At 34.8% G+C, this 144,179-nt stretch overlaps 6 protein-coding genes and 2 pseudogenes across 6 annotated transcripts; 5 read left to right on the top strand and 3 right to left on the bottom strand.

The window, feature by feature from the left end:
* Positions 1–25,098: 25,098 nt before the first annotated feature.
* Positions 25,099–56,152, bottom strand: LOC128174601 (uncharacterized; annotated as a pseudogene).
* Positions 25,276–26,382, top strand: LOC128174602 (uncharacterized). The gene is made up of 4 exons (XM_052840116.1): positions 25,276–25,393; positions 25,485–25,680; positions 25,766–26,027; positions 26,110–26,382. The coding sequence occupies exons 1-4, from the start codon at positions 25,363–25,365 to the stop codon at positions 26,380–26,382; spliced, it is 762 nt and encodes a 253-aa protein (XP_052696076.1). The 5' UTR covers positions 25,276–25,362.
* Positions 56,153–76,157: 20,005 nt separating the features above from the next.
* On the bottom strand, positions 76,158–77,739 carry LOC128174600 (fucolectin-like). The gene is given in 4 exon segments (XM_052840115.1): positions 76,158–76,372; positions 76,717–76,821; positions 76,824–76,863; positions 77,719–77,739. Coding segments are annotated over 4 exon segments (381 nt in total).
* Positions 77,740–82,671: 4,932 nt separating this feature from the next.
* Positions 82,672–83,713, bottom strand: LOC128173311 (zinc finger CCHC domain-containing protein 7-like; annotated as a pseudogene).
* Positions 83,714–96,843: 13,130 nt separating this feature from the next.
* On the top strand, positions 96,844–98,226 carry LOC128174599 (uncharacterized protein F54H12.2-like). Its single transcript, XM_052840114.1, has one exon. The coding sequence runs from the start codon at positions 96,844–96,846 to the stop codon at positions 98,224–98,226; it is 1,383 nt and encodes a 460-aa protein (XP_052696074.1).
* A 688-nt stretch (positions 98,227–98,914) lies between these two features.
* Positions 98,915–99,760, top strand: LOC128173312 (golgin subfamily A member 6-like protein 22). The gene is made up of 2 exons (XM_052839017.1): positions 98,915–99,517; positions 99,623–99,760. The coding sequence occupies exons 1-2, from the start codon at positions 98,915–98,917 to the stop codon at positions 99,758–99,760; spliced, it is 741 nt and encodes a 246-aa protein (XP_052694977.1).
* A 3,361-nt stretch (positions 99,761–103,121) lies between these two features.
* Positions 103,122–107,724, top strand: LOC128174598 (glutamate-rich protein 6B-like). The gene is made up of 5 exons (XM_052840112.1): positions 103,122–103,457; positions 103,501–104,182; positions 104,348–104,752; positions 106,355–106,478; positions 107,610–107,724. The coding sequence occupies exons 1-5, from the start codon at positions 103,122–103,124 to the stop codon at positions 107,722–107,724; spliced, it is 1,662 nt and encodes a 553-aa protein (XP_052696072.1).
* A 3,468-nt stretch (positions 107,725–111,192) lies between these two features.
* LOC128173292 (neurogenic locus notch homolog protein 1-like) lies at positions 111,193–136,115 on the top strand. The gene is made up of 7 exons (XM_052839008.1): positions 111,193–111,306; positions 112,277–112,523; positions 123,809–123,908; positions 124,140–124,313; positions 125,167–125,280; positions 134,149–134,376; positions 134,731–136,115. The coding sequence occupies exons 1-7, from the start codon at positions 111,218–111,220 to the stop codon at positions 134,943–134,945; spliced, it is 1,167 nt and encodes a 388-aa protein (XP_052694968.1). The 5' UTR covers positions 111,193–111,217; the 3' UTR covers positions 134,946–136,115.
* The last annotated feature ends 8,064 nt before the right edge of the window (positions 136,116–144,179 follow it).

Genomic DNA, 144,179 nt, shown 5'->3' with positions numbered 1-144,179 from the left:
TTTAGAGTACTGGTGTTTAAGAAAGATTTTGAAAACAAGAGTTTTCCTACACACATCTGTGTATTAAAATAGTGTGACATATGTAGTAATGTACATGTTAAATTGATAGAGTCACATTTGTTCACAAGTTTCAGTCAGAATGATAAATTTAGTAGTTGTTATATTTGGATCAATTTTTTTGGTAGTCCCTACACCAAAAAAGCAAATGAAACTTGACAATCTTGGAAGAGTTCGGCACATTTCATATGCTAAAAGTGATGCAAGAAAACCAAAATCAACAAAGCAACAGCCTCATGTACTGGAAAGTTCTGAAACCGTCTCTTTACCAGCTACAGACTCTCACTCAAGTGTTCAATCCAACACAGACTCTGAAAAACATGATGACTGTGGTTCCAATCTACAATCAGCCATAAGAAAAGAGTTTTATGAAATTGTTACTGAATTAATGGAGAACTGTAGTTACAGAAATCTGTGAAGGGGATGATTTTTCATTTGAAAACTTGATTCCAGTTAATGAAATTTACGTTATTGAGTACAGTAATGAAGATCCTTGAATTGGACAAGATGAGGAAAATCAGGCCAATGTATCATTTTATGAGTGTACATCACAGTATGTTTTTAATTCTTCTTTACGCTATTTGCCATACTATCAGTGGAGCTCAATTGGCAGATACACTAACTTTTGTTAGTCTATACTGCTTACATTCACTTCCAGGTTAAAAGAGCATCTATACTTTAAAAAGTATTTTGCAATATGCATTTTCCAAAAGTATTTTGCAATATGAATTCTACACGAGTGAAGCAGTGCATGACAAGTGTGAAAGAAAATGACACCAGTTGCCTTTCTTTAAAATGTGGAATACAATTAGGAGTTAAAAAACAAAGACTATTTCATCGAATTACCTTTGGAACAACAGTTAAAGAAAATAATAAAGAGGCCTGGAATTTTGAATTTAATTCAATCAAGAAAATAACAGAAAAAAGGCAGTTCAATGGAATTGAAGACATATATGTGGTGCTGTATACGAAAGGTTTTCTGAATTTGGAGGTCCCTTATCTTCAAAAACCCTACAAATATATCATTTACATGGAACACTGATATACTTCCTGTTTTCAAAAGTTCAAAGTTTTCCCTTTGGCCCCTCTATCTAGTCATTAATGATCATTCATTTAAACAGATTTTTGAAAGAAAATATGATCCTTTGCGGACTCTGGTTTGGTGAGTCAAAAGCCATTTATGAGTATTTTTACAAAACTGCTTATGAAATCTCTCAAAATTTTAGTACGTGTAAGTGTTGGAATTCAGTATGAAGTGGAGAACGAGAAGATTTGCACTAAAGGCTTTCTAATCTGTGAAACAGCTGATCTACCAGCCAAAAGTGAAATTTTAAATTGTAACCAATTTAACGGCCAGTTTAGTTGCATGTCGTGCTTACATCCAGGGGAACATAATGAACACAAAAAGGAGGAAGCGTTCACATCTGTCCATATACTGCATCTATGCCTAAACACGAAGAGAGAATAACTGAAAATTGCCTGAGAGATGAAGTGGGAGTCGGTTCTCTTCATGTGATCCCGGCTGTGACAGGGATGGGCGTGGCTGCGCCCCCTAGAAGATCGGTGATCCCAGCTGTATGTGGCACTGGCTCCCAGTTTATGGAATAGTTAAACGCACGACCTGACTCGTAGCAGAAACCGCTGCACGAATTCAGAACGTCCCATGTTAAGTGGCATTTGAACATTCCACTAAAAACCTTCAGAATTTATATACCTTCACCTCTTTACACAAAGTCGAAAGACACAACATATAATCTGAACAAAACATAATCCTCAAATCTACAAGCCGATATTACTCTAGTGGCGATAGATGTTGCATCGCTTTACACCAACTTTCATCAGGAAAAATATAAAACATCCTGTAAAGAACATTAGGATACAGATTCCTTCAGTCGAATACCTCATCAATCTCCTAGAGCAAGTCCTTAAACTCAACAAATTTTTGTTTACTGGAAAACATCTTCAAAACAGTGGCACTGCACAATAATTCTATCAATCAATAGCTGAGAGAATGAACGAAAGCAGTAATCGATACTTAATGAAACGATATCGCTAGGTTAAATAACAAAAGAAAGATGCAAACAGCTGCAGTGAAATGTTAACAATCTTAAAGGCGCAAAACTTAACTTAGCAGTTGATAAACCCTCTAAAACAGCTCATAAGGGTTTACAATTAGCTCTGCGTTACATAATAAAAACTGCATGCCACATGATAAAAGCCAGCTATTGATTGAATCACCAAGATGATCAGGCAGAGGAAATGGATACATTTTTCAGCGTTGCAATTGTTTTCTTTCTTTATAAATGTCGAGGATTCAATAATATGAAAAATACAGTCTGAATTTCGAGCTCCAATAAAACTCACAGAAAAGACAAGCATACAAAAGCTGAGAAATCAAACGAAAGAAACAATCGCTTCCTTAACATAGCAAAGACCATATACTATATTTGATTTCAAAGAATTTGGTACATTAAGATATGCACTTGTGTACAATTTAACTCTTTACAACGCACGTACAGATGGCGGGGCAAGCAGTATGACGTTAGTTGGAAGAATGACAAGATGTTTGTGATCAGCATCAGAGAGTATGTTTATTGTGTTCAACTCGTGAATAAGCTGGAGATGTTTTTACTCAATTATTTTTTAAGGATCTTTTAAAATGAAATGGGCTGTTATTTATCATATACAATGTCTCATAGGCTTCCTCCATCAGAACTTAGCCATTGCATTTATTTAAAAACAGAATACGAAGTGTTACAAGAAAAACCAGTCTAAGAAAAGAAGGTCCTTTAGGTCAGGAACAGCTCTGCAACAGGGGACTACGAAGAACACCGGTTAGCTTTGTACTATCTATGACGAGTTCTGAAACGGAGTACACATAACAGTGGATGATAATTCTCTCCGGCTCCATGTTACTCAAAAGAGCTTGTCTAATACATCACAAAACATTTTTTTAATAATGATATCTTTTTTGGAACATAAATTAAGCATTTTCTCTCCTTTTCTTGATTTTTCTGCTTTGATGATGACAAAGCTCAGGATGCCTGTTGATGGATCAGGTGAGTACTAAAACTTGAGTTACGTTGATTCTCTCTTCTCTTCTCGTCAAATTTTCATTACACTTGATATTCTGACTACAAAAAAAGTCTAGAAATTTCTCCATGAAATTTAACTGTAATTCAAAGTGCGGATGCCTTAACAAAGTCGTACAAAAACGAAAGATATATTAAATAAACTTTAGAAAATGTTCTTATGAAATATATATGCTCTAATATATATTATGTCTAACCAGTATTTTCATTTACATTTTTCGGTAACCGGAAAATTTGGGACATGACTTTCTCGAGTATTATTCACGCTGAACAATTCAATTCTCGAGATTTATAGATTTAACCTTGAGTTCTTGAACTTCAGTAGAGAGTTCGTTAGGAATACAGTTTTTGATCGCTGGTTTGTCGAGGATAATATAGCAATTAGACCGTTCGTAATATTGGAACTTCAGTAAACATTTCACTTCTGACTTATAGGAAAATCTTAAATACGATTAGTTGGAACATTTCATGCATACTTCTAAAAATTTGGTTGTTCATTTCACGTGAATCTTCTGATTGGGGACTACGCGCGGCAAAGCAGACACTTTATCGCTTCAAAACACACAAACTTTTTAAGATGCACATATATCGAAAATTAACTTCATTCTCTTTCAAACAATGCTAGTTATATCAAAGTAAATTAAGTTTAAATGGCAAACGATCTTTTGAAGACACTATAGTAAGGTGATGCTACATTTTTACCGATTATTTATAAATTTAGCGATCGACGCGGGTTCCTAGAAGTTTTGGGCAAGAACAAACCAATTCAAGAAACATTTTAAATCTCATAGCCGCGTGACCCCCCCCCCCCTCCCCCCCCCCAAAAAAATACAGCATTAACCGAACTGTTGACCATCATTAGAAGAAAAAACTGAAATGCAGTGGTTCATTTTAAATCAAATGAAGCTTCTATTTTCATTGGCAGTTTGAATCAACTCCACAAAATGGACATCTAATTTTTAACAAAATATTGTTAGGAATCTCCACATTTCAGCGGACGCACCTTTTTTTTCATACGAGTTCTTGACTTACGAGTAATCCAAATAACTGGCAATTTTGGGTTGCAGTGTCTGTTCTTAATGCCAAGTGTCAGTATGAGAAATAATTTATTGTCGGGGCACTATGGGGAAATGTTTTAAAATTCTTACGCATACATTGTATATATATAATTTCAACCAGCATGCTATTGATGTATTGCATGTATTGTACGAAAATATTTTCTGTTCACACGGTCATGACAAACAAATCAACTTAAAGGTTTAAATAAATTAAAGTACCTAATTTCCCTTTTTCGCGAATAAGTTTAAGGATGGCCTACCTTCTATAAATTCACTAATGGTTTGATAGTTCGTGCTTCAGTTACAGTAGAACAGCTTGTGCCCAAGTTTTTCGTCACATACTCTAAAGCTTCACTCACTTTTTAATACATATTAATGACTGAATACACTTGTTGATTAATAATACAACTCATTCACGATGTCTTAACTCGCTTAAATATGTAACGAGACTGGGGGAAGGGTCAATACGGTTTACGATTATGTCAAACTTTAACCAAAATACTTGGGTTAAATCTGGTCTCTTCCAAAGACATGATCCTTAGCATTTTTAAATTATAAAAGTTTAGTTCAGTTATGAAATAGTTCTTCAGAATATTTAACCAACGCAGATACTGCGATCATATGAAATTGTGTGCAAAAATACTCCTAGTTGACAATTTGTCCATTTTCAAGGCTCAAGGTTGCTTCAAAGGCCAATTAGGTGGTAAGAATATCATCATCTAGCGTTACACTACAAATATTTTTCCATTACACTACATTTGACTTTGTATGCTTGGTAAAGCTCCTCAAAGTTGTTTACAACAAACATCTTAAATGCGTCGTATATGTTAAAAGCAATGATTTCTGCTGTCACTCACTGTTGTAGATCTTGGTGCCCTTACTTAGTAATAAAATTTAAAAAAAGGTAAATGCAAATGGTTTCCATTGGAAGAGACCAATATATATTTATATAAATGGTTACACTAACTAGATTTTTCACAACTTAAGACTGAGGTGGGACAGCAATTGCAACTGATGAAAAGGCATAAGACCTGTCAAATAAATAACACTGATGACTCGATATCAATCAATATTTGGCAATGCATGTGCCATAACAGAATTTTCATACCTTCTTTATTTCTCTGGAGAATACGGAAAGAGTGATGACTGGCATAAAGCATTTCTATGGTAAGATGACTCAAAATTGTGAACCCCCGGGGCACCAAAGCGGTTTCATCTATACTACTATATTAAAATAATAAACTCGAATTTTTGGGCTTTAATACCGAGAAATCAGAAGAGTACTATCTTTTGTTTTATATATTTTAAACATCATTGGTACTTGATTACCAATAAGGATACCAATGATTACCAATGAGGAATCAAAATTGTGACTTTCATGGCATTAACACCCCCGGGGCGCCAAAGCGGGGTAATATCGTCAAAAAAGCATAAATATAAAATTTCTCCTTTTCTACTTTAACACATGTAAGGGAAAAAACCTAAATGCATAGGTATGATGTCCAGGAATTTTGAAATTCATGGTTCTTGGGCCAATATAGCCTGATAGTAAAATGTATTAATCTTTAAAAAAAATTCTCTCTTCTCCCATAATTCTGTTTTAATTCACAACTGCGCCGGGAAAGTAGTGGAATTTCCATTGTGTACTGTTAGAGCAAATATAAAACGTTCAGTACTATCAGTACTCGTCAGTACGTCTCTAATTTTATCAGTACCGTCAGTATTAACGTCAGTATTTGTCTAAGTTTATCAGTGATGTCAGAGCATTATCAGTAAAAAATCTAAACCTACACAAAAAAATACCTTGTTGTACTCGTGCGTAGACTGAATTGTTTTCCATTCATCCGTTGATCATTTTTTGATAAGACAAAATTATGCACAGTTATGCATAATTAACCATCATTTCAATCAATTAACTGGTTTTAACGCATTAAAGTCGAACACCGCTCGTAAATAGGCACTGTCCGCCATATTTCTCTTTCAGCACAGCTCTCCCTATACCCTTATATAAGACACAGACCTCCTTACTGTTCAAAGAATATCTTTGCAGAGGTCTCACCTGTGTGGACGTATACATCTTGCCTCGCCGTGTTACTGAGTCAATTATCAAGTTGTAAGCACTTTTCAAGTTTTATGCATTTTTTTCAAACCAGTAGAGTACTAACATCAAATAAACTGGTCAATGCATTATTTACGAACATAATTATCACGTATAAAAGAATTAAATGCTAAAAAATCTGAAGAAAACGAAAGAAACTCTACACGTCGGCCACGAGTTTCAGATGTGCAATCGAGTGTAACGAAATCGTACGGTTTATATACAGGTACCTGTGTGACGGTGCCTTTTTACGAGCAGTGTTCAGCTTTAATATAGCTTGGTACTATCTGCACGTCCGCGTTTAAGAATGGGTTCTTGCGTTGCCGGCTCCATTAACGACGAGAGTTTTCCTACATCAAATCAAGCAACCTTGCGAATCATATCTTGTTTTAATTGGACACGGGCAATAATATAGTTGATGTTCGTCAGAATTGGTTTCACTGGTGAAACGTTTTGAAAGAAGAAACAAATGTTGGCCTTTTCTTTAGGTGTAATTTTCTTTGTTCCACACATTCTTGGTGGCAAGGCGCAAAACTCAAAATATAAATACCGAAGTCATCCTAAGTATCACGAAACTTTAGTTCCATTTTATACATCCATATATAGGTCATGTGCTACCCACGATATACAACGAAAAACATTTTGAACGTTTCAGAAATAGTACATGTGTTACAAGCACACCTGCATTATCCTGGTCAACCAAAATATGAGTGTCAGTGTTCGTGTTATAGGCGAAATAGGGAGCTCACAATTACTGTCATTTAAACAAAGCTGCTTTTACGTTTTGAGTGATGAAATAGAAATTTCAATTTTAGACCTCAAAGGTGATTACCACAAGGAATTATTTTTTTATACTTAAGACGAAATAAAACAGAAAAATATCAGCTTGAAAAATAATTAAACCAACGAAAAAACAACCGGGGCACGATCCTCCCAGCGGGCATGTCCTCTTTCCACCCTCCGTCCATGGTCTCCTTTCCTTAGGTTGTCTCTTATTTCAACCAACAGCGGTATAACTCTTATGATATCCTTAATGTTTTAAAACAATTATTTGATGAAGTTTGATTCAAACCACTAGGTTAACAAACGTGTTGGTATCATCGTTTATCATCAGCAGAAACAAATCAATAACTTTACTACTAAAATCCACTTTCAGTTGGCATTGGATAGTCAGAAACAGTTGCTGTGCTGTGACTTTTCCCATCAACTGTATCATCAAACTCCAGAGAAGTGCTGTCATCCTCCTTCTTCAGACTCTAACTCTTCTTGCTATTCTTTCTGGATATGTTTAAACTGGATGTATAAAAACGATTTATATCAAGGATATTTATAGAATAATTAGAAATGCACAAAAAATAATATTGGTATGTTTTATTATTTACAGCTTATTTAAATATAGATTGGCTGTAAAAATTGTTTTTTTTATTGTTAAAATTTAAATGTTCACTCCATCTCTTTTGAGACACGTGAATGAACAATATAATAAAATTTCTTGAGTGAGGATCTGTTTAGACATTTTATAATGACATTGTTCCTAAGTACTTGATGTACAAATATATTAAAAAATTAAGGAAGAAAAATTGTGATGGATCAATCCAGCAGTGGAACTTCATGTATTATAAACAAAAATCAATATGATATCATGCAATGAGGTTCGCTCTGTAAACAATTCACTAATATACGTGTATTTTGTACATGTGTAAATCTAGTAATATAACCCCCCCCCCCCCCCCCTTCAAAGAAAAATGAAAAAGCAATTGTAAATTTTACTTAAATTAATTTGTAAGCAAGAAAATATTGAAATTCTATATTAATATTTAAATGCGCACTCCAGCTCCTTTGAGACACGTGAGTGAACAAATAAATTCTAGAGATCAAATATGAACAACGTTCAAATGTATATTTTCAAATGTTAAGATATGTTCTGCCTATTCCATATATAAAAAAAGATAGCTTTGTTTTAGATTTATTGTCTTAGAAAACGTTTTTGAGTTTTTTTTTAATAAAAGAAAGAGAAAATGCACTGTGGTAAGCTTATGTCACGTGTGTATTGAACTGAATTTAGCTTATTTTATTTCTTTTCCGATTTTCTTTGATGGGGTTTGAAAAATATCTTCGCCGCCGTTTGCCTCACAAGCATCAGATTTATCTGCACTGTGATAGATAGATCTTTTGCAAAGTTTTCATCCTCCAAACAATTTGAAAAGAAAGATGTCATACTAGGCTGGGACTTGTTAAAGTCATTTTTTTCCCCTCTTTCAGTGTTAGTAATTCTTCACTTGTCGATTTTCCTCCCTGAATTTTTTATTCTCATCTTTCAAAACCTTCATCTATTTTTATACAGATTCTTATTTAATTTGCATTGATTTGCAGTTTGCCTTGCATTTTCTATCAACTTTTTTTTATATCATGTTCCCCTTCATTTTTATTGCCTTGTTCTTGTTTGTGAAGCCCCCCAAGTATCTGAAGCTTAATTGTCTCTAAGTAATTAATGTGACTTCTTGATATCTTCCATTATATTGAGTGTGGTGTATAAAACATGGGATAAATAGAATCTCATATGATTTGTACTATAATATGATTTTTATCCAACTTGTGTGTTTTATCCCCTCACTAAGGCTCAAGAAAAAAACACTTTAATTGTTGGATGAAAATCATATCCAACTACAAATCACGAGATCATATATATCCCAGTTCTTTACATCTTCTGCCGGGCATTTATTTCTCATCATTGTTAATATAAAGAGGATGGAATTCAAAGTTTTTTTCACTTCTCTATATTAATTGTCATAGCGGGGCCCTTCCTGACTGGTCAGTTTTCTATTTATCTTATGTTTTAAGGCTTAGGTTTTCAACTATGAACAATGGTTTTTAACAAGAGGTATAAATTTCTTGAAAATCTTACACAATGTGCATTGGTTAATATGGTCTGGATCACACATCTCCTGAAGTCTGGTGCTGGCTTGGTAACAGCAGTTTCCCCAGGTGCTGCACAACTCTCCAACGTCACCAGGTAGTAGGGTTTCAGCACTTCCTGGATGTAGTCCAGTAAAAAAAAAATGAATGAAACATATACATTTTTACATAATACAACAGTGACTCAAAAAATAAGAAACATATGAATATTGTCTGGTGGTATGTAGCTGTCAAAACATCAAGTACAGTTATCATCTGTTGTTTTTATCAATGAGTATGAATTTGAACAAAATTTGCCAATGATATTTATAGTATGTTCAACTTGTCAAGAGGCAAGACAGGTCAAACTACCTTCTTTGCACAGACTAATGGCAGTGCTATCCCCTCCAATATATGTATATCCGTATCAAACTCTAAAGCTGTGACGGCCTCTTGGATATCTTGGATGGTTATTAGTCCCCTACCGGTTTCACCGGAGGGGACTATAGTTTTCCTCTGCGTCCGTCAGTCTGTCCGTCAGTCCGTCTGTCTGTCCCACTTCAGTTTTCCACACTTTTTTTCTTTATGCATTTGAGGAGTAATATGAAACTTGCTGAACAGCTTCAAAATGTCAAACTACAGATCAAGTTTACACTTTTGTAGCGTCTGATTGACATATTTTCGAGAAAATTATTTTTTTATATTCCAATTTTTTAATGTTCGGGTTCGTTATCGGGTTCGGTGTGTAACTGAATAAACGAGGTCAGTATGTAGTCAGTATACTGTGCGTTACTTGTACCATTCCTTTTCCTGTACCATTCCTTTTATCCTTTCAAACAAACAAATTAATTCTATAAAATAGTGTCAAGCATTGTGTTGTAAATTTAATCGGCAGGGTTTTTTTGTATTATTATTACAATCGGGTTCGTTGTCGGGTTGGGCTGTTTAACTGTTTGGTTTGATTCGGGGTACAGAAGACGGTAAGAAATGATATTGTGCATAACAGTGCATTGTTTTCACAAATTTTTACCAGCGAATACAGAATAGACTTGGCGAATTTACAGGAGATGAAATAAAGAGTATTATTTTACCTATTTCCTATTTAATTTCTATATCAACTATATAGTTTTAATTTCCTCTGTTCTTTTATCTCTGATTAAAGCATGACATCACGTTTACAATAGCTCTGAAATAGTTGTGTGCTTGAAAGCTTTTATAGAATAATACAAACTGGTAGGGGACGTGTATTGCTTATGCAATACTCTCAGAATGCTTGTTAGTCCCCTACCGGTTTCACCGGAGGGGACTATAGCTTTCCTCTGCGTCCGTCAGTCCATCCGTCTGTCTGTCCGTCCGTCAGTCCGTCTGTCTGTCCCACTTTAGTTTTCCACACGTTTTTTCTTTATGCATTTGAGGAATAATATGAAACTTGCTGAACAGCTTCAAAATGTCAAACTACAGATCAAGTTTACACTTTTGTAGCGTCTGATTGACATATTTTCGAGAAAATTAATTTTTTATATTCCAATTTTTTAATGTTCGGGTTCGTTATCGGGTTCGGTGTGTAACTGAATAAACGAGGTCAGTATGTAGTCAGTATACTGTGCGTTACTTGTACCATTCCTTTTCCTGTACCATTCCTTTTATCATTTCTAACAAACAAATGAATTCTATAAAATAGTGTCAAGCATTGTGTTGTAAATTTAATCGGCAGGTTTTTTTTGTATTATTATTACAATCGGGTTCGTTGTCGGGTTGGGCTGTTTAACTGTTTGGTTTGATTCGGGGTACAGAAGACGGTAAGAAATGATATTGTGCATAACAGTGCATTGTTTTCACAAATTTTTACCAGCGAAAACAGAATAGACTTGGCGAAATTACAGGAGATGAAATAGAGAGTATTATTTTACCTATTTCCTATTTAATTTCTATATCAACTATATAGTTTTAATTTCCTCTGTTCTTTTATCTCTGATTAAAGCATGACATCTCGTTTACAATAGCTCTGAAATAGTTGTGTGCTTGGAAGCTTTCATAGAATAATACAAACCGGTAGGGGACGTGTATTGCTTATGCAATACTCTCAGAATGCTTGTTTTATTATAGATGCAGTCCACAATGAATTCTGGAATAAACTCTGTGTTTTGAGAAAGTTTCCACACATTTGAACACTCTAATGACCATTTCCAGATAACTCGCATCGCTTTCACTGGCACTAGAATTTGCTTTTAGGATTGTCTTAATCTTTTCTACGAATCCAGGGAAATGTTGTGGAATATGATTTAATAGTTTGCTAAGCGGACAGGAAACTATGAACAAATGTTGCACTGACAACCAGCAGATAGTCTTCTTCACACATGTCAGATGTAAGGATGTTAGCATTTTTCACGGATGTCCTGAATTTTTCAAGAATTTCACTAGCATTCTTGACTGTCTGTTCCTTCTGCTCTTGCTCTTCAACCTTTGTTTGCAGAAGCGTCAACATTTTTGCTGAAGTTATGGCTGTACTATGGACTTTTGTTCCCTGAGTGAGTTTCAGTCTTTTCCTTGCTGAAGAATCACTGACATTCGCATTGTACTTCTGCGGGGAGACGGTGCATCTCTGGTGTCTAAATTAAACAATAAAAGCTTATTCATTTCATTAACTAAGTACATGTACTTTTAGATTGTAAATCGATGCTTAGAATCTGGGTTGTATGAATATGGTTACGTAAGTAAGTGAATAAACGTATTTATTAAAACTGACATTGAATATCGATTTTGGTATGCTTTTTCACTTTGCAATGACAAACGATTGGGGAAATAGTAATTGTGACTTCAACATGCTAACCAATTTTGCTTATTCATGAAGCGCCACTACTTCTACTCATTCCAGTGCAATGCTTAGTTACTGAAAATGTTAATTACAATCTAACAAAAAAAGCATATAAAAATTCAAGCTCTTTTGCTTAAGTAGATGATCATATATATAAGAAGGTAAAAAACAGGTAACAAAAAAATTTTGAATTAAGAACTTCGAGTTCTGAGTGGGAGTAAAACTGTTTGAGAGGTAGCAATGTTGTTATAGGGTGGGGCATTGTTGACAATACGTGTTTAGTTCCTGTTGTGCTTGCCCCAATGGTCACTCTGTAAAACATTTATGAATGTTTTTGGTAAAATTTCCTTATTGAAAATGTCTATTGCTACAGAAAAGGAATAACCCCTTAAAACACCCATTGCAAAGTGTCTGAAATTTAGAGTTGACTTATTTGTATTGTGGAGAGCACTTTATAGTTCACAACAAGTTGGGACCCAACAATATGTAATTCGAATTTATTGGACTTTATAATAGAAAATCAATTTGTAGTGTTATGATAGACATATACACTGAAAAAATGTTAATATTGACATTAGGTATTAATTTTTGTCCCCACTTTTTGATAAGCGCTCTCATGCCTACAAATTTGGACGGATTTTCATTAAATTTATACCAAATGTTCATACCACTAATACCTTGGTCAAGTTCGAAAATCAGCATTGGTCGGTACTTTTTGTTGGAGTTATGGGACTTTGACCGCAATAATGACTCCGTTTTATCCAAAAATTAGCGCTCTCATGCCTACAAATTTTGACGGATTTTCATTAAATTTATACCAAATGTTCATACCACTAATACCTTGGTCAAGTTCGAAAATCGGCATTGGTCGATACTAGTATACTGCTTGACCGGCGGGGGAATTTTATTCTTGTCAATAGTGAAAAAGCATACCAAATCGATATTCAATGTCAGTTTTAATAAATAAGTTTATTTATGCTACTAGAGAGCACTGCCACCTTGGGAAAATATTAGAAAACTTCTTATTGGGAATGGCCCCATATCAGCCCCCCCCCCCCCCCCCCCCAATCCACACACACACACACAAAATACTGTTTACTTTCCAAGTATTACTTTTGAAAAATGTTCGAAGCCAACGGCTCACATAAAATTATTTTCGCGCTTTTGAAAGTTTAGAAGTTTAATACCATGCCTCCCTCCCAACAAATATGTGTGGTTTATATGCGAATGGTTTTTGCGAGTATAATTATTTATAAAAATTCAGTGAGCTGCACACACACACACACACACACACACACACACACACACACACACACACACACACATATATATATATATATATATATATATATATATATATATATATATATATATATACATACCAGAGTATGTGTGTGTTATTTGTTGCTTTAACTTGCATTGGTTTTCAATTTATTATAATATGTGATTGCATAAAAGTCTGCACTGAATTTGCTTTGCTGTGATTGTTATAAATAATAAATCATGTGTTCATGCACCCAAACCATGGTCTCCTAAGATTAATTCTATATTCTTTATGGTAGTTTTGATTTTGAATCAAACTTAGTTGTAACTATTTTTCAAATGTTCACAATAATAATTTTGAACTTCTATGCATTTTTGGCCGTCTAAAGATACACTGCTCAAACTTGTTTATTTGTTTAGTTTTTATTATAATATGCATGTATAGTATTACATTGAAAAGGAATGTACCAAATAAGGAAAGGTGTAAGATATACTGATGATCATCCAATTATTTTACAGAGCTGACCCTTTGCTCACACTGACAATATTGTCATCCAAAATTCGGAAAACTGCAGTCACTCAATTTAATGTGATTAGGCATAATGTGTGGCAGAGTACCATTCGAAAACTGAAAAAAGATTTTGTGCCATTCGACGATCTCCTAATTAGATTTTCCGATTGTTTTGGAAATGGAAGAGGGCATTGATCAAGGTGGCCGAAAAGGAGAATTATTAGATCTCTTGATGGATCAAACCCCAACTCCTCACTTTTTGAAGCATCTTTAAAATCTAAATTCTTGTCATGGAACAAAAAAGGTTACTGATATCAATCATACTATATTAACTCAGTAAAGCATACAAATTTAAAACATTTCCAATTCAGGAGATCATAAATTTTGGTTACACCTGGTGATATTAATGTGAATAAAAGTACATAATAAGACCACGTAGAATTAATATTTAGATTCTCGTTATACATGAACCAAATATACCGGTACTACTGAGTACATAAATCAAGCAATTATTCATACTGATATTTAAAATAAATAGTATAGCTACAAAATATCGTATTTTAATAGCATTTGACAATGATGACTATTACTACGCTGGAATAGTAATTGGATTATCTCTGTTCATGGAGGACCAGCACCTGGATGCTTTGACCCATCATTTGTCAAGGCACTCCTTCAAGGGCCGGCATCTGTAAAGGTGACCATTGAGGATATGCCAAATGAGCAACTAAGATCAAAATTAGAAAAGGTTAGAATTTGATTTAAACTGTTAAGTAACAACTCAAAAATTGCCTGATCAAAGAAATTCATCTATGAAAAATTAGGTATGCACATGTTGTCCTACACTTACTGTAGTGCCATGTAGAGCTATATTGTTTAAATCATTGAAACTTAAACTCTTTACTCCAAAACCTTTAAAATTAGCCAGATTTAATCAAAAGCATATATTTCTTTTATTGAAATTAAAGAGACAGTATTGTGCATCTTATTAAAAATCCGATTTGAAATTTTTTCTGATCGGTATTTTAGTACGACTACTCATAAATGAATAAACGTTCAGAAAATCACAAGTGTCTTCATTAAATCAATTTAATTATTTCATAATAATTATACCCCCGCTCCGAAGGAGAAGGGTATACTTCCTTCCTCTTTACTTGAAATCAAACATCACAAACAGTGTAGAATACGTGTACTTCATTGTTAGACATGTTTTGTTTTCTCTTTGCTAGAAACCAAACATCACAAACAGTGTTTACTTCATGCTTCTCTTCTCTTTACTTAAAACCAAACATCATAAACTGAGTAGAATACTTAATTGTTAGGCATACTTCTTTTCTCTTTACTTGAAATCAAACATCACAGTGTAGACTACTTTATTGTTAGGCATACTTCTTTTCTTCTTACTGGAAATGAAAACTGTACGTAAAATTACGCCTCTATCTGTCTGTCTGTCTGTCTCTCTCTCTCTCTCACATAACGATCATAATAAGAGAATGTCTGGATCGACGACACTCATTAATCAAGAAACCCCTTCTGTAAGATAGAAGAGGGGGGGGGGGGTGTTGTACAGTTAGACAAAGTAGTTTGCAATTTAGTGGTTATCTTTTGTCTTGAACAGGTGTAGAAACCTCTAGGATATGCCGTTTTCTACCCAAGGTTTGCAAATCACTATACACAGGAAATAATATCGACTTTAACTAAATATACACAAGAAAAGAAATGTGTACATAAATAGTTTGCATTGTATTTTTCAAGGACTCTTTGTGTACACATTTAAGATAAAACAGTATTGGGGACATTTTGTGTACACATTTTAGATAATACAGCATTTGGGACATTTTGTGTTCACATTTCACATGGCACAATAGGGGACATGCATTACATGAAGATGAGAGATAGCACCCCGAGTTGACGTTGATCATCAAAGTTATCACACTCCTACGGAAATAATCAAATCCATTTCATATACACAATCTATTCCTACTGTATAAACCTGCCACAGCATACTTACCAATATTATCACCTTCTTATGTGCATTCTTCCCTGTCATCATCTTTTTCGCCCCACTCTGTGCTACATATGTCCATATTCGTTATATTGTGTGCTACAAGTCAAAAAATAAATTACATGTAGTTGAGTAATCAACTTCATCACTATGTTCTACAATACACTGCAAACCAATCCTAATCTAATTTCTATACACACCTAAATCAACAGGTGTCTGTTTGTCATCCCTCCTGCCTTCACCAGTGGCCATCTCCTTTGAGGAAAAGGAGGAGGAGGAGGAGAGAGAGGAAGACGAGGAGTCATTCTTGCCAGATCTTCCTTGTCCTCGTCGTTGTTTCACTGAAATTCAATCATCAAGTTTAAAATCATTACACCTTATAAGCATATTGTGTATCAATTATGATATCAAATGACAAAACCTGTATTTATTTGTATCAATCAACAACGGGCCTTTTTTTGTACATATTTTGCATGGTACAATTGGCAACATTTTGTGTACACATTTTACAAGGTACAATTGGGGACATTTTGTGTACACATTTAACAAGGTACAATTGGGGACATGCATTACATGAAGATGACAGATAGCACCCTGAGTTGTCGTTGAACATCAATTTTATCGCACTCCTACGGAAGTAATCAAATCCATTTTATATGTACACTGTATTCCTACTGTCTAAACCTGCCACAGCATACTTAAGAAGCAATCATTCAACAAGGAGCATTTTGTGTGTACACCTTTTACATGGTACATTTTGGACTCGCTGTGTACACATTTAAGATAAAACAGTATTGGGGACATTTTGTGTACACATTTTAGATAAAACAGCATTTGGGACATTTTTTTGTGTTCACATTTTACAGGGTACAATTGGGGACATTTTGTGTACACATTTCACATGGCACAATAGGGGACATGCATTACATGAAGATGAGAGATAGCACCCTGAGTTGACGTTGATCATCAAAGTTATCACACTCCTACGGAAATAATCAAATCCATTTCATATACACAATGTATTCCTATATCTTATGTCAGAAACTGTCCCTTGCTACCTTAGCGCGCATCAATGTTATGCACCGCGTTCTTGATATAATAATTATTCTTAAATGGTTTAACTTGCAAAACGTATTAAATTGACATTGAAAATACTTTGTGAAGCCAATTTTCGCTTCGCAAAATAGCTCTGAAATTTATACTCGAATCTGATTGGATGCAGGATAGGATAGGATAGAACTTCACTTTTATATTTCTATCATGTATCGTGCAACCTATCCTATCCTATCCTTGTCAACTTTCAGGATAGCAGCATTGTATTTACTGCAAAAAAAGTTCAAAACTGAGTTAATATATCATTATATAATAATACTGGCAATTTTCTTGTTAGGTATTTTACATCTATCAATTGCCGTTCATACATATTGTAAATAATCTATTATTTCCAATATTGGTCAAGAATAATGACGTATATCTCCGCTATTTTAAGACCCATCAACTTGAAATTCGGCATGAGTGTATCTCAGACATTACTTTTCCGAAAAATACATATTGCGAGTGTTTTAAAAATTAATTGATTTATTAGGCTTTTGAAGCGAGCTGGTAGTTTTTTATTTGGGTCAGAGTTCAACCCCTTTCTTTATTTATGGTTACATTGAAATTAATGTTAAAACGGGCTTGGTCCCTGTGATTTCTACATTCTCCTTTGACAATTTCCCTACAAATGAACACAATTTAAAGTCTACAAGGGTTTATATACAACACAGGTCTAGTCGGTAAAGACGCCAGTCCGGATGCGATAGTCCTCTTCACTATGGGGAGATACATCTAACACAAGGTAACCATAAGTTTTTCTCGTGCAGTCATTGTATGCTTCAATCAAAGTTTGAGATTTCCCGGTAAAATCCCCGTTTGCATAAACACTGAATTTGCGAAACATCTCTTGGATTTTTTTAACAAAACCAAGTAATGGGTATTTAAATTGATGGTCCTTGAATGTTTCCCTTGAAAATACATGTTTTGATTTAAGTATAATACACTCAACTTTTTATGATGCGCCCCCTGTGCAAACAGTTTTTCCATATCATTGTTGTTCATTCATTCGTTCATTAAATCGTCAATAACAATCAAATTATGATCACCGCTAAGTTCCTTTATGTCAGAGTCGGATGGTAAGCCTTTTTGAAAAGTCACAAACGGAAATCGACTTTCCATGACCTGAAAATCGTTCTGATAGACACCTTAACAGTATAATACTCTTCTAGGAGTTACGGGCTCAAACATTTCGGCCATATTTTGGATGCGTTTCCTCACAAAGGTTGTTTTACCCGAACCCGTTGTGCCCGAAATTGAAATTGTTGTACAACCATTAAACGGAAACATGTTGAAGATTTGATAATGACTGATAAGAGCTTCGTGTGACTGTATTTAAACACATAAAACATGAACAAACTTATTATGACAATACATTTATTAGTCCCCTACCGGTTTTCACCGGAGGGGACTATAGCTTTCCTCTGCGTCCGTCTGTCTGTCCCACTTCAGTTTTCCACACTTTATTTCCTTATGCGTTTGAGGAATAATATGAAATTTGCTGAACAGCTTTAAAATGTCAAACTACAGATCAAGTTTACACTTTTGTAGCATCTGGTTGACATATTTTCGAGAAAATTAATTTTTTATATTCCAATTTTTTAATGTTCGGCTTCGATATTCAGCATATCAGTGCATTGTTTTCACAATTTCCACAAACCGGTAGGGGACGTGTATTGCTTATGCAATACTCTTGGAATGCTTGTTAACTTACAACAACTAAATGTATCCAACTTCAATAAATTTAACAATTCATATATTGTCAATGTCTAGGCTTGGCTTGCACTCCGGGCACTCGAGCAAACCCATCTGATTGCTGTGGTCTGGTCGCGCATAACATGGTACAACACTGTCAAACTCCACTGGTAGCTGGAAATTGATTTCCCGAAGGTTGTTCTTCAGTCGATTCCACTCCGGTATCCTGAGGGAAAGTGGTGGGTTACATTTTTTTCTTGGCAGAGTTCTGCGCAAACTCGAATTTTTTAATGTTCACACACTTGTATGGTGATGTGATTGACACATGTACATTTGCGCCGAGGTGCAGTTGGTAGTCTACCCGTTCGTCCCTTTTTACTTCTTCCAGTTTTTGGTCGATTTGTTCGTCGTTATCACATAAGATACGCCACCTGGATTAGGTCATGGCCTGTCCTTTCTCAGTTGGTTGATCGTCGGCGAACAGTCTAACATCGATGATGGTTTCATCTTCGCTGTTTTTGGATTCTAACATTCTCAACGTGCGTTCGCATCCTAATTCGAATTTAAAAGTTTATGAAAAGTCTTGGGTCATCATGTTTATTAACAGTTTACGATATGCTATTCGTACCTCGTCAAGTGAAGAGATGGTTTGCTTTCTTGTGAAAGCAGACCTTATATATCGTTTCTTGTTTACATGGAAAACTAGAAAACTGACCAGTCAAGATGTAAAGAACTGCAATATAAAAAAGGTGGTAAAAAAAAAATGAAAATTATAAGTAACAACTGTATTTTTAAAATTTCAAGATAATTCCTGAATGTCCAAAAACTCTAAATAGTAACCTTGTATCTGCATAAGACAGGGATAGCCTCATGTCTTAGAAAAAACTAAATTAAATGTGTATTTAAAAAAGATTTAAACAGGTGTTATATAAAATGCAAGCCTTTAGTGAATGCAAATACATTGTATCACCCAGGGTTGACCCTCAACTTCAGACAAAGGTGTTCATTAATCTTCATATGACAGATAGAGATAAGCCTCTAAATTTTCTGCAGCAGGCAAGATAATTAATCCCAGGGGATTATTGTTCTGCTTTCTACTCCTTTTCTTCTAAATTTACAATAAGATTTTTTTTTTAGAAATGACAGAATGGGGTTATTATCTAATTACCTGTTAAAATTAACAGCATAAAGGCAGAAAAAAATAAAATAAATAATTAAAAAAATAAAATAATTGAAAAAGGATATCTTAATATATATCTTGATTTTAGAATTCAATAAAATTATCATAAATCATTGTGTACGGTATTTTAACCAAAATAAAGTATGAATATTATATTTTAAATCCAAATTTCAAAGAATGTACACAATACTAAACATCATTCAAAACTGACCTTAACTTCAAAACAAAGCTTATTTGCAGACACAGGCAGTGCAGTAATTATTCTCAATGTGACAGATAAAGCTTAGGATTTTCTTCCTGTGGAAGGTTAATTAATCCAATAGGACAAATATTGCACAGCCTTCCAAGTATACAATGGTAACATTCTCAGCAGTTATATGTCTTTGCCCATTCATTCTTATGCATAGTTAAGGTATCTACCCACCCCCAGCTCCAAACCAGAAGACATAGAGAACCAAACTTAGCATCAAAATATGTATTTCTGTCTACTTCTATTTCTACCATACCAAATTTGAACTTGATTGGGCAACCCTAAAAAAAGTTATTAGAAAAAAACTGAAAATTTGTGTACGGAAGAGTGACAGACGGACAGACATACAGACGAGATGTAATTATAGTACATAACATGCAGTACATTTCATCATTAAGGTCTTCCGTTTCCAACGGAAGACCTTGTACTGATTCTGATGGTTCTTTTTCATTATAATTTTTCTTCTTCTAGACGTTTTTAAATCAATAACTTTTTTGTTTGTCATCTGATTTCATTCAAATTTTCACGGTATATTGTAAATTGAATTAGGTTTCTAGAGCACAAAAAAATTGAAATCGCAACTTCCGGTTTTGAGTTATTCCCCTATTTCTAAAATTTTAGGGGCGTTAGTTTCCAGACAAAGGCTCCGAAATGGTCTGTAGCAAATAATTTATAGTTAAAAATCTTTATTATTGACACTTTGAATATTGTCCTCTGATTTTTGGATTTTAGTTTCTTCCAATTATTCGACTCGAATTAATCAATCGAAATCTATGTTTTAAAAATAGCGAAATTTTTCTCATGTTTTAGCTTTGTAACTTTTTAGTTTGAAATATTTCCTAAATACATATAGAACAAAAGTTGTGCATAATGTTAAGGGCTTTCATTTGACACCAATAAAAAAGGGCTGGCGCCTTAAATTAAGGGCCAGTAGCCCTCAAAAGATTTTGCTTAATAACTCAAAAACGGTTAGGTTTTCGATATTGCCGTCGCTGTAAAAGTTGTTTGTTGGGATCTCATAAAGGTCGTTACAATGTTATTTTGTAAGTGATTTGTGTAGTATGAGTGTAAAAAGCTTTACATGTTAACATGTACCTGCTTTCATTTGGCAAGTTAACGAAAGTCTTTGCGCGTAAAACTGGCAAAAAGTTACCACAGAAAGTATGATGGTTTATACAGGAGGCTTTAATTCATGAGAAAAAAATTAGAACACATGCTTTTTTTTTATAGAAGTTAAAGTCATTGTTGTTTAGTTCTTTTAGTGCACAATCCTTAAAGACGAGAATCGAAAAACAAACCATTCTTTTTCTTTTCTAGTAAAACACAAAATACTTATTGAATAAAATTCTGTGCATTAAATTTTAGTTATCATACTGCATGCATTTAAAATCCACCTTGAATCAGAGATGCGTATTATTACGTAAGCTATCCCTCGCCCACGGCCGAGAAAATCGGTCACCATGTGCACTGTTTTTATTTAATGTTATAAAAGTTTGTTCATTTTGTATTTAGTTAAATTAAACATTGGAGAGTAAATTAAAAAGTCGTTCTGAAAATTAATAAAAGCGATATTACTCCAAATCGGAAATACTCGTGAGACATATTTGAATGGTTGGTTTGTAAGTCTTAAATGTTTTAAAAACTGTACAAATAATGTTTTCAATCAACAACAAAAAAACAACAACACAAATATCAAAACCTTTAAATAATGATCATCCCTCGCACATGGCCGAGGAGATCCCGCGCAAGTGACCTCTACATGTACCTTATCACGCGTGCATGTTTGGTATTTTGTACGAACGCAACTATTTTTATTATGTTTTAAACTATTATATTGGTTTCAGATGAACCGATAAATTTATTTTACTCGTACAGTTGATTAAGCATTGATTTATACGACAGCGTACAAGGTAATTTAAAAAATCAAATCAAATTATGATCAAAGCGCCATGTTTGCGGTAGGTGCTGACACGATAATAGAATGCCCTGCATTAAGGCATTAGGTGATTATTTTAAGGAATATTCACATGAGTTTTGAAACAAGTTTTGTTTAGATTCTATCGGTCACATATTAATAACTTCTGTAGTGTTTCTACATGGTCGTTAGTTTCATTGTGAAAACGAACTTATTTCTGTGTTGCCCTCCCACCGTCCCGCTGCCAAGTGCTCTCTTTTTTTTAAATTTCAGATCTGTCGGAAATCATTTGATAGCGACTTCTTATGTGTAACATTTTCTCCTGAGCGTGTTTCTCTTTCCCACCCGTTTTTTTATTCGGTCAGTCTTTGTAAATTTCAACTTACTTTATTGCGTAAATTCAATCGCCACGTGCTACCGAAAATCTTGTGTCACTTTGAACAGCGCAAACAGCTCAGAACATATATAGCCCCAGCTTATTTATGGCTGCAGATCATCAATTGTTATGTAATTATTCAACAGTTCGAAGGGTGCTTTCTTCAAAGTGGTCAATTTTCAAACAACAAGACTTTGATTTTCACATTAAAGGATCTGAGAACGTGGCTATAATAAATTAACATGTCGAACACGCTAAACTTCTATTATATATAGTTATGAACAGAATAATATATATATTATAATTAAAAGTTTTAAGTCAAATGTAATGTTTTCTTGGGATAAGATGTTATGAAATACGACTACATAATGCTATGCAGGTGGTCGCCATAGAAATCATCAAAGTATTGCAAGTTAGGACAGATAAGTTTACTTGACTTACAGACCCCAATATAGCGACATATCTGCCTCAAAAAAAAAATATGCGCTTCTCAAAGTTACACTTCAGTGAGATGGACATGTGTTCTTGGGGGTTTTCTTTATTGCTAATTATATGAAAATTGATTTTAAAAAAAAAGTTTTATTGAAGTTGTGTGGTATGAGGATGTCATGCAACTTAATTTACTTACAAGGTTAGCTACAGCCAGTGGAATACTAATTTTAGGTCAACAATCACTGGCGGATTTAAAATTTTCAAAATATGCATGACTGTAGATGATTTGATAAATTTTACATAGAAAAGTTAGCATTTTGCGTTTCACTTTATTTATAATTATGCCTGACTCAATATTACACCTCATTGATAAATTAGCTGTGCTATGCTGACTGTAATTTTGCTGCTCTATAAACATCTATAAACATCTAATCCTAATGCATGTTGACAGGTTCTGTTAACAAACCAATTAAACTGTGTTTAAAACAAGCAGTGTTGGTCATTTCATTATGGTGGCTGCAACAAATTCCCCAGGGCCCTGAACTTGGGGCTTCGACTAAGAATCGACTGGAAATCTCAGCAGTTTTGTTTCAAGTGTAGACTGCGCTGTCATTTCCATATTGCGACGCAAGCAGAAATTTCTGAATAACTGTATATTTTTGGAATTTTTTTCTAGGTAAATATACTATTTTAATATAAGAATATTGAAGATTTGATGCATCAGATATTTCTAACAGCTAATAGAGGGTCGGATACCGGAACGTCATTACAATGTTGTAACTTTGATAACCTAGTTAATTTTGGGAGTTCATAAATGCCCAAACTTTTTTGTTTTTAATCCAATACATGTATTACGCAGTACAGTTAAGGCGGTCAATAGACTGTTTCACGATAAATTCCACGCATGCGCATAACTACTTCCGCAGGGCAACTGCTATGTAGGTCACTATTTCTACTACGAAAGAACAAAAATTCACACGCATGAAATAAAGTATTTTTAAGTGAAAGTGTGTTTGTTTTTTATTTTAAAGTAATCATTGTATCCAGATCTCACTTTTTATGAGAAAAAATACAAGGTATTACGCTATTTAAACTTAAAATTAAGAGTCGAACTTCGTGCACTACGGGCACTTCCGTGTTTATATACTTCGTCGAAGATGGCTACCCGGGAGAATTCAAATGACCAAAAGAGGAAAAGAAAGGGTGCACTGACTGATTTGCCTATTAAGTTCCAGGCTACAACACTTGATGGTATTATTCCAGATATACCTGGTCATGAAAACCTCCCCCCATTGCAGTTAGCGTCTTATTCTGCCATCCCTCCCAATTCCCTGCCCAAGATCTCCTTTCAATAAATCTATCATCACATGATTTTACGACGTACAGTTGATGGGAAAGAAGTTTTTTTTTCATAAGAGCATTTGCAAGCTTGCTCCACAAATTTTTATCATATTTTAATATGACATATGTCAGTTTAGACAAGTTAAACATATTGTTTATCTTTTACAAATATCTGATCCTTAAAGAGGATACAATAACAATTTGTAGAATAGATGCGTGTATTATATATATAATATATTGCCTATTTGATAATCATTTTATCAAATCATTTATTCTAGATTGATGATTCTGTTGAATACATCAGAGGATTTTGTCTTGCTTCAATGAAAAAGGCAAAATACAAAGTGTATATTTGCATCGAGGACAAACAGAATTTGTGTTTTGCCTACTGTGAATGCCCAATTGGGTAGGAGCTTTTTACCATTCAGCTGTTCTCTCAGAAAATATTTAAATTCCATAAAAATATTTCATTTAATGCTTTCAAACCCTTTCAAATCAAGCACCCTGTAAAATACAGGCAATGCTGGAGTCTTGAGCAAATTTACTGGTGGATCATTTGAACAATGTGTATTTAATTTGATGAATAATTATTGGTTCCAGTATAACATTAATATTAATATTAATGAGATGGAAAAATATATAATTATATATTAATCAATAATTTATATTATCATTACAGATTAGCCCAATCTTGCAGCCATATTGGTGGCCTCCTCTTCCATTTGCACCATCTCCATTTACATGAGGTTTTGAAATCAGACAGTGCTACGTCGAAACAATGTATGTGGAATGTGCCGAGACCAATCAAGATGGACCCTAAGCCCCTCAAGGAGTGGAATTTTGCCAAACCAAAACTGCAAGAGAGTGGCGAGATTGAGCACAGGACCACGGATGGAAGAAAGTTGGATTTTGATCCGCGTCATCCAACACAGAGAGAGTTCAATATCTGCCACTCTCTTGAGCAGCTTAAATTGCTCAAGAGCATATTTCCCAATACTAGTCAGTTAACATACTCCAACATGATCTTGGTTTAAAATTTAATTTTGACTACATAATTAAGAAAAATACATTTATAACAACAACAGATAATTTCAATTCCCTGACATCTTATATGATGGACAATTTAAAAAAAACTTAAACTAAAACTCCTCTGAAAACATAACATAATTTAATAAATATTAAATTCTTTTGAAAGGCATGGGTCACTTGTGAAATATTCCGGATGAAAGCCCAGAGTTTGAATCTGAAGTGGAGGTAGAGTCAACAGAGGATCCGAGGAAAAAGGCGATGAAAGCTCTGATCCTGTCTGATGAGAACTGTAAGAAATGTTTTGTATACATGTAAACATAGAGTCAAAAAATGTAAAAGTAAAACTGAGAAGGATTATTCAATTACTTTTTTGTACATAGTGCCCATGACAATATCAATCAATGAAAGCCTCAGCTCGTACATTGAGGAGAAAACAAGAGGACAGAGGGCATGCAGCCTGTGGAGAGACCTGCACAAGGGGAGAATAACTAGTTCCTTATTTGGCGCAGTTCTAAGCTCTGGAACAAATCCTGTCTCCTTAGTGAACCAGATTGTGAATGGTTCTAATCTTGACAGGTACATTTTCATAAAACTTACAGGTATAAAAATCTTTAAGAAATACTTTAAGTTTATAATTCTGCTAAATAAAATCTCATACTAGGTACCAGACACTACCTCCACCAGTCCAGTGGGGAGTAGACAAGGAAGAGGAGGCTCTCAAGGACTACCTGACACTGCAAAATGCTGTGACTGATTTAACAACGGAGGCATCTGGACTCACCATCTACCCAACCAATGCCTTTTTAGGAGCATCTAGTGATGGTTGGGTGCATAATAAATCCATGCCCGAGGGGAACCAAACAGGGGTTCTTGAGATCAAATGTCCATACTCGATCTCTGGAAATGTTATTACTGATAAAGAGGTAAAACAAACTGTGCAAGAGTCAACAACTTTTTTATCATCTTCAAAGCACATTCATTGAACAACTTTGTGAACTCTTTCAGGTACATGAGCTAGCAGGACAAGCTGGGTTCTGCTTGGAAATTACCAATGAAGGGCCTAGACTAAATAGAAGTCATAAATATTATGCCCAAATCCAAGGGGAAATGGCAATAATGGGATGTTCGTGGGGAGATTTTGTTGTATGGACCGCTGCCAGCCAAAGCAACTGCTTTGTTGAAAGAATTAACTTTGATGTTGAATTTTGTTCTGCCATGTTGCCAAAATTAGTTGAATTTTTTGTTAGTCACATTTCACCCTTTTACACTAAACATTAAATTTCTATTATGCTTTTTATCAAATTCATAAATGACTTAGTTTTTATTATAATGTTTATCAACATAAGCATAGAAAGTGTTTGACTATACATACCTAACTTTCAATCAAAGGTACATCAAGGTTTGTTATCCAACAGCAAACAGAAAACATCTGGGATGATAATGGCACTAAAGAAAGAGAAAGAACACCATCAAATATATGAAAATTTTTGACGCGACCAATAGCTCTTTCCACATGAATTCTTAAGTTAGCAATTTCTTGAGTATTTAAAACTTCTTGAGTTGTAAACTGATTAGAAGAAGAACGAAAAGGTGGAATATTAAGAGTGCATCCCTTTTTCTCTAACATGTCTTTGATGGTAAAACCCTTGTCTGCCATCACTCCATCGCCCTCTTCTATGAGGTCTAATAGACAGGTGCGCTCAATCATCTGTCGGTCTGAAACTCTTCCACCAAAGCCCTCTGAAACAAATGAAATCACACCAGAAGGAGTGATTCCAACAAGAAATTTTAAAGTAGTGTGATGCTTGTAATTTGAAAATGACTGATTCTGATTAACCAGACTGCTGGATCTTTGAATAAAGATTTCAGTACAATCAAGTATAACTCTTAAATTAGGGAAAGATTTAAAACATGACGGCATATTTCTCTGAATAACATCCCTTGATGGAAAGGGGTTCAGCTCCTTAAGTTCCTTGTAGAGTAGGCAAACCCAGGTGGTGAAGTACTGAGAGAATGCACCCACGGACACACCAAACCGCTCTGCCATGTCCTGGACATACAATCCGACCTAAAGTTATATTTTTTAAAGTTCTATGACATACAAGTCAGAGTCTATGGTTTCTGTAAATGAATATGATAGTACATGATAAATACAGATTCATTGCCAGTAATTATGTGTTACCTTCAGTCTCATCATGGTTGCTAAGAATTGGTCGATTGGATCAAGAGCCATGCACCGCCTAGATCTAGTCCTCTCATCAGGGGTTGATGGACTTCCACGCCAGTATTCCATCTTCTCGCATTTAGGTGCCAGGTAGCTAAAATTGTTCATTAGGAACATACAATATTTATATGTACTTGTACATAAAAAGGCCATAAATCATGAAATTCCAAATTGAGAATTTCAACTCTTTTTCTTATTCTTTCCAATGACCAAAAAAATAAGAATTAAAGAAAACATACTTAAACAGCCACAAATACACAGCAAAGCTTGGAAGTCCTGTATAGAACTTAGTCATGGCATCATCATCTTTGATCTTTGAAACAGACCATTTGTTGTCCTGCATCCGTCTGAGTTCCAACTTTAATCTCATGTTCTCCTGTAAAAGAGGATCTGGGTCACACTGTACACCTGTAATTATAGAATAAAATCCACTAATTAATATACAACAGTACTTCAAACTTTGAACAAACTTTTTCCTATGGTAGAAGTGAATGAGTTGTTCTCCAATATCAATACCTATGTCTCTAGTCAATCTGACTCCTGTCTCTACATCATCTTCAATCTCTGTCATGGGTGCTGCAAGATCAGAAATCATCTCTTCCTCCTTATCTGTAAATGTAAATTTCATACAAAGGATGTCTGTATTATAATTAACATCATATAATGTGTAGAAATTAACTAGCTCATCCACTCAATGTTTTGCATATCTGATTTTCAAAGTTATTATTAAAAAGCACACAACCATGATAGTCAATATAAATGGCTCTCACCTTTGCTGTAAGAATGGGCAAACACAGAAAAGCTCAAACTCCTATTCTCCTGCTCTCTAGCTCTATCTTAAGACTCTTCAAATTCCTATTGAATATAAGTGTTTGCAGTCAATAAATGAAGAAATTGTTAATTCTAGATTTGTAATTCTGTAAAAATCTATATTATTTAATTAATATGAATATAATTAATTTTGAATCAATCGTTTAAAGTGCAATTTTACATACATGTAACAACAACAAAAAAGATTATTAATACATGTATTATTTTTGTTGTTAATTAATATTTTTTGTTTTTTGGTTTATTTAATAGTACCTATTTTTTTTTTCAAACTTACCTTCTGCAGATTTCTTCTTGATACTCTCTCTTCTCTCTCATGATCAACTGTTTTTTCCTTGTAAGAGAAGATGGTCGGGGCATAATTGGCATCATCCGGGTCATCACTATGCCATCCAAACTCAAAATGCTCTGAACAAATGCAGGAAAACTCATTAGGTGCAAAGTTTTTTCTGTTGATTGCCCTAATCCAGGCACGACGCTTTCGAACATCTTTGGGAAATCTGTAAAGTTTAACAAAATAAAAACATTTTTACAAATTGCATACACCAGTAGTTAGGGCTATAATTTGTGCAAACAATGACTAGAAGAATCTGTTTTCTACATTTTCAAAACATGACAAACAATAAAATAACAAATAAAGCAATCTTTTTTCTCCTTTTCTCAATGCATACAATGAGAAACACCGTTTGTCAAACTATGAAATTAATTTTTCACGAAGTAAATTAAAGTGTTAGCATGTTGCCGTGATTTCATGGTTTATCTTCAATGAACAGTCTAAAGAGTATGATAGAATCTTTGGGAGTTATATGAAAACATAATTTCTCTGAAAATAGCTTAATAAAAAAAAACCATAGCCAAAGACATATAGCCTAGTAAGCCCCTGTTAAGACTGGAATTGCGTATACATCATGTACATAGTAGGTTCGCTTCGTCGGTCATTTTTAAAAATATCAATGAAAAGATATCTTTCGAGTCATCCCGATTTGTGCACTGAACAACACAACAAGCACGCACCATAGCTTTGTGTTTGTTATGATTAAAACGAAAGAAGAGCGGTTTCAGTAAAAAGAAAGTTGCCCTGCGGAAGTGTTTGTGCGCATGCGCGAAAAGCAGTCCCGCAGTTATCGTGAAGGGGCTTATAAAATGTTTGTGATGAAAACACGTATACTTTAGTTAAACTGGCATGTTCTATTTAAAATCAATAACAGTCACTCAAATCAATATATTTCTAAAATATATATATAACAGTACAATATTTTATGTTCATTTTTTGTTCATAGTGGTCACGTGATATGGCAGTCGCATGATACAATGATGACGCATCATTTTGAGCAACTTTCCTTCTATACTGCTTTTCAAAATATTTTTTCTTTCTAAGATATGGGTGATCAAAATTTTGGACTTTTGGCCCCTAAAAACCCCTAATTACATATGACATGATAAAATCATAACATTGCTTGGATAAATAACTGTAAGATAAACATATTTGCTTCTATAACCTTTCACAAAATAACTCTCAGTAAAGTGCTACAGATAAAATACTTTAGAGCCGTCTGGTCCCCTAATTTAAGGGGCCAGCCCCTTTTTCTTGATATCAATCTCAAGGTCCTTTAATTCTAAACACATTTTGTTCAACAAGTGTTTAGAAATTCGTTACCGTTCTTGAGTTATATGGAAAAAATATTTTAGGGGCCAACCCCTTATCTCCTTATAGGGGCCGTTTAACGAAATTTTAAAGGTTGCATTTTGTTAAGTACATCATTTTGAGCAACTTTCCTTCTATACTGCATTTCAAAATATTTTTCCTTTCTGAGGTATGGGTGATCAAAATTTTGGACTTTTGACCCCTAAAAACCCCTAATTACGTAATGCATGATAAAATCATTACATTGCTTGGATACATAACTGTAAGATAAACATATCTGCTTCTATAACCTTTTACAAAATATCTCTCAGTAAAGGGCTACAGATAAAAGACTTTAGAGCCCTTTGGTCCCCTAGTTTGAGGGGCCAGCCCCTTTTTCTTGATATCGAATGAAAGCTCTTGTAAATATAAACTTTTTTTACATTACATGTCTTAACAAAATATTTTTCAGAAAAGAGATTAACAAAGTTAACCAGAAAAATTTATGACGTTTTTTTAGTCTCAATTTTCGGGACCAGGCGAGCTTTAACGCTTTTTGAGCATGACAATTATGAATGCCAAATGACACATCTACAATCTCTTGTCTACAATCCCTGAAAGTTTGAACTCAATATCTTTTACCGTTTAGGAGTAGATCCTTGGACAAGCCAACCCTCTGAAAATCGCTAAAACGTCATTATCTCAAGAACGGAAATGACGTCATCAAAATAAAAAAATGTATATTAAGTTAAGATCAATATCTAGCAGATCTGAAATTTTCATGAAAATCGGCCGAGCCGTTTTTGAGAAATCGCGGGCACAAAATTTGTAAGAAAAAAAAAGAAAAATAACTAGATTCGATCTCGTTGCGAGCAACGAGTGGGTCTTCCGTCCAATTTTTGAATAGATAAGATTAAACTTATCAATTCAAAGATAAAATCGTAGATCTAAGCGAAAAAAAATGAAAAAAAATTTGCGGCACTCGAGGCTTGAACCCGGGTCGCCTAGGCCATGTCCACGACTATAACGACTGAGCTACTCGGACTCCGCTTCAGAACTTTGACGCTTAATTTCTCGAGAATGCCTTGATCGATTTTAAAACTAATTACATATTTTCAATCAGTAAAAGGGTCACTATAAGGTGTAACAATTTCAAAGAAAAATATTAAAAAATAAAAAAGTCGAAAAATTCAATTTTTGAAATTTCCTTCCGGTGACGACCGGAAGTGACGGCGGACATTCTCTTGACCGAGGTTCACCAGAAAAACGCTAGATCTATCATCTCTGAAAATTTCAGCCTTTTATCTTTACTCGTTTTTGAGAAACCCGACAGACAAAATTGACTTTTTAAAATCGTAAACGGACGATAACTTCCGGCCGGAAGTGTTTTTCCAAAAAAAAAAAATTATATATCAGGTTTAGATAAAAACACGTTTATATTGAAAATTTGAGCGAAATCGACCAAGCCATCTCCGAGAAATCGTCTGCACAAAATCGGTAAGAAAAAAAAAGAATAATAATAAGAACTAGATTCGATCTCGTTGCGAGCAACGAGTGGGTCTTCCGTTCGATTTTTGAATAGATTAGATCAAACTTATCAATTCAAAGATTAAAACGTAGATCTAAGCGAAAAATCGTAAAAAAAAAATTTGCGGCACTCGAGGCTTGAACCCGGGTCGCCTGGGCCATGTCCACGACTCTATCGACTGAGCTACTCGGACTCTCGCTTCAGAACTTTGACGCTTAATTTCTCGAGAATGCCTTGATCGATTTTAAAACAAATTACATATTCTGAATCAGTAAAAGGGTCACTATCATCTTATCTGAAAAAATATATAAAAATAAAAAGTTGAAAATTTCCATTTTTTAAATTTGCTTCCGGTGACGACCGGAAGTGACGACCAACATTCTCTATACCGAGGTACACGAGGATATTGCTAGATCTATCATCTCTGAAAATTTCAGTTCTCTATCTTTACTCGTTTTTGAGAAACATCGCCGACAAAATTGACTTTTAAAAATCGTAAAACGACGATTACTTCCGACCGGAAGTGAATTTTTAAAAATTGTTCCGGCGGTATAAAATTCATATGACTAGGCATCAGCCCTGCAAATTTGAAGGAAATCGAACGAGTCATCTCCGAGAAATCGCCTGCACAAAATTTGTAAGACAAAAAAAGAATAATAACTAGATTCGATCTCGTTGCGAGCAACGAGTGGGTCTTCCGTCCAATTTTTGAATAGATAAGATTAAACTTATCAATTCAAAGATAAAATCGTAGATCTAAGGAAAAAAAAGAGAAAAAAAATTTTGCGGCACTCGAGGCTTGAACCCGGGTCGCCTGGGCCATGTCCACGACTCTATCGACTGAGCTACTCGGACTCTCGCTTCAGGACTTTGACGCTTAATTTCTCGAGAACGCCTTGATCGATTTTAAAACAAATTACATATTCTGAATCAGTAAAAGGGTCACTATCATCTTATTGGAAAAAATATATAAAAATAAAAAGTTGAAAATTTTCATTTTTTAAATTTGCTTCCGGTGACGACCGGAAGTGACGGCGGACATTCTCTTGACCGAGGTACACGAGGATATTGCTAGATCTATCATCTCTGAAAATTTCAGTTCTCTATCTTTACTCGTTTTTGAGAAACATCGCCGACAAAATTGACTTTTAAAAATCGTAAAACGACGATAACTTCCGACCGGAAGTGAATTTTTAAAAATTGTTCCTGCGGTATAAAATTCATATGACTAGGCATCACCCCTGAAAATTTGAAGGAAATCGAACGAGTCATCTCCGAGAAATCGCCTGCACAAAATTTGTAAGACAAAAAAAGAATAATAACTAGACTCGATCTCGTTGCGAGCAACGAGGAGGTCTTCCGTCCGATTTTTAGAACAGGAAATGACCTTGCCTTTTATCTTCATCAACGAAACATATCAGGAAATGCAGATGTGATCTAAAAGAGCGATGGATGAAGGATTATACACCTGTAGGATCCTTAATTTTAAGGACCAGTCCCATTTTATTTCATATTAAATAAGAGGTCTATTGACTTAATAACAGGTCTAATAACCTGTAATAAAAAGAAACCGAAGAAAAAAAGAGGGCCTTCCTTTGTAAACGGAAGACCCTAATAACAATAAGAATAGAAGGGTCTTCCGCTGAAGACGGAAGACCCTAATAATAAAAGACTGTATTTGTCTAAATCTTAATTGAAGAGTGTTTTTCAACTTGTACTACAGTCCAACAACCCTTTTATGTTGATTATTTTAGTTAGAAAATTAAATAAAAAGCAGAGAAAGAAATAGAGAGAAAGAACAAATCTTGGCTCCGGCGAGATTAGAACACACAGCCTTTGCAGTTGTCTCAAAACATGGGTGACGCGAAATAATTCCCGAATTTGTGTTTGAATTTGGGGCGTTTTCGCCCGGGAGAAGAGCTGAGTTTTTGTATGAGATGAAAAACAAAGTGTAAGATGTCTGACTATTTAGGTTTGGTAACAGTGCGAGGTCATTTGAAATATTGACGCGTGTTTTTGTCTGGAGGGGGGTGAAAAGACCCGAGCTTGATTTTCGTCGTAAATAAATCGAAAATAGAATTTTGAGGTGTGGATCTCGGGTTCGTGTAACAACTATTAGGGGAAGTCCTAAAACAATGACTGATGCAGTTTACCCATGTATTTCAGTGTTGAGAATTTTCGTTCGTGTCGTTTACTATTATGTTTGACTGTTTTATTTCAGCAGGATTGATAGAATCTTTATAAATGTAGAAATAACGAAATCAGTAACACGTAAATTTATTCGGTAAAAATTTGATGCAGTAATTTCCACAGTTCTAACATTCATAAGTAGTTCACACGCTATCGTAGATTCAGACTAAACGGAAAAAAAGAAATATACATGCAACAGAAATATTACGTGGCTGCACAGGGGCCAAGCCCATTTCAACATTAATTTCAATGAAACCATACATAAAGAAAGAGGTCGAACTCTGACCCAGATAGAAAACTATCAGCTCGCTTCAAAAACCTAAAAAATCAATTAATCTTTAAAACACTCGCAACGTGCATGTATTTTTCATAAAAGTAATGTCTGAGATACACTCCTGCCGAATTTTAAGTTGATGGGTCTTACAATATACGCATTATTCTCTCGAAGTCGCCAGTTTATTTTTACTCGGACATTTACCGGTCCAGAGCTCACGATGGGATTTTGCCTATGACAACAGCAGTATTGCAACAAGTCGAGAAACATTTGCAATAATCTTTTAAAATCTTACATCAAACGCAATTTATGGATTTACTTTTTACTTTTAAAGTTTTCAGAAATAAAATATATAAAATGCCATAACATTTACATGCTAAACACTACATATGTATGATGAGAGAGAGAGAGAGAGAGAGAGAGAGAGAGAGAGAGAGAGAGAGAGAGAGATTAATCAGAAATCGATTTGATCAGAGACATAAATAACATTTACGTCTCTGATTTGATAAAGAAATTTATAATTGTTTTATCTGCTTTTTCATATGTATTATATTTCTTTTTGTCTCAAGTTTTTCTTTGCCGACAATAACTGCATAATAAAAAATTCTGGTAAGTCAGCAAATAAAATAACCTACATCATTAGAAATACAGTATGATTATTTATTCCCCATTTTCCCGAATCCAAACGATACCCAAGTGTTATGTCTAAATGACCAATGTTAAGCATTCAGTTGATAATAAAAATCGGTTTTTTTAATCCCAGACAGTCAATAGATTTGTTATTAAATCATTGAACAGTGAATTTCAAAAAATAACATCCGTAGACAATATCCCGTAACTAGAAAAAAATACGTATTTACTTTTTTTGACGTCAAATGTACATTAGCCTCTAGCCTCATTACTCCATGTTACCTGTAGTAGATCTTTTAGAGAGAGAGAGAGAGAGAGAGAGAGAGAGAGAGAGAGAGAGAGAGAGAGATATTTTAGTGTTCAGGAATTCAATATAAACGCAACATTTGTCAATAAACGCATGTATACATGCATACATGTACATATCTAAATGTTTGAATAAATACAAAACAACCTTTCTTTTTAAGCTATGTAGAATACTAAAAACGTTGGTGCATTGCTAAATGTTGTGTGTATACAATCATTGAAATGGCGGCATTTCTTTGATGCCGGCAAAGCGATCCAGTGAACTCTAATGCGGTCGAACTGCAGGGGTGCTTCGGCGGCATGTCTTTGATGCCGGCAATGCGACAATCGTCCGAATTTAGCGAGCAGTTGACAGAAAAGAGCTCTATATTTGTACTGAAGAAAAGCCGCTATTATTTTTATTTATGACAAAAAGAAAACGGAAAACATTCAAATCCATCATTATAAAGATAAAATCGTTAAACAAAACACAGTTAAGCAAGAACAAATAATCGGCACTCGGGGACTGAACCCGGGTCGCCTGGACACAAGTCCACCACTCGAACGACTGAGCTACGCGGACTCTCGCTTCAGAACTTTGGAGCCCAAAATCTCGAGAATGCATGGATCGATTTTAAAACAGATTTCATATTCAGAGGTTTTTAGAGTGTCTCTATCGAATAGTAACATAAAAAAAATTCAAGTTCAAAAAATTGAAAAATTAAGGTTTTTCATTTCCTTCCGCTGACGACCGGAAGTGACGGCAGACGTTCGGATATGCGTAGTACACTGCGGCCGTTCACTCTCTACGATCTCTGAAAATTTAAAAGTTCTATCTTAAATACTTTTGGAGAAAACTCGTGAACAAGCAAAAACATAAAATCTTTAATATCTCGGGACCGGAAGTGACGACCAAAAAAATCCCATGTACTTTTCTTACAAATGTTGTCATAAACAAGATCTAAAATTTTAATCAAAATCGACTGAAGCGTTTTCGAGAAAACGTGGGAGAAAAAAAAAAGAATAATAATAATAGAGGAAAAGAAACAAAGCAAAAACAATAAGGTCTTCCGTTTCCAACGGAAGACCTTAATAAGAAAAGTGAAAAAGAAACATTACAATAATAGAAGGGTCTTCCGCTGAAGACGGAAGACCCTAATAAGAAAAGTGAAAAAGAAACATTACAATAATAGAAGGGTCTTCCGCTGAAGACGGAAGACCCTAACTAGATTCGATCTCGTTGCGAGCAACGAGTTGGTCTTCCGTCCATTTTTTGAAAAGATAAGATTAAACTTATCAATTCAAAATAAAATCGTAGATCTAAGCGAAAAAAAGAGAAAAAAATTTTGCGGCACTCGAGGCTTGAACCCGGGTCGCCTGGGCCATGTCCACGACTATAACGACTGAGCTACTCGGACTCCGCTTCAGAACTTTGACGCTTAATTTCTCGAGAATGCCTTGATCGATTTTAAAACTAATTACATATTCTTAATCAGTAAAAGGGTCACTATAAGGTGTAAAAATTTCAAAGAAAAATATTGAAAAATAAAAAAGTCGAAAAATTCAATTTTTCAAATTTCCTTCCGGTGACGACCGGAAGTAACGGCGGATATTCTCTATACCGAGGTACATTAGAAAAACGGTAGATCTATCATTTCTGAAAATTTCAGCCTTTTATCTTTATTCGTTTTTGAGAAACCCGACAGACAAAATCGACTTTTTAAAATCGTAAACGGACGATAACTTCTGACCGGAAGTGTTTTTTCAAAAAATAAAAATTATATATCAGGTTTAGATAAAAACACGTTTATATTGAAAATTTGAGCGAAATCGACCCAGCCATCTCCGAGAAATCGTCTGCACAAAATCGGTAAGAAAAAAAAAAGAATAATAATAATAACTAGATACGATCTCGTTACGAGTAACGAGTAGGTCTTCCGTTCAATTTTTAAACGATACGATTAAAATATCAATAAAATTTCTGAATTCCACCTCAAACACTCCCTTTCAGATAATGTATACGATTGTCAATATCCTTTAAAATGCATTATAAAGTGTTTTGCTTTTTCACATTTTGCATATTAAAGATTTAAGAGTTAAGTCTCCTAAAATCAATAATTACGTCATCAATGGGTGTGGCAATGCGTTTTACAAACTGATATAGTTATGATCAACAACTTTGTTTCTGTAATGCATAATAAAATCTTAATGGTTTTAAGGTATATGAAAAAGACTTTACGAGTGGCTTGGCCCCTAATTTAAGGGTCCAGTCCCTTTTTCTTGAATTCGGTCGAAAGGTCTCACAAATTCTAACATTTTTTGTTATTACACGTATCTAAAATTGTTGATCATATTTGAGATACAAATGATTGAATATTTAAGGGGCCAGCCCTCTAGATCCTTAGTGGGGACAAATATTTGTGTTTTGATTGATGGAATCGATTAGAATTATCAACGCAAGCATTTTCTCTTTTACAAAGCTTACAAAATATGTCTCCTTCTCTAGATATATTGTCTCAAAGTTTAAGTACTTTGGCCCCTAAAAATCCCTAATTACGTAATAAATGGGCGTGGCAATGATTTTTCCTGATAGATATTGTTACGATCAACAACTTTGCTTCTATAATGCATTACGAAATCTTTATCATTTTTAAGTTATCTGTAATAGAGTTAACGAGTGTCTTGGCCCCTAATTTAAGGGGCCAGCCCCTTTTTCTTGAATTCAATCGAAAGGTCTTACAAATTCTAACATTTTTTGTTCTTACATTTATTAAAAATTGTTTATCATTTTTGAGATACAAATGTTTGAATATTTAAGGGGCCAGCCCTCTAGATCCCTAATGGGGACGGAAATTCGTGTTGTGATAAGTGGAATCGATTTAAAGCATAAATTCAAACATTTTCTCTTCTACGATGTCTAACAAAATATTTTTACTTTTCTAGTTATATTGCGTCAAAGTTTAAGTACTTTGGCCCCTAAAAATCCCTAATTACGTAATAAATGGGCGTGGCAATGATTTTCCCTGATAGATATTGTTACGATCAACAACTTTGCTTCTATAATGCATTACGAAATCTTTATCATTTTTAAGTTATCTGTAATAGAGTTAACGAGTGTCTTGGCCCCTAATTTAAGGAGCCAGCCCCTTATTCTTGAATTCAATCGAAAGGTCTTACAAATTCTAACAGTTTTTGTTCTTACATTTATTAAAAATTGTTTATCATTTTTGAGATACAAATGTTTGAATATTTAAGGGGCCAGCCCTCTAGATCCCTAATGGGGACGGACATTCGTGTTGTGATAAGTGGAATCGATTTAAATCATAAATTCAAACATTTTCTCTTCTACGATGTCTAACAAAATATGTTTACTTTTCTAGTTATATTGCGTCAAAGTTTAAATACTCTGGCCCCTAAAAATCCCTAATTACGTAATAAATGGGCGTGCCAATGATTTTTTCTAATAGATATTGGTACGATCAACAACTTTGCTTCTATAATGCATTACAAAATCTTTATCGTTTTTAAGTTATTTGTATTAGAGTTTATAAGTGTTTTGGCCCCTAAATAAAAGGGCCAGCCCCTTTTTCTTAAATTTTTTGGAACGAACTTTTGATTATCTACAACTTTTGTTATATATGTCTTAACAAAATATTAACTGATAAAAAGATACAGATCAAAATGTATGAAGTTTTTGATGCAAAATTCGTATCCAATTTTCGAGCCTAGGCGAGCTCAAAGGAATGGCGCCACTGGCGCAAAAAAAATACGTTCTGCACATCTTCAAACTATGGTCTACCTATCCTGAAAATTTCATATTTATATCTCTTATAGTCTCTGAGTTTATGTCTGCACAAAATGGGTCGTAAAAACTTACAAAATCGGCCGTAAATCGGAACCGGAAGTGCCGATTTCAAAATTTCAAAAAACTTCTAGAATTATGACCACTGGCAATCATCTGTGAAAAAATGGTCGAAATCGGCCGAATAGTTTTCGAGATATCGCGTGCACAAATTTTGTGGAAAAAAATAATAATAATAATAATAAGAAACAGTACGAAAACAATAAGGTCTTCCGTTGGAAACGGAAGACCTTAATAATAAGAACTAGACACGATCTCGTTGCGAGCAACGAGGAGGTCTTCCGTCTGATTTTAGAAATGGAGATTTATGTTCGATCTTGATTTTGCTATTTAACAGCTATACATGATTTAAAACAGGAAAAGAGGATCTTCATTTTAAGTGCCTGATACTATTTTGTTTCAGATGTTTAGAAATTCGTCACCGTTCTTGAGATATTTCAGAAAGAATATTTTAGGGGCCGGACCTTATCTCCTTATTGGGGCCGCTGAACAAAAATTGTAAGGTTGCATGTTATTAGGTACATTATTTTGAGCATCTTTTCTTTTAATACTGCATTTCAAAATATTTTTTCTTTTTGAGATATAGGTTATCAAATTTTTGGACTTTTGCCCCTAAAAACCCCTAATTACGTAACACATGAGAAAAATCATTACAATGTTAGGCTACATAACTGTTAGATAAACATATTTGCTTCTATAATCTATTACGAAATACCCCTCGGTAAAGAACTATAGGAAAAAGACTTTAGAGCCCTCTAGGTCCCTAATATTAGGGGCTTTTTCATGGCATCAAATGAAAGGTCATTTGATTATAAAGACATATTGTTCAACAAGTGTTCAGAAATCCGTTACCATTCTTGAGATATCTGAGAAAGAATGTTTTAGGGGCAGGTCCCTTATCTCCTTATTGGGGCCGCTGAACCAAATTTTTTAGGCTGCATGTTGTTAAGGACATCATTTTGAGCATCTTTTCTTTTATACTGCATTTCAAAATATTTTTTCTTTTTGAGATATGGGTGAGCAAAGTTTTGGACTTTTGACCCCTAAAAATCCTTAATTACGTAACACATGAGAAAATCGTTATACTGCTTGGCTTCATAACTGTAAGATAAACATATTTGCTTCTATAATTTATTACAAAATATCCCTCAGTAAAGAACTATAGTAAAAAGACTTTAGAGCCCTCTAGGTCCCTAATATTAGGGGCCAGCCCCTTTTTCTTGGTATCAAATGAAAGGTCATTTGATTATAAAGACATTTTGTTCAACAAGTGTTCAGAAATTCGTTACCATTCTTGAGATATCTGAGAAAGAATGTTTTAGGGGCCGGTCCCTTATCTCCTTATTGGGGCCGCTGAACCTAATTTTTTAGGTTGCATGGTGTTAAGTACATCATTTTGAGCATCTTTTATTTTATACTGCATTTCAAAATATTTTTCCGTTTTGAGATATAGGTGGTCAAAGTTTTGGACTTCTGACCCCTAAAAACCCCTAATTACGTAACATATGAGAAAATCGTTACACTGCTTGGCTTCATATTTGTAAGATAAACATATTTGCTTCTATAATTTATTACAAAATATCCCTCGGTAAAGAGTTATGGGTAAAAGACTTTAGAGCCCTTTAGGTCCCTTATTTGAGGGGCTAGCCCCTTTTTCCTGATCTCAGCAGAAAGGTCTTGTAAATATAAACTTTTTTTACATTACATGTTTTAACAAAATATTTTCCAGAAAAGAGATAAAGAGAGAAAAGCACAAAAAATGACGACGCTTTTTTAATGTCAATTTTCGAGCCATAGCGAGCTTTGGCGCCAGTAGTGCTAAACATACAAAACAACAATCATGCAAAACTTCAATCTTTCGTTTACCAACCGTAGAAATTTGAGCTCAAAATCTCTTATAGTTTAGGAGAACGGCCGCAGACAAAATACCCATATAAAAAATAGAAAAATCTCAATATCTCAAAAACGGATGTAACGTCATCAATGCAAAAAATTTCCTATCAACTTCAGACCACTATCTATCACATCTGAAAATTTAATGGAGATCGGTTGAGCCGTTTCTGAGAAATCGCGTGCACAAAAATGGGAAGAAAAAAAAAGAATAAAAATAATAGGGAAAAAGAAACCGAAGAATAACAATAAGGTCTTCCGTTGGAAACGGAAGACCTTAATAAGAAAAGTGAAAAAGAAACAATAGAATAATAGAAGGGTCTTCCGCTGAAGACGGAAGACCCTAACTAGATTCGATCTCGTTGCGAGCAACGAGTGGGTCTTCCGTCCAATTTTTGAAAAGATAAGTTTAAACTTATCAATTCAAAGATAAAATCGTAGATCTAAGCGAAAAAAAAAAGAAAAAAATTTTGCGGCACTCGAGGCTTGAACCCGGGTCGCCTGGGCCATGTCCACGACTATAACGACTGAGCTACTCGGACTCCGCTTCAGAACTTTGACGCTTAATTTCTCGAGAATGCATTGATCGATTTTAAAACTAGTTACATATTCTTAATCAGTAAAAGGGTCACTATAAGGTTTAAAAATTTCAAAGAAAAATATTAAAAAATAAAAAAGTCGAAAAACTCAATTTTTGAAATTTCCTTCCGGTGACGACTGGAAGTGACTGCGGACATTCTCTATACCGAGGTACATTAGAAAAACGGTAGATCTATCATCTCTGAAAATTTCAGCCTTTTATCTTTACTCGTTTTTGAGAAACCCGACAGACAAAATTGACTTTTTAAAATCGTAAACGGACGATAACTTCTGACCGGAAGTGTTTTTTCAAAAATGAAAAAAAATGTATCAGCTTTAGATAAAAACACGTTTATATTGAAAATTTGAGCGAAATCGACCCAGCCATCTCCGAGAAATCTTCTGCACAAAATCGGTAAGAAAAAAAAAGAATAATAAGAAGAAAAGTGAAAAAGAAACAATAGAATAATAGAAGGGTCTTCCGCTGAAGACGGAAGACCCTAATAATAATAAGAATAAGAAAAGTGAAAAAGAAACAATAGAATAATAGAAGGGTCTTCCGCTGAAGACGGAAGACCCTAACTAGATTCGATCTCGTTGCGAGCAACGAGTGGGTCTTCCGTCCCATTTTTGAATAGATTAGATTAAATTTATCAATTCAAAGATAAAATCGTAGATCTAAGCGAAAAATAGTAAAAAAAAAAATTTACGGCACTCGAGGCTTGAACCCGGGTCGCCTGGGCCATGTCCACGACCCTAGCGACTGAGCTACTCGGACTCTCGCTTCAGAACTTTGACGCTCAATATCTCGAGAATGCATTGATCGATTTTAAAACAAATTACATATTCTGAATTAGTAAGAAGATCTCTATAAGGTGTAAAAACTTCGAAAAAAAATATTAAAAAATAAAAAAGTCGAAAAATTCAATTTTTCAAATTTCCTTCCGGTGACAAGCAGAAGTGACGGCGGAAATTTTCTTGAGTGTGTTGCACCAGAACAACGGTAAATCTATCATCTCTGAAAATTTCAGCTCTTTATCTTTACTCGTTTTTGAGAAACGTCGCAGACAAATTTGACTTTAAAAAAATCGTAAAACGACGATAACTTCTGACCGAAAGTGAATTTTGAAAAACTGTTCCGGCGGTACAAACTTCAGATGACGAGACATCATCCCTAAAAATTTTACTGAAATCGGGCAACCCATCTTTGAGAAATCGCCTGCACAAAATCGGTAAGAAGAAAAAAAAAGAATAAGAATAATAAGAAAAGTGAAAAAGAAACAATAGAATAATAGAAGGGTCTTCCGCTGAAGACGGAAGACCCTAACTAGATTCGATCTCGTTGCGAGCAACGAGTGGGTCTTCCGTGCGATTTTTGAATAGATTTGATCAAACTTATCAATTCAAAGATAAAAAAGTACATCAAAGCGAAAAATAGTAAAAAAAAATTTTGCGGCACTCCAGGCTTGAACCCGGGTCGCTTTCGTCATGTCCACGACTCTATCGACTGAGCTACTCGGACTCTCGCTTCAGAACTTTGACGCTCAATTTCTCGAGAATGCCTTGATCGATTTTAAAACAAATTACATATTCTAAATCAGTAAAAGGGTCACTATAAGGTGTAAAAATTTCGAAAAAAAATATTAAAAAATAAAAAAGTCGAAAAATTCAATTTTTCAAATTTCCTTCCGGTGACGACCGGAAGTGACGGCAGACGTTCTCTTGACCGAGGTACATTAGAAAAACGGTAGATCTGTCATCTCTGAAATTTTCAGCCTTTTATCTTTACTCGTTTTTGAGAAACCCGACAGACAAAATTGACTTTTTAAAATCGTAAACGGACGATAACTTCTGACCGGAAGTGTTTTTTCAAAAATTAAAAAAAATGTATCAGCTTTAGATAAAAACACGTTAATATTGAAAATTTGAGCGAAATCGACTCAGCCATCTCCGAGAAATCGTCTGCACAAAATCGGTAAGAAAAAAAAAGAATAATAAGAAAAGTGAAAAAGAAACAATAGAATAATAGAAGGGTCTTCCGCTGAAGACGGAAGACCCTAACTAGATTCGATCTCGTTGCGAGCAACGAGTGGGTCTTCCGTCCGATTTTTGAATAAATAAGATTAAACTTATCAATTCAAAGATAAAATCGTAGATCTAAGCGAAAAAAAGAGAAAAAAATTTTGCGGCACTCGAGGCTTGAACCCGGGTCGCCTTGGCCATGTCCACGACTATAACGACTGAGCTACTCGGACTCCGCTTCAGAACTTTGACGCTTAATTTCTCGAGAATGCCTTGATCGATTTTAAAACTAATTACATATTTTCAATCAGTAAAAGGGTCACTATAAGGTGCAATTTCAAAGAAAAATATTAAAAAATAAAAAAGTCGAAAAATTCAATTTTTGAAATTTCCTTCCGGTGACGACCGGAAGTGACGGCGGACATTCTCTTGACCGAGGTACATTCGAAAAACGGTAGATCTATCATCTCTGAAAATTTCAGCTCTATATCTTTGCTCGTTTTTGAGAAACCCGACAGACAAAATTGACTTTTTAAAATCGTAAACGGACGATAACTTCCGACCGGAAGTGTATTTTGAAAAAATAAAAATTATATATCAGGTTTAGATAAAAACACGTTTATATTGAAAATTTGAGCGAAATCGACCCTGCCATCTCCGAGAAATCGTCTGCACAAAATCGGTAAGAAAAAAAAAGAATAATAATAATAAGAACTAGATACGATCTCGTTACGAGTAACGAGTAGGTCTTCCGTTCAATTTTTTAAACGATTCTATTAAAATATCAATGAAATTTCAAAATTTTCCCTCAACCACTTATTTTTAGATAATGTATACGATTGTCAATATCCTTTAAAATGCTTAACAAAGAGTTTTGCTTTTTAACATACAGCACATTAAAGATTTAAGATTTTAGTCTCCTAAAATCTCTAAATACGTCATCAATGGGTTTGGAAATGAGTTTTACAAACTGATATTGCTGCGATCAACAACTTTGTTTTTATAATGCATTACAAAATCTTGATCATTTTTAACGTATGAGTAATAGAGTTTAGGAGTCTATTGGCCCCTAATTTTAGGGGCCAGCCCCTTTTTCTTGATTTTATACGAAAGGTCTCATGAATACTAACATTTTTGGTTCTTAAATCCATCTGAAATTGATGTTTACTTTTGAGATACAAATGATCGAATATTTTAGGGGCGAGCCCTCTAGATCCTTAATGGGGACAGAAATTAGTATTTTGATAAGTAGAATCAATTTAAATCATTTAATCAATTATTTTCTCTTCTTTGATGTCTAACAAAATATGTATACTTCTCTAGTTATTTTTCGTCAAAATTTTAGTACTTTGGCCCTTAAAAATCCCTAATTACGTAAATGGGCGTGGCAATGATTTTTTCGAATAGATATTGGTACGATCAACAACTTTGCTTCTATAATGCATTACAAAATCTTTATCGTTTTTAAGTTATTTGTAATAGAGTTAACGAGTGCCTTGGCCCCTAAAAAAAGGGGCCAGCCCCTTTTTCTTGATTTCTTTGAAAAGGTCTTAAGAATACAAACAATTTTTGTTCTTACACCCATGTAAAATTGTTGATCATTTTTGAGATACAAATGATTGAATATTTTAGGGGCCAGCCCTCTAGATCCTTAATGGGGACAGAAATTCGTGTTTTGATCAGTGGAATTAATTTAAATCAATTATTCAAACATTTTCTCTTCTATGATGTCTAACAAAATATGTATACTTCTCTAATTATTTTTCGTCAAAGTTTAGGTACTTTGGCCCCTAAAAATCCCTAATTACGTAATAAATGGGCGTGGCAATAATTTTTTCGAATAGATATTGGTACGATCAACAACTTTGCTTCTATAATGCATTACAAAATCTTTATTGTTTTTAAGTTATATGTAATAGAGTTTACGAGTGCCTTGGCCCCTGAAAAAAAAGGGGCCAGCCCCTTTTTCTTGATTTCGTTGGAAAGAACTTATGATTATCTACCACTTTTGTTATATATATCTTAACAAAATATCAACTGATAAAAAGATACAGATCAAAACGTTTGAAATGTTTGAATGAAAATTCATACTCAATTTTCGTGCCCAGGCGAGCCCCAAGAAATGGCGCCACTGGCGTAAAACAAAATAATAGTGCACAACTTCAGACTACAGACTACCTATCCTGAAAATTTCATAGTCATATCTCTGATAGTTTCTGAGATCAGCTCTGCACAAAATAGGTCGTAAAAAACTACAAAATGGTCGATAAATCGGTACCGGAAGTGACGACAACAAAAATTTCAAAAACATATAAAATTCAGATGATGACTCATCATCTGTGAAAAAATGTTGAAAATCGGTCGAATAGTTTTCGAGAAATCGCGTGCACAAAATTTGGAAAAAAAAATAATAATAATAACTAGATTCGATCTCGTTGCGAGCAACGAGTGGGTCTTCCGTGAGATTTTTGAGTAGAGAAGACGACTTTTAACACGAAATTGTTAATCTATCCAAAAAAATAGGAAATTTTTTTTTCGGCACTCGGGGCTTGAACCCGGGTCGCCTGGGCCATGTCCACGACTCTATCAACTGAGCTACTCGGGCTCTCGCTTCAGGACTTTGACGCTTAATTTCTCGAGAACGCGTTGATCGATTTTAAAACAAATTACATATTCTGAATCAGTAAGAGGGTCACTATCAACTATTAAAATATAAAAAAGAAATATTAAAAAATAAAAAAGTCGAAAAATTTAATTTTTTAAATTTTTTTCCTAAGACAAATAGAAGTGACGGCGGAAATTTTCTTGAGTGTGTTGCGCCAGAAAAACAGTTGGTCTATCATCTCTGAAAATTTCAGCCTTATATCTTAACTCATTTTTGAAAAACCTGTCAGACAAAATTGACTTTTAAAAATCGTAAAATGACGATAACTTCCGAACGGAAGTGAATTTCTAAAAAATATTCCGGCGGTACAAACTTCAGACGACAAGGCATCTTTACTAAAAATTTAAAAGAAATCGAACGAGTAATCGCCGAGAAATCTTCTGCACAAAATGTGTAAGGAAAAAAAGAATAATAATAATAATAATAATAATAGAATTGAAAAAGAAACCGAAGAATAATAGAAGGGTCTTCCGCTGAAGACGGAAGACCCTAATAAGAAACAGTACGAAAACTATAAGGTCTTCCGTTGGAAACGGAAGACCTTAATAAGAAAAGTGAAAAAGAAACAATAGAATAATAGAAGGGTCTTCCGCTGAAGACGGAAGACCCTAATAATAATAGGGAAAAAGAAACCGTACGAAAACAATAAGGTCTTCCGTTGGAAACGGAAGACCCTAATAAAAACCCCACAAAAAACAAACATGGAACTTGTATCAAATTAACTTCATGTACATGTTACCAAAAAATCCGACCGAATATGCGCCTTTGTCACATTTAATTAAATTAACTGAAAATAAAAACCGCAACACCATTATTTTCCGCTTATTTTTATTGAAGTTTCTCCTTTTTTAAAAAAAAAAAATACGTAAACTTTCTCCGAGAGCATAACTGTTGATCCGATAAAGGAGAAAAAACTGACTTAAAAATAGGGATTTTGAATATTATTGCATCGTAGGGAGAAGTAATATTTATTTCTGTAAATAATGTTATTAAATTTTACGTTACATAGCGGTATCTGTATATCAGGAGTAAAATTTAGACGCTCACCTATTCATAAATTCCCCCGATGATCTTAGATAGCTGATTATTATTTTAAATGTTCAAGTCTACTCGTATTATCAAATAATATTAGCCCTGAATAAAGAACTATATATGATAAGAGTTGAATTTGGCCCCCATAATTCACCATTTTTTAAAGTGTTTCGGGTACAATAAAATGTTATTTTGTAATATAGAAGAGTTGATGTAAAATATATTTTTCACATATTTGTTTGATTTATTTGCACTCACTTGCAGTATATGACGTCAGAAGTGACGCTTTTTCTATAATTCAATCAAAATTAGTCGAAAATTGACATTTTTCTTATCATTTTACGAATTGGAAATATAGAGCGCATGCTTGAACCAGGACAAATTTTTTGTCACTTATTAGACTTGGCTAGACACATCTATGATTAAAATATTTTGTTGGTTCAAGCATGCGCTCTATGTTTCCTGAAAGAAAAACTGCTTGAAAACAAGCTTTTTATGCTAAAATGCTAAAATGGCGGGAAAAGGTTGTCTTTACAGTGCCGTATTTCTAAATTGTGGGCACTCCAATCAAAATGAACATTAAGTTTAAACATCACATATATATCTGTACAAAGAAAACAAAGAATTACAGTAAAATAATGACATTCCTTTTAGGGGGCCATTTTAAGTCCATACCATATATAGTCCTTTTCATAGATGCCATCAATTTTGGCTATTTACCAAATTTTGACAGCACGAAACAAATTCAAACTTGCACATAGTCTTCAAAAAATTTAGAAAGATTTATTTCCAGAAGTTACGTGTTTTTTTATGCATGTTTTTACTTACATTTCCTTACATGAATCATGAGTACGTGTAATATATAACAATCCATGCTACCCTGAAAAATTTAACTCGCCATTAAACTTATCATTGTTTAAACCCCTGTCACACTGGAGCTGCGTCCTCACAGCGATCCCGCTGCGTAATTGAATAATGTAAAACGCCATGGTAAACGAACAAGAGTCTTCTACAGCGCCGTAGCAACTCAACGGCATCTTCGTTCGCCGCGGTGGGATATCCTAGCCTAGAACATTTTAGAACGCCATGCGACGGCGCGTACTTTGAACATGCACAAAGTACGCGCCGTGGCTCTGCGTTCCGATAAACACGCCGTAGAAGTGGAGTAAGGTCGCCATGAGAGCGCCGTAAAGTCTCCAACAGCGCATGTGCACGCAGTCAGCGCGCAGAGCACGCTGAGGATGCGCGGTAAAAATTCCTAGCACGTCATGAGCGCTCGGCGGATACCCAGCTAGAGGGCAGTCAATCGCCAAGTAGAACTCTGTGGAAACGTAGTTGGGAGCTCTGTAAGAACGCCTTTCTGAATTTTCCTTGCGAACCTACGGCGATTCCATTAATTTTACAACGCCGTGAACACGCACTGGGAACGCAACTTTGTGTGACAGGGCCTTAAAGAGTTTTCAAAACAATTACACAAACTGTGTTTGACAAATAGTTTTCCTAAAACATTTTCTTCCTGTCTTTATACAGGTTTTCATTCACAGCACGTTTTTATAACAAAAGCAGAAGTGAAATTTTAGTCATTAGTCATTATAATCGTTTGACACCAAATCACATAAATTTTCATCTCGCAGCATCAACGGAAGACCTACTCGTGGCTTTGCCACGAGCTCTGCTCTAGTTTGGTTATATTATTTTTACGCGCAGTGATTTCGCACTGGCTGTGGCGCTGTAACGTCGCACCGTGCACAAACTCTCGCGCAAGTTCATAGTGCTTAGGAATACAAGGTATACTGATATTTGAGAGCATGTTGGTTTTAAGTGTTTTTGTGTCCTATATCGTTGAATGAATTTACAGTTAATGTACTTCAGTCGTTGGATAAAAGAAAGAAACAAATTGTCTCATATTAGAGTTTGAGTCTGACATCATCATAATTATTTCATGCAGTCTATGATTTTCCTAAAAGCAATGGTGGTTTCAACCAATTGATAAAAGAGGCGTCTATATTTCAATCCTGTCTGTTTCGGTCACTAAGGTTCGAATGAATTTGGATATTACAAATTTACAAATATAGTAAACTATATTTTGAAACAATGTTTTAATTGAAAAATTGTTCAATGCAGTTGAGTCTGAATTCCGTGAGTTAGAAACCATTTTGTTCTCACAAGGAGTGGTATTTCTTGTCAGGAAGGTCTGTTGAAAGAAGCATATTTTTCCACGAAGTTTACAATAGGGCAGAGTTTTACAGACACATTGTATTAAAAAAAAATATGTTAAAACCCCTTATTTATGGGATTTTTTTCTATTACTGTAAAAAAGAATATTCGCACTTAAACGAGACTGTCTTGCTATAAGGTAATTGTTCCCGATCTGTTTAAGCCGTTAAGTACAGGAAAAAGTTGTTATCAAATCACTTATGACATTACAAGTATTGGCTCTAGCACAAAAATGATACTTCATAGCCATTTTCTAGGACTTTGCTTTAATGCCAATGTATACATGTTTTTATATTACCTGTATATATTTTATATAGCAACAAGAGTAAAATGGTCCAAACAGGAAGAAAAAGAAGTCAAGGAATATCTCTCTGACTGTTACATATCCAAAACATTTCCTGGTATGAAAATGTGCCTACGACTTATTGAAAGCAACAGAAAGGCCGCAGGAATATTATGGAAAAGAAAATGGGAGACCATTCAGAATTTTTTTTAGAATGACCTCTTTGTTGATAGTATTAGTAATACACGAGTGGCTCATAGAAAAGAACATCATGCATATGCATTGTTATAAATATATTGAAATTGTTGATCATGTTAAGATTTTCAAAGGGGTTCTGTAATAAAATATAAAAATATTTACCATTTAATGCTTTGTTATTCAATATGGTTAATAAATATATAATTATATATTATAACTTTGGTCCCAGGACAATTATTTGGACTTACAGGTTTAGAGTTTGATATAGGTTTATATCCCATATATAAACAATTGTTAAGGATCATTTTGAGAATTGTTAAGACTTTGGTCACAGGACAATTATTTGGACTTGCATGTTTAGAGTTTGATGTAGGTATATATCCCATATATAAACAATTGTTAAGGATCTTCTTGAGAACTGCAATACCCAACTTGTGATATGACTATAAATTCATCCTAAGGGACTAATGATTATAAAAATATGAATATTCAGGGGGAAAATGGATTTTATTTGTACAGTATCGACATGTTTTAGTGCACATTGTCCAGATGGTTTGTAAAATGACTCAATTAAGCTGTTTTTATCATACCTATTGTTCCTCAGGTGAGCGATGTGGCCCATGGGCCTCTTGTTTATTTTAGTTTGTTTTTTTTAAATGCCTAATAATCATAATTACCATATAATAATCATATGAAAAAAGTTCTCTACTTTTTGCTTTATTTGGAATTTTATCACCAGGAGTATTTCATTGAGGCAGGTTCCAAACAAACATTTTTCTTTTGGTCCTAGCTTTGTAGTGGGATATATGTCTGTTTCATAAGAAATGATTTTATACGTTTTTCGTTTTGACAGGCTGATGGTAGATCACTGAGGATTCTCTTCCAAGGTGCAGGGGAAACGAGAAAGAAAGCAGCAGTGCCAAACAGCGACCAGAACAATTGGTGGGAAATAACGAAGAAAATAAATCGAGCTGTGGATCACAGTCAGTTCTCGTCTTGAGCAACGAACAAAAACTTCGGGCAGCATGTGAGAAGGCCAGAAATGTGAAACTTTCAAGATCCAAAATGAATGTGTGGTGTACACCCTTTGTGAAAGAAGTTCAATGCTGCCAAAAACTTAGTTACATGGTTACATAGTCCTGCTTGGTGTGGTAAATCTCGAAGCATGGCTCTTTGCACAATGCCACATTGCATTGGCTACATTCGTACGATGTCTGCCGTCCTGGCCTTTTCTCCCTTCAGCTTGTCTGCACGCTTTGCTGCATACAATACAGAGTCTGCAGACAGTCTTGGTTGCAACTATTTTTCTTAAAAAGTGGCGACCACTAACCGTCTCCAGGGACGTGGAACTCTTTAAATAATATTTTTAAAGTTACTTTGTGACCAAAGCACATCTTTTGTAACTTAAATAAATGGCCAAGTATGTATGATAAAGGTATCATACAGTTACCAATAAAATTATTATTATTATATTGTTTGTGCATTTCAATGCATTAAACATTACCACCAGAGTTGCTGAGAAGCTCATGGATCAGTCTTCGACGAAACAGCCTGTGGTTTAGGGGAGTCTGATCTTCACAGTTGTCCATGTAAAGGACATATGCATTTGAAACTATGAGTGTCAAAATGTGAAAAAAAACTTTTTACCACCATTTCAAAGTTTTGACAGTCAGCTTTGAAGCCGATACAACCATATCAAGCCTGTCCACTGCTCCCATGTTGCTGTTATACTGTGGTTTCATCAATATTCGTTGAATACCAATTTTCGTGGATTTCGTTGTTTAGTTGATCCACGAAATTAAATGTTCATCGAAGTGCAATTTCTATTAATATTTCGTATTGAAGGGTCATTGGCCACGAATTTACCTCTCCTTGAAACTGATTTTTAATTTTTCCACGAAAATTGATACCCTTGAATATTAATAAAACCACAGTATCTGTGAACCACAAGTGGCTTCACTTCCTCCTCATTTCTGTGATTTCTCTTTCCTGTGGTCACCAAGGTTGATTTTTCTACATTGCTTATTAGGTAAACAGGTTTAGCATCCTGGTATTTAGTAACACTAAGGGGGCCATTTGAAAGCACTTTCACCTCCCCTCTGTTCTCAAGATGGATCTGAAATTTATTTTATCCTTAAAAGGTTGCACGAACGTCAGTTAAAATATTCTTAGTTAAAACCGTAACTAGCTGTTAATTTTTTAATGGCAAGTTACATAACTAAGAGTTAATTTTGGGTTGCTCGAAATATGTTAAGTGTCTATTAGCTAACTAGGATTTAACAGAGCGAACTTAGTTAACTCATCGTAAAAGCCGTCTGCACGAGCGTTTACCCTACCGTCTGACAGTGACAATGGCGACTAAGCGAGACAGAAGCAGTAATTGGTCACTGTCATAAATCAGTATTTTGACTGAATATTTTGAGAAAAATGAAGATGTTTTGAAGGCAAAGCAAAGCAATTTAATTACTAATTCGCGGAAGAATGCAAAATGGGCAGAGGTGACCGAAATAATAAATGCAGTGGGTATTCAGCGGCGCACGGTTGACCGGGTAAAATTCAAGTGGGGTAACTTACAGCAAAGTGCCAAGAAAAGTTTCAGCGTTGCACGGAAACAGGCTAAACTCACTGGCGGAGGCCCTCCACCAAAGCCCCCAACCGCGGCTGAAGAGAAAATCATCGATATGATGAAAGATCGACCTAATTTCAGCGGCAATGTTGGGGGTTTCGAGTCCTCAATGCCCGTCACAACAGATATGACACAATGTGGGTTTTTGACCGATAACATAATACAAATCATTGAAATAAAACAATTATCAATTTTACTGGAAAATGTTACCGATGACTGAGATTGTATGGTTTGTTTACGTCTGACAAACACCTCACAATTGATGACGTCAATTATGGGTACACATTGAAATTACAGGGGATTCCCTGAATGCAGACATGCTTTAAACTTGTGATTAATACATATACCCTTACTTACCTTATATTACGTACTTGTACAAGGATGATACTTATATACTGTAACATGTTTCTTTCACCACAATGATATTCAAAGCTATCGTGTCCACATTCTCTTTTCTGTGCAAAAACACCTAACGTTATAACAAGCAATAACATAATCTATGCCTTGTTATTTAAAGTTTGGATTTCACAAATGTCAGTCCAACATATCCTTCATTAAATCACCTAAAAACTATAATACTTTCTATACATACATTACGTTTCTTTTACATACAAAGGTTGATACTCACATCACGCACCATTCAATAAAACCATCTGGGTTACCCCCCCCCCCCCTCTACTTCATTTAAGAAAATGACGTCAATATTTGGTTGCAAAATAGGTTGTTTTTATATTTAATACATTATGCATTATTCTTTTTTCAGCCTTCATTTAAAGTAAAAACACACGTATCATCGTTTTTGAAAGACGCGTGTGTGTGGGGGGAACTAATCCAAAAAATCTTGAAAACCAAACAAAAAAAGGAAAAAAGATTACTTTACAAAATCCTGAAAACCCATATCCGTGGAAGGGGGGGGGGGGGCAAGGTTACCTTTATCTTCAATTTTGCTGTGTATTTCTTTATTATCATTTCAATATTTTACATGGTCCCATAAAAATGGGGGGGGGGGGGGGGGGGGGACTCCATGTTAATTCAGTTTTTTTTGTATGAAAATTTAAGAAAAATCTTTGCTGCGCCAAAATGTAGCGCCCCCCCCCTCCCCGATGCTAGGTGCCTGCAAAATCTTTTATCAGTTTTTTTTTCAATTTATTTATCAATTTTATCAATCGGTAACTGTGTTTGAAAATTAATCACTTACAGTCACGTACAATCAACTTAAAAAAGTGTAAAAAGTTAAATAAAGTGTTTTATATTTTGTATAATATTAAGGGTTATGTATGATTACATTATGAACAGTTTTTTCCTTACTCTGAAAGTTGTAGCATTACTCTATTATTATAATTTATAAACTTCTTTCTGTAGTAGTTTTAGAAGATGCTGAGTTAGATGCTTCCGGTACCTCTTCCTCTGTGGAATACGAAGAAAGTCCGCAGGCAACTGAAACCGAAGCTGTGGAAGCCGTTCCTGAAGTCGAAAATTTCGAGTGTGTTTCACGATTTTTTTATTTACTATTTTTCATTTCACATTATTGGAATTTTTTGTTGAAAAAATATATTGTTTGGCACAAAGAATCAAAACGTTCTTCATTGATTGTAAAAGATGAATTGTGCAGATTTGACAAAATTAAACCCCTTATATAAAATACATACAAATGATTATAGTTGATGGAAAAAAAAATGATTTTTTAATGTTTTGATATATATTATGATATTTTCTTATGATATCGTACGTTTAAAAAAAATTGAAACATTTTTAGTGTTTGCTCCATCTGTTTCCTTTTTGTATTTAATAGCAATACCAATCAAATTGTAATACTTCCTTCTATGCACAATGCGGAAAAGGAATCAGAGTTGGGGACCAAGGCCTGCACTCTAAATGAACCCTCAGTATCGGATTCTCGACCCAAGAAACGAAAGAAAATTTCAATTGATGAATTGCAAAGAATGCAGTATGAGGTAACAAAATAAATCAAATTCTTGCATAAAATATTAAAGGAATCAACAATTTTATTGGTGGATTCAAAGAATATCAAAATAGTTTCCTACACAGATAAATACCGGCATGTTCTAAGCAGGTTTAATAATGATTTCATTTATTTAAGGTTTTATGTTGTCAAAAGACACACATCGAACTCAAGAATGTGAAGATTCAGAAGGACATTGAGCGGTCAGAACTTAAAACTAAAAACTTAAGGCTGCGGAATGAAAATTTTGAAATAATACAACTTCAAACCGCCAAGATGAACATAAAATATGTTATGTAATATTTCAATATTAACCCTGAAATAAAAAAAAAATATTTATTTGGTATACATTACAAATACTTCTATTAACAAGAATATATTTCCTGGGTCCCCCGCCGGTCAAGCTGTCTAGTATCGAGTCCATCGACCAAGGCTGATTTAGGAACTTGACCAAGGTATTAGTGGTATAAACATTTAGTATAAATTTAATGAAAATCTGTCAAAATTTGTAGGCATGAGAGCGCTTACAAGGCCAATTTTCGGATAAACTGGAGTCATTATTGTTGTCAAAGTCCCATAACTCCAACAAAAAGGATCGACCAATGCTGATTTTCGAACTTGACCAAAGTATTATTAATATAAACATTTGGTATAAATCTAATGAAAATCCGTCAAAATTTGTAGGCATGAGAGCGCTTACAAGGCCAATTTTTGGATAAAACGGAGTCATTATTGCGGTCAAAGTCCCATTACTCCAACAAAAAGTATCGACCAATGCTGATTTTCGAACTTGACCAAAGTATTAGTGGTATAAACATTTGGTATAAATTTAATGAAAATTCGTCAAAATTTGTAGGCATGAGAGCGCTTACAAGGTCAATTTTTGGATAAAACAGAGTCATTATTGCGGTCAAAGTCCCATAACTCCAACAAAAAGTATCAATCAATGCTGATTTTCGAACCTGACCAAGGTAATAGTAGTATAAACATTTGGTATAAATTTAATGAAAATCCGTCAAAATTTGTAGGCATGAGAGCGCTTACAAGGTCAATTTTTGGATAAAACAGAGTCATTATTGCGGTCAAAGTCTCATAACTCCAACAAAAAGTATCAACCAATACTGATTTTCGAACTTGACCAAGGTAATAGTGGTATATACATTTAGTATAAATTTAATGAAAATCCGTCAAAATTTGTAGGCATGAGAGCGCTTACAAGGTCAATTTTTGGATAAAACGGAGTCATTATTGCGGCGAAAGTCCGATAACTCCAACAAAACGTGTTGACCAATGCTGATTTTCGAACTTGACCAAGGTAATAGTAGTATAAATATTTGGTATAAATTCAATGAAAATCCGTCAAAATTTGTAGGCATGAGAGCGCTTACAAGGTCAATTTTTGGATAAAACAGAGTCATTATTGTGGTCAAAGTCTCATAACTCCAACAAAAAGTATCAACCAATACTGATTTTCGAACTTGACCAAGGTAATAGTGGTATATACATTTGGTATAAATTTAATGAAAATCCGTCAAAATTTGTAGGCATGAGAGCGCTTACAAAAAAGTGTGACGGACGGACACACGGACGCACGGACGGACGCCCGGCATTTCTATGTCCCCGCACCGCGTTGCGGCGGGGGACAAATATATAACAGATATCACAATTGACCAATGACGTGACAGTTAATATTTTACATGGAACGAGGAGGAACCATCATCGTTGAACTGAAGAAATGAATCGCTGTCTCGAGGGACTGGTATATTATCCTCCTTGAACATATTCTCAATGAGTTTGGCATTTGGTTTCTTTGGTGGCAACACACCTTTCGGATCTATTGATGAATTGTTGAATGAAGTGTCGACTTCCCTTTATGTTTCTTATTGTTATGATGAATGATGTTACGTTTCTCAATCTCCCTATGTCCACAAGATTCACAGTGAAAAAGGAGGATTTCTCTCACATGGGATCTCCTCCAGTGTTTCTGGTATGAGGCCAAAAAATAATAACGTTTATCTCCACACCCTGGCACTTGGCACTTCATCCCCCCATCCGGAAACTCCTCGCGAAGATCCTCATCAAGCGAGAGCACTTCACTTTCTTTCACCTCCACCTCCAGGACGTCCATTGTTGATAAAAAAAAAAAAAACAAAAGGGAAGTAACAGTCCTTTATTAATTATGTTTACTTATTTAAAATGTGTTATTATAAGAGAATATTTATATAACAGTATAATTTTATTGATCAGAAAGTAAGATATAAATGCTATCCCATCACATTACTTATCGGATGACTTTTTAAAGTCATTGTCAGTTTTCCTCAAATTATAGAGAAATATAGATGAATGTAAACTTGTTTCAACAAAAAAAATGATAAGTTTGTGTTTAACCTTCCATTTCACTTATTTCTGTATCGGGAACTACATGTAGAGGGAGTGACATGTTTGCTCGTTAATAATCTTTACTCAAACCACAAGTTCTCTCCTTGATATACCATTTTTTTTTAGGCACAGAAAAAACAAGACTGTTGTCTTGTTTTGGATTAGTAATCCGTAATTGTAACCAATTGCTGTCTAAAAGGCTATTCATTTATTCCATTCTTTTGTAAAACATATAAAAATGCCCTATAATAAGAAGGGAAATCAGGTAAACTCGCCATATGATACACATTACATGTTTTTCTGTATAATGTTTTTTAGAATGAACTGATTACCCTTGAATTGGTCATCCTTAAAAAATCAAAAAGCATGCAGAGTTATAAAAACGTTACAGACAAAGAAATGACATATTTCAACATAGTTGGGGGAGGATGAGATATGATATATCATGGAAGAGTTTACTTGAGAAGCAAATTTGATCGGATAAAAGAAGGAATGAGTGTGAAGTTTAAAAACGTTGTAAGCGCAGACAAAGATGCATTTTGGGTGACTTCATCATCTACAGTAAGTTACTGGCTTATCTTTGTCATTTCAAATTAAAAAAAAAAATCAATTGGCAAAAGCGCTCTTTGAAAGGCCAAATGGGATAGGATGGGACTTCTATTGCTTTAAGATTTGCCAATCTTCACTAATTAATTGAATATTCACCGGTTACAGGTCTATTTGTTCATTTCTGCCAGCTGCCATTCGTGTTTTCATAAGTCGTTAAACCCACAGGATTCTCAAGATGAATAAGTTCTGCTGAACCCTGGCTATCAATATCCCCATTCGAATTTCTGGCATGTGGGTATATCCCTCTAACTATTTTTAGAATCGGTAGGACAACAAAGAAGTGCCTTTAAGCAAAATAGTCCCTATACTTGCAGAGTGTATATACATTTATTGGGACATATTAAATCAGAATGCTTCACACATGTCAGAAAAGAGGATTTGCAATTTTTAAAACAAGTGTCAAAATTGAATTATCATTTGAAGAAAAGAATTGATATTGTTTGATGTACACCCTTTCCAAAACAAAGGTTCAAGTGAGCTTTTCTGATCACCCGTTGTCCGTCGTCCGTCCGTCCGTCTGTAAACTTTTCACATTTTTGACTTCTTCTCAAAAACACCTGGGCCAAATTTAACCAAACTTAGTTCAAAGCATCTTATGAAAAGGGGATTCTAAATTGTTAAAATAAAGGGTACAGCCCTTTTTAAAGGGGAGATAATTACGAAACAGTAAAAATAGGGGGATGTCTTTAAAAATCTTCTTCTCAAGAACCATTGCACCAGAAATATAAATATTTACACAAAAGCTCGTATTTATAGTGAAGATTCTAAATTGTAAAAATCGTGACCCCCGGACCAAAACTAGGACCCCAGGCAGGGTTCAAAATTTAACATGGAAATACATTGGAAAAATGTTTGAAAATTATAAAAATCGTGACTCCCGGACAAAAACTGAGGCCCCAGGCCCCAAGTTCAAAGTTTTACATATATAAGAAAAATGTTTAAAAATCTTCTTCTCAAGAACTGCAATGCAACAGTTTGGGATCTCACTATGCATACATCCTTGGCAATTGTAGATCCTAAAGTGTTAAAATCATGACCCTCGGATTAATACTGGGGCATCAAGAGGGGTTTAACGTTATATATATATATATATATATATATATATATATATATATATATATATATATATATATGTGTGTGTGTGTGTGTGTGTGTGTGTGTGTGTGTGTATGAAACATGTTTTTAAAAAAAACTTTTCGAGAACTTTAATGTCATACTTTGTGAGATTACTTTACTTGGATTCTAAAATCGTGAAAACTTTCAATTATAGAAGCGATCTAATACTGGAGCTCCAGGAGAAGGGGTTCAATGTTTCACATAGAAAGATAGGAGGGAACATGTTTAAAATTCTTATGGAGGAGAACTACAATGCTTCAATTTGTGAGATTACTATCCAAGCATTCTCAAATTGTAAAGTTTCTAAATTATGGAAGCCGTGACCCCCAGACTAATATTGGGGCCCAAGAAGGGGATCAAAATTAACATAGATATATATAGGGAACATGTTTAAAAATCTTCTTCTCAAGAACTACAGTGCAACAGTTTTTGAGATTACTATGCAAGCATAATCGGCTATTGTAGATTCTGAATTGGTAGAATCGTGACCCCTGGACTAATACTGGGGCCCCAAGACCCCCCAGACCAATACTGAGGCCCCAAGAGGGGTTCAAAGTTTAACATAGAAATATATATGGAAAATGTTTAAAAATGTTCTTTTTGAGAACTACAATGCCACAGTTTGTGAGATTACAATGCAAGGATCCTCGAATAGTGTAGTTGTAAAAGCCAACCATAAACCCCGGACCAATACTGGGGCCCCAGAAAGGGGTTCAAAGTTTAAAATAGTAATAACATACATGTATGCTACGAAATAGAATGTTACACGGAACTGTTGTTCAGGTGAGCGATGTGGCCCATGGGCCTCTTGTTAATCTTAATCTCTAGAATTCATCACCCCCTCTAGATCCACAACACATTTTGGTTTTTATATTTTGAGTCTTCACAAGTTATGGACCTTAAGTATAAATAAATAATAAATCAATTCAAATCTAAAATACTTATAAAAGATGTTAAAAAGGCGAGTTATGTGTTAGAGGTAAAAGGGTATTGACAAGCAAATTACCAACTTTGGACTAGGTGGACCTTGGTTTTCTTATTTTCTAATCTTCCACAGCTTTATGTGTTGTGTATTAATACTGCTCGAAGAGACAGTCGAAGATCTAATTGGGAAGATGTATTTGTCGTCCATTGTCGTTGTCTACAAGTGATGAAAGAGAAATAAGTTGTAGAAACTTCAGACAAATTGTAGAATTTAAGTTCCAATGAGATCAACTCTATTGTAAATTCACTGAATTTGCTTACCTTGAAGATGTAGATAATCTTTGCCCTTCTAATAACTGAGCTGAATTGCATACTGTCGTTTTAGGTATTTGTTACTTTCCCTTTATACAAACTGAATACTTCCATTGTTCCTATATCCTCGTTCAAACATCTGACATTTGATAATTAAATATGAATCATACGCATTTAATCGTAAATAAAGATTGAAAGAATGTACCACCTTTTTATAGTATACATACATGAACTGTCGCTGAACATTTTGATTAAAATTATTTTATTTTTAATATGTTTGCTAAAAAAATTGGAACACAATATAACACTTTTAAACGAAATTCTATCCTACCAGCAAACTTAATTGACCACCCTCTAAAAGAGGAAATTATAAGATGCTTATTTGGTCAATTTATAAAGTAAACAACATTTTTGAAGTAAACAGTTCATTCACGACTTGAGATCTCATTATGAACTCACTCCTACAATGCTGCTTTTCTAACAATGGGACAAAAGATCGAACCGTTCACTCACATCATCAACGAAATCGTTGAAAAAAGAGAAAAAAAAATACTCTAATGAAATATGTTTTTCAACTTTTAACATGACATCCCTCCTTTACCTATTTTTTTTCAAGAATTGATAATGAAATTATAGCTATATAGATATGTGTCCATCTAGAGTCATAGACTCGTTAGTGACATCATTGTAAAAGTAAGCTCTTGAAGTACATCATTATCTGTACAGGTTCTGAAGTCTGTACTTCTCCGAAAACGATGAAATGGACCAAATAAATCTATTTCCATTTACATATTGCAATTATCTGCTGCACATTTTTTTTCCACAAGCAGATTGCCACTTTCGCACCACCATTTTTTTCAAGATCATACGCCGAGAAGGATTGTTAAATGAAATATTAAATGAAACTTAACAACCATATCAACTACTCAAGTTGCTGGCACCAGGAAACTTTCTCAAAAAAAAAAGAAGCACGTTTCCACTCGTAGATTTAAAATAAACTGTGACTTTCCATCTTTGTCTTTACAAGAAATATTACGATGGGTGTTTACCAACTTCACCAAACCCCATTTTATGAAAGAAAAAAAACATGAAAAAACTAACATTTGAAAACGGCAAAATTTACAGACTTATTGGTAGCCGTGTGTTTATGTTTAGTTATACATACATTCAATGTATAGTAAATGGGAAGGAAGATTTTTAAGTTTTAATACATTTTGACTTTGTGACGATATTGGTCCCACCCTATGATCTGAACCCCTGACCCTGGGGTCATGTTTTTTTTTTTATGTAAAACTTTAATCCTCCATAGCGGCGTCACACTAATCAAGGATTACTTATGAATGCTGTTGCTGATTTTCTTTAAATATCTATTCAAACTAAGTAAACAAAAACAAGTGACATTAGCCTCATGTGTTTAATCAAGATACAAAGTGCATACATTTCTTCAAGATCAGGTAAATAAGGATTGATTCTATCACAAAACGTTATTAGCATTTAATAATGATATATATGATTAATATGACGAGGTACAGGGACAATAAAGTAATCCATGACATTTTTTAATGATGATACATTACACTGAGACTTAGTATATCTCTTAATAGTGTAACTTTCCGCATGGTGTGGCTCTGCATGGCCTCATTATCTTATCTGACATACACATACCATGACATGCTACATGATAGGGCCCTGACAATTTCATCATGTTTACACGCTGAAACCAATTTTGGAAATTTCTCTGAATATATCGTAAAATTTTCAGGAAAGCAAATATCCATTGATCAGTTTATTTTATGATGCTCCTGTTTTTTACTTAACCAATTAGAAATCAGATTTCACTGAGCTTTGAAGATGCACTGACATGTTCTCAAAACCTAACTCTTCATTGGGCAATAGTTTTTTTAAATTCTATGTACATAGTTTGCCATATCTTGACGTCAATCTGTGCCGCAATATGATTTGATAACAATTGCTGCTCATCGTCCGAATCTACCGAATCACATTCACTGGAATCTGGGCTGTCTAAGCCAAAATCACTTATACACGAAGTGGTACTTGATAAGACTGATCGTACACTGTCCCTTTTCTGCTTACAGCCTCTTTGGCGACTGTCCTCTCTTCCCTCAATGATTGCAGTACGTTCTTCGTTACTACTGCTACCAGCGGGGGTTGAATCGTCTTCGCCTGATTTTGCGCCGCCTGTTCTGCTGATCCAGCTGCAACGGTTTCAACTCCTGCCCCTCCGACGACTTCCACCAGATTGGACATTCATCTAAAATTCAGTACGTACACACCAATGTATTCGATTGCAATCATTATAAGCACCGTATGACAAAACTGAAAAGGAATTTGTTTTCAGTGTATAATTTTTTTCTTTCTGCAACTGCATATATAAATGTTGCAATGGATAAACACAAAGAAACATTTAACTGATTACTTGTATCACTAAGATACAATTTATGGCAATTAATATGGCGATGCATAACAAAATTACTCTGATATCATATATTCCTGCTTATAGAGGAATTTTCCTGTGAAACTACAGATCACACATTATAAGAACTCTAACATGTATGCCAGAGCCTAAACATTAGTTGATTTACAAACCTGGTTTGTCGCATATAATATACAAATAACTTTATAACTAACCCGCAATTTAGGGACTGCTGCATTCATACTTTTAAAGCGATTTAACAGTCATGCCCAAACCATTAAGAGGAATTTATCAGTTATGTTCCAACCATTTAGGGGACTTTTATATCCATGCCTCATATTCCTAATAAAATATCACTGCGGAAAATTATCCTAGTTTGTACGCAAGGTAAATAACAGGCATTTAATTATAATGGAGAAGACAAATTAAATTTTTGAATGTTTTTAATTTGAGGAATTGAGCACATTGAGGTGCAATTTTCTTTTTCACATCTATACATGTAGGATTTTTAAAATAAAAAACAATAACTATTATATTTTTGTCCCCCGCCGCAACGCGGTGCGGGGACATAGAAATGCCGGGCGTCCGTCCGTGTGTCCGTGGGTCTGTGTGTCCGTGTGTCCGTGCATCCGTCCGTCAAACTTTTTTGTAAGCGCTCTCATGCCTACAAATTTTGACGGATTTTCATTAAATTTATACCAAATGTTTATACCACTATTATCCTGGTCAAGTTCGAAAATCAGCATTGGTCGATACTTTTTGTTGGAGTTATCGAACTTTGATCACAATAATGACTCCGTTTTATGAAAAAATTGACCTTGTAAGCGCTCTCATGCCTACAAACTTTGACGGATTTTCATTAAATTTATACCAAATGTTTATACCACTAATACCATGGTCAAGTTCGAAAATCAGCATTGGTCGATACTTTTTGTTGGAGTTATGGGACTATGACCACAATAATGACTCCGTTTTATCCAAAAATTGACCTTGTAAGCGCTCTCATGCCTACAAACTTTGACGGATTTTCATTAAATTTATACCAAATGTTTATACCACTAATACCTTGGTCAAGTTCGAAAATCAGCATTGGTCGATACTTTTTGTTGGAGTTATCGAACTTTGACCACAATAATGACTCCGTTTTATCCAAAAATTGACCTTGTAAGCGCTCTCATGCCTACAAACTTTGACGGATTTTCATTAAATTTATACCAAATGTTTATACCACTAATACCTTGGTCAAGTTCGAAAATCAGCATTGGTCAATACTTTTTGTTGGAGTTATGGGACTTTGACCACAATAATGACCCCAGTTTATCCAAAAATTGACCTTGTAAGCGCTCTCATGCCTACAAATTTTGACGGATTTTCATTAAATTTATACCAAATGTTTATACCACTAATACGTTGGTCAAGTTCGAAAATCAGCCTTTGTCGATAGACTCGATACTAGTATACTGCTTGGCCGGCGGGGGACCCAGGAATTCTATTCTTGTTTAAAATACAATAACTAGTAAGTAGATGATGAAAAAAATGTACCTATATGCTCTCATATATTTTGATCGCTTTACAAAGTTGGGGGTGGGGGGGGGGGGGGGCGCAGAACGAAAATATAGGAAATTGGAAGTTAACAACTGAACAGTGTACCCCTACCAAATGGTTAGTTTTTTATCTTGCGTAGGATTTTCTTATTCTGGTAAAAAATAATATTTCATGAAGGTACAATGTTAAATATTACGTGTATGCAAAAATAAGTGTAAAATTCGAATATTTTACAATATTTTTTTTTTGTTATTCTACCGAGGGACCATATTGCACAATACTTTTTGAACGCCCATTGTTGCTCAGGTGAGCGATGTGGCCCCATGGGCCTCTTGTTTTCTATATAATAGGCGAGTATAAACTATCATACCCATCCTCAAGTGTTGCCATTAACTTCTCATTCCTGCAATTTTTCACGCTCAGGCAATATCCTGGGGGACTCAGGAGACCACTTAAATAAAAAAAAAAGAACCACTATGTACATTTATGAAGGCAACATCTATTAAATGGAGGCCTTCACCACTTTTTTTAATTAAGCAGTCGTATATTTAAATGTTTTCATTTTACTTAAATGTCTTAAGGAAATAAAATATATAAATCAAAGTAAACATGACTAAATTAAGAGAGTTTAAATAAAATCAAGGTGAACTTAAAAATTTCAAATTTTGTAAAGTTCAGGCCGGGATGATTAAATATCTTATGGTAAGCTCATTTACAATGCAAATTAAATTGCAACAAATACTTACATGACTGTTTTTGGTTTAAACAAGGCAAAATCTTCCAAAACAAGGGCACTAATTTCTGTAAAACTCTATGGTAAGGAAAAATAAAGTAATTTTTTATTGTAATGTACATGCATGTATATAAAAAACTTCAATACAGAACTAACGATTCCTTCTAAAGGAATGATCAGCATGTAATATGTCATTGGCAAGCTCTCTAAATGTAATGCGAATGCATTACGGAAAATGCAATAAACATGATATATTGCATTTATCCCAACATTTTGTCGATTTCCAGAGTACATGTACATGTGTAGCAATAATTGCTACACATGTACATGTATTCTGGAAATCGACAAACTTTTTCATAGTATGCAAATTGTACTTTCAGTTAATATTCTGATGCATGTAAAGAAAAACATGAATTTTATCATGTAAGCATGTAAACATTTTACTATCAAGGCAAACACATTAGAATACTAGTTTTTTTGGAATTTACATGTAATTAAGGATTTACATGAAGCTGTCAGTAAATAAGTAACCTAAGGTGCAATTAATGCATGCACACATAGTTAAATTTGCCAGAAGCCTCATATGGACAGAAAGTCATGCATTAAAACATTCTCCATTATTGAACTTGAATTTATGTGAATGCAGTCAAAACTTAGTAAAATACACTGTGTGTTAAATTGTATATATAAATATATATTTATATGTGTTTGTGTGTAAGCTACCTTTTTAGAGAAAAGTTTAATTCTTTCTTCCATTCCTTTAAAAGAGTTATTCATAATGTTGTGGTATGTGAGATCATTTCTGTCAATCCACCGCATATGTCTCCAGTGTGGCTTATTACACCTCTAATATAAGACGTCTAATTAATCTAAAGTTTTGAAATCATATTATTGAAACAGTTAGGGTTACATTATAAAAAACATCATATGATATTTTATTTCATTGCCATAAAAATGATATGGAGATGACATTATTTTGGCTTCTTTTATTGTTTCTCATTTGATAACCTCTTGTCACCCTTCTCTAATTATATTATTTCCTTCAGCTTAGCTTTGATGTGTGTTGAAAGCTGTTAAAAATTACATTGAATAACATAATATAAAAATATATGAAATCTTTTTTTTTTGAAAATCTGCACTGAAAAAGTAAGTGATAGAACTTGCAGTCTCTTTTAAACATTTTCTTGACTGCTGAGCTTTTGTGTGTGTGTGTGTGTGTGTGTGTGTGTGTGTGTGTGTGTGTGTGTGTGTGTGTGTGTGTGTGTGTGTGCATGTGTGTGTGTGCGCGTGCACTTGTGTATGTTTATCCAGATATTTGCACATTACACCGTCATTGCCAGGGTTATGCGATTAATTAATTACCAAGGTTGCTATATTGTGGACTAGTATGTTTCCTGTTCCCTTGCTGATGGGAAGATCCTTTCTTGGCCATTCGCACAAAATGCTGACCACCTTCTTGGACTGTTCAGTCTATTTATATAAAAAAAAAATCACATTAATCCTACTGAACTGCATGTAATTTGACATCTTTACCTTTATGAAGACATATACATTTAGTTTTAAGAAAGTAAGATGTTCATCAGAAATACTCGTAAGGATTTAATGACCGACAGATGAAATTTAATGAAATTATTAGATCGAGCCCATAGGGAATTTACTTAAAGTAACAATGCACAGATAAACCATATTAGGTCAACTACAAACTATGTTACAATTATATCCTATTGACTGCCTTTGCATAGAAGAATGGAATATATATATATATATGGTCTCCACATGACACCTGTTTCTTTACAAATTAGCAGGAGGTAATTACAAATAAGCAAGAGTTTAAAATAAACAACATCAATCAACCAGACTTGATATTGAATTATTAGGACCCGACACTCTAAACAACACCTGATTGTTGCATCATGATAATATTGAAGAAATGCATGTAGTTATAATGGTAGTTGTAGAGTGTTTCGGCGGTAAAGTAAGCCTCATCATGGTGGCATAGGAGCATTGTGAAAAATGTACTGTCTTAAAAAAACCTCCAAGAGCAATTTCATTTTTAAGGTACTAGTAACCCCATGTTCAGTTACAACTTTCTTTATGTAATCGGAAAGCCGTTAATCAATTGGCTGGAGGATACTGGATGCCTGGTTAATAAAATTATGGCAGAGGATTATTTTTTTTAAAGATCAAAATTTCAGAAGTCGGGCCATTAAATAAAAAAAAGTTGGGCACAAATTCGATCTTTAATTCACATGAAAAACTTAAATGCAGAATAAAAACCATAGCAGGGATATATTTTATCATTTTTAATAGTCACAATAGTACATGTATATAGATTAAAATTTTACAGTTAAGCTTTAACAATCACTCAAAAAAACGAATTGTTGATACTCAATGCTCTTAAGAGGGCTCCATGGACGCTGCCATTTTTGGAATATTTTAATCTCCTTAATATTTATATAGAAGAGCTCTATACAAAGATAAAGGAAAATCATTTTAACAGATAAATTATTTAGAAAGTTTCTTAAGCAAATGATAGTTTATAGCTAAACAAATCATATCTTAAGACTTAAAGAAGATATGTAATTTATTTGTTAATCCAGCCTCCTTAAATATGCATTCCAAATAAAAGTACCAATTTGGATTACCTCTCCTTTCAGGTGGTTTCTATGGTCTTTAACCTCTTGAAACTGAACATAAAAACGATGTTCTATATTCTTTAAAGGCCTGATCCTTAAATCTTCTTTAAGATTTGCTACAATTTTCTTTTGATGGTGAGGAGTGCATGTTGTGTTTTCTTCTCTTGTAAGCTTTTAATAAAATTGTACATTGTATTCCTGTCAAAAGTTGCGCATTTCCCCCAGAGCTTACAACCTTTCCTGAACCCTGCACGAACTCTAATGTGATTTTTCTCCTCTGGCTATAAGGTGATGTAAGTATGTCTGTGTACTAGAATGAAATGCATGTATGTTTATTTAATGGAATTCTACTGCAGGGATTTTGTGGATTACGACGAATGAATGACCTTCAGGTCTCGTGGTAGCGTTTGAAAATTATTCTTGCCCCACCCCCAATGATGTTTTGCTTGATGGTGTCATATAGATCTTCATTCTCGTAATCGATCAAGGCAAAACTCGCCCCCTCTTTTGTACCACTTTCAAACAACATTCGGCGTGCAGGACCCGGTACCGAAATACTACATTTGAATATATCAATACTTTTGCAATTTTTTAACGGCTTGTACGAAATGTTCGACATCAAGGTTGTTGTACCAGACTAGACCATCATGAAAGGTTGTCATTTTCTTTTCGTTCCACACTCTTTCACAGAAAGTATACTCTTCGTCGGTAATATTGGCATTCTTTAAACTGGAATGCAAGGCCTCGTGAGGCGGAAGTCGGTCACAATTTAGTTTGTCAGTGTCAATATAATAAAATATATTTCGTGTTCTGGAATGTAGAGAAATTGAGTCGGTCGGGAGAGCACAACCAAACAATTTACAAGGTTTTAATTGATGGAAAGTTTAAGGGGTTGAAATTTCACAAAATTATGATTAAAGTTAATAACAAATCCTTAACACTTGCGTTTACAAGAAAAATTTAAATTTCCGGACAACATCCGGTCAGATCTATCTACCTGGAAATAGAACCAAGAAGTAAAATAATGTAATTTCATGACGAACGATATACAACATATATGATAAAGATATGTACTTTAAGTCTAGTTCAGTTGTCAATAGCATTTGCAAAGTGCGGTTGTATTCGAGCATGTCATTTTGTATCATATGCAGCAAGTCATTTTGTAACAAATCATCTCTCACGCGTCATGATAGAGAGGTACCCGAACAATCAGAAAGATTTCGAAGCGATACTTGTAAAAAAGTTCTGAATCAAAAAGACAACTATGATCATTAGGGTGTGCAAAGCGGAATTTAAATGTTTGTACTGCGACTACACGTTCAAGTTTTCATCTCATCGCACCGCACATGTCTACATTGAGCACAGAGATAAATTATTTAAATATGAAAACTGCAGCGTTGAATATTTTGATGAGAACAAATGTCAACGACACCAGCAGTCATTTAATTATAATGGAAAAGACAACTAAATTTTTGAATGTTTTTAATTTGAGGAATTGAGCACATTGAGGTACAATTTTCTTCTTCACATCTAAACATGTAGGAGTTTTTAAATAAAAACAATAAATATTATATATTTTTTTTAAATACAATAACTAGTAAATAGTTGATGCCAAAAATGTACCTATATGCTCTCATATATTTTGATCGCTTTACAAAGTGGAGGGGGGGGGGGGGTAGAACGAAAACTTAGGGAATTGGAAGTTAACAACTTAACAGTATACCCCTACCAAATGTTTAGTTTTATATCTTGCGTAGGATTTTCTTATTCTGGTAAAAAAAAAATAGTATTTCATGAAGGTTCAATGTAAAAGATTATGTGTATGCAAAAATAAGTGTAAAATGCGAATACTTTACAATATTTATTTTTTGTAATTCTACCGATGGACCATATGGCACAATATCTTTTGAACGCCCATTGTTGCTCAGATGAGCGATGTGGCCCCATGGGCCTCTTGTTTATTATCTACAATTAACAAAAGTTTAAGTTACTTACTTTGTAGCCTAACCTCTCTAAATGAGCTTGGTCCCTCTGAAGTTGATTCTTCGTAAAATGGTCAGAACACAAACGATGGTTTTAGAAGGGACGAAGCTCTCGCGTTTACAAAAAGCCATCTTTATTTTCCTCCGATGAGCATCTTTTCCAACAGTCTTTCGTATGCACGTTTGTACATCCGATATACCATAATGATGGTCAATCATCCACTTATCACCAATCTGATCTGAAAACGGCTAATCGCTGAGATGATTACCTCTAATGCAAATACGGCATGTGTTTTCTAACCTTCTCGCTTGAACTGAATTGACACCTATTATGGCACAGCTTTGGCGCGGACAATGGCCGGTTTTAAAATGTGCATATTGCGATATTTGAACTTTGACAAGCTGAAACTTCCAAACTACTATTTTTTTAAAGAAACATTTTGGGGGATGACGGTTTTGGTACTCAAACTTTAATATATCAAAAATTGAAAACGTGATAAAAATCCTTTAGTGAACATTATTAGAAAAGAAACAAAAAGCCAGGTACCTGCAATATCTTCCTGTACTGTATTATGAACTGTTTCATGTCATTTATGACGAATTTTTCACTACCTAAAGGTTCTTTCTTTTGTAACTTCAGTGAAAGTCTTTATCCCCCTCTTTTTGACTTCTTTTTCTTCATTTCATATTTTCTTCAATTATGATTTTCTTACTTTGTGTTGTCTTTTTGTGTTGCTGGTCTGTTTACAGCCTTTTTTGTTATTATGTACAGCTTCTTTACAAAGTCCACTGTCTACATATAGACTGCTGTCAAAAGCACTAAGAGCTTCCTTTAAATGAAAATCAAGGGCTATAAAAGCATCTTTACTTTGGCATAGATAAGTTGCATTCTGCAAAAGTGAAAGTTTTTCTCTACATTGGACTGCCAATACTTTTAGAGACTTTGGACCTCTGTTAGCTGAAGGAAAGTCAATGAGTTGTGAGGCATCATCTCCATCGGAATCGCAAAAGTGTGATGCATCAAAGCTGTCGTTTTTCACTTCCTCTTCCTCAAGTGCCTCAGATGGAATAAGAAAAGGAATGCCAATCACATGGGAGTCAATGTTAAAATATGGAGAGGATAGGTACTAAAGTGGTTAATCTTCCCATGAAAGTTCTGTGTGCTGTATGACAGCAAAGACGTGCTTGCAGGGGAGTAATGTCCACATCCATGCATGGCAACCACAGCTTGGCATCCCATTTCCATTGTCCATTTTGACCTGGTAACCTGTTCTTTGTCCGAGTCAGATTGACTTTTCATCTTTCATAATTAAATTATTTTCATTAACCTGGAAAGTACTTTCTTCCTTCTTCAATATTTATGTTAAAACCAGATATTTTAAAGTGTTGCACGGAACTGAAAACATGAGGGTTATACATGGTAAGAAATCTTTCATTTACATGTATATATATTTAACAAACACAAACGTGCTATACCTGCTAAATTTATATTCACTCTAAATTACCAATAAAATCTATTTTGCTAGCAAAATTGTTATAATCACACCTGTTTCATGATTTCTGCTACTAATTTCAGTAATTAACAACATGCTTGAATGTCTATATAGAGTTTACACTGCAATGCATATTTCTGTGAATATGGGTTTACTGGAGTTAACTTGTATGTTCTGTTACCCAGAGATTTGCACTGATGGTGTCTGCTAATTCCATTGTTGACATGCTGTGCTTTACGAAGCTTGGAGGTCTGTTCTTCAAAAACTCTGTACATCTGTTACGTAGGATCGTCCGAACGTATCTGTAGCTGTGGCATTATCCCTTATATACCTAAATAAAATATATTCACAACACATTTTAATTAACTTCGTAATATGAGCTGTATTATTTAGAATTTGATTTTGCTGCAAAAACCTGCTAATATGATAAGTCTGCATATAACTTACATTTCACGTTCTATAAGATTTGATAAAAACATTAATTTTTGTCAAAAGAAATCTTTCTCTTCTAAGGAAGAAATAGCAAATCGATTTTTGTACAGGACGACAATAATTCAATTTTGCTCCAAATAAGGCTTCTTATCGGCCTTTTCCACAAAAATATGGATAAAAGAAATTTAAAAACCATTATATTTTTGTCATTTTAGTAGAAAATACATTTCAGCAACAACAAAAAAACACAGAAACCCTGAAAAATGCAGCTCACATTGCTTTAAAGAATAAGACATTTCAATGTTTGGTCTTTTGAATTACATGTTTATTTCTGAATAATTTCCACGCAAAATATTTTCATTTCGCGAGGGGATGCTCCGCTTTGCGGTGCCCTTGTATTTAGCATCAATTGACGTGTTACTCTCACTGCATGGCCACAGTACAGGAGCTGTGTCGTCACGGGCGCTTGTGGCAGCAGGTAAAGGCAATCCAAATTGATCCGATATCTATTTATGAACAATACAGCAGCTTCGATAACACAAAATTGGTGACCGTGATATGAACGGACCATTGCCAGCTGAGCTGTCAGTGGTCCGTTTTGGTGTTCGTAGAATTGGCATTGTCAAAAGTGAGCTGTAATGCTTTCATGTTCTTGTCTTCCTTGTTCTTTTTTGTTGGTTCTTGTCTTTTACTGCGACATTCCTCTGATCCTTATGCAGTTTCCACTGATGCATTATTCTCATTGTTGATGTAGTTCGTTGGTTGTCAGAAGTCTTCCGAATAAATTTTTGCAAGACTGTTTTTCCTTAAGCGCTAAAACTTTCCAAGTTAAATCTTACATCTGATTTTTCGTCTCCTGCTGTTCTTTTTTTCAGGCATTTTTTCAATATCAAATTCAGAGTACCTGTGTGTGCAATCAGAATGGTTTTTAACAACTTCAAATGACAAGAAAGGAATTTTTACGAGTTTCATTTTTATTGAAAGAACAACGGCCGATTATATCAAAGCCTAGATTTTAATTTGTAATAAAAGAATTGTTGTATACAGCGTTGAAATAAATCGTACGTATAATATTATTCAATTTGGTAAGATTTTTAGACCTCAAAGTTTTAGGGAGTGACTTTAATCAACTCTCCTATGCATTTACTCGGGCAAACCGAAAGTGAAACAGTGTTTGGACCCAAGCACAAATCAACACCGCTGACAATATTTAGTTCTAATCAATAAATTCGATGAAATGAGTTCTTAAGCATTGTTCTTCAAGGAAACTTATCTATAGATACCTTGTAAATGGTCAGATTTTAAATGGTACGAACATTTGGATATTTTTGGAAGTCGTACATTTTATGAATTCCTACGCCAAAGTTCAATATAGTCTTGTTCAACAAGACGCTCGACTGTCTCCGTAAATCTCCGACAAGCATAGGGTTTCTCTTGCTTGTCGCAGATTAACGAATACAGCTGAGAATCTGGTTGAACGAGAGTAGAGTTCAATTTTACTGGGGTCCATACAGTTTCTCATAACTATTTCGATTACTTATAAGTAGTCTGATGGAATAATTATGGCCCCGCAAGGACTTGCGGGTGCCCTAAAGTAATCACTCTGTCCGTCCGTCTGTCACTCTTCCGTCCACAAATTTCCTGTTTTTTTCTAATAACTAACAATTTTTTATGGTTGCCCAATCAAGTTCAAATTCGGTATGGTAGTTCAGTAGGCAGAAATACACATTTTGATGCTAAGTTTGGTTCTTTATGTCTTCTGGTTTGGAGCTGGGGTGGTGGGGTAAATTCCTAACTATGCACAAGAATGAATGGGCAAAGAGAGATAACTGCTGAAATGTTACCAGGCTGTGCAATATTTGTCCTTTGGGATTAATTAACCTTCCACATGAAGAAAATCCTAAGCTTTATCTTTATCGGTCACATTGAGATTAATTACTGCACTGTCTGTGTCTGCAAATGAACTTTGTTTTGAAGTTAAGGTCAATTTTGAATGATGTGTAGTGTTGTGAACATTCTTTGAAATATGGATTTAAAATATAATATTCATATTTTATTTTGGTTAAAATACCGTACACAATGATTTATGATAATTTTATTGAATTCTAAAATCAAGATATATATTAAGATATCCTTTTTCGTTATTTTATTTTTTAATTATTTATTTTATTTTTTTCTACCTTAATGCTGTTAATTTTAACATGTAATCAGATAATAACCCCATTCTGTCATTTCTGAAAAAATAAATCTTATTGTAAATTTAACGAGGCCGAGTACAGAACGAGTACGCACGCTTTCGCGCAGCGTTTCATTTGTATTGTGACGTCATCTTTTTGCTTGTTTGACGCCATGGCGTGATAGTTTTATCTGCAGATATTCAGCGAAATTTGTTGAAAATGGCTCGTTTAATGCGTAAAATTAATGTTATATTGTGGAATAAACATAACTGTTTCGAAGTATAAGCTATATTTGGGCTCGGGTCGAAATAGTGAAGAGGGTTCAGCAGGCCAAAACCCTCTGTCACGTTTTCTTAACCCGCCTAAATATAGCTTAATTCATATATTTCAAGACAGTAACCATGTATTTTATATTAATGACCCTTAATATGTGATGTTATATATTTTTTTATTACTTAAATATGTCTGAAGGCTTTAATAATACTATAAAGATCACCTTTTCCGCCTTTGTCAAATAAAAAATAGCCATTATCTGACAAATCTGGGAAATTGGGCATACAAAAATCAACTTTGATAAGACCCCTGGAACAAACCAGGAGGTAAAAGGTTTTTTTTATTTGACCATTTGATGCCTTTTAGCAATAACTTTAATATGTAGAACAGAAAAAGAAATCCCTAGGGCAGAAGTTTAAAAAAATGTGCAAAATTGATACATTTCAAGCGAAATCCCATAGGGTCCTATGTTAAAGATTAACAAACTTTGAGATGACCCCCTAAAGAAACGGTGTGGTAAATGTCTTATTTTTTAATCTTAAAACAATAATTATATCAGTAGAAATTCAGGTAAAAAATGTCATTAAAAAATCTAGGGCAGAACTAATTAGACCCGGCCTCGTTAAAAGAAATGGATGACAGAGCAGAACAATTAATCCACTGGGATTTTTTATCTTGCCTGCTGCAGAAAATTTAGAGGCTGATCTCTATCTGTCATATCGAGATTAATGAACACCTTTGTCTGCACTGATGTTTGCTTTGAAGCAAATTAAAACTCTCATTCCATGAGCTGCACCCTAATATTTTTACCCCTCAATTTAAAGGATGGTATTTGATAAAGAATAAATTTCATTCTAGTCCAAATACTTATATTCTGTAAAATAAAAAAAAAATGTATGAATTACAATAAATTTAAAACAACTTTTTTATTAGATATCATTTTTTTGATTCTTTTTTTTCTTTTTTAATGGATGTTTTGGTGTTGTTGTTGTTTTTGGTTGCTATGTTTATATTAAAGGAAACTTAAGAATAGTACCTGAAAATGTTCCTTCTGTAAGCCCTGATTAAATTCAATAAATGGATGGGAGCAGGATAATTGATCCCCTAAGATTATTGCCTGTTTCAGAAAATCTAAGGTCTGTCCTTATCTGTTATATGTATTACCGTACACATGTGTTTGCAAGTGATGTTTGTTTGAAGTTGAGGCAAAGCCTAGGTATCATTGCATTGGTATCAATTCTTTGTTATTTCATCCCATGTTAACCCCCTTTATCCCCTGGATATGACTCATTGGATATTTTTTGATATCCCACAGTTGTGACTTTACAATGGGATTTGCGTAGGCATAATGAAGTTAAATAATGTGGAGTTTTATAAACAGTGTAAACATTGATTGTGGTGTATAAAACATGGGATTAATAGAATCTCATATGATTTGTAGTATAATATGATTTTTATCCAACTTGTGTGCTTTATCCCCTCACTAAGGCTCAAGAAAAAAAACACTTTAATTGTTGGATGAAAATCATATCCAACTACAAATCACGAGATCCTATATATTCCAGTTATTCACATCTTCTGCCGGGCATTTATTTTTCATCATTGTTAATATAAACTTAAGAGGATGGAATTCAAAGTTTTTTTTTCACTTCTCTATATTAATTGTCATAGCGGGGCCCTTCCTGACTGGTCAGTTTTCTAGTTCTTTGACTATTACTCAACATGATTGATATTGGGTTTTCACGAAATTCCTGTAGGATTCACGGTAAAAAAATGTGCGTATTTCAAATACTTCTCGGAATTTACTTGCCACGCAAAATAACATATTGTTGATTTTAAAATGAATAGCAATCGATAAAATTGGGAGGGTAACAGTTAAATTTGTCACCCTCGAAACCTATCGTCAATGTCCGCTGTGCGTCGGTGTACAATGGTTTTCTCGGCTTGTCAATTTCAACTGTTACCCTCCCAAACAGGCACTATCTATATAAAGGTTCACAGTTAAAATATATACTGCATAGACTATTATAAATGAAAACAAAAGAAAGCAAATCCAATGTGCAAATATAAAAAATAATTGTCAATATAAGTAGGATATGGTACAAATAAAACAAATTAAACTGACGCGATTAGAACAGCCGCATTTAGAGAAGCGATGTTTGATTCTTCAGGATACGGAAAATACAGAAAAAAAACATTAAGCTGAAGGTATCACACCGGTAGTCGACCAATCAAAACGAATTTAGTCAATAGTATATTGATATATACTTCAGAATTTTTTTTTCTTGACTGGGATATTCGTTTACTCAGATTTAAAAAATGTTGAACCTCATTGCGACTACTTCTTTTAATGCAGGAAAACAACGTGGAGTGTAACATACAAACGGAAAACACGTCGTTTTGAGGTTCGGAGCTAAATATTTGGAGAAAAAACCCGTATCGTCTGCCCTTTCTGTGTCAGCTGATGAAATACCTAAAGGGGCATGGTAACGATTTTGGTCAAATGTTATTTTTCTGTTTTTATTATTTACAATGCTTTTGAAATGCATTCCTAATGATCAAATGAAATTTGGGTGCCAGTCGATGCGTTTTAAGCAAGATACAGGGCTCACAATTCTTCGTCATGTAAACAAGGCTCGTGCCTTGTTTACATATGTTCAATATACCAGTAAAAAATTCTTTTTCAAGCTGATTTGTCTATTTTCTTATTCATTTTAAGCATAAATAAACAGTTCCTAACGATTAACACATTCACTGTAGGTCTACAACTGGAATTTTTACTTCAACTTTCAAAATGTAAACAAATGCTTTGTTTACATAGCGAAGAATTGTAAGCTCTGTAACTCGCTTATTACTCAACAAATGACACTCAAATTTTGGTTACCTATTGAAAATACCTTACTGAAGCATCGTAAACATTAAAATCGGAAAAATAACTTTTGATCAAAATCGTAACCATGCCCCTTTAACAAATAATATGTTGTCAACAGAAATACAAACTGAATTTTAACAATTTTTGTTTTACCTATATAGTGTTATATAGTGGAAACATTTACAGGTGTGATACCTTGAAACATAGTTATGATATTTATACGGATGAATCAAACACGTCGACTTCACATAGTGTGAGGGCCTCAGTTGTTTTTGAGATCTTTACGAATCTCCCCTGAGGTGACGTTGGACAGTCGATGACGACCAGCTGTGACGCAGTACCGGGGCCAGCAAAGACACCACAGGGAGTATTGACGTCTGATTCAGTCAGCCCTACAGTGACGGTAACATCCCTAAGTCGGTTTGAAACATCTAGAATAGTGAAAAAACATCACAAAAATCAATAACAGAAATAACACTTCCAAGAAATGCATTTTTCAAATTGTGATTATTCATTTTCTCATTATATTACTCTTATGCATGTTATATTAGAATATGAATGACTTCATAACGAATACATTTTAAACAAATTAAAATTGATAAGGAATAAAATTCTTCCTGCAGTGTAAACAAGAAACAAAATGATAACTTTACTTTTACGCTATAGATTCAATGATTCTGTAGAAGTGATGGACAATTACAGCAAAACTAATAAAACCACATTGTATCAATCCATTATATATTTATTTTGCTATGCTGATACTGTGCACGACTACCTTCACCATGGTCTATTCCTCTGTTGAGTATTCTGACAGAGGTGATGGTATACACAGTCAGTAGATCCACCCTCCACCAGGGATTTGTGTCTTTTCCTCCTGTGTGTGTACACTTGTCTTGGAAAATGTCTGTACCTCTGTTGCCGTCTACTGCATATTCAGCCCTATAGGACGAATATGTTGACGACTGCTCCGTATGTTTACCCAATGCTAGACCTAGCAGTACTGTCAACGATATTACAGATGTGTGGGAGTAGAGTATATAATTTTTAAATATATCAATTAACACTATAAATCTACCCCCACCCCCAAAGTCAAAGCCCATACTTTGGTGGACATGAAATATACTATTTTCGTAGAGGACTTCCTTGTCTACATAATTTTTAATTTAGTAATTAGGTCTTTCCACCTTTCAGGTGAAAGACCTTTCGTATTTCTTATGGGTTTCTTTTTTCTCTTTTTTTCTAGGACAGCTTTTTTATATCTAGAAACATTGAAACATTTTTTTCTTTATCTTTTTGACTATTAAATATGGTACCAAATTACCCTTTGCTTGATTACTCTCAGAACTTGCAAAGTTATTGCCCTTCTGTACTAAAAGCTTGTTAACGCTACGCCTCTGAATCCATAAGTGATAGAGACTTGGAAGGCCAATTTCTTCAGTTAACTTGGAGGGTTCTTCAATCTATCATATCGAAAGAATGAGACCCCTTTCTAGTAGTTATTGCCTCTGACAGCATTTAGATTTAAATATAACCACTTCTAACATTTTTACTATCTATCATAAAAACTTCGGACTACTAGAGATTCGAGTGTCTACCCCGGCTGAAGAAAATGACATAAAGGTCAAGGTCATTTTTCCTTAAAAATAATTAAAGAGCTATTGGCCCTATTGTACGAAATTCTTGTTATCGCTACTCCCCTGAAACCATAATAGATAGAGACTTAGATCTTTTACAAATGTCTCCAGTACTTTTAGAGGCTTCTTCAATCTATTTATACCGTTAGGATCTCAGGCCTCATTCTAGTAGGTATTGCCCCTGAAATTTTTGAAATTGCTATAAAATCACTTCCAACTTTTTTTTATTATTTATCATAGAAACTTCGGACTACTTAAGATGGAAGCGTCTACCTTGGCCAATTAAAATGACTCAAAGGTCAATGGGAAATATGTTTTGAGTTTTAGATCTCTTTTGTTTAGGGTGATACAGAGTTTTCTTGGATGTAGTAGGACTTTTTTGGACATTTCAAAATATAACCCTTCAGCCCCTTCTTGGAAACTAAAAAGAGTTACTGCCTCATTGTACAAAATGCTTGTTATCGCTACTTCTCATAAACCGTTAGAGGTAGAAACTTTAAACTTTATTTTATGTATTCAGTAAATTTAGGTGCCCCTTCAATCTATTCGTATAGAAAGGGCCCAAGGCCCCCCTTCTAGCAGTTATCGCCCCCTGCAAATTTCTTAGTTTTGTTAGAAACACTGCAAATTTTTTAACCTTAAATAATAGGGTAATCAGACCAAATTAAATTGAAATTTTTACCGTTACCAGTCAATATGACATAAAGGTCAAGGTAAAAAAAAAAATCAAATTTCATATTTTTGAATTTGATTTAAAAAACAAATAAGGAAGAGAAAATGTTTTATTGATAATATTGAAACAAAGCATTAAAAATATAATGAGGTGGAAAGACCTTTAATTGTTCGAGAACAATTAGTCTACTAGTTATGAATAAAGTTCCTACAGATTCTTGGAAACAGAGAAGATGATTTTTAAACATTATATGCATTCAAACTCGGTGACCATTTTGACCCCACAATAGAGTCAACACTCATATCCGGAGGAACATGAAATATTTAACTTTTATAGAGGGCTTCCTGGTCTACATATTTATGAATTCAGTTTTTTAAGGCATGTAGGTTATACTCGGCAGTCTAGTCGCGATCGTCCGGATTGGCAATAGTCCAGAGTTTTCTTCTTTACCGCCTTCTAAATGCGCAAAGAAATGAGTTCTTTAAAGTATTAAAAGTATTACAATATTTTTTTTTCCATTTATTTAACTCAATTGTGTACAAAAAAACCCATTTTGCCTCCCTGGTTATTGACAACTAATCGCATAAGTATATACTTAATAAAGAAATGGCCGTTGAATTCCTTAAGGTGTAAAAATTCACTAAATATCATTTTAGTTTATCGCTTACATTTAAATTGGATACTGTGCCCGATGGAATAACATTTCATATGTCATTTTTTATTATCGGTCACGGTCTCCAAAAAAAAAAATGAAAGCTATAAAGGTATGTAGTGGTTTTATTTCAGTAAACATGACTTGGTCGATCATTATCGATAGCACGTGGTGTGGATTTCTTTATAAACAGCAATATTATAGGTTATTTTGTTCAAACGGGAATTTGATTAAATTAAATTGTTTTTAATTAGGGACAAACTGCTAATGTATTATATCTTCGAATTCAAATAATGAACCTTGCTCAAAGACTGTTCAAAGCAGAAAGAAAATAATTTGAAGTTTCTTCAATTTTTGTAACCATGATGGGTCATTGAATAATGAATGCATCACTTCCTAGGATATAAGAAAATATACTGAGTTTTTAATTACAGCAGCACAAAACGTAATTCATTTACATTATTTGATATACGACTATTACTACAGAAATTCAAAGTAATGATATCTATTTAAAAGTAAATGTCAGCTCGACGCCTTTGTGGTCGTTCCGGCCTTCGATTCTTACAGCCACATGAGAGTAGAGAAGATTTTTAAAGTTAAAGTTTTATAATATGTGTGAAAAATGACTCAAGAAAATTACCACAAGTTTTATGATACATATATAATGTAAAAGATTTCAAACAAATGCTTTGTTATAAAAATAAAAGAAGACACAGGGAGGATACACATGTATACATGTAAGGGTATATTTAAGTGATGTGATGCTTTAATTATGATACAATTATTTTGATGTATATAGTATCGGAGAAGGTTTCTTATTAATCACCAATTGACTGCAAAAATATTAGGTAAATATGCTATTCTAATGGAAAACCTTTGAATCTGTGTTAAATAAAGTTATGTGAAAATGATGGGTTCACTTACATGTAAATGACCATATTTGTTCATAAACCTCAATGGAACTGGCCATTAGTCATCTGCTTTTTCTCAAAATTGGAAAAGCTTTTTAATTCGAAGACAAAATTTCTTTTCAAAGAATATTAGTGTAAGTTAAAAAAAGCAAATATTTTTGAAAATTTGAGAGTTGCTGTTCTGGAAGGTTATGAGTGATTCAAAAATTCATGAAATGGTTTTTGGGAGTTGATTTTTAATCAACTCTCCTATGCAGTCACTCTGGCAAACCGAAAGTGAAACAGTGTTTGGACCTAAGCACAGATTATCACAGCTGACAAAATCTAGTTCTTGAAAATAATCGATAAATTCGATGTAATGTATCTTGAAGCATTGGTTTTTAAGAAACTTATTTATGAATACCTTGAAAATAGTCAGATGTTAAATAGTACGAACAATTTAGATATTTTTGCAGTCGTATGTATTCATACACCAGAGTTCAATAAAGTCGCGTTCAACCATCGGCTGTCTCCGTAAATCTCCGACAACCAGAGAGTCATTCTATATTTAGCGGTCGCGTCATCGAGCTATCACGTGACCTGGTGTACACATGCTCTTGCTTGTTGGAGATTAACGGAGACAGTCGAGCATTTGGTTGAACGAGACAAGAGTTTATTATTGCTTGGATCCATACAATTTTTGGAATATTTTGATTACTTATTAATAGTTTGATGGAATCCATTCTATCTTTAATCATTACACAACACGATTCATACGGGGTTTTTCTCAAATTCTTGTCCGAAAAGTCCGAGAATCCATATTATAAAAATGTGCGTAATTCAAATAGACATTATAGACTACTTGCCAAGCAAAACAACATATCGTTGATTTTAAGATAAATAATATTCGATAAAATCAACTTCCGTCAGTACTTCAGTACTTTGATTAATACCTGTAATTAACCTTAGTGAGAAGGATGTCTCTTGTTCAAATTGATATGCAATATGTAGGCCCCTAATGTTAAGAATCGGAGGTTAATTTCGAAACTTGCAACTATGGCTACACAGTGAAATTGGAAGTGAAAGACGGAAGGTGAAATTACACGAACAGTGGTTTAGTAAACTATATACCGGTAATTTCTGACATGTGATGGTGCAAGATGCACATGTTATTGAAGGTCAACTCTTTGCAGGGAATAAGTTGCAGGAGGTCTATAAAGCCGAAATATCATTTAAAATGGGCAAAATATGAAAAGATTGAAAACTCAATGAAACCACTACATGTATTTTTCTCAGAAATTGGTGTTTGGCGTCATAAGGAGTGAATTAAGGTCTTTCGATTGTCGCATGACATCATCAGGAGCATTTCGGACTAATTTAACGTTATCGACTTTATTGTTAGTAAAATGTGAATATTGGTTTTGCAATATTTAATCATTTTAGATATTTTTCAGCACACTTTAGGTTATTTAATGTGAAAGGACAATTATATTCAATAATTAAAATAGTTGTTTTAAATGGATTCGCGGAATTCAATGAAAAACTGACAAAACCGTATGAAGCAGTCATGTACAGACACTATACTTTAACATTTACCCCGCTTGGTATGCTTTTCTTTGCATACTTTGATCGGATATATAATAATTTACAAATGTAGCAATTATGAGTGGGTTTGAACCATTATTAAAAAAACTTTAAAGATTTTGAGATGCCGACATGTATTTTTCAATGTTGTAAAATTGGTTTAAAATGCACTGCAAATGCCATAATATAAATACTTGCAAGTTTTAATGGCCTTAAATTCATTATTAAAATACGATAAAAGGATTCTGATTAGCTTCAGTAGGATTTGCTTTTATACATTTATATGAAAATCAGATAAAAATCAGTTAAGTTGGGGTGCAATTGTCGCAATAATTATTCTAATAGTGTTCCTGTATTAGCTCCCACAACCTGAAAATTATATTTGCAACATATCCATATTTTAGTTCAGTTGGATTGTTTACATACAACTCTTCAATTTTAAACAACAATTACAAAGATTAAACCATAAAACATCAAGGTTGGAGAAACCTTAAATGTATTTGTGCTGAATTGAACAGATGAAATTCTAGTTACAGAGTTCCGAAGAATTGTATAAAAAAAACTGGCGTGTGTATCAAATGATACAGTTACTAAGTACTCTGACTAAAATCTCCTATCACTGTACTTAACATAAATATATTAAAACAGCTATATAATAGTGTTATAAATATAATGTTTTGATGGACAACTACTCAACCTACCTCGAATACAATGGACTTTCCTACTGGAGAGCGTCACACACAGATCGTCAATAGAGCATGACAGGCATTCATCTGGAATTTGGCCAGTCTACAAGAGAATCACGGTGGATGATTTTTGGTGGGAATGGATAAGAGAGGGACCTTGTTCAGATAGGCAGGTGCACTAAATATATCGTAAATATATGCGAGCGCTCTTGAACATTTGCTCTACTGAGCTAGCCTCAGGTGTACATCATATACATGACATTGTTTGCTTTTGTTTAAGGCAGGAGCGGATCCAGGATTTTAAGCGAGAAGGGTGCCAGTTTTAGGAAGGGGTTTTTTGTAGGATAAATTAGGAGTATTCGGTGATATATCTTCTCGTGATTAAACTTTAAATGTGTAATAATAAAATCTATAATAGTAGTATAAGGCGTCTATATAGGGGGGTCAAATGAGTGCACTTTACATCCGTCTATATAGAGGGGTCAAAGGTCAAATAGAAAAATGACGTCATAAAGGTTAAAAATAGTTTTATTGAGGACAAACAACAACAACAAACAAACAACAACAAAAAGGGAACAAGAAGGAGTCAAGTCTCTAAGGATAGTCGTTATTTAACAACAAGAATATGTTTCATCACCTTCATCAACATGCATGTCCTCTTCATTCTTTTTCCCTTTTTTCTTGGAATGATCCTTTTTGGCTTTTTTTTCTTTCTTATTCTTCTTGTTAGGTTGCTTGTAAGGGGGAATGTTTTCCTTATCGGATTCCTCCTCCATGTACTCGTCTAACAATGCTGCGGCTTCTTGTCGATGCTTTTTACCTGTATCTTTGTTTTTGTATTTATTTTTGTAATATTCCTCTCTATCTGGACAGTCTTTCATCCAGTGGTCTTCTTGTTTACAAATAAAACAGCCTGTGCTTTTGGTAGATTCTTTCTTTTTCTCTTCTTTTTGGTCGTTTTCAGGGCAGTTGGGAGAGAAATGTCCTGGTTTTCCACAGGTGTAACAGGTAAGAATCTTTTTATTTTTTTTTTCTTGAATGGATTGTCCCTGTACTGATCTTTATTGGGGCAGTTGGGAGAGAAATGTCCTTTTTCTCCGCAGGTAAAGCAGCTGTATTCTTTTTTTTCTTTTCCTTGCTCTTTTTTAGGGACCAGTTCATCCCTGACTTCGTTGATTTTGGTTATAATGATGCTGGTATTTTTGCTTATTTCATCGCTTAAGACGTTCAGGGTATTTATGATTCCATCCTGACTGGTTGACAATATGCTAAAGTCTTCTTTACTCATGGGCTGATTGTTGTATGATGCCATTTCTAAGGCCGTTGCATCTTGAGCTTCTGTCAATAGTGGATTGTAATATCCTGCTCCCTTAGACATTGGGTCTTGACTCTCTAGGAAATAATTCATTGTGATAGTGTTGATTAGAAATTCTTTCTTTTTATGTTCTTTTTTACCGTGACTTATTGGAAATTCCAATGACGTTATGGGTTTTTCCACTCTGAATTAAGCTGGGTTTTTCCAATGACGTTATTGGGTTTTCCAAAAAGGCATGATGTAATATTAGGGTATATATAATAGCTGTTCATGGTAATTTTAAATCATTTTTTTGCAATAAAAAATGGGCGATATTTTGACTTACTCATTTGATGCATATTTACTAGTCACGGCATGGAACAGCGGACTAGACGAAGAGAAGGAGAGACAAATCTTACAGGTGACCGCTCTAGGACGGGAGGCAATCGACAGTATGGAGTTGTTTCAAGGGCTGATGGTGTTTTTAGCCGAAAGACCCACCGCAGGAAGAATAGTCAACCTTTACTGGATTTCCGAGGGATGCAAACTTCACCTGTTGGAGAAGTTGACAGGGATATCGTACGGAGATTATCAAAACTGGAGCTTTTTCAGAAAAATGTTCACCCGTCAAGGAAGACAATGCATGCAGGTGATAAAGCAGATCGACCACATAAAGATCACAGCCATGGAATATGCCTATATGAAACTAAAAGCACTGAATTATCAGGGCACAAGCGTGTGAAGTTTGACATGAATTTGACTGTGTATGAAATACCTTATGAGGACCGCGTAAGTGAATGGCTGACCCTGAGTCTTGATCGTCATCGATTTGAAAGACGAATTCAACAGACTGGTTTAATTATTGAACCTGTATTGAAACGACGTTTAAATTTGAAATAATTGTTTTTTTTTTAAATAAAATGTTAATATAAACAATTATAAGTTTTTTTTATGTCTTACTGTCTTGTGGTACGATATTAAATTTATTATATTTTGGTAAATATCAACTGTAGATGTGCGGGAATAGTTTCATTCGATAGAATACAATCTCTACTTTTTAAAAATATCTTATTTGTAAAAATATTCCTTTTGGAATGATTAGAAATAATTTTTGACAGTGGTGTGAAACTCAGAATCGGGTTCGTTTCGACATTTGTTTTCCGTATAAATAAATAATCTGATGTACCATCGCCATAAAATAAGTAGTAAATGATAGATTGAAAGTGGACAAATCAATCTCAATTAATCTTTTTTAAATATAATTAATCGTTTTTTAAATAAAGAAAGAAATATCAACTGCTAAAAGCACAAAATTAGCCATTTTACGCTCCGCCATGATATTTCTATCGAGGCGACATCCGGGTATTTAGGGTGCTTTCTTTTACGTCCGCTCTATTAGCATAAATAGTAGCGCGTTCTCAGTTGACTCTTCACTTGTCGGATAGATCTCGTATGATCGCTAGGAGACAAGTTTTTTAAAGTATGGAGAATCAACGCAGCAACTTAGAGAATTTTACCTACCAATGGAATGAAGAGGAGCAGAGGTTCGTTAGAGCCCAGCGGAGGGATCCCGACCCAACAGAGGGGGCACCGCAGCGGCATTCCGCCGCTACCCAGACAGTGATGGAAGTCCAGGGGGTGCCTCAGCACCAGTCCTCCACCACTCCAACAGTGAGTTTTGCGGGGACGAATTTCGGGTTGAGGCCCACCGTACTCTTCCCCAGACGGCCTATTGGAGTGACCAGACCCAGCAGCGCTCCCGCTAGACCCCCAGCTCCCTCGGTCATATCGCCAGTGACGGTGAGACCCAATACTAGCCTGGGCCAGGTCTACCATACAGATGGGACTGTGTCTGCTCCTGAGGGTTTAACTGGACAGAGGGTCAACCGCAGCCAGAAGAGGACCAGGGACGGTGGAGAGGAAAATGATGAGGAAGAGGAGTCGCCCCGCAGCAGAGCCAGGTGGGTGTCGCCATCCCGCCCCCCAGGCCACCACTGCCCGACGCCCCCGCCAGCCCGGATCCCTCCCCGCCATCCAGCCCCAGAGAGTCGCCCACTCCCATCGTGATCCCGGATACACCGCCACCATCGGCACCACGCGGGGGTGTTAAGGAAGCATATGGAATCTGAGTTACATGTAATTCCGTGCAATCACAAATCTTAGTTATTATGTACATATTCAAATATCTAGGCGACTAAACGTATATCAAAAACAAATAAAAAATACTGAAGACAATTTTTTTCCAGAAATAAGTTTGTATTACGTAGATTTACACATTGATGACGTCATGACTAAAAGTTGAATGTCGTGTGAATTTGATCGGAAAACATTGTAAACATATTCAAAATATAACTAATCTAAGAACTCTTATAAAGTATTGTGGTGTGATTTATTGAGAATTGAACATTAGAATACTGGGGGAGACGTTAGTTTTATCAATCATTCGCTAAAAGGTATGTAAATTTGCTTTTATTTCTCGGCCAGGCTTTCCTCTGTCGTTGTTTACGATATAAAAATCCGACTAGAACAACACTACCCCGTATATATTGAACTTGAAATTTTATACGTATCGTTAGTTTGATCAATGCTTAAATTGAAAAGTGCTGCTAGAATCCCATGTTGTGTGTTGTTTTGATGCAATTTGCCGTTTTCCGTGCAAACTATATAAAAGTTGGGAAGGTTTTACGAGAAACGGATAAATAACTTTTTAATAAGGAAAAACATAGGATTCTAGCAGCGGTTTTAATTAAACTGAGATGTTTTGCTTTCACTTGGTATGTTTATTTTATTTTTGAAACCGCGGGGTAGTGTTGTTCTATCTCATTTTATGTTAAGGAATATGCGTAAGCTATTTATAGTTGTCACGTGATAATGCACCAATGTGGCAGTTATGTACTACCCGATTTTATTGCACTGACATCTATTTTAAAGGTTAATATTAAGTTTTTGATCTTATTCAAAGTAATTATTTAATTTCACGATTTTGAATATAACAGTCAAAATAAGACGCTAAATTGCCCATATGCTTCCTTAACACCCCCGCGCACTGGCCAACATCCGGAGAGGACTTAGTGCCAGACCCGCACCCGATCGCCCTGCGCCCACAAGACCCGCTCCGGACCGAGCGCTCCACCCCCTCCAGAGAGACCTCCACCTCTGACGCCCGCACCCGAACGCCCTGCGCCTCCCCCACCCATCAGACCATCATCGCCCCAGGTGCCACCCCCCTCTTCGCCCATGCTGATAACTCTCATCAACGGCGAGAATCAACGGACTTTTAGGGCCGAAAGGAACGCCGATGATACTGAGGTGCGTTGGACAAGGGTGAGGGATCCCTCCACAGTTCCAGTGCCCGAGAATCATACCACCATTATCCGAAATGGAGGTGCCAGCAGTGGCGGCAGCAGCAGCAGCAGCAGCAGCAGCAGACAGTTCCTGAATCCCACCCTAGCGGCCAACCATAATGAGACCCTTCGGCTGCTGGACAGACTGGAGAGGAGTGTAAGAAGAGTGGTGACCAGAAACCACCAGAGCCATCACCCCTTCCAGAACCATCAACCCTTCCAGTACACTCACACCAGAAGGCCAGACAACCCCAGGGAGCACTACACCATCGTACCTTCCTGGGCCGTGAAAGCGGAGGACAAGAGGGGGCAGTGTAATGTCTGTTTTGAGGAAAACACACACTTACAAATCAAATGCATCAGATGCAATAACCAGTGTGTCTGTTGCAAGTGTATAATTGGAATTTACAGACACATCAACCCCTGTCCAATGTGCCGTCATCGAGGGGAGAGATAGGAGGGAGCAAGTGGCAAAAGAAAAAAAACGGCCCTTTTAAGGGCCACCCATATTTTACGAAAAGATGCTTTAAATGACTTGCAATTGAAAAAATAAAAATGACTAACACCAGCATTTACATAAAAATGAATCATTTTTTATTTTCATGTCATAATTCGTCATGTATTCTTACGAGTCACTGACCCCTTTTCAATTGAAACATGAATTTACCATGGTGGTAGCTGGCCCTTCTAAATCGGGGAAAACAGAATTATTTAAAAAGTTAATAGAAAATACCCAGTGGATAAGTCCTCCCCCGGAAAAAATAGTATGGTGTTACCGTGAATGGCAACCTGCCTACGAATCTTTGCAAGATCGGGTTAAGTTTATTCAGAATATTCCTGAAGACGATGAAAAATTAGTTGCTGATATTACCAGCCGTCACCTGTTAGTATTTGACGATATGATGGGAGGGAAAGCAATTGAGTCTATTGTAGATTGGTTTACTCGCAAAGCTCACCATCGAAATACAAGTGTGATTTACATCACTCAGAATGTTTTTGATAGAGCTACTCAACATCGCACTATTAGTTTAAATGCTCATTATTTAGTTTTGTTTAAAAATCCTAGAGATAAATCTCAAATTGTGGTGTTGAGTAGGCAATTAGGGATGCCTCATTTATTGTCTGCTTATTCAGATGCTACTAGTATTCCTCATGGTTATCTGCTTGTCGATCTCAGTCCACAAACTCCAGATGAACTGAGGTTAAGGAGTCAAATGTTTGATACCCTGAGTGTCTATATGCCTCGAGAATATAAATAATAAATACACTAAGAGTTACCTTCATTTGAGTTAAAATCATCATGGCAGGACAAAACAAAATTTTGAGACTCTTGAAACTTTTATATGGAGAGAAAAATCCAGAGAAAAGGCAGGAAATCATCGAATTAAGTCGTAAAACCTTAATGAAATGGTTTCTGATCGGGGCTAACAATTTACTGAAAAGATCCATTCCTGTCGACAAGCAGACTCAACGGTTTATTGAAAAACACCGGGGGGATTTGAAAGTGATTGCTGACAAAAAAGTCAACGAAGATAACAGATTGAAGGCCGTATTGAAAAGAGGTGGAGCTGGTTTTTTAGGAGGGGTCATCATTCGTTATTTATTGAAATGGAATATGAAGAAAGAAAAAATCGCAAAGCCTAGAAAGAGTAAATCCATGAAAGCCATAACAAAGAAGTTAAGCAAAAAAGATTTCGTGAAGACCCCTCCCCTTAGAAAAGATTTGCCTGATTGGGTTCAGGAGCAAGTAGACTTGTATCGTCAAAATCGAAATCAGAAACATCAAGGAGATTTAGATGCCACTCTTCCCTATGCTGAGGAAGATGCCCCAACCTTTCCCATACTCAGCGCTAAGGCTATCCAGAAGATGGATAGAGCCATGCAGGGTCCCATAGGAGCCGCCCGAACTTCAGATAATGTCATGACTTCTACTCCCATCAAAGCCACTCATCCTCCCCCTTTGTTTGATGATGTTATTGAGATTGATGATTCCCCTATTCAGTCACCCTCTACCCCCAGACTACCTTTGAAGTTAAAGAAAAAGTCTAAAAAGTCTCCCATGGATTCACCAAATCTGAAATATTTCTGTCCTCATGATGGAGTTGGCTTTAGACTAAAAGAGAATTACGACCGTCACATGGCTACGGCTCATAACCCAGCTTGGATTGAAAGTCAATCCAAAAGTCTCACTAAAAGAAAAATAGTTCCTGTACCTGACATTTCCAACTTTACTTTAGGTTTCAAGAAACCTAAGTTAAACTATTATTGCCCCGACTGTCACATGGCTTTTAGACTTAAAAGTGAATCGAAAAACATACACGAAGATATCACCCAGTAGCTGTACCGTGGGTCCAAAATAAATGATAAAGTGAGGTTTTTTTGTGATGGTCCTATAAAAGACAATCATCGATGGATTTTTTATCAGTTTTTGAGGATGGCTTCTGATATAAAGAATAGAAAGGAGATGAAAGGAAAGAAGGGGGAGAAAAAGGAGAGAAAAAAGAATAATTCTTGTGAATGTAGACTGAAGCCCCACATGCCCGTATTAAAGCTGTTACTCTCTCATGAAACTACTCCCGTATTGAAAAATCAAGTATTGAAACACTGCAGTAACAATTGTATTCACACCATTTGTGAAATTGTGTACAATCTATTAAAAGGAAACATTCCTCTATCCCCCTCTCAGAAGCAACAACTAGCTCCTAAGAAACACATCTTGAGAAAGCTAGTGAAGCCTCAGTCTACTAAGAAAAGAAGAGCTGCATTAGTAAAACAGAAGGGAGGATCTCTTCTTAAAATAGTATTGAATCAGCTCTTAGGAAAATGAGTCGTAAAATGGTGTTAGTTCCCGAGACAATGTTAATAGAATTGAAAGGTAAACTACCTAAGTCTCCTGAATTTCAATCGACCCTGGGATTAGGATATGACTTAGATAAAATTCAGACTCGAGAAGATTTAAGTCCAGAGGAAAAAGCTGTTCTTTATGCTCATCAATTATTCCGCTACAGAAAATTTCTGGAGCAAGCTCGTAATGAAGGTAAAACAATTTCTGCGCCTCCTTCCTCTATTGAACAAACTGCCGAATCAGAAACAGTACCAGATGCAAGTGAAACCTCTGAAGTAGAAGAAAATGTCGTAAAAAGTGTCAGTAACCGAATGCAAAAGAAAGCAGGTCTTCTCCTAGATCATCTTAAGAAATCTAAAGTCATAAAATGGAATAAGGATGGAGAAATCAGTTACCGTGGAAAACCCATTCCTCAGTCGAACATTGTGGATCTAGTCTCTAATACTTTAAAAACTAAATCTCGTAAAGGCTTCCCCACACCTGCTGGAACAAACGAATTTGCCCAAGCCTTAAAAGAAACGAATGTTCCCTAAGATTATGTGCAGAATCCAAACATTATAAAAGCTATGGAAAAGCCAGGAAAAATCAGTACTCCCAGACCGATGTTGACTGAATATGATGATGACGACGATACCGGGTTTCAGGATGCCTCAAGTTTTAGCACACCTCAAGGTTCTTCTTTTGCTTTAACTCCAAAGACAACCAAAAGGGCTAAAAACGCTATTCTAGATTGGTCTATATTAAAGAGATGAAGAAAAAGGTGTTACCAGAGATTTTAGCAGAAATTTATTACAATCCTAAAACTGGATATGGAGGGGTCCAGTCTTTATATCGTCAATTACGTGCAATGGGACATTCCGTTTCACTATCTCAAATTAGAAATTGGCTGAAGGAACAAGACACTTATACTCTGCATAAACCCATTCAAAGGAAATTTAAACGAGAAGGAACCAGAGTGACCGATATAGATGAGCAATGGCAATTAGATTTGGCAGATGTGTCCCCATTGAAAAAAGAGAATGATGGAAATACCTTTTTATTGTGTGCTATCGATGTTCTTTCTAAATATGCCTGGGTGGTGCCCTTAAAACAGAAAACAGGGAAGGAAATGATTAGAGGTCTGAAAGAGATTATCAAACACGATGGTCGGCAACCCGTTCGGATTCAGTCCGACCAGGGAAAGGAATTTACAAATAAAGAATTTTTAGGGGCCTTCAAGCACATTCATTTCTTTACTACTCGAAATGCAGAAACCAAAGCTAGTATTGTGGAACGATTTCAACGTACTTTAAAAGCAAGAATGTGGAGATATTTCACTAAAAATAAAACCAGACGTTATGTGGACATTTTACCCGATTTAGTCTACGCCTACAATCACAGCTATCATCGCAGTATCAAACGAACCCCTGCAGAAGTGAATCCTTCTAATGTTTTAGAAGTGTGGAAGACTCTTTATCAAAAAAAGACGAATCTCATCAGTCCTAAATTTAAGGAAGGGGATAGAGTGAGGATTAGTAAAGCAAAACGTACTTTTGAAAAAGGCTATTTACCTAACTGGACTAGGGACTTATTTACCATATCCCACTTAGTAAAAGGCTCTTCACCTTACCGATATAAGGTCGAGGATTATAACGGAGAAGAATTAGAAGGAACTTTTTACGAGTCTGAATTACAAAAAGTGATTAAAAGAGATGACGTCTATGAAGTGGAAGAAATTTTGGGATATAAAAAAAGACGTGTGGGGAAAAAGATCATTCAGGAGATGAAAGTTTCCTGGAAAGGTTACCCTTCTACTTTCGATTCATGGATTCCCCGCTCGGATCTCATCATTCCTCCCGCAAAATAGAACATTGGAATATATGTGGGGAACGATTACCTAGAGCAGAAATTATTTTTTTTTGCTCAATTACTCGTTTCTATTACTTTAATTATAACTTCTATTGTCATGTTGTCTATTCACGATAATAATCGTGATTTTTGGATGGTCATTCTCAGCTCAATTGTGGGTTATATCATGCCTAGTCCCAGTCTTCCAAAATCCAAATCAGAGGGTGGATAAAAAAAATTTTCCAAGTACACTGGGAAAACCCATGACGTCATAGGGATTTTCCAAAAAGGGGTATTTGGGATTTTTTTTCTGGAAATTACCAGTGACGTCATATTCTTTATAAAAAAGGAGATCATCAGGGGATGGACATTCAATTCTGACAATGGTTGAAAGCTGCGAATATCGTTGGAAGCTCGTAGATCCAAACTGCGATAAAAATCCAGGCCCTCCTTCACCAAAGGGTAATTGGATGACCTCTAGAAAAGCATGTCTTAAACACTTCATGTACAAATATGAAAAAGACTTCAAATATGAAAAGGGAGATAACCCACCAACACCTTACCTCTACAAGAGAATCGAGGTACCAAAACGGTTTCTGATTTTGGGAAAATGCGGTTATGACGAATATAAATATAAAGTCAAAGCCTGTTTCTACCGGGATGAACATTTGTGGACCATGCATGAATCGAAATGGGGGAAAAGTCCGAGGAAGACCTTGACGAATTTTAGAGATTTTGAAAGGAAAGGGTACGACTATGTGGACTGCTGTTGCCCCATCGAATATCTCTACATGAGGAAGCGCATCGACATGAAAAAATTACCTCCTTTTGAGCTTAATGATTTCCTTGAAGGATTGAACCGAGATCATGACACATGGGAAATTGAAGAGGAGATGGAAAGACCTAGCAACTCTAAGAAACCAATTATACGCACCGAGTTAGACGATGAATATCTTGAAGAGAGACAGAATGAAATCGAAGCAATCCTGAAAGCAAACAATCCAAGCTCATTCCAAAAGGAAATTGAAGATGAAGAAAAAATGCCACTGCTGAATTGATTACCTTTGTTGAATCGTAAAAAAACTGACTTTTTTTTATTGAACTTGATGTATATTGCACCTGTTTTTATTGTTTCAAAAATAAAAATTGTTCACTTTATAAAAGCTCATGTCTTTTTTCGAAAGATTCATTTAAAGTCACGATGGCGCGGAGTGAAGGTTTTTACATGACTTTACCTAGTGATGGCTCAATCCAGTTTTTTCCTGACAATAAGTTGTCTGATTATAAAACCCTATTACCCAATCAGTTGAACTTAGACGATGGAGAATGGGAAGTGGCTCTTACTGAAATGATGTATGGAACGGATGTTCAAAACATTTCAGATAAGGAAGCCTATTTTGACATTTTAATCACTAAAGAATATAGCGATCATTTAGGTGATCCTAATCTTTTTAAAACCAATCGTTTTCAAAAGACTAAATTAGAAAGCACATTTCTTGCGGATTGTGAAACTTTGGTGTCCTGGAACTATTCCTACTATGCTTATAATTATAGACAAACAGAAGAGAACAAAGAAGTCCCGTCTACTTTAGAAATGGATATTTGGAGAATTCAGTTTCAACCGGGTCCTTACGTTCATCCCAAGGCCCTAATCTCTGAAATCAACGAGGGTCTCCGATGAACACTTGGGGCCCTCTGGACAGTCTTGAGTAAAAGCCCCAACAAGAAAAATAACATGCAATTAGTGTACCATGATAAATTCGATCGAATCGAATATCAATACAACGGAAATGTATTGCGTCGAAACCACCCCTTTTGCATCCGTTTTCCCATAGGGTGATTTCACCATACATCGGACACCTTTGGATTTTTCCCTATGTTCACGCATCAAATATCGTCCAAATACAAATAAAACTTGTTTTAAAAGTTACAGGTTTTCCCCTTGCTTAATTATTGGAGAAAAAATTGTGAAATTGTTAAAAATGTAGAAAATAAAGCAAATTAATGAAGTGTTGAACTATTTCACCATGGATCGGACGATATTTACCAAGCATCGGACAGCTATAGCAGTGCAGTAGAGATTAAAAATAACAACATTTTCTGGTTTTAATGCAAAAATACAAAGGTATGGAAATATTAATTTATTCAATTGCTATTCATATTTCTTTTAATGTAAATCCTCAAATCTACATATAGGAATTTAGACTAGTGCTTCTGTTTAAAGGAATATACAGTGGAGCCTCAGCTATCCGGACGCTTTGGTTCCCAAGTCCAATCGTCCGGATAAGTGAAGCGTCCGGATATCTGAAATGTGTCTATTGTCATGAATGATAATGTATTTGTATACAATGGCTCCCAGTGTTGATACTAGGTTTTATTTGCCTTTCATTCCATATAGCAACACATGCTAGAGTTGTCTGACGACATGAACGTTTTTAGATATAAAGAACTCTGCTTTATTTTATTATTTTGTCATGAAATATTAACCGGACAATAATGATAACCGAATCTAGCTAAATTGTGATATGTGTGTGATACACTGTTGTTTGCAATTTTCCATGAAAGTGATTTGGGAAGTCAGTGTGTTTATACAAGCTACTCATGAGGGTCTAGCACGTAAAAAGGTGTGAAACTTAATTGACAAGGATAATCTTTTGTACTGAGTAGGGTATCATCATATTTTACCGTCCGGTTAAATGAAGCAGAATTAGTAGTAAATCAGTGTTTTGTGGTAAAAACAGACCGTCCGGATCCGGAACGCGGAATTCCGGATAAATGAGACAAAATAACGTATAAAAAATCTGTTCCCAAATAAAATCGTCCGTAAACTGAAGCGTCCGGTTATCTGGCGTCCGGATATCTGAGGCCCCACTGTATATCATAAGGGGTTCTTTATCGTGCCAGCTCCTACAGGCACTTTGGACTAAAAAGGCTGTGTCCGTAAAACTCGATTTTTAAGTGGTTTGAGCAAAATATTTGTATCAATTATTTTTTTAATTTTTATTTTACTTCACATTTAAAGTATATCACAAGGAATGGGCACATAATCTCCATATTATTAGAAGAAATCATGCAGTGAAAACTGTCCGATGCATGGTTAATTTGTGTCCGAACCATGGTGAAATGAACATATGGTGCAATAATGACCTTGACATTAATTGTTCAAATTTCTTGGACTTATTTTAATCAAATTTTGTTTCAAAACTTACTTCTTTCTAATTATTTTACGCAGAGAGTGCATTTTCACTAATTCACAATCAAACGCACAACATTCAAATGATGCTTTAGTGTAAAATCTTCGTAACTAAATTTTCAATTATGGCGTATTTGATGTCATTTTACGATGTCTATATTGCTATTTCTTACGAAACAACACATGAGCGCATGCACATTTATTTGTATATTTATAAACAAAGTTGTCCGATCCAAGGTATGTGTCCGATGCATGGTTAAATCACCCTACCCCTAGCCTTAAAAATGGGGTTTGGGGAAAAAGCTTTTTTTTACTAAAGGAGGAGGATATGACTAAATGGCTCTTAACCAAGGGCCTCCAATCGCTTGGGACAAAAGCTTCTTTTCAAGTCGACCAAAACATGACCAAATGGATCAATGTTAATTATCTTGCTCCCAATAACATTGATTTGTTCGAGAATTTGAAACAGATGTACGTGTACTGTGACATCATAGAACCTCAGATGGTAGGTTCTAATGCTTTGAAATTGTTGAGAGTCGTCCCCGTGACTTCTGGCAGTCAGGATCAAACGCAGGCAAAATGGGAACCTGTGAGAGCCGAATATTTGAAATTGAGCAAAAAGCATTTTGACACGATTGGGATCCATATCAGAAATAATTTAGGAGAGTTGTATCCATTTTTAAGGGGAAAAACAGTGGCAAAACTTCATTTCCGAAAAGCCTACTAAAATGGAAATCTGGGTCATTATTTGCCTGAGTGTACTAGGAGCCGTTCTGATTTTCTCTTGGTGTATGGAATGTTTCAAGAAAATTTAAAAAAAGCTATAAATACCCTACAAGTTACATTCTTTTTATCATTATTGACAATCATGGCCTACGGTCACATTCGACGACGACGATGACGCCGCAGGGGACAGAAAAGGAATTTTTCCTTTGCTTCCCTTAGCAGCAGCAGCTCTCGGACCCATCGTAGGCGGAATAGCCTCTCAGTTGGGAAGAGGAAAGAGAATTAGAGCAAGAAGGACTAGGAGATATAGAAGCAGACCTTAAAACATATAAAAACAAGATTCACTAAAACTTTTTGTCAGTCATGGCTTATCATCAGGGATTATTACGACAAAGGGGATTCGGGGGAGGTTACCATCAGGGAGTATTACGCCCAAAAGGATTTGAGATACCCGTCGGAGCCCTTCTAAAAATAGGGGGTCCCTTACTTAGCGGTGTTTTGGCCCCCGTTGTTGGAGATTTAATGGGAAGATTAATCAAAAAACAAAGAGGAAGAGGGATACCCGTCGGAGCCCTTCTAAAAATAGGGGGTCCCTTACTTAGCGGTGCCTTAGGTCCCGTTTTTGGAGATTTATTAGGAGGATTAATCAATAAACAGAGAGGAAGAGGCATATTTACCGATGTAATGAAAGGAGGGTACGATGTGGTGAAAAAGGCTGCCCTAGATAGATATCATAATAGATTAGGCTTAATGGATTCATTGAGAAGAGGAACTAGTCAAAAACTTAAAGCCTTTGCAATTCCTCAAGTAGAAAGACAATTAATGAGAAACGTTCCGGCTTTCAGAGCCCCTATTGTTGGTAATATACTCAGAGGCAAAGTATTACCTATGATTAAGAATAAAGTAGCTACCGCTATTGATGCTAACGTGAACAAATATTTGGGAGCGCAAAGAGGAAGAGGAAGGAAAAGAAGGAAAAAACAAAGAGGAAGAGGGGTGGCCACTGACTTAATTAAATTTGGGGCTAAACAAGTTGTTGGTCCATTATTGAGAAGGGGGGGACGAGTTTTACTTAGAAGAGGAATTAAACAAGGACTTAAAAGAGGAGCTGAAGAATTAGTCAAAGAAGGAACAAGGCAGGCCATTCACAGTGCCACCAAAGTGGGTATAGATGCACTAAACGGAAAATCCCTAAAAGAATCTGTAGTGAAGAGAGGTCAGGAAGGATTGCAGAAAACAGGAATGTTCATGGAAGAGAAACTTTTAGGAACCCCAACGGTGTCTAAAAGGACCCCCAAAAGGACCCCCCCAAATTTTGGCTAGAGGAGGACCCAAAACAGGGGGTATTAGTAGTAGTAGTAGTAGTAGTAATAAAAGAAAAAGAAAAAGAACTATTAAGTTGGGGACAGGTAAAAAAGCAAGGACCATTGGCATCTTTGACAGATCCCTATAAAAAGCCAGTCAGTTCTCTCATTCTTCTCAGTTTGATTTATTAATTCAAAAGCTACACATAAAAAAAAACAACATCAAAAAATGATGCACCGAGAGTCATGCATGTGTGGGATGGAGAATTTGGAATTGTTTCAAGTTCCCCCCACCAACATAGCCCTAGAAGAATCCAAATGGATGGAATACTATCCAATCTCCAGTACTCTCCAATCGGAAACAGCACCCATTGAATTCGACATTCAAGGACAAGGAGATGAATACATTGATCTCTCTCAGACTTATGTTCAGATTGTCTGCAAATTCACTAAAGATGATGGCACTGCCTTTACAGGAGATAACACTAGTGTCACTCCGGTCAATAACATTATACACTCTTTATTCACGGAAATCGATGTCACTCTGAATGGTAAAATCATCAGTCCAGGAACGGATACTTATCCTTACAAAGCTTACCTGGAGAAATTACTCTCCTATCGACCCAAAACTTTAGAAACTCAAATGAAAGCATGTAGTTTGTGGGAAAAAGACACAGCAGGTCATATGGATGATGCCTTAACCACTGCACCCACCCAGACCAAAACTCAATTTGATGTAGCAAATGGCAAAGTAACAGTAAATGCCGCTCAGCTGGGGTTTCCCCTACCCGCCGGTGGCGAGAATGAAGGTCTTAGAAAACGCCGCGATGCGATAGAAAACAGTAAAAAGATTACTTTAATTGACCGACTTTACGTAGATCTCTTTCAACAGGACAGATTTATTCCTAATGGAGTAGACATTCGATTGAGATTCAATCGAGCCAAACCTGCCTTTCACCTGATGGCTCATGCAGGAAGCTCAGGGAAAATCAGCATTCTGAGCATGTTACTGTGGGTGAGAAAAGTCAAACCTACGGCTACGGTACTCAATGCCATCAACGAAAGATTAAATTCCGAAACGGCTAAATTTCCCTTGAGACGAGTGGAGGTCAAAACCTTTACCATTCCACAAGGAACTCAATCCAAAATCACCGATCACCTGTTTCAGGGTCAGATGCCGAAAAGAATCGTTTTGGGATTTGTAGAAAATGCTGCTTTCAATGGCGATCTCACTAAAAATCCCTTCAATTTCAAGAATTCCAATGTCAAAAAGTTAGACGTGAGCATTAACGGGGAAACCATAACTACCAGACCCTTCGAACCGGATTTCGCTAACGATTTGTATCTCCGATCCTATCTGAGTTTATATCAAGGTTTAGGTAAATTTGGAGAAGATTGGGCTCCTGACATCAGTTTCGAAGAATATAAAGACGGTTACACCCTGTGGTGCGTAGACTTCACCAAAGATCAAGAGGCGCAGCTGGACAAATTTCATCTCATTGAAACGGGAAATTTGAGAATCGAAGTTCAATTTTCACAAAACACGGCAACAACCCTCAATTGTTTGGTGTATGCTGAATTTGATAACTTGTTGGAAATCAACAAACAGAGAGAAGTCAGTGTTGACTATTAAAAAAACAATGGACACAGATCAATTGAAAAACGTTTTATCCAGAGATTTAGGGTCCTCTTTTGGGGATGTTTACCCTGTTGATCTAATACCAGATCATTTAATTTCAAACCAAAAAGCCATTGTGATCAACTTAGATCCTCACTATAAACCGGGATCTCATTGGGTTTGTCTGTATTTAAGTGGCAATAGGTTAGAATATTTCGATTCTTATGGGTTACCCCCCTTTTCTAAAAACATCAAAGTCTTTATTGACAAGAACAGTAAAGACATAAATTATAATCAAAGACAATATCAGGATTTCAATACCGATGTGGGCGGACAATACTGTGTGTATTTTCTACATGAGAGACATAGGCGAGGGAGTGTGGCGTTAGACCGTTTATTTCCTGAAAATTGGAAACCCAAACAAACAGATCGTATTGTCTTTAATTGGTTTAATCAAACCTATCGTAAACCTAAAACCCGTAAGGGACAGTGCTGTAAGACCTTCAAAGAAAATTGTATTTGCTGGGAAAAAAACCCAGAATTGAGTTAGGGTAAAAACCTTGGCAAGGATTCAAAATTGATGACGTGGTTGGAAAAACCCAGAGCTCTAGTGGAAAAACCCATGACGTCATTGGAAAATACCCACAGAGGCTTTATAACAGAGTCCTCCTTGACAATTCATCATCACTTTTTTTGACCGCTGATGGGAAACATATTTTCCAAACCAGTAAAGAAAATGAACACCTATGAAATGACTGAAGAGGATGAGAATGAATCGATGATGAATGCTAAAGAAGGAGGCAAAGACATAATTCCTGACCTTCGGAAATTCCCACCACCCTTGTATGAGCCCCCGGAGGAGGCCCATTCACCCGATGATGGTGGTGCTGATGATGAAATGAGTTCCGATATAACCTCTGACATAACCGCTGAGGAAGAGGATCGATTGGAAGAGGAAAGGGAAAAAAAGAGAAGGAAGGAAATGAGAGAAAAAGAGGAGGAGGAGGAGGAGGAGGAAAAGAAAGAAGAAATGGAGGAATTGCAGGAGATGGGAACAACAGTCCAGGAGATGGGAGCAACGGCAATGGAGCCCCCAGTTGACAAACTAAGTTTAGTGTACAACGAATGCAGAGTCTACAGAGAACAGGAAAAAAAGAGAAAAAGGGCTGAGAAATGGGAACTAGACCAAGAAAAAAGAAAAGCCCTTAGAGAACTAAAATTTAAACTCTTGAATGAAAGTTACAGAAAATTGACGAAAATCGAGGGAAATGACCTGGAACTTTTGAAGATGCTTCAAATCTGTCAGGTGATTGAAAAACTTAAAAAACTATGAACTGTCTTTTTTTGAAAAAATATTCATTGATGTTATTCATTGTAAATATTCATTGTAAATATCGTTTTTTGGAAAAAGAAAAAAGCTGGTGCTAAGGACGACGACGAATATTACTGGGATTTAAAAGTATCAGTTGAAAGATCGGAAAGGGTTGGAAGAAGTTTTCATTTCCTTCTTGGAGGTCAATTAGTGAAAAAGAGACACTGTTCAATCTAAAAAAAACATGTTCATTATATCTTTCCATTGATTGTTATTTGTTCTTATCATTCATTGTTTGAATAAAAAATGTTACTGTTCAATTATGGTAGTTATTCTTTTTTTTTAAAAAGGACCCTGGTCCTAAAAAAAATAACTCTTAAAATTTTTTAAAATACATTTTTATTTCAATCAATAACCAAATGGAAGTGTGTTAAAATGTTCAATGATCTGGCGTTTATCATAAACAATTTGATATTTCTTAGTGAATGGCTTTGCCAATAATTCATGTCTCTTGGTCCTCTGAATCTTATGAGGATAGTTCACGGTAACATCAGGTAATTGATTAAAAATCATTTTCTCAAGAGCATCCATTGTTACAATTTGAGAAGCTCGATGATTTAAAGTCAGTCCTTTCACTTTTTGTACGGTCTTTCCCGTATCGGTTTCGAAGGCATAGTTTTTGGGTCCTCCCAACATGAATTTGGTAATGTGTCCTCCTTCCAATTCATCGGTCCACCCTCCTAAGCTATTGACAATGGTGGGGTTGTAGAGTCCATCGACGTGTTGATAAATGATACTGTCTGTATCGAAATAAAGAACACGCTCTCCTTATTTTCCTTTAGAAAATGTTCTCGCCTTAGGGTCTCTTCGTACAGCCCGCCGTAGGTGCAATCCACCCGATGGGGGTGATAATTAGCTTCAAGTTCAGGATGGCATATGGGGCACCCATGCCAATAGCACCCGTAAAATTCGTACACGGTGTTAGTATTATCATCGTAACCGTCTACGGTATAGGAACCCACTTGAATCTCTCCCCCATTCTTTGCATGCTGAATAAATTTACCCTCTCGACTCATCCAGGCTACCCATCGACAGGCTTTCATGGAAAATTGTCGAGCCGGATCGTACCCCATGTTAGGAATAATAGCAATACTGTCTTGGGGCATAAAGCCTCTACGGTAGACCAAATTTGCAGTGCTAGCAAATGTAATGGCTTCCTGAAAGGGGTTCACCTGTACCAAATTTTCTATAGTCTTTCTAAAATGAGCACAACATCGCTGTAAAATATCAACATCGGATATGCAATAGGCCAAAAATTCCTTTTGAAAATCAAACAGTTTCCCTTCCTTTTGCTGGTACCATTGATAAAATGCTTTACGCCCAGAAGAGCTCATGTCGTCAGGATTATAGAAGGAAGGAGGAGGGTAGGGACCCACATAATTTTGATTCCGTTCAGTATTGAAAAAATGAGGAAAATATCCTTTTTTAAGTTCTTCAAATCCAAAGGCAGAGGGCATTTTAGATAAGGCAAAAGGCAAATAGTTGTAAGAATCTATAAACTTTAATCCCAGAACTTGCATGGATAAAATCTTAGTTCCATTCATGATCACCGTGGGAGTGACACAAGAAGTGTGTACCAAGTAATTCAAAATGAACTGTCCGTCGTATCCCTTAAAATTGTGAGCAATCACGATAGCATCCTTATGCAAAAGCAGACATTGTTTTTTTGAGTGGGGTGAGTTTGAGACTGAAAAAGCCATTCCATAAACTGATTAAGGTGTCAGAACCCCTAAACAGATGTCTTCGACCCCCTAATGAAATCACAATGAGAACAAGTTTGGTCCACAGGTAGGTAATCGCAATCTTGACAGACTCGATGAGCCACACAAAGATTAGGAGCATGGATTCCATTTTCTTGAGTACACTCGAAATCGAAATAAATATACAGCTGAAGTTGCTTTCTTTCTTTAGGAACAGATTTCACTTGAACAAAACATTGATGTTCTCTGTCTACCATTTTCCTACAAATCCTGCACCATTTATTCTGCCCACATTTATGATGTGCTAACAATTTTTTACTCATCCAAGTCTGACAATCAGGGCATCGATCCATTAAACTACATACATTTGCATCTGTTTTATTACTGTAGGGTTGCAAATGTCTCTGATAACAATTCCTACTTTTAAAATACCCATTACATTGAGAACAATGTATGCTACTACCATCAGCAGGACAAGGACAATCTGCCAAACAAAAAGAACAAAGGTGGGGACATTTTACTCTATGATCTTCGATGTGAGCATATCCAACATCGCAATAGTTGCAATAACAAGGGTTTTCAGTCAAGCCGGGCATGGACAAGATGGTGTCGTAGTGATCTTTATCCAGCAAAATGTTCAAACAAACTCCATCTCCCTTTCCTCTGTACATGACCTCCAACTTCAATCTAGAACATGCTTTAAATTGAAATATTTTAAGGCGATATTCAGGAGCTAGGATATTTTGTAACTTGTCCCATTCTGCGGGTCCACAAGGTAAATCAGGATCACAGTTGGCTAATTTCATCAATTCCAAAGCTTCCTTTTTCTGCTGAGGAGAAAGTACATCAATTCGTTTAATGCGATCCCACTTTTTTTCCATTCTCCCAACTTCACATTATTCTGAGGTTTTTGGCTGTGTAACCGAGCTACGACAATAGCTCTTGGGAGACAAAGAGAATCATTTCCATTTTCAATATTTAATAAAGATCTCTTCCTTCTTTTGAACATGACTTTGTTGGAATGTAAATGTTTTGCAGATTGCCCACCACTCCCTTGAGGATATTTCACATGAAACAATTCAAATTCAGCAGACCCATCCGTAATGGTAAATTCTTTCTTAGACTGTTGAACACCTTCAATCTTACTTAAAATTGTACTTTCATTTAAATTCTTGGACTGGGTAAATTCGTACCAAACATCAGAATCTTGAGAGGGGTGTCGAATATTCAACCGCAAATAATCGTTAGGATTACACTGCATCCTTTCTTTTACTTCTTTCAACATTTGACTTAATAATCTCCGAACAAAATCACTGTCTGAAGGCAAAGCAAAATTAACAGTGTAAACATTTTGTTTTACTTTAAATTTTCTAGACTTGCGTCCCCTATCTAACCTGATCTTATAAAAATCAGATACAACTTTTCTTTTGCCATTTTTAACAACTTCTTTTTTATTAGGTTTTAATTCTTTTCTACTTCTTTTCTCTTTCAATTCTTTTAATTGTTGTTGAATTCTTCTTCTTTTGTGCCTTAAAAGAAGCAATTGATTTTTTAAAATACTTTCTTTTACATTCATCCCACTCATATCCTTTTCTCCTGATAAACAGAAATGATCAATTCTTAGAAAGCCTATGGTATATATCTTCTATAACAGATTAATTAAAAAGGAAAAACCAATGACGTCATTGGAAAAACCAAAACTCTATTCCCCATTTGACGTCATTGGAAAAACCCAAAGCTCTTACTCCCCAGTGGAATTCCCCATGACGTCATTGGAATTTCCAGAAATAAGGTCATAAAAGAGAGCATCTACCAACGGTCAGGCATTCACAATCGAAATGGCTTCAGGCAATGAAGACACGAAAATGGACGTCACAGAAGAAAAAGCAGAGAGCATTCCGCCAAAAAAGGTTAGCAACAAGTTAAAAAATTTTGAAAATACCTGCTGGGAGAAATACCGATTAAAACAAAATGACCTATGGGATCAGTACGTAGAAGAAGCATGGAAAGTGTACCAAGAAAAATACGTAGAAAAAGCAAAACAAACGCACGAAGAATTGCAGGAAAAACTAAAGGATGAATACAGAAAAAAGGGATACAATGTCAAAAGTGTGGGACCCCCAATACCATTTGAGGACTACAAAAAAGACATGAGAAAACTCGGATACAAATTGGTACACACTACACACCTGCAAACATGACAAAAATAAATGGCAGAGAATTGAATTGAGTCCAGAAGAAAGAGAAGCAGACAAAAAAGAAGAAGAAATGGAGGCAGCTCAAAAAGCAGAGGAAATAGAAGAAGCTCTAAAAGCAGAAGAAATGGAAATAGCTAGAAAAGCAGAAGAAATCAAAGCTGCTAGATTTCCAACTCGCCCGTGTTCAAACCCTACAAAGCCATTAGAATTCTCCAAGCCATTAGGATTCACTACACTAATGCCTCAAAATGACAGTGGATTCTTTCCCTTCAAAATCGGAGAATTACCTAAACGTCCGAAATACTCCATTCCCACTCCATGGGGAGAATGGGAAACAGGAAAAGAAAGAGTGGAACGTCTAAAAAAGGAAAAAATGGAAGACGAGGATTTCAATAAACAACTGAATATCCAATTTCGTAGAAGAGTAAGAGACAACCCTCATATCAATTTCTCAACCGACAACTTTGGAAGTGGGAAACACATCAAATCCATAGATGAAAAAGTAAAAGACCTGCTTGAGGATCCACATTATCCAGAGGCCAAATTCAACAGTCTGAAATGCGAGACACTCTTAGTATCCAATGAACTAGACGATACGAGAAAAGAACTGGAAGACACCAAAAAAATACTGGAAGACACCCAAAAAGAACTGGAGGACAGCAAAGAGAAACTGACTAAATTGTCTGAATTTAAAGAACAAGGTAAAATGATACTTGAAAGATACAAAAAAGAACTAGAAGACATCAGTAAAGAACTAGAGGACATCAAAAAAGAAATTCAGAAAGCCAAAGAAGAAGAAGAAAAAAAAGAAGAAAAAGCAAACCTGAAATCAAAAATGGAAGAATTTCTGTCAAATATCAAATTAGATCCAGCAGAATTCATCGTTCCATTATTTGAAAAACCACCGGGAACCAGAATGGATTGGATGAAATCGGATGCCAGTAGAGCAACATGGAGCTTCTACATCAAACCAGAACAAGCCAAAAATGACAAATTCAAGGCCATGAGACTTCTGCTATCAGAATACTGCCACAAATTCTGCTTAGTGGAAAACGGAGTAACTCATAACATCAACGGAGAATTCCAATTGAAAAAACCAATGAACATCAAGGGACTAACAGACCTACTTGGACCCAACATCTATATCAACGGGGGCCCTAAAGAACTAGGCACTGAAAATTGGTCTATGGCTGCAGAATTCGACCAGAAAGACTACTTCAACATCTCTTTCACAGATGAAACAAAAGGAACCATTTCAAAATTCAACATTGGTAATAAACCAAAACCTGTGCTGTGTAGACTGAAGCAAAGATCAAGAGCCGCAGCTGGAGAAATGTCATCTGATAAACCCCAAAAAGAGGAAGAAAAACCCCAAACAGAGGAAAAAATGGAAGAAAAACCCCAAACAGAGGAAAAAATGGAAGAAAAACCCCAAACAGAGGAAAAAATGGAAACAGAGGTAAAAATGGAAGAAGATGAAGCTGAAATTCACATGGAAGAAAATGAAGAGGAAGTGATATCTGAATTTCATATCAAATGACTAGTTATTATCATCAAATTCCTGTATTTTCTTGTCATAGGACTCCTAGTATTCATTCATATCATTTGTGCTTTACCATTCTTGTTATTTATCATTGTTCATCTTCTCTTCTCCAATTTCACATTGTTATTCTTTTCCTCATTAGGCTGAAACAATGAGGAATGTTCAATAGTTCTTTATATTGTTGTTTGTTGTTTGTCATTTTGAATTTCAAGTAAGATTCCCATTGCTGTTGTTGTTGTTGTTTATCCTCAATAAAACTATTTTTAACCTTTATGACGTCATTTTTCTATTTGACCCCCCTATATAGACGGATGTAAAGTGCACTCATTTGACCCCCCTATATAGACGCCTTATACTACTTGCGTTATGCGTCAATATTTCTGGAGGACATTCTGACTTCTGCAAAAGAAATGTCAAATTCAATAATAATTCATATTACATATCTAATAAATACTGTTCTTCACAGCTGTATTTTGTTTTGTTTTGTAAACAATGTAGTAATTAAATAGATGGTTGATGTATAATTGGTGAAAAATGAATCCCACTTCATGGAATACGTAAACAATGAGTGTGTTCAAATTCCATGTATATGTAATTTATAGTTGCTGAGATATATGCGTTGAGTGTCTTTTTAATAAAATTGAGACTAAATGAAAACCAGTTGTCTATTAATAGTTAATTGGTATCTGTTTGTTCATGACTGATGTGTTAAAAAATGAATCTTATTATATGACATGCCTAAACAAAAAGTTTGTTAATATTTTAGGCATTTGCGAGAAATAGTTGCTGCGAAATCTTGAAAAGGACACACAAAAGGTGAAACAGGTTGTGTCTGAGGCCGAGTAGTCTAGAGCCCTGGGACCCCTGAGCTGCCGGTAGGGCGGCGGGTATTGAGTTTACCTCGGAGTTCCGGACTTATTGGCAAAGCCAAGTGGCAGGTACACAGACTTGCAATGATAATCAAAGCTGTATCAAATGCACAAACCGTCTTGCGGGTAATATCTTAAAAATTGATGAGGAATCAATAAGGAAAGTTGACATCTATTTGAAGGAAACTAGAAATGCAAAAATTATATCTAAATCCTTCACAATAAACAGTACTGCTGTAAAAATTTACTTTCTACAGCAAATTAATTAAAGTGAACGTTTACATATACAATTTTTTGTTTCAATTTTTAAAACTGAATTGGTTTTCGAATATTGGAAAATTAAATAATAAGTAAACATTTCAATCCAGATCAATACAGTACATATAGAGTACCGATCAGACCCAAACCAAACAGAAAGTAAACCCCAGCTAAACCCAGCGTTTACTTCCTGGATTTACTAGATTCGACCCAGAGTAACCCTAGAGTGGACACATGGATTAAACCGGTCAGAAGTATACCCCTGAAAGCAGACGCTAACTGTGTATTCGAAATATACAAGGAACAGGAATTACAAGCCGGAGGACGGTAAGATAAAAGACGGTTATGCTTCACACTTCAGTGCGTACAGTTGACCTTAAAAGCAATTTCCGAGTAAACCCGAGTGGACCCAAATTTTCAAATAGTAAACCCAGAGTAAACCCCAAAAGTAAACACGGAGTTTTGTTGGGGGTTACTCTGGTGTTAGGTTGGTCTGATCGGTACTGTGTATGCATGAAATGTGCCAGCGAATGACCGCAGCTGTGCCAAGTAGTCCATGTAGCTGGAGACAACTTTACAGTACATCAGTGTAAAGGTTCTGAAACTAACGCCTTGACCCACAGGAACACGAGGAAAGCATACGGCATGGAGAGAGACAATCAGTAAAAATCTGATGTGGTCCTTAGCTGTTCAGCTTACTCCTTCAATATTCCAAAGAAGACGAACTACCGTCGTAAGAGTATTGTTAATATATTACATTGTTATTGTCACTCTCAACGTGTTAATTTACTGTGCGATGGACGGATTAGATAAAATGGATTAAAGATAAATAATATTAAATTTCACTATAAATATCTAAGGTTGGGGATGAACCCGGCATTATTGTCCCTCCTTTAACGACATACATGAAAATATCAACAAATTTGAAAACGATGTCAAGACTAGTTTCAAGTATTTCGCAAAGGAGGAGGACAAGGCAATCACGATTAAATAAAAAAATTATTATTATTTTACAAGTGAACTTTTTGTTATTCTAGACACCAATCCATTATGGCGATTAGAGGACTTGGCTGCAGAAAAACGAAGTAAGCTAAAAATTTACTTTGATATTAGGTATATTTAGTTTATATCTGTGCTGCTTGATTTACACTTAATTGATTGGTGTTTTTGTTCTCTGAATTTCTATTTTATTGTTTTAGTTTCCAATATGTCCGATTGGACGGGCATTATTCAAACCTATTTACTTGCCTTTTTTTTATTCGAAGAACAAATGAATTTTAAAACTAATCTTACATTACAGAGAAACACTCACGTGTAAAGTTTGGAGATCCCTTCACATTGGACTTACAAAAAAACCCCATACACTATACACTAGTAATTAAGTTTATTTGTTAATTACTCATGTTATTGCTAAAATGCATTTGAGAACTTTCTAAAAATAATGTTTTGTTAACATAGGTTGTTATCAGAAAAGGCAGTACCGCTACCAAACCCAGGCCTGTCAGTAATGATGACTTTGTCCTGGTGGACATACCAAAATATGCCGGCGAGTGGCCGCAGCTGTGCCAAGTAGTCAGTGTAGCTGGAGACCACTGTACAGTGCATTGGTAAAGAGGTTCCAGAACTACCGCCTGGACCCCATGCAAGAGAAGAATTCCAGGAACGCGAGGAAAGCAAGAGGCATGGATAGAGAAAATCAACAAACAGCAGATATGGTCCTCAGCTTTTAAGCTTGCACCTTCAGGACATATTTCAAAAAAGATAATTAGAGACGAACTAGAGTCGTATGAACATTATTAATACATGTATCATCCATAGGTGTATATTTCATAAATTATATCTGGAGTGTTTCTATCGGGGGCGAAAATGTGACCGCTCCATGTACATATTATATTGTGTAGTAATATTTCATAAATTATATCTGGAGTGTTTCCATCGGGGGGGGGGGGGGGGGGATGTGACCGTTCCATGTAATGTTTTTAACAGTGTGTAGTAATATTTCATAAATTATCATAATCGTCATTATCACGGTGTTTGCATCACCAGTCCGTCCATTTGGTGCAATACAATAGAAGCGTCCAAAATGTCTTGGAGTTTTTTTAAGAGGAAAATGAGAGCGTATTCGAGTTATTAAATGGTCGGAAGGTTGTCGATTTAGACAATGGGGAAGAGTATGGACCTATAGAGACAATTGACCATAGAAAACAAGCGGAGGAGTTTTGGGCGATTTTTTTTATTCAATCATCATTGTCATCTTTTGCATAATATGCACTAACGCCAATTTTTTAAAAGAATAAATAAAAAAAGGTGGAACTTGGCATAAGCCTCGGAACTGGGGGAGGGGGGGGGGGGGGCTTAGCCACACACACACACCCCAACCACGCAAACAGCCATCACCACCAGCACCTCCGGAGGGGATGATCATAGTCCATCTCCCCCACGGAGCCCTTCCCCTCCGGAGAGTTTGTCACCCCACCTTCCCTCTTCAGGATGTCACCACAACAGAGGCCAGGACCACTCCAGGGAAGGCTGGCACCACCACTACAGGAAAGGCCAGTGCCCGGGGCCGCCACTTCACATCGGCCTCAAGGGGAGGACCAGCACGTCCACGGGGCCTGGGGGCAGCAGCAAGACCGGCACCACAACCCCAGCGAGGTCCAGCTGCAGCAGCACCCAGGAGGCCGGTGTTGAGACCACCTGGGGCCGCCATTACACCCCAGGCCGCGAGGAGGAGGGCACGACACCAGTAGAGGAGGGGATGAGGTCTACAGGTAGAATAGGCAATTCTACCCACCCCTCCTTTACTGGTTTAACACCACATGTTTTTCGCCTAGTTTTACCACTGTTATATTAGGTAATTTGCAATTATATACTTATCATATGAATTTAAATTTCCTTTTCTTTTTATTTTTACTTGTTTTGTTTCTTCCAATAAGCATTTATAGATTTATCATTTATTTCAAAAAATCAGTTTGATACTAGCCAAACAGCCATAAATATGGCTGGTGTATATAAAGAAACCGCTATTTTAAACTCTGATGAATCAAACAATATTGACATGGATGAACATTTTTCTGATTCATCTTTTAGTAACGAATACGCATCTATTGCATCAGTATCAGAAAGTGAATATTTGGAACCAATTACCAGGACAATAATAACCAAACTTTAATTTTTTTAAGTCACGTCTATTTCCATTTCCATCAGCCTTATCATCACCATCAGATTTATTGTCATCAGAAGAAAACGCCACACTACTATCCATAGATTACCTTCACCAATACCATTAATGCAGGAATCTACACTCCACCTTCGCCACCTTTAAGTATTGACATGTCAACGCCGTTACATACACCTTCACTGTTTTCAAGTAGCACATCAAGTCTGTCAGATGTAACTTTATTTGATGTTTCGACCATTCCCGCAGCAGCTTCATCTAAACCATATTATGAAGAACAATGTGAAATGTCAATAGAAGGGTAGCAAAATAAATGACACAAAAGAAAACCGATTAAAAAAAATTCATAACTAAGTTTTTTTGGGAAGTGGGGTGGTTTCAGGAAACTTTTTTTTACAGACTCATGTTTTTTTCGGATGGTGGGGGTAATTTTCAGGAATTATTTTTACAGACTCAATTTTTTTTTTTTCTTTTGGAATTTTTGGATATTTTTTCTTTTAAAAGTAAAGATACATTTTTACTATATTCTAAACGGAGTAAAAATGTATGATTATGTAATTAAGATTAGTTACTGATAACAATTATATATCATTACCGAGTCATCATCATAAACCAAGTGAATTTATAATTACAAGTAATCGAATTATTCAGGAAAGGGGAGGTTTTGTTCTTATCTAAATATTCTCCATCAGGATTATCACATAATTAAATTTATAGATCATATCTTTGACAGAAACCACTAAAAGTCTTACTTGAGAAGCTATCTATAGAATATCAATGATTGAGTGAATCGGGTAACGCTTTTAAAGGAAGTGAACTTGAAAAAATTATTAAGGTCTCAAATTTGTCTGTTTCATGTAAAAAATGATATCTGAAAACCATTTTTAGCGTTTTCTCCTGGAACTCGAGTTTTCACTCTAGATACCAACCTCTTTGATGCTTACGCACAAATCAAGATGAAACTTGAAATGATTGTAAAGAGTTGACATTTTAAAACAGGGTTTAAGGAGTAAGACGTTGGCTCTCAGAATGATGTATTTCCACCAGCAGTTAATGTTAAATGTATCTAGAATGGAACGTCCCTGGATCAGTGCTATTGTGACCCATTTTGTCTTGCACCTAGGAATTTCTAAATTGTTGTTATGAGTTTGAACAATATGTGTGCTACATAAATGAGCCCAGAAGGTGCGTTGCTCAGCACAACTTCCAAGCCAAAGTTTTGTGACAATCTACAAGTTTTTCTCCCCCAATAAATGCCTCTGTCTCAAATGAGATGATAATATTATCGCATGGTTCATAGATAAGTTAGCGTGGTTCAGCAGCAGACGTGTATTAATTATTATCAAGTATTTGGATTTACATTGTGAGTTTTATTATATGACTGTAGTGATTTGTGAAATGTGTATAACTTTGCTCTAATGACATATAGCGTAATTAACGCTAAACTGCGTATTAACCCTGAACTGCGTATTGTCGCATTATTTTGCGAATTATTCACATTGACATTTGCGTATTTAACGCATTTTCATACAATGAGTGAAAACTCTGAGCATTCTGAAATGGCTGATGGCCTTTTGGAAGAAAAAGAGGCTCCAGTGAACCCATCAATACTGACAATGATGAAGGAAATGCAAAACAATATTGCTTCCTTGGCATCAACTGTCAGTGAATTGAAAAGACGAGGACAAAAACGGAAAGCCGAAAATCAACCGTGTCCCTCGAAAGATTTGAGTGACGTGTCAATCTATGAACCACGCGATTATCTTATCATCTCATTTGATCCCTCAGCACTCAAATGGGTCGAAGAAGTAACAGTCAAACTTCACCTTCCAAATAAGTCTCGTTTAACTTTTTAATTTTATGGTTGCAAGAACTCGTGCCCTGTGTGATGACAGAGGTGTACAAAAATTCAAAGGGATGGATAGGGCTGTCCGACACTTTGAAGCTGGAGATGTGCAAGACATACAAATACCACAGGTAGGCCTAACAAATCAATATCAACATATTACTCAATGTGCATGTCATTGTAGGATTAGCTCATCTCCGTACCGGTGTACCAGTATACCGGTACTTCCTTTATCTAAAGAATGACTTATAATTAAAACGAACGCTTGCTGATAGTATATGTACTTAAATAATTCTGCTGAAGCTAGCAGCTCACATGTATTTACATTTTTTTCTGGACTGTTATGTGCTGTCTGGACATATTGACCCATACATGTTTTCAAATCCTATGTATTCTTTCAAAGACTTTATTATCATTTCTTTAAATACGTTCGGATCCCCAACACCTCTAAGTTAGTAAAGTTCCAAGGAACAGGTAGTAGCATGAGGTAGTCTTTTTACTCCAGTCTCGGTCGCCGAAAATATTTACTTGTACCAGGACAAGGTAGAGTCTCGTGCAGTTGGGCAACAAGGTTGTCTCAGCCATGAAGTGGGTTTCGGGAGAATAAAACTCCGTTCTAATTTTCTTCTCCTCTGTGATGTCAAACATGATCCACAAAAGATATTCCAAAAAACTACACGATATTCCTTCAATTCATATAGATAGACAGCGTTCATTTAAAAAAGAAACGTACGACTGAATACGCCCTAAGTTCAACGCCAAAGGTGGGGTGAAACGTTTTATTGACAAGTCGACAGCATTTCCCTGGCTTCAACGACAAAAATGAAATTTTTTGGAAGCTCGAATTGCTTTACATAGTTTATTTATCAAATATTCATTTTATCAATTCAGTGCATATTGATTTCCCACTTCTGCATACAATGGAATCAAGCATTTAAAAAACAAACCCTTTATCAATTACAATTTCATACGTAGCATTATCATTACTTCGAAGTGTGCATTCGCACTGTACACTGTATATTTATACAGTACAATGTTGCTGTTCCGAATTTTTCGATGTCCGTGGTTTTTAATAAGTTTCCTTGTGCCGTGTTATTGCAGCTTAAAACCGGGCTTCTCTAAACTTCAGCGAGGACACAGACTGGACGGGAAACTGATCCAGACATTCACAGAAGTCAGTTTCTTGGACTGTGTGACGGAATGTATGGTGACACCTCGGTGTAAATCTGTCAACTATTTCAAAGGGGCTAATTACTGTGAAATCAATTACGAAAAAAAGACGACAGCAGAGACAAGGTACATGGACAGTGCTGGATGGGTGTATAGTGAAAAGGAGCATTGGCCAAAGGTAAATTTGTTAAAATCCTTAAAAAACGACTATCTACGCAGCACAGCTAAGGCTGTCAATAAACTCCGTTCAGACAAAAAGTACGGGAAAAGTGCAATATGACATCAACGTATATTGCAAACCTCGAAAGTACTTATTAATCTATTTATTAGCAAAACTAACTTATACAAATATTTTAAGTGAAAACAACAAATGCTATTTCTTACAATTTTGATGTCCGTTATATCGTACACACTGAAAAATAAGCGAGATGTCGTTCTCGCTGTACTACAAAATATGACGTCATATGCTTCAAAATGACGCATTAATTTAAGTCATTCAAGGCTTTCATGCACTTTTATTGCGAAGAAAAATAAATGTCATAGATTAATGGAAAATTATCAATGGATATTTTGTTTACATGTAAATTTGAAATATGCTATGTAACTTAAAAACTTCTACGATCCTTGTAAAATCTTACAAAAATAATTATTTTTAGTGAAATTAACCCTGTGACTTTCAAAATTATTCAACATGTGCATTATAAATTACAGTTTCTACTAAGAAATATTCTTATCTTATAAAGTTCGCACCGTTTTTCAAAATCTACGATATTACATCAAGTTATTTTGTAATTCAGTTGTGAATTTTGACATGATAATGCCCTTGCAATATTGAATTTTTTAAATGACCTCAAAACCACAAATACATCTGCTTGTACCATGCGACTGCCATATCACGTGGCCACTATGAACATAAATAATTTTACTGTTATATATATATATATATATATATATATATATATATATATATATATATATATATATATATATTAGAAAATACTTTGCATTTGAGTAACTGTTATTGATTTTAAAAAGGACATGCCAGTCTGAAGTATACGTGTTTTCATCACAAAAATTTGCCGATATTTTTATTGGCCGCCGTAACTGTACTGCCTATACTCTGTGAAAAGATATTTATGCATCACATGTTTACTATTCATATGGTCTGCGACACTATCAGCGAATCATGTATAATTTATTTAAATTTTTAAACTATTATTATACCCCCGCTCCGAAGGAGAGGGGGTATACTGTTTTACACTTGTGTGTCTGTCTGTCCGTCTGTCTGTCCGTAACAAAAATTTCTGTCGCATTTATCTCAGCAACTATTTATCGCAAATGCATTAAATTTTTACACAGTGTTTGTTAAGGCATGCTATATCGTTGGATATATTTTTGTTCCAATCGGACGTCAACTTCCTGTTAAATGATGACTTTGCTTATTTTTCAACCAAAATTTTTAAACAAATTTTCGTCAAAGATTTCTCAGCAACTATTTATCGCAGATGCTTGAAATTTTTACACAGTATTTGTATAGGCATGTTATATCATGGGATGTATTTTTGTACCAATCGGACGTTAACTTCCAGTTTAATGAGTACTTTGGTTTTTTTTTAGCCAAAATTTTCAAACAAAGAACTAGGTACAGTTTCAATCATATTTTGCCCTGTTTTAGAGTGATTTTTAAAGATATCACAAGAAATTGAATTGTAACGTTTCTTTACACAAGCATACCCATACACTAAGAATCTATATATAGTTACCCGATTAGACTTCCACAAGTTGAATTGTGATGTCACAAACAGTGCATTTTCCCGTAATTTTCAAAAAACTGAGCAGAAGACACCAATTCCTAAGTGGTGTTTTTAATAGAAAAATATGTCCGCAGCTGTCGCCCACGATGAAACTCACATAATAACTTTATTATGTGATGTCACATATATATATATATATATATATATATATATATATATATATATATATATATATATATATTAAATTCGTGGTGGGCGACAGCTGCGGACACATTTTCCTCTTCAAAAAACTATTGAAAATGTGCCATTTTTCATCAGTTTTTACCAAATCTTAGAAATGTGCCAAAATGTTTAGGTCATTACTATTTATTGAAACAAGATAAAAATGTATAACTTGGTACTTTATAAACACACATTTTCAAAATGGTACTTGTGTATTTTTATGAGATTTAAAAAACCTGTACCTTCTTCTTTACGTCAAAGATTTCTCAGCAACTATTTATCAGATGCTTGAAAATTTAAGTATAGGTTCACGTACGAATCGGGCAATATCGAAATTTTGTGATAAGACGAAAAATAAAACGAAATTTCACCCAGCAAGCAACTGGGATGTTTAGAATGTATGTGCCAAATTATTCTGAAATATTCCGTTTCGTTTTATGAATACGGGCCCGATGTATTGACAAGGCGCTCCATTTTGACGCCGTGCAAGTCTTAGTAAAAGAGCATATATTTTTATCAAATTACTAAAAACAGCAAACCTTACGTGAAAATTTGATTATAACTAATTACTTAACTCACTCAGCACAATGATTTCCAATTTTAAAAAGTATTGAAAAGTTTGAGTTTCGACTTTGAATTGCCGTTAAAATTAACAAATTCGAGTGAAATCTGGTTGTCTTTCTTATCATCGCTAGATGGCGCCTCGTTGCTACATACGCTAGTGCGCGAAAATGGTAGTTCGAGAAGAATACACGGTTTCGGGACACTACGCAAACAGTTTCACAAGTCTGTATAAAGCCGATCCAGAATAAACAAATCCAGTGACCCTTTGAAATTGTTGCAGAGACATAACAAGACATCTGCAAGGTTTAAAACTTAGTGATGGCCGACAAACAACCTGTCAACCCAGCCGCGGAAAGCGAAGGAAGTCATACCCCAAAGAATCACATTATATACAGGTATATTATTGCATATCCACGCTATATATGTTGAATTAAATAAGGCTTTTCAGAAAGTGATATAAATTACCTAACAACTGCAGTTTCCGTTTTATTGGCATATTTCACTACATGTATCGGTGATCATACTGGTTTTCCCCGAATCTATTTTTAGAACATCAAAGCGATTGATTTTGGCAATTATTCGGACACTCAAATATAATTGCATACTTTACGAATGTATACATTCATCTGTTCATTTACAAGTCTTATTATAAAAGGTGTGTTGTTTTAAGATATATTTATATCTTGATTTGAATAAATGTACTGCAGTAGCCTTACAATGCCCTTTGTTTTCAGATACATTGAAAAATTATGTATCCCTACATGTAATTTAGAAACTAATATATGTTCATGCCTCAATCAACAAAACAGAAACAAAACACCAGTCAATCTTGAATGAAAAGTTCCACATTGTAGTTTTTTTTTCACAGCTGCTTTTCATTGTGGGGTAAAAATAAAAGTAATATAAAAGTATATTATAATCAAAACACTTTCACTCTTTTAGAAATTTCTTTTTAACAATGTTTGACTTATAATATAATTTTATAAAATAATTGCAAAGGTTTAATTAATGATTAGGTCATTTCCACACCCTCATTATATACCGGTAATTCGCTGTGTTCCAGTAGAGATCCCCACCCCAAAATGTACATGTAAATTCTTTGATGCAGCTCATGAAAAGACGTGGCGATTACTTTGGTATGCAAATGCCCGGGGGTCATCTCTTATCCAATATTTTTATAATTCATTGGTCAATTTACACCCAACCCTTAACAATTATATTTGTTGCTGGTATTTGAAGATCTACTTAATTTATGCAATGGTTTTGCAAGTATCCCCTGTTGTTTTTCCCTATTCCAAACCATTCATTGTATCATAAAAATGTCATGGGTTGAGATCCCATTGCAGAAGTTCAAATCTTCTTTGATTAATTCATCTAAGATTACATTGATTTAATAGTCTAATAGGGTTCCACAATTGCCCCTACCTTCAATTTTACCTTCCACATAGACCAATCCACCCAACCATCAACTTTCCCTATCTACTGATTCTTTCTTTTCAGATTGGAATAGGAATCAATGTTTTATGTTGGCTTTATTGACATGACTGCATGGTGTATTAATATTTATATTTTGTTTTACATTACATATGAAAAGTAACAATATTTCTAGTTTTTAAATCTTTATTTCAGGACTCAGAACTTTGACATACACAGACCCTGTCATAACATCAAACTGGACTGATGAGGCAGAATATATCTTACAGAATGTTTTAACAAGCGAAAAGTCGAAGAATGTGTTGACTCAGTGCTTAATCTGATTGCACCAGGGCAATCAGAGAAATTAAAACAATTTATTATATTAGGACCTATAACAACTCCAACAGATAAAGATCTTAAAAACTACACGTATGTGAAGATATAACTAACATTGAACTTCACACTAAAAAATTTTCATTGTCAATAAACTATGTTAATATATATAACAGTAATTACATGTACATGTATTAGTAATTTATGTAGAAGATAAGTGCATAAACATGTAGTATGTACCTTTCTCACTGATTGTCCATTATACATGTATAAAAAGAAGAAAGAAATTTTATATCTCATTACTTCAAGAAAAATTTTGTGTTATTAGCAGTAAGAAATACAGAGGACTATGTGCGGTATGGTCAAATATCTGCCCCGATTTCAACCAGTTTTTAAATAGTATCGTATAAAATGAAATATTCACAAATCATTGTAAAGAGGATGCCTATAACGTTAATCTTGATTTTAGTCATCATTGCTCACTCGTTGTTTATCTATGACGTCACCTAAATGACCTAATTCCCGCCAATTTACAAACAAATGAAGATATTCTCATTTTTTCTCTATATTTTGCATTCGGAAGCATAGAGCGCAGGTCTGCTCAAGTGCGATTTTAATATATGTTTTTCTTTAGATAGTTATACATATTATACTAACAAATGGTACTTGAGCAAGCCTGCGCTCGATGTTTCCCAGTTGAAAAACCATCGTAAAACACCCATATTTTGCTACAAAACATAGCAAAATAATTATCAAAATAATGCAATATTCATGACGTCATTTCTACATTATGACGTCACTGTGGTGATAACCTTTTACACCTTTATTTCCAATGATTTTAACTATCTTTCACCTTATTTTAAAGCTCTTTCTAAAACTTTGATTTGGGGGGCAAAAATTGCATAAAACCGCGCTTAGTCCTTTAACTTCATGGTTAATAACCAAGGAAGACAGAACAATAACTAATGATTAAGTTAATTGAATTTCTAATATAAAAAAAGAATCTCAGATTGCTATGATATTTATTTAATTAGATAACAAGTGAAATACTTATGTACTTTTCATGATATATCATGATTTCATCTTGATATTTATATTCATATAATTACCATGATGGTAGCTACATCATTTGGACTACATTAACAGTGTTTTCCCCAGAAATATTTTGATGCATGGGGGGAAGTTTGTCAGATTAAGTGCGCGGTGCGGCGTTAAAGGGCCCACGCCGGCGCAAAATTACTGCATGTAATAATTATATAACCGTCTGATGATATGCACTACATGATATCCACAATAATAAATGCATTTTCATGAAATTCATATTTTGTATTTATGTAATTACCATGATGGTAGCTACATTTTTGGACTATATATACATATATATAGGAATATTCTAATAGCTTAAATTTGTATACACAGCATTTACCCAACTGCTGCACATTCATATAAATATATGCACTTTTATATCCCCCCTTCGAAGAAGGTAGGGCATATCTCTTTGCTGCTGTGTGTCTGTCTCTCTGTCTGTTAGTCGGTCGGCGAGTCCACCAACAGTTACCATTCATTTTCTTCGCAGGGGTTGCACATTTTGAAATAAAATTTGGTATACAGATTTATCTGAATAAAATCTAAGCAAAGTTATTGTTTGGGTATGATTGAGCAATTTTTGACCTTGGACTTAAAAAAAATTCTAATTATTTGCATTTTCTTCTCAGATGATTCCAAAGGAGGGGACATAATTGTTTCACAAACATGTCTTGTTTGTTTGCAATCGTTCACTTAGGATTTTCTTTTTAAAAAAATGTAAACTTTTAGCCTTTCCAGGGTCCAAATTGAGGGAAAAAAATCAATATGTAATCTATTGGTTGATGTTTGCTATAGCCATCTATAGTATGTGTGATACATTTTGACATGTATGGTGTCATGTATATCGAGTATGTACATGTACTACTTGTTTATTATATGTATGACCGGAAGTCAGTTTAATAAAGTACTTGTTATTTTGTCACACGTGTTTTCTACATATGGTTGTTTTCATTATATCCTTGTAGCTTATCTATCTATCTATCTATCTATCTATCTATCTATCTATCTATCTATCTATCTATCTATTTAAAGGGAGTGAAAAATGCTTATGTTTTGTTAAATTCTGGAATATAAAGCATGCCCTTAATGATTAAACTATATCCAATGTACATTATATATACTAACACAGGGTTACAATAATTATGCTTACAATAAATTGATGCTTCCTGAGGACCCCCCCCCCCCCCCCCAACCACATAGTCTACAAACATATTATAAATTCATATATCAGATATGAGCCTGTTTTACTGTACATTGTAATACATGTAGTATAAAGGTATATTTATTTTGGATTGGAAAGGCTTGGCTAAGGGTCCACATGAAAGTACTTTTAACTTAATTTATGCTCATAATATAATAAATTAATTTTAACTGTTTAATATGGTGTACATGGCATTTGAACAAATCTGCAGACATCTTTGTTAAAAAAAAGAATTGTGTTATATTTTTTAAAGTCAACATCCCTCTACAAGTTGACCTCATTTTAAATTATGTAAAAATAATATGAATTCCTTAAAAATATATGTAGGTTCAGGTATTATTGACCACCGAGACAAAAATATTGTATGTAAGTTTTTTAATTGGTTGTACATATTACTCACTATAACCATGTTATACAGCACTGAGCAGGTCGGACAGTTAATATTTTTCCTTTTCCCTGTTAGTTACCGTAAGCCTTGGTAACTTAGGCTACTTCCATTATTTTATGATAGACATACTTATATATTGTTTTAAGATTTGTGAAACATCATTAAATATTTTTGAAAACTAAACTTTTGATAACTTTATGAACGTATCTTTTAAATATCTGAGAAAATTCGGTATAAATTTGAAGCACAATATTTGGTATTCCAATCCCGATCAATAATGATGTAAGATCACATTTTCACAGGTAATGGGTTAAAACAATAACATTTACACGTCAATGAAATCAAAGTCTAATCCTTGTTTTAAAATGAAACTAAGAAAATGTAATACAATTATATTATTACTCTTAGATACATGTAAAAATGATAACGTTTTTTTTAAAATTTTGTTAGGAATCCCACATTATTCCTAAGATAATGTAAACTAATTTTTTGAAAACTTTTTATAATGTAAAAAAAAAGTTCAGAATAGCCTTTATTCATTTATTTATAATACACAGTCATATATGTTTGCTGTTTTTTTTAAAAAGAGACTTAAAAGTGATCGTTTTTCTCTAATTTTAAAGACTGTATGGCTCATTATTGTCGTGGTTGCCATGGAAACCAATGAGATACTATATCTTTAACATGAGAAAAAAGAAGAGGGCATTGTCTCCACCTTATACCAACATTTTTGAATAAATGAATTGACACTGAATTTCTGAAAATCCTGTCAGATCTTCACACCATAGTGTTTTCATCGTGTTAAAAACTGTGATAGAGTGGATCTATTTTTAGTAACACAGTTTCACAATTCTGCACGATTCATAAAAAAATTATCATTTTTTGAGAACACTTATACTGTTCCCAAAGTAAATTATCTTCTCAATACGAAATATATGACTTATCACTGTTTGCCTGATTCTTACGTGAACCTGTCCTTAACACACTATTTGTTTTGACATGCCATATTGTGGGATATATTTTTGTAATAATCGGACGTCAACTTCCTGTTAAATAATGACTTTGTTTATTTTTAGCAAAAATTTTCAAAAAAATTTTCGTCAAAGATTTCTCAGCAGCTATTTATCGCAGATGCTTGTAATTTTTACACAGTGTTTGTTAAGGCATGCCATATTGTAGGTTATATTTTTGTACCAATCAGACATCAACTTCCTGATAAATGACGACTTCGTTTATTTTTAGCAAAAATGATCAAACAAATTTTTGTCAAAGAATTTTGACTATTTGTTAAGGCATGCCATATTGTGGAATATATTTCTGTACCAATCGGATGCCAGCTTTCTGTTAAATGTCGACTTTGCTTATTTTGCATATTCACATCAGAGCGGGGGTATCACTAGTGAGCATTGGCTCACAGATATCTTGTTGTGGTATGTATTTTTCCTGATTACTCTCTATACCTTCTATATTTATTGTAACTTGAAAATCAGAATTTTAGTTTTAATTTTTTTTTTAATGTGCAACAAAATTCTTAAACGTTTTTACAACAGCTAATTACTTAAAATGGTTGACGAAAGCGCTAAAATATATTTTTTTTAATTATATGATGAATTTCAATCCTATCATCATTAATGAAATTACCAAAGAAGAACCGGTTTTATGCTAGATTTAAGTGTTTTAATACCCCTGCAAACGAAGTTTGGGGGGGGGGGGGTATATAGGAATCACCTTGTCCGTCTGTCCGTGCAATCCTGTCCGGTCCATATCTTTCTTATGGAGAATCATTAGAAGTTCTTATTTTACAAAAAGACAGCTTATGACCCAAGGGTGTGTTATGACCTTGACCCAAGGTTACTCGGTCAAGGTCACTGGCAGAAAAAATGCAAAATTCTTGTCCGGTCCATATCTTTCTTATGGAGAAACATTGAAAGTTCTTACTTCACACAAAGATGGATTATAACCTAAGGGTGTGTCATGACCTTGACCAAAGGTCATTCGCGCAAGGTCAAGATCACTGGCAGAAAAGTGCAAATGTCCGGTCCATAACTTTCTTATGGACAAATATTGAAGTTCGTTATTCACATAAAGATTTCTTATAACCTGAGGGTGTGTCATGACCTTGACCCAAAGTCAATTGAGGAAATTCAAGGTCATTGTTTCAAAAATGCTAAATTCCTATCTGTGTCATGTCATGTATTAATAGAAATATTAGAAGCTCAAATTTGACACAAAGCTTGCTTGGCCTCGTAATATTATTTTTAGATTCTCATCCCTGTCTCCCTAAACATGGCCTGCCCCGATGAAATTTTTTCTGAAAAAAATTGGTCGAAATTTTTTTTTGGGAAAAAATCGGTCTCAGTATACCAATAATCCAAAATGTTTAAATATTAAATGGCTGCTTGACATGTGAATTTCTTTTGAATCGAGTCATGGTTGTTAACGTAAGGATGCAAATGTACTCATGCATTAATAGTAAACTTTAAAAAAAAATGGAATTAAAGGATAGAAATTGGGTTGTTTACTCATTTTAACAGTTTGAAAAAATAAAGCAGTTATTTAAAGAAAATGGACTGTGAAATAGATTCATCCAATATTTTCTATAAAAGCAAAAATACAGGTGTTATGATTTTTTTCTTAGCGGGGGGTATCAATTGTGAGCTTGCTTACAGTAGCTCTAGTTGTAGTTAAAAAAAAAAAACTAGTAAGATTTCACAAGATGATTATATTTGCACACATTTAACAAAATTGATCCATCACCCATTTATTGCAACCACGCAGTTTGAAGCAGCTAGCAGAGAATTAGTAAAATAATTGAGGTACTGAGGGCACTTAAGCGGAAAAAAATGTGCTTTGTAATGACCATATTTTATTGATATCACGGTTACTGCATAATTCAATTGTTGGATGATTAGGGAAATTTGACGTAGCAAAACTTGTTTAACAAAGGTTAATAAATTGTGTCCACCGGTCACGTGTTATAAAACGAGTATCGCCATTTATGCCAGACAGTTTGTTTACATCGGAAATACACATGAACCTAAAAATCAAGCCAAATCTTCTCATTTCCTCTGCCAACCGAAATCAACAATTTGATAACCAAAGAATTGAAATGGGATATGTTTTTTTAAAAAGTAGTCTTAACCCATTTGACCATGAAATAGGATAAGATAATTATATGTAGCTATACAAATATTCTGGCAAAATGATCTATAAAAAAACAACGCAGTACAGTTGAGGCGGTCAATAAAAATATGGGCAAATTTTTGTGATGAAAACACGTATACTTTAGTTAAACTGGCATGTCCTTTTTAAAATCAATAACAGTCACTAAAATGCAATATATTTCTAAAATATATATATAACAGTACAATATTTTATGTTCATAGTGGTCACGTGATATGGCAGTCGCATGGTACAAGCAGATGTATTTGTGGTTTTGAGGTCATTTAAAAAATTCAATATTGCAAGGGCATAATCATGTCAATATTCACAACTGAAGTATGAAATAACTTGATGTTATATCGTAGATTTTGAAAAACGGTGCGAACTTTTTAAGATAAGAATATTTGTTAGTAGAAACCGTAATTTATAATGCATATGTTGAATAATTTTGAAGGTCACAGGGTTAATTTTATTAAAAAATAATTAATTTGTAGATATACGATATTTTATACAAAACCGAGGTGGCTTCTTTATACGATGCATACTTTTAACAAAATGAAAACAAGACTATATAGGTAGCATTCTACTAATAATTATTTTAAACAAAATATTCATTTATACTTTTCCGTTAATGTATGACATTTATTTTTCTTCGCTATAAAACTGCACGATAGCCTTCAATGATTTAACTTAATGCGTCATTTTGAAGCATATGACGTCATATTTTGTAGTACAGCGAGAACGACATCTCGCTTATTTTTCAGTGTGTAAGATATAACGGACATCAAAATTGTAAGTAATAGCATTTGTTGTTTTTAATTAAAAGATAAGTATAAGTTAATTTTACTAATAAATAGATTAATAAGTACTTTCGAGGTTTGTAATATACTGTGATGTCATAATGCACATTTCCCGTACTTTTTGTCTGAACGGAGTTTATTGACAGCCTTAACTGTGCTGCGAATATTGTAGATGTTATCATAACAAAGAGCACGCCTCCATGTTATTTATACATAGGCTGATAAAATGGAGGAATACGGGTAACCAGTTATGTTATATGTCACACACTGTGTAATTTCAGACTGAATAACATATCTTTTCGCATCTACGATCTGACAAAAATTGGCATGCGGTTAAAAATTTGTCATCTGAGCGGACCACTTTAAAACGTTCAAAACTATGTTGCATACAATTTTTGATATAAGCACGCAAATATACATATATGCAGTACATTTTGATAAACACTTTTTATTACATAAACACTTTTTATTTCAGAGTAGGTTTATTAAGTTTTATTTACAGTACGCTCTCGTGTTCATCTGCGTTATATTTGGTAGGAACTGGCCGGATCTTGCTCAAACTCAACATGTGAAATCAACGAGACATGTAAACACAAGAGATATTCTGAGGATAAATTCTTTGAATGTGTTTTGTCAGGTAATATCATCCGGTAACTTGTTTTAATGCAATTAGATACAATTAAAAATCTACATGTCTTACATCTACATAATTGGTTGTCCTTACGCATTTTGACAAAAACTCATGTCGAAAAGAGCTGTTTTTTAACAAAATAACTCATCTAAACCAAAAAGTAAAATGTAGCCTCTTATCCTAGGAATTGATCAGATTAATTACAGTGTTGAAATTGGTTGTATTTTTGTTGATAAGATTGCGGAATTCCCGATAAAAAAGGAATAAATTTGAGTTCAATAAAACGTGAGGACGCCATCGGTCTACACAGGAGAATACACGCCTCATGTGCTGACGGATACTCCCAGTCTGGTTCAGGACGGCTGATCTGTCAGTCAAACGGAGAGTGGAAATACGACATTGTCTGTGAAGGTAAATGTGCTAATTTGATATGTGAGAAAATTATCCATGCTTTAGTCTTTTATAATTATTATTTTAAATGCATGTAAATGAAATCAAAGATTATTTTTTTTGGGTTCCAATAACACACTATTTAAAATGAAACGGGTTTATTAAATGTTTTTCGATACCACGAGTACTGAGCCACATTCACGGCACCAACAATGCCAACAGTTAAGAACAACGCAGTGAAAGTGTTATTATACATAATGTTTGTAAATAGTTATATTTACTAATAAAATGATTGACAATTGAAATGTTTCCATCAACATGAAATAAAACACGTACAACAGTGCAAACATAACCCACTAAATTATTAGGTGTGTATGGCATTTTTAAAGGGCTAATTTTTTTTAATAATGATAGACGTAAACCATTTAATGTGGAGATTGTAAACAAAATTTGGTTCATTTATATGTTTCTTTTTTTTTTTAAGAAACGTATAGGTAAATCTTAAGGTAGAAAAATGAAACACATTTCCTTGTGAAATTACTCGCTGTTAAAAGGGATACATGTATATTTACGGTTATCTATATTCATTTTATTGGGAAGGGGGCTTTTTGCTAAAATTATTAAGCTGAAGATATCCTATTGCAAAATAACGTACATCAAGGGAAAAAACAATTTATGTAATTTACAAACATCTTCTTAACAGACTAGTTCGAACTATATATTAGAGCATTGCTAGTATTGTTTAGATTTGGATCATGTTTATAATGCGCTTTGTAAGACAATAATAATTATTTTTATTTTTTAAAACCATGTTCCTTTTAATGTCTGACTTATGAAACTGAAAGTTAATATAACGTGAGTCATAAACTCTCAGATATTAATGAATGCCTGGACGATCCATGTGACAACGGAGGGACATGCAGTAACAAGGATGGATCTTTCAAGTGTACATGCGCAGGTGGATTCACAGGGACACTCTGTAATGAAGGTAAACTCTGTCTGTTTCTCTTTTTCTTTCTCAGAAATAATAATAGTTGTTAAATTGATACACATCATGACGGGTCCTAATGTAAAGTACCAGAGGATTAAAAGCAAAATACAAATCTTGCGGCTATGACTGTTGTGTTGACTTTACACAATGGAATTGCAAGTTACAAACGGGAGGTAAAATATCACGTAAAGTAGGTGGATGGGACATGGTAGACTATAAGACTATAAGACAGTAAGTTTCTGACTTGTGATGTTGCAACATGCGCTCGATATAGAAGGTAAACGCTATGCAGGTAATCAATTAAAAGCTGAAAAATCAAGAAAAATGGTTTGTATATGAAAGGGTTGAAAATTCAGAGAAACCACTATGCTGAAAAAAGTACTTATTCTAACTAGTAATGTCCACAGAAAATAGTGATTGACCTTACAAGGAGTGAAATAAAGGTGTCTGTGTTGAATGGGAATAGAAGAAATTTTAGTTACATAGTTTTGAAAACACACATTCCCTGACTTCAGTAAATTGTATAATAAAAACTGTCCCCTGCCATCTGTACTTTGTTGCAAAATTCTAAATAGGTGTTAAATGCAGATAATAAACAGTGCAAAACATGTAGATTGGGCCTTTAGGCTATACAACGTTTGATGACACACTAGCTTAGTTTAAAGGAGATAGGATTCCTACCCTGAAAATTTATAAAGTGTATTATCAGGTATGCATATTATCATCAAATTTTGGTGTTTTCATTGCAAACCTTACTATTGTTCATATTGAACCAGTTTAAAATGTTCAACATGTAACATACTGATGCTAAAAAGTGTTGAATAGAAGTCATTTAGCTATCCTTAGAAATTGAACATTTTTAATTACAGCTCTATTTATCAAAGTAAATTTAGCATTCAATGTAGTAAATAGTGTGGTCTTATCATTATCATAAAAATTGAAGATTTTGTTAGGGCGCGAAGCGCCCGAAATGAAATAAAAAGTATATGATAATATTGTAGTGAGATATAATAATGCATTGACCTTCAATTCAACAATAAAAATACAGCTCTTTAAAGTGTGACTTCCTATAAATAGATAAAAATCACTCAGGTATGAAACCCCGATGCACATGCCCCAGGTAAATCCTAACCGTTCGATAGATACAATCGATGACTTTCAATGCGAGCCATAAAAAGAAAAACTTCAAAATGTAATTTTGACAGAATTTATATTAATATCTAAAAAATATTAATTATTCAGTCCATTAAATAAACACGGAAATTATTATATATTCATCAATTTGCACAGTCAGGATTGTTCAGCAACTCATTATTACGATCGTTTTTCATTTATCACTCCTGTTGCAGTAGAACCACAGTAAACTGTAGACTGTCTCAACTAGGCGTCGTGGCATTTGTTGGTACAGAGTTATCCTCCTACAACACATACAACAAAAATTAACCCAACTATAATATGAAATGTAGTATTTATAGATAAACAATAAATCAGTACCACCCCCTTAGCCAATAATCGGGCAAGGGTGGGAGAGAAGTGCATTGTTTTATCTCACTACATTATAATCATATAATTTATATTTAATTTCGGGCGCTTTGCACCCTCACAAAATTTTCAATTATATTTCAAATATTTCCGTGAGATAAAATAATGCATGTTTAAAGCCGAAAATTACCAAAATCACCATATTCAAAACATGACGTGCATGAGATATATCAGATGAAGTATTGCGCAAATCAAATGTTTTAAATGTTCGTGCATTTGACCAGTCTGCTTTTGATAGAATTTCTTCTAAAGGTATTCCAGTATTATGCGCTTTGCTTGAAGAGACCATCCGGCACGAATGCGCTTGAAATCTTGATGTATCGATACCTGCATATAACATAACAGACCTTATCCAGTTGCTGACTGTTTGTGCATAAACTCTATTATGAGGCTTCTTCGTTGTACGCAGGGGAGGATCGGGTTCGGATTCAAGCTGCGATCTAAATGATTCAGTTCGTTTCTCGTAAACAGAACAACAATGTAAAACGCAGAGTTTTTCGTTATCTGTTTTATCATACTGAACAGATCTACATTTATTATCCCTCTGTGATTTTGATAGACCTGGTAAATGAAACACCATACTCCCCTCCTTTCTTTGCATAAAACGACGATCGAATCTAGCAATTGTTATTAGGCAAATTCAATAAATGTTTAAGAACAACATTGATATCCCATGAAAAACCATATTTAGGCCGAGGGGGGTCTTTTATTAATATCCCCCTAAACAATTGTTTTACAATAGGAACCTGTCTACAGAAACTCCATTCACTTGCGCTAACACGGAGGATATTGCCGATCTATGGACATTAAAGGGACTTGGACTCGATTTGACTTAATATTTTCAAATTATATTATTCCATTTTCAATGTTTATACTGATAAATAAAGAAGTTTATACTGCTTTGTCAAAATTTGAAAGTTCCAAATACCAGCTATTTCATTTCGACCGGGCACTGTCGTAAGCAGATTCTGTACTTGGTTTCCAAGAGTGCAAGAGTTCTTTAACTTGCTCTGAAAAACCTTCTGAAGTGTAATATCTCCTGATACCTTCCACCCTGATAGTTGTAATGTGTCGTTTACTATCAGAGGGTGGACTTTTCCCTGAGGAGAGGTTAGGGTTCTCGAGCCCATCGGTATCAGCACTGGAAAGTCTATCGACATCTGAATGAGGAGTGGATACCAAGGCTGTGTTTGCCATGTTGGTGTAACGATCACAACTTGTCCCTTCTCCTCCCTCACCTTTTCTAGACATGGTGTAATCACGCAAAACGGGGAAAAGCCGTAACCAATTATATCCATCCACGTCTGTAGCATCGCGTCTAATGCCTGCGCATGAGGGTCTTCCTTCCAGGTGAAATACTTGTTCAGCTGGGCATTTGTCCTGTCTGCAGAGAGATTTACTGTACAAGGGCTTATTATCTTCATTAGCTGAATAAAAAACTCTGGATCTAATTTCCAAGAACTCTTTTCCTTGAAATGACGACTTTCTCCAAACACCATTGTCAAATCTGACTTGCAAGATTTATTACCTTCTTGATTTTGTACCCCCCCCCCCCCCATGTTGTTTATGTATGCTATCGCTACTTTGTTGTCTGATTGCAATAGTACGTGGGTTTTTTTTTAAATTTTCGACTGATAACACTGAATTGCTGAACATGCTGCTTTGAGCTCTTACTCGTTTATGTGCTGATCTCTTTCGTTTTCCATCCAAAGACCGCCCGTTTTTGTATTTTGACAAATTGCACCCCAACCTTTCAGGCTTGCATCTGATTTGACAACAATGTTTGGTTGGGGACTTTCCCGTTCCAGTTGTATAGTTTTTGGAGACCACCATTTTAGTTCCTGTTTCGAATCCTCGTCTAATTGTACATGATGGTCGTAATTCCCTCCGGTATGCAGGGCTCTTGTTTTTAATAACTGGAGACTTCTGTAATCAAGAGGTGAAGGTAGAACCGCTCGATTTTTAGCCGTCAGACGTCCTATTAATTGGGCTAGATCCCGAGCAGAGACAGACCGACGACTTGCAAGATCTAAGCAATTCTGTTTTATCACATTTTCTTTTGAGATGGAAAGGGTCATTGATTCTGAGTTTACAGTAAATACCAGAAACTTTGTTACATGTGAAGGGACTAGAACTTGACAGATATGATTGAATGCCTGTGAGAGATTGGTTCATAATTAAGAATGTCGTCTAGGATAATCACCAGCCCTATACCCAGACGACGTAAAATTGCAATTGGAGTTTTCATAATTTTTGTAAAAACACGCAGTGCTATTGTAATTCCGAATAGAAGGGAGGTAAACTTCATTATTTTGTTTTTCCAAAACATTTCAGAAATTTTCGAAATTTCTCTGCCACGTTTATTGTCGGGTAAGCATTTAAAATTAAGTTTCACTAACCAATTTTCCTCTTCCACGAGATATCTTAACAGCTGTGCCCCCCCCCCCCCCCCTGATTTTGAAATGATCGTAAGGGAGAAAACTGTTCAGATTTTTTAGATATATTATAGGTCTTAACTAGCCCCTCTTCTTCGATACCAAAAAGACGTTGCTGTAAAAGGAATTGCTTGTGGGAGTTGTCTCCCGTACCGTATTTTGCAGTACTAAATTCTCTATTTCGGAATCTATCAAAATCTGTTCCTCTGATATGAATTTCGACGGAATCGGATTTTTCTCTGGAAAGGAAATGATAATAGCGGGATTTCTATCCCTTTGATTGACTATGGGATCCAAGGATTTCGTGTAATTACTTTCCAATTCTGATAGAAATGTTTTACACGTCCCCCAACTGGCACTGACTGGGGAATTTCTACAGCATTGAAAAACAGGAATTTTGATAGATTCCGATCGATCTCTGATAATTCTACCCGTTTTAGACTCACCTGATTTTGTGACCAAACTTTCTTATCACTGGCATTAGACAATAGCTGTTTAAATTCTCTATTATCTTTCGCTAATTGTTTAAGAAAATGTTTCCCAAATAAATCACTTTTACATTTTCCCAAGGATTTCTTGTACCTTTCTTCAGAAAGCACATTTACAGATTCTGGCATTGTTTTAGATAACACTGCCTTACGCCTATCCGTATTGAAAAGGAAATTCGCATTTCCTACAAACATAATCGCTCTTTGGACAAACTGAATTACATCAGAGGGGTCAATGCCCTTGCCTGTTTTGCTTATTAAATGCATTAATTCCAAAGACCACGAAAGGAATACTTCAATTTGGCCACGAGTTTCAGGTGTGCAATCGGGTGTAACGAAATCGAGTGGTTTATATACCAGATACCTGTTTACGAGCGGTGTTTAGCATAAAAGCGCTGTATCCCAGTATAACCAGACAAGAAGCGCGGGAAGTAATAGAAAAAAGTTTTAAATCAACAACAGAAAAAAGAAGTTGACACTTATACCCTTTTAGAAACGATTGATACTGTTTTGGAAAACAATAATTTATAAATATATTCAAATAGAAAGAACTGCTGTTGGATCCACACTTGGTAAAAACGCATGTATATATATGGGGGATTGGGAACGTATTCTTTTGGAACAGTGTAACAAAAAAGCCCATTTTTATGTTAGATATATCTATGACATATTTGGAATCTGGTCAGGAACAGAAGCCGATCTTCAACTTTTTCATAAAATCGCAAATAGCATACATCCGAATATTCAGCTTGACCTACGCTTTTCAAAATCCAGCAGAGTTACTAGATGTAAATATTTCTCTTGAAAATTCAAGATTTGTCTTTTACACACCTTTACAGTTAACCCACTGACAAACATGTATCTTAATAAAAAAATCAAGCCACCCTGAATCTTCCAAAAAAATTTATACCCTTTAGACTGGGTATCCAACCGCGCCGAATCTGCTCAACAGATGAGGGATATTTCAAGCAACGGGAGGAAATAAAAACTAATTTACGCAAATGGGGATATTGTAACTACGAGGTCGAAAATCAATTTTGTTAAGGTGGACAAACTCAACCGCTTCGATTTATTGAACTACAGAAAAATTAACAAAGAGTGTAACAGCGTGCCGTATGTGCTAAATTATTCCAGATGAGTACCAAATATTCACCAAATATTAAAGAACGGCTCACATTTTTGTGGGCTATAATTTGCAACCTTTTGACATGTACATGTAAGGAAGTGTCCCATCTGAAGCTTAGGGGAACAGGACACGTATCACGAGTCTATCATCATAGAGGATTTGATTGATCTTTTTCCCGTACTTAACGGCTCTAAAGTAGTCAATCAATGTCACAACATGAGCTGGTGGAAATTTAACATTTTTAATTTTAGAAATGTGACAAAATATAAAAAATCATAAGCGGTTTAAATGATCAGATATATATTCTTATAATGATCTGTTCATGTTAATTGATAAATCTAAATAATGCATTCCTTTTTTGATGGTCCCAAACAGAATTTGTCACAAAAGGTCATAATTCCAGAATAAAGGGTAGGGGTGACTCCTATTGTAATATCTCTCTTAAATGCCGGGAAAGTTGCCATGAAAATTTTATAAGTTATAAAGATTATGCTATGGTTGATATATTAAATTCCTAAAAAAAAATCATTGACAATTTTTTATGTGCCACCCCATTTTGTTCAAATATAGAATCAAAAACTTTAAAAATTTGAAGTGGTATTTGCAGCAATTTATTGATAAAGTTATGATATTGCTATGCAAATAAGAGGCCCATGGGCCACATTGCTCACTTGAGCAACAAAAGACATTATAAAATCAGCTTTCAGGAGTAAAATACCAAAACAATATGGACACTGTAGTCTAACAGATCCTGTTTATCAAAAATTCATTTTTTCCCCAGGATATTCTGTTTATCATTGATCCCTTTTGTCACAGTATACTTATTTCACATATTGAGCATTACAGCTCTCAAGAAGATCAAAATCAACTGGGATATAAACCTACATCAAACTTGTGTCAACCCAAGAATTGTCCAGAGGCCAAAGTCTAAACAATTTCAAAGAATCAAAAAAATGTCAAAATGCTTGCAGACAAGTTAAACCATATATTATAACATTTGAACTTTGGTGAATTTAAACTCTTTTGTAAAATTAAACCATCCACCCCATGTGGCTCCATCCTACTCCTGAAAAATATGATTTTGACAAATTTGAATCTGCACTATCTAAGGTTGCTTTCGCTAATATTGCACCTTTTCTAAGAAAATGTTGTTTTTTTTTAAGAAAAAGATTTTTCTCAATATATTCCTTTGTAAAGAGTTAACCGGTCCCCATTGTGCCCCAACCCTACCCCCGAGGACCAAACTTGAATCTACCCTACCTGATGATACTTCACACAAGTTACTTTTCTGGCCAATTATGTTCTGAGTAGAAGATTTAAAAATAAAATTTCTCTTTATATTCCTATATAAAAATTTGACCCCCCATTGTGGCCCCACCTTACCCCAAGGATCCATGATTTGAACAAACGTAAATCTACACCAATTGAGGATGCTTTCACACAAGTAGCAGCTTTTTGGCCTTATGGTGTTTGAGATATAAAATTTGAAAATTTCACTCTATATCTTCCGATGTAAAACTTTGACCCCCAATTGTGGCCCCACCTAACCCCCGAGGACGATGATTTGAACGAAATTGAATCTACACTATCTGGGGATGCTTCCACATAAGTTACAGCTTTTCTGGTCAGATGGTTTTTGAGAAGAAGATTTTGAAAGATTAACTCTATATACTCCTATGTAAAAATTCGACCCCCTATTGAGGCCCCACCTTATCCCCAGGGACCATGATTTAAACAAACTTTAACCTTCACTATCTGAGGATGCTTCCACACAAGTTACAGCTTTTCAGGTCAGATGGTTTTTGAGAAGAAGATTTTGAAAAATGAACTCTATATACTCCTATGTAAAAAATTCAACCCCCCATTGAGGCCCCACATTACCCCCAGTAACCATTCTTTAAACAAACTTGAATCTATACTATCTGAGAATGTTCCACACAAGTTACAGCTTTTCTGGCCAAATGGTTTTTGAGAAGAAGATTTTTAAAGATAAACTATATATAGTCCTATGTAAAAATTCGACCCCCCCCCCACATTGAGGCCCCACTTTATCCCCCACGGACCATGATTTGAACAAACTTGAACTTACACTATCTAAGGATGCTTCCACACAAGTTTCAGCTTTTCTGGTCAAATGGTTTTTGAGAAGAAGATTTTAAAAGATTAACTCTATATACTCCTATGTAAAATTTCGACCCCCTATTGAGGCCCCACCTTACCCCCAGGGACCATGATTTGAACAAACTTGAATCTACACTAACTGGGATGCTTCCACATAAGTTTCAGCTTTTTTGGTCAGATGGTTTTTTAGAAGAAGATTTTTAAAGATTAACTCTATATACTCTTATGTATAAATTGGACCCCCCATTGGGGCCCCACCTTACCCCCGGGGATCATGATTTGAACAAAATTGAATCAACACTATCTGAGGATGCTTCCACACAAGTATCACCTTTTTTGGCCAAATGGTTTTTGAGAAGATTTTTTAAAAATATCACCAAATTTTCTAGAAATCCTAATCATTTCCCTTTACAATAGGGCGTGACCCTTTATTTTAACAAATTTGAATCCCCTTTACCAAATGATGCTTTGTGCGAAGTTTAGTTGAAATTGGCCAAGTGGTTCAGGAGAAGAAGTCGAAAATGTGAAAAGTTTACAGACAGACAGACGGACGGACAGACAAACGGACGCCGGACAAAAAGTTATCAGAAAAGCTCACTTGAGCTTTCAGCTCAGGTGAGCTAAAAATCCAATGTTGAATGAAAACAATTTTGGAATTGGTTTTCGTTCCCAAAATTAATGAATATTATTTGCAAAAAAATTCCATCAATTTAAGTAACTATTGCAGGAAATTGAAATTGTTAATAAAAAAATCGTAATGTAAGAAAAGGGTGTAGTTCCTATCAAAATATCTCCTTTGCAAGGTAAGAAAGTAGTCATGAAAATTATATATGTTGCAGGGGACATCTTAATGTAAATGTGTTATATGAAAAGAAAAAATTCATTGACAAATAATTTTACACTGCAAGCCCCTGTTCCCCATTAACAGAATGGATGCTACAAACCTGCAACTACAATACTTTAAAATGTTGCAACTTTTTATGTTAAAAAATTATACAGAAGCACAAGTTGATTTCTTTCGTCTACACATTGAAAAATGTACATTTTTAATTAGCAGCTGTTCAACTAAATGCTTTCTTGTCGTATTTGATACTTCATTGTATTTTAGCATAATTATCAGTCAAACTTAGCATTTTTGTAATATCGTTGACAGTTCCGCTAGGTATTGCATTGGAAAAACATGCCGAACAGTCATCAACATATAAGTCCTATGGGGCTGAATATGCAGTAGACGGCAACAGAGGTACATACCTTCACCAAGACAAGTGTGCACACACAGGGGGTGGCGACACCAATCCCTGGTGGAGGGTGGATCTACTGACTGTGTATACCATCAAATCTGTCAGAATACTCAACAGAGGAATAGACCATGACAATAAAGGTAGTAAGCGTACAAAGTCTCAGCATAGTAAAATAAAAATATAATAAATGGATACAATATGGTATTGATAGTTCTGCTGTAATTGTCAATAACGTCGACAAATTCATTGAATTTATAGAGTAAAAGTAAACGTTATCATTTTGTTTTTGTTTTTTTGCAAAAAGAATTTTAATACTTATAACATTTAATTTGTCTCAAATGTGTTCGTTGTGAAGCCATTCATAATATTATATAACATGCATAATAGTAATAAAATGAGAAAATAAGTTATTTAAATTTGAAAAATGCATTTCTTTAAATGTTTTTTTTTCATTTATTTTTTGATTATGTGTTTTCACTATTTCACTATTCAAGATTATTCAAACCGGCTGCGGGATGTTACCGTCACTGTAGGGCTGACTGAATCAGACGTCAATACTCCTTGTGATTTCTTTGCTGGTCCCGGTACTGCGTCACAGCTGGTCGTCATCAACTGTTTGACGTCACCACAAGGGAGATTCGTAAAGATATCCCAGACATCTGAGTATCTCACTCTTTGTGAAGTTGACGTGTTCGGTGTATCCGTATAATTATCATTATTATTTATGTTTCAAAGCACACACCTGTCATTGTTTTCACTATATGCATGTAACATTATAGAGGTAAAAGAAAAATCTAAAAAATCAGTTTGTATTTCTGTTGACAAGATGTTCGGAGGAAATATTATTTGCTACCTATCACATCAGCTCACACCAAACAAAAGGCACATGATATGGCACTTTCTCAAACTATCTAACTACAAACCTCAAAACGACGTGTTTCTGTTTGTGTGTAAACAGACGGCACACTCCAAAAAAGCTGCTTTCCTGCGTCAAAAGAAGTAGTCCCTATAGAAATTATCTTTTAACAAAATACAGGAAATATCCTTCTCAGAGAGGTACAATTTATATTTTTTTTAATAAGATCTAAAAATTCAGTCAAGTAAAAAAATAATTCTGAAGTATATATGACTTTACCATTGAGTTCATTTATTGGTGGACTATCGGTGTGATACCGTATACTTAATGTTACCGTATATTTCTATAATTTGCGCATCCTGAATAATGTGGCATTGCACCATTAAATGCGACTGTTAGTATCGCGTCAGATTAAATCGTTCTAGTTGTGCAAATTCTTACTCATATTGACAAATATTTTTTAAAAGTTGCTCATTGTATTTCCTTTCTTTTAGTTTTTTTTAATTTCTAATAGTCCATACAGTATATATTTAAACTGTGTACCTTTATATTTTATACACCGTTTGAGAAAAAAAAATTCTAATTAGCGTGTGGCATATGTGCAATAACATTTTGTTTTATAACTATGTAGTCAGTAAGGTGGTATGGGACATCTGTTGATATTGATGTAGATTAAAGTACATTATATTTACAATACTTTACCGGTTTAGAATTTTCAAATTGTACAATATTTTATCAAAAAGTAGCTTTTGAAAATATTAGATGTAAATAACAGAGGTAAAAAATCTTAAACCCACAGCGGGATTCGAACTCATGATTTACAGATTCGTACTAAACCATCTTACCAACTGCGCTACGCTGTTAGGTGACAATATTTGGAAAGAAACTACTTATATAATTACACTTCATTTTATAATTAATTTCGATAAACGCGACATGGAGGTGTCCCATACCACCTTAATTAAAAAAAAAAATGTTGTTTTTTGTTTATCTTTCAAACAGAACAGTAGAGAGAAATTTTTATATAATTCTTTGTTTTACTTATTGTTTCGTTTAGATTGAAAAATAAAGACATTTTGAAGCTTAAAGTCTTTTTATGTGTGTGCTGATGAGGTTACATTAAAATACGTAATGTACATACACCTGTATTAATAACATTGTATAATATTGTAATGTTAATCCAATATAAACGCATTACAAATTCCTCTACCTGATCACCACAAATAATAATGGCAACAAAATAAAAGTGCTTGTTATTTATTTCAATACCACTGAAAATCATGTACTCGTACATCACGTAAAAAAGGCATCAACCCCCCATATGTACCCATAGTGATCAGTCTCTCCATCCATTCGTCCGTCTGCAGCATATCTTCTCTCCCCATGGCTCATACTTCACCGAGTGTGCCTTTGGGCTAATGGCATAGACCTTTAAGATGGAATAACACACCTGGAAAAAGTCAATAAAATGAACAGAATTTTTTCTTGATAACGAAAAATATAATAAATAAACTGTACAAATTTCAAATAAGCCAAATAATTATCCCAGTAAGTAACAACAAAAGCCCCTACGGGATTCGAACTCGGGAGGTACGGATCAAAAGTCCGACACTTTATTCAGTTGGCTTTGGAGAAAGTTAAAGCTGACATGAATTCATAAAAGCATTTGGTCGCCATATTAGTTTCGATCGCTCCTCTACTGCCACTGGGGTATATATACCGGTTGAGAAAGTTACGGTCGGTTGCTTTCCGATCGAGGCATTCACGTTGCGCGGACTTCTAAATGCATGAACTACACATTGTACATGTAGTAAAATGTAGTAATAAAGAATAAAGAAAACAACAATCAATGAAATACAAAATATATTTCTTTGAAAGGATGTCCAAGGTATCCGTATTATTTTGCACAGACAGTGCTGCCTTACTTCGCATGCACATCGAACACGTGTGTCGTTCATACAGAGTGCATAACGTCTGCATCTTCTTGAAAACCCTGGCGACACTACATCCAACCCAGTAGCTAAATGATAGTAAATCCAAGAAAGTAACAACGTGTCTATCCGTTCCTACAAAAAAATCCATCCTGTTATTGACATTGCTCGATCTGCCAGTGTGTGGTTTGCGCATGTGCGATGTTATAACATACACAGGAAAACGGTCTACAATTATCGAGGAATTTCTGAAGTATCTGCGCCTGGATTTCAGTCTGTCTTGTTTTGTCGTTTATTGGATATATCTTGCCAGTGAAGTGGTTGTCATATTATTTTTGTTCAAAACGCGTTTTTACATGTCTTTTCGTCCAAGGTAACGTGTTCGGGTGTATGAAATTCCTGAATGCGGTGAAGCATGACGAGGGCTCTCGGCCTTATATAGGGGGTGTGTAGCGATGAGCAGAGCAATAGAAATCGACAACTAATATGGCGGTAGTCGGAGATAAAAGGGAAGTAATGCGTATTTATGAATTCATGTCAGCTTTAAATGTTTCAGTCCATAAAATCGTTTTAATAACACGAAATGTCGTTTCGAACAGCGGTCAACCATTTTGTAATGATGTGTTATTCCACCTTAACTATGTTTTTAGCTCTTAGCGGAATGTTAAATAAAATCCTTGTCCGAAGCATATTTTCTCTTACCTTAGTCCCATCTACCTCATACTTCACTAACAGGTGTCTATGGTCAAAGGGTGTGCAGAGACCTTAACATCATTTTTGTTGGTTTGTAGGTCATGGTCATATCAGACCATGCAAAAATACTTTTTTCAGAGAATGTATACTTTCCACTTAGCCCTTTTTGGGTCATACTTCCATACACATAGCTTATTAATAATGCGTGTAGTGCCCTTGAACCAATTTTCAAGGTCAAATGTGAAGGTCGTAGCAGAAAAATATGAGCAATCTTTGTCTTGAGTAGATTTTTTTTTTCCATTGCTCCAATCAGGCTCCAGTCCTTTTAGGCTGATGCTTTTCTTAAACAGGGCTTTTTGGTAAATGGCATGCAGTGACCTTAAACCAAGCCAATTTAAAGGTTATAGCAGATCTCTTCATAATCAGGTTTAGACCAAAGATTATGTCCCATTTGATTTATTTGCTCAGTTTGAACAAAAATGACATTAAATGAGATTTAATTTGAAGTTCTATGCCAGCTGGAAAATGTCAAAGTCATAGGTCAAGGTCAAAGCGAAATTATTAAATTCTTTTTATGTTCGGGGCATTCTACACACAAATGGCCAAAAAGTGCCCAGCATGTTTATCAAGATTTTGCAAGCAATTGAAATAATTTTTACGCCTGCTTTTTTCATCAAACAAAGTTTGAAATGTTTTTATTCTTGATATTAGTCATAAAATTAATAATTTATTATAATTAATTTTTGCCTAATAAAAGTATCGAAGTTAGCAATTGACAAACATACTTCTTCGAGCATTTAGTGGAAAACCCAATTTCCACATTTGATTCTTTAAAAAATCTAAACATTTTTCCATATTTTTATGTCATTACCGTAACATAACTTAAAAAATCGGCGTTCGCGAAAGATAAAATCGCGTTCTTTAAATATATCATGTGACTGATTATATCCGGGAAAATTGTTAAAGATGATGCAGGGTGGAAGTTTGGAAAAAGAAGGAAATAGCTAAAACTCGGTCTTAACACTTTACAACTTACAAAGTATGTTTATTGTGTGTCATTACCGTATAGAAAAAACAAACAAACAAAAACTAGAAACAACTCAGCCTAAACGAAAAATTGATAAGGTCATCGTTAAATCTGATTAAATTCATTACCAATTAAGACGCTATCAGCAGTAATGATGACACGATTTGGCCCTGTAGGTCATTACCATAATAATTGTCTTTACCGTGCCCATTTTTCGAAACGTTCTCGACATGGTGATGATAATGTGTGACGGTTGTGACAATTAAATGATATTCAGTTCATTTATATAAATATATTTCATCATTTTATAAAGTAATTTACAAATTTCCTGAATATTATAGTAATTTAAATAAAAAATATATATCTATTTGAATTATAAAACATTTTATGTGTATTTTTATGTTATTTCAGATTAAACTTGAAGAAGCTATAATTTATAAAGATTTGATCAGAACTTAAAAATTACCAGTATTATCAGAGGAAACACTAGATGGCCTTCTACGCAATCGCCCAAGCGATCAACATCAACATATTTTGGCAGGTCTTGTGGCAGATGCGTTTGATAAGCGGGTACATGCAAAGGAGTTTTAATTTTACAAAACCTTCAGATGGCATGTGATCCTCAGTTTAAAGTGTTGGATATCATTGCAAAGTGCCATTCTGAAAAAAAAGGTTTTATACCTTCAAGTTTGACCTTCGAATTAACTCATCGTGAGAGAGTTATACTTCTTACGAGTACGTTTTCTTTAAAAGTCACATCTTAAATTTTCAACCATAAAATAACAGCTTTCAATTTAATTTTTTACATATTTTATACATTCTAGAAAAGTAAGTTGATTACTTACTTGGGTACTGAGTATTTAACTGACTAAAAATAACATCAATCCAGCTTAAATAATCATAAAAATAACATTTACAAATTGCAATCAGATAACAAAACTTATAGTCATAGATATTTGCCATTTAATAATCATTTAAATGTAAGTGCATTGAAATCAGGCGAGAAAGTTTCTTGCAACGATTCAAATACTTGAATTCATTAAACAAACATTAGTATGTATCATCTCAATTTCTTTAAATAATATCACTTTGCACACATTTAAAAAAGGAACACTAATTCTACATGTATACCTCTAAGTACAACTTTCATATAATTCTTATTTTATCAGAAATTACAATAATAAACCATACTAATATGAACTTGAATACTTGAATAATGTTTAAAGTACAATGTATCACAATCAAATTCATGAAAAAGAACATTTTGATTGAACATTCTTTAAAAATGAACTCATCAATTAAGAACAAAAAAGACTCGACAAAGCTCATCTCGTCCCTGAGATACATGAGATAAACCAGGAAAGAATCTACTGTAGAGTCCAGGGCACGGGCGAAGTAATTTCTAACCCCTAAAGTTACATTTTATGTTTTGTTTTCACAAGTTTTGAAGAGGGATGTGCGGACATCTTGAACATTTGAGAATAAGAATGTTAACATTTCTTGAATTAGCTTGTTTCTGCCAGAAACTGGCCACAAATGTTGCCAAAAGATTAAAAAACAGTAAATATAATGTCCTTCATTTCATTTTTAAAATTTTGATCATAGACCTCTGAAAAGGTTTATGCCTGCAGAATGAGTTTAATATACTCCGTTTAATGCTATATATGTTTTAGTATTATCATCATTTAATTGTTTTGTTTAATTGATTTAAAAATGGGTAGGAATTTGAAAACTGATAGAGATAATTCTGGCTGGAATATTTAGAAAAATTGTGAATGAAAACTTTTTTTAAAAGAGTTCAGCAATTTGTATTATTTTCACAATTAAGAAAGTATTATTGACCTACTTGTTTAAAAGTGAAAAATAGCACTATAATGATAGATCTTAACACACAATAGATGGTTTTTCATTATCATCGGTGGATTTTTTTTTAATCTGAGTACATTTATACCTTAAGAAAACCTCAGAGAGAACCTCAGTCTAAAAGGCAGACGCCTAGAAGAATGCGATGAATCTATTGAATGCGGAGGTTTTTGGAATCATGCCTATCGAAATATGATATCGCAAAGTTAAAAACTATATTTAGAGGATGCTTCATACAAATAATAGTATAGTTTCTTACTGGATAACATGCCAGTCATTATACGAACGTGTTTTAACAATTTCATTATAAACAAAGAGAAACAACTTCAATAGCCAATTCTCAAAGGGAAAACCCTAGACTATGAATAAAAATACATATATCGCTTTTTTGACAACCAACTCAAATAATTAATAAATTCATCAGTATTCATGCAATTTATATTTACATTATCTCATCAGTGTGATAAATTACATAAGATTTGTTTGTAATTTGCATAACTATATACATTTTTTTAATAGAGAACTTGGTTCACTAACTAATAAAATTGTTCAATCCATACTTAAAGAATGTTCACACGGATACCTTTCTTCAAAAATTTAAATTTTTCAGTTATATTAACCGTGCACTTAGTTACCTCATCCCATTTTTCTGTTCAGTTTAAAAAATCCTTTACGCAGCAGTGTTCCCCATTAATCGGAATCCATCCGTTTCTAACATATTAAGAGATGGCATTATTGACACATGTTAAACCCGTTTTACACAACAGTGAGTCCCATCATCGAGACATCTGTCCTTTTTTACACTAAGGTTTTCTATGAATAATCATTAATGAAAACAAAACAGGAAAGATTTCTTTCTTCAAAACTTTGAAATCGAATATTAGTTGTCACAATGAACATATCTCTTGTAATCTGAAAAAGGATATTGAAAAATTAAATCAGAATATTAGTACAATGAAAATACCAAATGAATTGAAATCAGAATAATCATTTTCAGCGGGGGTCCGGTATGTAATCAAAATACAAAGATAACGACTTGTTGCTATAGCAAAAAAGGGTCTCTTGAAAATGGATGTAATATATACTGAAAAGAAATTCAAAAGAAATTATTTCTAAGTTGAACAAAACAAAAAGACTAAAAGTCAATTATTGAGAACTTTCTGTGACGACCGGAAGTAACGCCGGATCATTTAGAACATAGTAAACATATCTACATGCGTTGTTTTGTCTTTCCACAAAGTTTGGATGTTCAAGTTTTTGTTAGTTATAATATCTCGTTGAGAAAACGATTTTGTCTCAAAACCGGAAACGGACAAACAGGAGTCATTAAAGATATTAAAAGTAGATATTTTTAGTACCTACGGTAGCTTTTCATTACACCAAGTTAAATATTTATAAAAATCTAAAGTTAAATCAAAGTACTGAAGGTACTGAAAAGCGCTTAGTGTTAAAAATATATCGATTGATATGAAAATACACATAAAGAAGCATATTGTTCGTTAATGAGAAAAATGCACTTACTCAGAATTCAGAAATTATGTAGAATTGGATATGTCTCAGTTATAGAATGCATAACTTTTTTAAATGATAAATGCATGCTGTCGTGTTACATGAAAACAAAATGCTGATGACTTTTTAAAAAGAAATAATAAAAGCATTTTGCAGTAAATGTCAGTGTATCTTTATTTTCGAAGCATAGAATGGTTTATCCATTTGACTGTAAAGTCAAAATTTACAATTTACAGTATAACAATCTGCTTTAAAGCATGTTGAAAAAATGTCTTATTTTAATTTTTATTTAGCAATTTCTGGAAATCGAGATCATTGGTAGTAATTTTGTAATGATATTGCTTGTTAGTTTAAACAGATTTTGCAACTGTTTAGCGGAGCTGCAGAGTGCATGCTTCTTGTGAAGAAAATTAAGTAAAATAAGATTTTCGCCCATACAACGATAAAATGATGATTAATATATATTTATGTTTAAATTACTTGCTATTTGTCATCATTTCATTGTTTTTACACTTGACGACTTCCAAACCAAAAAATGAAAAAAAAACTAGAGACGAGCTCGTTGCAAGCAACGATTGGGTCTTCCGTCGTAGCTGCGTCATACTTGTGACGTAATACAAAAATTGATACCTGACCATGGTGCAATATTAGATGTGTAAACACTGTGTAAAAGAAACAAAGTACATGTATATAAGCAAATACAGATCTTTCAAAGTTGTCTGAAGTTTGATTCGCCGCATGTTGTTTTTTTTGCATGTGCATTTTATTTTGAGAAACTTATCTAATCATCATAATTGACTCAATATACACAGAATATGGACGACGATTATAATCACACAGTGGGTATGCCCGGTATGAACGTAAAAAGACCAAACATTTTACTCGCATTTTTAATCGAAAGCAAGGGCCAATGAATCTTTTAGAATGTATGCGGAGATCCTCGAAATTTTACAGGGGGTTCTGAAGAATAATTTTGTTTTTTGAGGGGGAGGGGGGGAGGGGCACGCGCGGATAAGAAAAATTTTCCTGGGGTGGGGGTTGAGTGTCTGACGGTTATTTGAGTTTGCCTGGGGATGTCCGAGGCATATTTTTGTAATTTTATATTGTATATGTAATGGAAAGAAATTTTGCGGGGGTTAGGGTTGGATCTGGAACCCTCACCCTACTCTTCTAGATTCGCGCATGGGGAAGACCGATGCCGGTAATTTAACGGTAATTTTAACCCTTTTTATTTAATTAATCATTTTCAAAATTATCGGAATTCCAATATTACCTTTAAACGCAGTTAAAACTTAAAATACGAACCATTTAGTCTCGGTGAGTATTCGGCCAACATGCGTCCGCGTACGAAAGAAATGGCAACATTCAAGAAATTTGGATGGACGATCTGGGTCCTAGGTCGTCCATCCGATTCTTTTTCAGACTAAGAGCTACAGAACTGCACTTAGAGAATGTCAAACTGATTATGTCAATTTATTTTGTCTCAAAGAATCAGTTTTTTTTAAACAATAAAGATTTACCTTAAAAACAAAAGGAATCGGGCACAATTTTCAATGTTAGCATTTTACAATTTAAAGGTCTAATAAAATTTTGAATGAAGTTTCAAGATACTACTCTTCGTTGTTTTATACGAAATATTGCATGGAAAAAAGATTTACATCGCATATATATTGTAGAACTAATTATTTCTCTTTTTTATTTACATCAAAATAAATCCAAGAAAAAATCTAAATATTTTTTTTCCTTTATATGTGTTAATGAAAACGTTGGTCAGCAAGGGCCGGTTCTATGTCGTGCAAGCACCTACTTAATAGATTGTTACACGGATCTACCACGATGACAAATATCGAAAAGGCCATATTGTGGGTGAAGGATGAAAGTGTAGTTTGTTTTTTAGGTTTATTTTTGATAATTATATTTATCTGGATCAATTTCCGTTATGAAGTCAAGCATATATTTTCATATTATTATTGACTTAAAACATGTTGGAAAAAAGAAATATTGTATCAAGCAGTTAGTTATTATGCGCAGATCATGCATTCCTCTATGGTTTTCACAATTGCA

Source organism: Crassostrea angulata, chromosome 2, assembly GCF_025612915.1.
Source record: "Crassostrea angulata isolate pt1a10 chromosome 2, ASM2561291v2, whole genome shotgun sequence".
In the NCBI taxonomy this organism is placed as follows: domain Eukaryota; kingdom Metazoa; phylum Mollusca; class Bivalvia; order Ostreida; family Ostreidae; genus Magallana; species Magallana angulata.
The sequence above is the reverse complement of the archived record's forward strand: the minus strand, read 5'-3'. Positions and strand labels throughout refer to the sequence as shown.

Excerpts from the sequence above, each read along its gene's own strand:
- LOC128174602 (XM_052840116.1), top strand. The coding sequence starts at position 25,363 with ATGAAAGCTCTGATCCTGTCTGATGAGAACT. Across the intron at positions 25,394-25,484 it reads GATCCTGTCTGATGAGAACT|TGCCCATGACAATATCAATC; the intron begins GTAAGAAATGTT and ends TTTTGTACATAG. Across the intron at positions 25,681-25,765 it reads AATGGTTCTAATCTTGACAG|GTACCAGACACTACCTCCAC; the intron begins GTACATTTTCAT and ends ATCTCATACTAG.
- LOC128174599 (XM_052840114.1), top strand. The coding sequence starts at position 96,844 with ATGTGTGGGATGGAGAATTTGGAATTGTTTCAAGTTCCCCCCACCAAC.
- LOC128173292 (XM_052839008.1), top strand. The coding sequence starts at position 111,218 with ATGACAGAGGTGTACAAAAATTCAAAGGGATGGATAGGGCTGTCCGAC. Across the intron at positions 112,524-123,808 it reads AAAAGGAGCATTGGCCAAAG|GAACTGGCCGGATCTTGCTC; the intron begins GTAAATTTGTTA and ends TATATTTGGTAG. Across the intron at positions 134,377-134,730 it reads AATAGACCATGACAATAAAG|ATTATTCAAACCGGCTGCGG; the intron begins GTAGTAAGCGTA and ends TCACTATTCAAG.
- LOC128173312 (XM_052839017.1), top strand. The coding sequence starts at position 98,915 with ATGGGAAACATATTTTCCAAACCAGTAAAGAAAATGAACACCTATGAA. Across the intron at positions 99,518-99,622 it reads AGATGCTTCAAATCTGTCAG|AAAAAAGCTGGTGCTAAGGA; the intron begins GTGATTGAAAAA and ends TTTTGGAAAAAG.
- LOC128174598 (XM_052840112.1), top strand. The coding sequence starts at position 103,122 with ATGGCTTCAGGCAATGAAGACACGAAAATGGACGTCACAGAAGAAAAA. Across the intron at positions 103,458-103,500 it reads GAAAACTCGGATACAAATTG|AGAATTGAATTGAGTCCAGA; the intron begins GTACACACTACA and ends AATAAATGGCAG. Across the intron at positions 104,183-104,347 it reads GTCTGAATTTAAAGAACAAG|ATCCAGCAGAATTCATCGTT; the intron begins GTAAAATGATAC and ends ATATCAAATTAG.